This window comes from Gordionus sp. m RMFG-2023, chromosome 1 (genome assembly GCF_954871325.1).
Source record: "Gordionus sp. m RMFG-2023 chromosome 1, tfGorSpeb1-WG-v2, whole genome shotgun sequence".
Lineage (NCBI taxonomy): Eukaryota > Metazoa > Nematomorpha > Gordioida > Chordodea > Parachordodidae > Gordionus > Gordionus sp. m RMFG-2023.
The window spans coordinates 31629376-31773554 of NC_088775.1; the positions used below are offsets into that span (position 1 = coordinate 31629376).

At 27.5% G+C, this 144179-nt stretch overlaps 3 protein-coding genes across 7 annotated transcripts; all 3 read right to left on the reverse strand.

Annotated features, from left to right (window-relative positions):
• Positions 1–8355: 8355 nt before the first annotated feature.
• LOC135922976 (F-box/WD repeat-containing protein 7-like) lies at positions 8356–93568 on the reverse strand. 3 transcript variants are annotated; one of them, XM_065457543.1, is made up of 12 exons: positions 93494–93568; positions 73925–74445; positions 71993–72099; positions 71409–71586; positions 70922–71056; positions 61772–62000; positions 61215–61309; positions 60146–60613; positions 44762–44895; positions 43115–43340; positions 42344–42554; positions 8356–8832 (listed from the first exon to the last, which is right to left on the reverse strand). In XM_065457543.1, exons 2-12 carry the CDS (start codon positions 74237–74239, stop codon positions 8549–8551), a joined length of 2382 nt encoding a protein of 793 aa, XP_065313615.1. In that variant the 5' UTR covers positions 74240–74445; positions 93494–93568; the 3' UTR covers positions 8356–8548. The 3 variants fall into 3 exon arrangements, with proteins under 3 accessions (XP_065313615.1, XP_065313616.1, XP_065313614.1); XM_065457544.1 differs by lacking the exon at positions 93494–93568 and adding an exon at positions 81542–82280; XM_065457542.1 differs by lacking the exon at positions 93494–93568 and adding an exon at positions 81440–82280.
• Positions 93569–104402: 10834 nt separating this feature from the next.
• LOC135931840 (uncharacterized) lies at positions 104403–106255 on the reverse strand. 3 transcript variants are annotated; one of them, XM_065469146.1, is made up of 12 exons: positions 106072–106255; positions 105852–106028; positions 105738–105797; positions 105650–105694; positions 105549–105608; positions 105468–105497; positions 105390–105428; positions 105286–105345; positions 105197–105241; positions 105078–105137; positions 104974–105033; positions 104403–104930 (listed from the first exon to the last, which is right to left on the reverse strand). In XM_065469146.1, exons 8-12 carry the CDS (start codon positions 105341–105343, stop codon positions 104749–104751), a joined length of 405 nt encoding a protein of 134 aa, XP_065325218.1. In that variant the 5' UTR covers positions 105344–105345; positions 105390–105428; positions 105468–105497; positions 105549–105608; positions 105650–105694; positions 105738–105797; positions 105852–106028; positions 106072–106255; the 3' UTR covers positions 104403–104748. The 3 variants fall into 3 exon arrangements, with proteins under 3 accessions (XP_065325218.1, XP_065325217.1, XP_065325219.1); XM_065469145.1 differs by having other exon boundaries at positions 105182–105241; XM_065469147.1 differs by lacking the exon at positions 105078–105137 and having other exon boundaries at positions 105182–105241.
• On the reverse strand, positions 106221–106808 carry LOC135924192 (dual specificity mitogen-activated protein kinase kinase 1-like). The gene is made up of 2 exons (XM_065459242.1): positions 106458–106808; positions 106221–106277 (listed from the first exon to the last, which is right to left on the reverse strand). Exons 1-2 carry the CDS (start codon positions 106806–106808, stop codon positions 106221–106223), a joined length of 408 nt encoding a protein of 135 aa, XP_065315314.1.
• Positions 106809–144179: the final 37371 nt, after the last annotated feature.

Here is a 144179-nt window from a genome sequence, read left to right on the forward strand (position 1 = left end):
TTGAAATGGTACTTGATGCATTTAAAGTTCTACTGATCCCTAAATATTCAGGGATATGTATAATATTAGGTGTGTATTCAGTGCATTCAATGCACATTGTTGTTCTTCTGGACTGATATTTTTCATATAATTACATATGGAACTATGACATGAAAAGATTTAGGAGGAGGAATAAAAAATGTTTGATTTTCTAACTCTTAAATAATTAAAAATTATTTATTAATATTAAAAATTTACTTTGATATAAACTTCTGAAAGTGCCATCATTACTTTATTTTCACATCTTATATAAGCTAAACCAAACAATTGTATCTATAATTGTAAAATAATTTTTAATTTTATGAGCCAAGGCAGTTTGGAAATCCATATTTCTCAAAGTATTCTTGTAAAATTTAAAAATATATTAAAATCTAAATTTAATACTTTCTCAGAATGTTCTCTAGTTGAAACTGGATATCTTTTAAAGTTTTCCATATAGCATCACATACTTCTGGAATGATGATAGTTATCCATGTGAATATATACGCCATATTATGTCACATGGCATGGGAATTATTATTGGCTTAAAATTGCTATATTTTTTTTTTTTTGTAAATAATATTTTATTAATTCTTGAATTAGGATAACATATATTATATGATCGGAATGGATTTTAAAAAGTATATAATTTATATAAAGCGTAATATAAAATGTATGATATAATAACGATCAATATAATAGTAAATTTCATTAATATGTCAATTTAAAAAATAATCACATTTGTTAGTATATCTTTTAAGGATAAATAATAATATATTTAAATAATATAAATAAATATATAGTAAATAAATATAATAAATTGAGCATAGATTTAAAAGAATTATGAGTTTTCATAGTTTGTCCTTCAGTTTTTCTTCTTCCATCTGAATATTCCTCTCTTGTTCTTAATTGCTTTTTTCATCGCCGATTCTGTAATTAGGGTTTGGTTCTTTTGTTGACTTCCATCTGAATATCCTTCTCTTGTTCTTAATTGCTCTTCTCATCGCCGATTCTGTGATTAGGGGGTATCAGTCATTGAGAATATGAAGCTGAGGTAATTGGATTTTGTTATATTGAGGGCTAATCTTTGGCGTAGGTAGTAACCCTCGTTGGGATCTTCGGTCCTAGTAGAGATCCGTTTCCCCAGCTCTTTAAAGAAGGCCAGGGCATGAGAGCCGAACAACGTTAGAGTCGTGGCGATTAGTGGTAGGAATGTGTAATTGGCCGGAAGCGATGGCGAATACTTAGCGAGTTTATTCGTCTCGGCGTCTACTAGAGCATCTCTATTTATATTGGAAGGGACAAGGGGATCGATGCATGAGAAATCCCAGGTTAGGAATTCCCCCCTCTTCCAAGTGATCATGGTAGAGCCATCGGGACGCTTACCATCAGATTAATAGAGTCCAGTAGGTTCGAGGGTTGATGGGATACCGGCAGATTTTAGGGCCCTGGCAATAGTATCATTGCATTTTGAATGTCTAATGAATCTGCCTCTACAGCGCTTGCAGTGTAAAGAGTGACGGCCTTTGGAGTTGACCGGCGTTTGACAAAGGATGCAGTTATAGGGTATCACCATATCACAATTAAGTCTTAGACCGATGGCGTGACGTAGCTCATCATTGCTTAGGAGCTGGTCAAGGTTTCGTGATGGAAAAGCTTCGAGAAATTCATACCCGCTGTCTGCGGAAATGGAGAAGAGTAGAGAATGGTCCTCGGGTTGGCTCCTCGATTTAAGGTATGCAACGGAGTTGCCAACTAGAAGCTTATCCTATCTGCAGTGCCGATGAGGGAGGATCGACTAATGAAAGAGATTTCCTTAGATCAATTGCCTGGGGAAGTAAAGGGTCAGGATGTTTTGTGAGTGCGTGTATGATGGGCTCGCAGGACAGGCGAGAGGATATGTACGCACTAACAGAGAGTAGGGAAGGCGATCGTATGCCAATGCCGCCGGATTTGGTTGGCAAGGTAGCTTGTAGCCAAGATAGGTCTCCGAATTTGAGATTGAGTATATCCTCTGTTAGGTGTTTAATCTCTAGCTCGTGTGCAGCGAGGTTGACGTCGTATTGGAAGATACGTGACGATCGGAGTGTATATAGAATTTTTGGGATTAGGAGGTAGTTCCTTAATAGAAAGAACGCTTGGTGGGCTGGGAGGCGAGATAGTGTACCGCGCATAAGGGATATCTCTAGTAGAGTGTCGGCGAAGAACTTGACAAAGGACTCGTCTTTACCCACTGGAGATCCGAGATGTGTTAAGAAGTTCAATGGTGTATGATTGAACATAGGATCATAGTTAAGGTCGATGATTCCAAGAGGACAATATTCGCTCTTGTCTTGATTGATTCGCAGTCCCAAACTGCTCTCGCTGGATTTTATTATTTCGACCGCCTTCATAACTTCGCTGGGTGAGCCGCCTAGTATACCATCGTCGATATACCAGTTATGAAGGTTTAGTTTACATTGGTCATTTATGCCTTGTATTAGGCTATTAATGCCCAGACAGAATAAAAAGGAGCCTAGAGGGTCACCTTGTTGTATTCCACTACTAGAAGGAATCAATCTATCTCCAAATTGAAGATGCGATGGACTAGCATAACAATCGAAGATGAATTGCGAGTATTCTGGGTAAAGGGTAAGGATGGGATTAAGAAACGCTGTACGTTTTAGAGAGTTAAAAGCGTTTGAAAAATCTATCTTAATTAGGATATCGTCACTGGGGTCTGTTTGTAGATACATTCTAGTCATGTGTAGGGATACCTCACATCCCCCTTTTACGTTGACTCCTAATTGATTAGGGCACAGGTGATTGGATACTGTGAACAATATTCTGCTCACTACTAGCTTTGCGGTTAATCGGCGCCAAGTGGTCCCAATAGCGATAGGGCGAATATCTTTATTAGGTTTATGGAGGGCGATGAGTTTAGCCCCATAAAGGAGTGGAATAATGGCGGGTGGTAAGCCTCCAGCAAGCATACGGTTGATGAGTTGAGTAATCTTTTCCAAAACGTCGCATTGTTGTATGATGTAAGGTGCGGTTAGATCCTGTAGGAATATTGGGCGAAACCCATCAACCCCCGGTGAAGAATCGCGTTTGAAGGAGAGGATAGCTAATCTCGCTTGAGGTAAAAGTGGTTGCAATTAGAGGAGCTTCGGGGTAAGACGGTATTTCGTCCTTAAGATCGTGTGGGTGGTGTTTTAGGAGAAGAGCTTGATAAGTTGTTTGATCGTAGGGAGCTAGCTTATTGTCAGATGTTGCCAGTCGTATGGCGGATATAACATTCAGGTTATCCAGCTTTTTAGAGATAAGCTTGGCCTTGGTGAGTAGGTCATTTTTGTGATTTTTATTTTTATCAGTGTCATCACCTTTAAAAGATGTGGAAAAGTGATTGATGGGTAAGGGGTAGATAGTAGCATCCTTGATATGCTGTGTCAGAGATTTTTTGCTGGCAGGATCAGGAACTTGCAAGGTAGTAAAGGCAAATGACAGGGTGTCTAGCCAGTGTTTTATGGAAGAATAATTATTTATTAAGGAAGTCAAGTTCTTTGATAGGTGTTTGGCAACTTGAAGTCTTGCTCCCTTAGGTATTCGTGAAATCACAAATGTTTTTGGTGTGACTAAAAATATTTCTACATCTGTGGAGTCGGTTGGATTGAAAGTGAGAGCATTTTCGGGGTTAATGATGCTTACTACCAAGTGAATGTATGGAAATATTCTAAATACCAACCTAATTTGCTAAATACCGACCAAAATTTATTAAAATGTAATAAGATCCCTATTATTTAATATATTAATACGGAATCACGTGGTCGAGTCCGGCCTCCTATATATTATCCCCCCAAGGATGGAACCACCAAGTTAGAATAAGAAAAAAAACATGATCATTCCTGGGATTCGAACCCGGGAGCATGGGATAAGTAAACCAAGCTCTTGCCTACTAGGCCATAGAGGCTTTCCAAAAATCACGATTTTTCAAATATATATTATAAATATATTTGGTAGTGCCTATCCAAATGAAAAATGAACAAAATTCAAATTTGATAGATGGTACCTTAAGGTACCAAGCATCATTAACCCATTTTCGGCGGTTGAGGTGGGGACTATTGGGCTAGTAGGCACATCAGTCAACGTGGGAATGGTAACTATAGGTTGTGCGAGGGCAAGGGCAGAAAAGGCATTTAGGGTTCGAGGGATAGCTGGTGATAAGATGGGAAGCCCAGATTGAGGACATTTTATCTTCTGGTTTCGATGAGATGGCAATAGCCCCAATTTGGTTACTTTAACGAGTTTATTACATAAAAGGCAGTTAGATTTGGTAGAAGCTGTGCTGAGGTCTGGTAAGCTCAAGAATTAAAATTTTTTTATCAGTTTAAGAGTGAAAATGTTGGATATTATTTTTATCTTCAAATATGGGTTTCTTGTGGGTTGGTATATTAAGGAAGTTTAATGAGTTATTTTTTTGATTTTTGATAAGATTTATTCAATATTTGAGGTTTGATTATGGAAGATGATTTACTCATAGTATAATTATGTACAAGTGATCTTATAGAAATCCCACTTTCAATATCATTTTCTGGATAAATATTTGGTGAAATATTATTAACTGAATAAATGTTTGGCAATTTTTGATAAGATTTATTCAATATTTGAGGTTTGATTATGGAAGATGATTTATTCATAGTATAATTATGTGCAAGTGATCATATAGAAATCCCACTTTCAATATCATTTAATTTTTGTATTTATTTGAATTCATAAAAAACAATATTGGTTAAATTTGATTGACGTTTTTTGAGGATTATTATAATAGATATATTGGTATTGGTTTAAATACAATGATTAATAAAATTAAAAGAATAAAAATAATGATTTAAAAAAAAGCCTTTTCGAGAACTGTTAAATTTGAAATTTTTTAAATTATTCTACTTTAGTCATTTTTTTATATATCTCAGCATTCAAAAAGAAAATATATATAGTTTGCCACTCTCGGGGGGGGGGGGGGTATATTATTTTTTATGTTATTTTTTTTTTATTATTTGTTATATATTTATATGATTACTAAATAAACATGTATAATATTTATAAAAATAATTTATAAATGTTTTAAATGAATATAGAAAAAATCGCAAGGTCGGGTAAGCCTATAGTCGAAAGGCCTGGTAATACGAAAGGCTAAAAAATAATATTGAAAATAAAAATAACAAAGAAAATGATTAATGAGATATTTGATTGATTTATTGCTTTTTTTATAGAAAAAAAATTATAATAACATTACATTATAATATATTAAAAATATGAAAATTTTAAGATCTTTTCAATTTTTTTAATAATTCTTTGAAATAATTTATGGTTTTTAAAAATTAATTTTATTGTATTAATTTAAAAATTAATATTTTTAATTAAATTAATATTTGGTTATGATTTTATATATTAAGTAAGTATAAATATATTGTAATTACTTGATAAAAGAAGTAAATGAGAAATATAAATTTTTTAAGGTATTTTTAATTTGAGAAAGCATTTAAGAGGGGAAAGGCTAACATCTTAAACGTAATTTTAAATATAATTATATCATTGAACTCAGAATTTAATTCTCTATCCAAAAGCGCCTAGATGTATTTTTTTACGTTTTCGGTTCAAAAAATAATTTATTTATCACGAAAACATCATAGAGGGGAAATGCTAACATCTTAAACGTAATTTTGAATATTATTATATCATTGAACTCAGAATTTAGTTTCCTATCCAAAACCGCTTAGATGCATTTTATAAGTTTCCGGTTCAAAAAATAATTTTTTTGTCGAGTATGCATTTTATAGGGGAAAGGCTAACATCTTAAACGTAATTTTAAATATAATTATATCATTGAACTCAGAATTTAATTTCCTATCCAAAACCGCTTAGATGTATTTTTTTACGTTTCACTTATAGGAGCACACATTATTTAAAAATATCTATAAGTTCTTGTTCTTTTTTAAAAGTTTGTTCAAAAACACCCAAATTCTAGAAGACATAGAGATTTGCAAGAAAATCGGTTCTAAAAAACTAAACGATCTTAAAAATTTTAATCTCTAAGAAATTATAAATCCTCAAAATTTTACCATCGATAATCTATCTTTGGTTACAGAATTGTTTTGTTTGTTTCTTAATGCTTTTATCGGAAATCAGCAAATTACCTTTTTTTTACCCTACAATTAATGAACTATGACGTTTTATAACTAATAGATGAAAAAATTGGGAAACCAAATATAGATTTGCGTACTTTTATAAATAAAGAGAGAATCAAGCGAATTGCATCAAAAGCTAAAATAATTTGCAACGCCATTTTTAGGAAAAATTAAATTCCCAATATTTTGGAACCTGGAAACCGTACAATGGCCAATTAGTTTAAAGACCTGAGACGGTTTGACAATTCTTCATAAATTTTATTGTAGGCGGCTATATATTTTTATAAAAATAATTTTTGGTTTTCACCTTTTTTCTAAAAATTTTGAATACTCGTCGTTATTTTTCATTCAAATTCTTCTTTAGTGATATATTATATACATATATGGGAAATAGGGGGATGAAGAGGGAAAATTGTTATTGGCGAAATTATATTTACGAAAACAAACAAATTTTTGAAGGGGATGGGGGTTTACTTTATGTCAAAGACAACCATTAATAAGGTAATTAATAAGAATTTAATATAAAAGAGACAGCAGAAGATTTCATTTGCAAATATATAGTACACAAGATATCAGCTGATCTTGATGAATCAAATAATGGAATGGATGCTCTATCCTAACTAGCTAAAGCAGCAAAGGCTCGTAAAATAGGCAAAAAAAAGGTGGACATGCGAGATCCCGACCACTATATGTGCGCTACAATATATAATTCAAAATATATTAGTTGAGGCGAAAATCATGTGACTAACTATTTTTTTTTTTGGAAATTATTAGGATCGGTAGTTGAGAGAAAAAAGTGGCAGTGTATGAAAAAATTGACAAAAGTAGTATCATGCCAGAAAGAAAAATATAGAAGCTCACTAAACAATTATTTTATATAAAGTGTTTACTGAAGTAAAAACAAATTTAGCTAACTGGATTTTTAAAACGCTCTGCCAAAAATTGCGCTTAATTTCAGTTTATCTTCAATTTTTTCACCTTAGCCACTGGATATCAATTGAGATATGTTGGTCCCACTATATATTAATACACAGTGATTGATTTTAATTTTTTTATAAAACAATTAGGAATTTGGGGCTGGGGTTAAGGATCAATTCCTAAAAATTTTAATAAAATTATGTCAAAGCAATCAGATTTATTTTTTAAATAAAAAATAATAGAGGACTTACAAGATTATAAACGCGCCAAAATTTCAGACCTAGTCCTTTTCAAGCAAAGAAAAATGAATTCAGAAATAATTACTTGAATTTAAAAAAAAAATATCGCAGCAAGTGTTATCATCCTACCCCCCCCCCCCCCCCCACTTCCTTATATATGGCTCATATCTCACATTCGATGATTTAACAAACCAAAACACGACCTGAATCTCCAGACTGCTCTGACAATCTATGACCTTCACTCTTCCAAACATATCTCGCCCGGCCCCCAAGTGCTCACCTCTGGTTGCAGGTTCTATTGAATTTCTCTTATCGAACCCAAAATCACAGAAACTAACTAATTTCCACTTCATTAACAATAAAAACGGATATGAATGATAATATCACTCCAAGCCAAAACCTAGCATTCCTAGCCACTACAAAACTTCGTATTTCAAATAACTTTGTTTAAACTGTAACATAGTTTTCCCACATATCTGCAGCTTCCAGATAGATAATAAGATGGTCGAAAATTTGAAAAACATGAAATCTCACTCAAAATTAATATCTGTATTTTTAAGAATCGAATTCTGAATAAATGATTAGAATACATTAAGCTAGTTTTGAAATCACATTCAAATTGATTTTTTTTTTGTAAAAAATTTGTAAACAGGGTTTGGATTCGGGTTTTGAAAAAATTCCCTAAAATTCGAGCTCGCTACTCGAGTTCACAAACTCGATTAGTTCTTTCTATTTAACTCTTAAAATATATTTTAAACAAGCCTTTTTCAATTAGTTATTTGTGAATTAAGATTTTAATAAATATTTATAAAAAAATTAGAATAACAACACCAACAATAATATAATATTTATATAAATAAATATAGATCAAAACTTTTTTTAAAATTAAATTATTAATTATATTATAATAACATGTCCATTTTGGAATAACATATATTTTTATAATATATAAATTGGAAATATAATTCATTATTCACAAATTTAATTTAAAAAAACCAACAATTAGTAAATAAAAATTATCTAAGATGCATTTTTATTTAGTCTTTGTCCTGGGTTAATTCACAATTTTCCCAAATCATAAAAAATGAAGACCCGGGTAAGTGATACTATAATTGCGTAATCGTTCGTGTAAATTTTTTTAGTTAAGGAGAAAGGGAGGGGTAGGGAAATTATTTTACTAAAATTTAAGTCATCGATATAATATAATTATTAAAAATCATTCTTTCCGCCCACCAGTCCAAAATCCAGGACGAGAAGCTTAGTTTCCTCTGTTCCATTTCTGCTACCCACGGCACAGACCAGCTTGGTAGGCCCGGCCTTGATGCGCCAAACAACCCCTCCAGAACCACCAGAGTCGAGCTTTACCAAGTCTCTTATATATTCGCCAGTGCGAGCATCCCAAAGCTTGACGGTGCCATCGTCAGAGGAAGTTAGGACAGTTTTTCCCCGATCGAATTGGAGACTAGTAACGGCGCTTTGGTGTTTATGAGGCCCTAAGTCATCAAATTAAATAACATATATAAAAAGAGTGGAAAAGACGTAGAACACCTCTAGCTTTAAGGGTTCATTATGTGAGGCCCGGGTATAAGGAGACATATTATGGCGATCTGGGCTTTTAATGAGCTATTCCTATTTCTGGTACAAAATAAATATGTTAAAAATTTTCACGAGAAAGAAAAGATTAAAGATGGTGTACTAAGATTCGATTGACAGAGATGTCATAGCCTTGTTTTCATAAGATTGTTTCGATTAATTACCAAAAAAAATTATTGTAAAATGTCGGCAGCGGTTTCTTATTTTTTCATCGGCAGTTGTAGGCACGCCGAGTCAGCAACCGCCAAATAAATTGACGGCGAACCTGGCGGGGTAGCACATTTTAAAATTTAATAATAAAAATTTATAATTCAGTGTATTATTGATCTGCAAAAGTAAGCCCAACGTACCCAGGTGCTCTTTTTAAAAAAATCGGGATCGGGCTGGGTCGGCCTTATATTTTAAAAAAAATTTGGGCCCGGTCGGGTCTTGAAACCTTTGTTAAATATATCTAAATTTATCAATTTTATGTTGAATTTTTTATGTAAAATAAAAATATTTGATCTTATTTATAGAAACTAGACGCCATATAACATGCATATATCTTTTATTTTGAGAATTATAAAAATAAATTTTTATATTTAAATAAATTCAGGCCGGGCCGACAAATTTTTTTGAAAAATATTTCAAGTTCAGGCCGAGCCGGTAAAACTTTTTAAAAAAATTTAGGGTTGGAGTCGGGATAGTAAAAATTAAAAAAAAAAATTTGGAGCCGGGCCGGGCTTGAAAAATTAGGTCCGATGCAGATCACTATTATAGATTATTTTATACAATTTTTGGGCACTCCCAATTCCATCATTTGCAATATAGAGTTTTTTAATATTTCCCATGTCCCAACCTGATATAAATTTATTAATTTCTCGTTCTCTGAAAATGATTTATGATATAAAATATCAATGAAATAATTGCCTTTAGATATCAATAACATTTCCCGATACCCAAAATCGATGCTACACTTTCTAAATTTTTATGTTCTTTTTATAAATTCATACCATAATGTTGACTAAAAAATTTTTTCAAATTTAAAAGACCAATTATCATTTTGGTGTATCGGCCACTGGTATTGGTTAAAATTTAAAGGATCTATCTGTACCGATATTGACAAATACCAATGATTATATCCAGTGACGAAGCGTCAAGTTTACTAATAAGCAATCGAAAATTTTTATTTATTTTTAATAATTAGTCAAACCATAAAAAAAAATTAAAATATATGAATAAATAGAATTCGTCCTTATTTTTGATCAAAATGATCAACTGAATTAAAAAGTTATTGATAGATTTTAAATTTTTTAATAAGTTTTTTTCAATCGAAATCAAAAATAAATTTAAATTTTTTTTACATTAAACTTATAATTTATTTATCAAAAGTTAGCTGATAAAATTATTATAATTTATATTAAAGGGGAAACTAACCTGTATTTCGGCAAAAATTAAAAACATGCAAAAGTTAGTTGAATATCTATAAAATTATTTTACAAAATTCGAAATAAATTTATTTTTTTTTATATATAAATTTTAAGGTAATAGGAAAAAAAACCATGGATTTTTTTTTTCATATTTATAGAATTTGTCACAAGAAGCAATTCTCAATTCCAAACACGTCAAATTGAGCCTTGATTTCCTCCAGAAACTTGAAAAGTGAATCAGAGCACTCTATCCGATGAAGAACGCACAAATAATCAATGCGAAGGTTGGAATCATCGTTTAATGGAATGCGAGAATAAATAATATAATTACTTTTTTTTCTCTTTTTTTTGCAACTGGCACCATATAATTAAAAGGCCAAATAAGGGATTTAAAAAGAGAATTTAAAAAAAAGTAAATAGTATTTGAAACACTTGCAACTTTTATTCATGCTTTTAGCACTTTAAATGAAAAATTAATATATTTCATGTACATGAATTAATTTGAGGAGTATATGTGGTTAATATAAAAATAAATTTTTTAAAAAAACAATATTTAAGGGGATTCGGAATCTTTTTTTTAAAAAGCAATTAAATTATATTTTGCCGCCTGGCTGGCACCAGAAAATTTTATTTTTTAGAGATATTTAATATTTGTATTACTTTTATGCTTTAATGGTTTTAATAAAATATTATTTTTAAATTAATAATTTAGAAAAATTAGAGGAAGAGAAACGAAAATATTTATAACATCATCATTAGAGGTGCGGGCCTAATTTTTTATTCACGGCCTGCTCGCTCACGGTGGCAATAAAAATATTCACGCTTACCACTTAAAAATTTTTAACCCGACCCGCCCGCTCACGAAAGGCAATATTTTGATTCATGCCCGAAAATTTACAACCCCCTCTTAAATTTTAATAGCGATCATTTAAACCCCTCTCCCCCTGGGTTAGTAGGCTTATTTCTAGATCCTAATTTCAAAAGCCTTAAGTTTTTAATAGACGAAGAAAAGGAAGATATTTACAAAACAATCTTAAAAATGTGAAATGATATAAAATTAGATGATATGCATAAGTCAATGCCAACTATACCTGAAACGAATTATTTGTTATTCAATATTCGACTCGATTCGTATTTTACGAATAACACAATTATTCGATTCTATATTATTCGTCGAATAATTTTTTATCTATTATTAGATCGAATTATTCGATTAAAATAATAATATTGAAAAATAATTATATATTATTAGTAGGAATTATTTGCAATTATTGCTATTTAATAAAATTTTTTAGTGGAATAATGAAGAAACATTTTATATTTCTAAAATTGTTGTTAACAGCTGTTTTTATTCGAATAACTTCATAATATAAAATTAACTTCCGAAAGTTTATGATAGACGAAGAAAGTATTTATTTTTATATGCAATTTATAATACGTATACAATTATAATAAACTAGTAGCCATGCCGTCAAGAATGACGGGCGAACCAGATATTTCTCCTTCGTTTGATGATGGAGCATAAATTTTACTTTTTGCAAAAACTTTTTGTTTAAAAAATTTGTTGTTGGTATATTTGTCTTCTACATGATATGAATATTATATTGATTTTACTACATTATATATAAAAATACTATATATAATATATATGCTTCTATATTATCTTACTAATAAAATTTGTTTGTCTTTTATTTATAGTTAAATTTTACAAAATAAATTTAATATTCTATCTTTTTAATTTATGGTTAAATAAAATTTTCAAATTGAATCGAATAATCATGTTATTATTCGCACGAATACGAATAATGAATTATTTGATTTAAACGAATACGAATAATTCCATTATTCGATTCGGAATTTCAAATCGAAATCGAATAAGAATAATGCAATTACTCGATTTGATTCATATTTATGTAGGTATAATGCCAACTGTCATTTATAACTTTCCTAATTCATCCTACATTCATAAAAAACCATATATTCTAAATGAAACATATTTTTAGAAGATTCTGATGAATCAACACCGATGAAAGCTGTGTTAATTTAAAAGATTCATCCCATAAAACAAAGACCCGACGGCTTAACCTGCACCCCCTGGCCCAATGGGAAATCCCTTATTTGGGCTGCGTATCATTTTTTCCTTCATCACTTAATACAAACCCTCTTACTTGTGGGGAAAATAAAAATTAATAAATATTCAAAATTAAATAACTTTATATTTCAGCTAATAGTCATTTCAACTAACGGCAATTTTTCACAGTCTACATATATTTTTTTAAAAACTTTATCACGAAAATTTTTTAGCATAACAAACGAAAATCGCGAATCCTTATTTCTTGAACAAAAGCTCAATTGGAAATTTTTAAACACAATTATACTTGTTTTTAGGTACATTTTCATAATTAAACTAAGCTCTTTTTAGAGCCTTCGATTAGGGATCTGCAAAGTTAGGCCCGGCCCGTACCCGGCCCGAACAGGCTATGGGCCGGACTCGGGTCTAATTCTATTTAAAATAATCGTGTTCGGGCCGGGCCTAATATTTTTTAAAAAAATTCGGGCCGGGTCGGGTTTTTATATCATAAATTTATCAATTTTATATTGAATTTTTTATGTAAAATAAAAATATTGATTTTATTTATTGAAACTAAACGACATATAACATATGTCTTTTATTTTGAGTAATTACAAAAATTAATTTCTATATTTAAAAAAATTTCGGGCCGGGCAGGCCCGATGCAGATCACTACCTTCGATACTATTAATATATATTATTTTGTAATTTTATATAGTTGTTTTATCATTTTTTAAAAATTTTACCAATATCAATATTATCAAAATTAAATTTTAAAAAATAAAACAAATAACAATGGAGATATTTTGAAGTTTTGGAAGCAGGAAAATTTATTTCCTTTTTTGAGAAAATTAGAGAGTAAAATTTTGTCAGCCCTGGCAAATTCGGCTTCTAGTGAAAGGTTATTTTCTGTAGCCAATCGTCTATTAGAGGAAAGGCATACACAATTGAAATAAAAAAAATAGACATACTTTTTCTAAGTAAAAATTTGGATATATAATATGTATTTATTTTTTGTTATTATGAATTATGGAATTAAAGAAATAAATTCAAAAAAGTGTAAAAAATTATAGCAATAAAGTTTTGAAAAATTTAAAAACACCGTGAATTTTCGGGCATGAATCAAAATATTGCCTTTCGTAAGAGGGCGGGTCGAAAATTTTTTAGTGATAAGCGTTAGGGATGTAAATTTCCCGGGAAACTATATTTCGGGGAAATTTGGGGAAAAAACGGAAAACTATCTTTTTTTGTAATACTTTGCAGGTTAGTATTGATTTTTTTTCAAGTTTTATTGAAAATATATAAATTATAAACATTATAATTAAACAAATATGATTTAATTTCTATTAATTTGTGATTTCTTTACATGTTTCATTTGAAATACATAGATTATAAACAATATTTAAACAAATATGATTTAATTTTGATTAATTTTTTAGCTATCTTCGTTTGGAGAAGAAAATGATTCCAGATCAGAGCTTGAAATTCCAGAATCCAGCAATTTATCATTTGCAGAAATTTCTTTTCCCATAAAATGGAGATTGACTCTTATAAAAATTAATTTTCGGACCTTATCATTTTTTATTCTATTTCTAACGAATGAATATTTCCAAACGAGTACCATATTTTTAAGATTAGAAAATGAGTTAAGTTATTGTTTACTAAAATAAAAAGTATTTAAATTTTCCACCCGTCATTGGATCTGAAAATGATGCGCCTGCCAAAGACTTGCCATATTAAAAAAATCTTCCCTTGCACGATATTTGGATAGGTTTCCTATTACTCTCGCAATATCTAAATCTAGATGTCCAGAAAATCGGTTAATGATATCAAACCCCTTTACAACTTCATTGTCTTTCAAATATAATTCGCAAAAACTTGGGTCAAATATATGAGCATCATAATGTATGTCACGGTAACAAAATTTTTTTCGGCTTTTAATAAACTGCTCAATTTCTGAAATCTCACTCTGTAACAATAGATTTGATATTGTTTTATAACCGCTAAATGTCTCCTCCTGATATGAATAAATGCTTGAGGGACATCTGATAAATTGGCTTTATCTCCTTATACTATATGTATTTATGCAAATATGACTTTTATAAAATTGTATACTGGCATTAGATCATTTAAACTCCCATCGATCTAGAAGAGTAAGTATCTTACCTCGATCAGTAAATATATCAAGAAATTTCCTGTAAAATATCTTTATTTTTTAACAAGCTATTGCTCATCAAAACTATACCTGCCCAACGAGTTAGGCTAGTCAACTTTAGGAAAACAATTTTTATTATTTCTTGTTTTCTTTTAAGGTTGATAAAAGAAGTTAGATTTTACATATATGATGATATTTTTAGCTTTCGTGACTAAAATTTGAATCGATAATATCTTATTTGCTAAGTCCTTTAGAAGTAAATTTAATCCATGAGCGGCACATCCAATGTATTCAATAATTGGATGTTTAATTTTTACAAGAGTCCATGCTATTTTAATATTGCTTGCATTGTCAGTTATTATGGTGTTGATTTTTGAAATTCCCATCTTTGGTGATAAGGAAATTAATATATATATTAGAAAACAAAACACAATTATAACTTATGATATGAATCGTGAAGAAAAAATGTTTTTATAAAATATAATAAAAATCTATTTATTTTATCATAAGACCATTTATAAAATTGGGAAAACGTAAAAATCATGTTGATTTAAGCAAAAAAATAGTATTATAAAAATTGGGGAAACTATAGGGGAACTTTCGAAGTTTCCTGGGGAAGTTTCCCATATTTCCCGGGAAATTGCCTCTGTCTTACATCCCTAGTAAGCGTGAATGGGCGTGAATATTTTTATTGCCACCATGAGCGCGGGCCGTGAATAAAATTTAGGCCCGCACCTCTAATGATGATATTATAAATATTTTCTCTTTCTCTTCCTCTAATTTGTCTAAATTATTAATTTAAAAATAATATTTATTTTTTTACAATTAATTTATATTCATTTTTTCGAGTATTTAATGATTTAAAGCATAAAAGTAATACATGTTAAATATCTCTAAAAAATAAAATTTTCTGGTGCCAGCCAGGCGGCAAAATATATAATTTAATTGTTTTTAAAAAAAAAGATTCCGAATCCCCTTAAATATTTTTTTTAAAGTTAATTGATCCTTTTAAAAAGATCGAATCCCAATCACGATCTTTTGAAAAAAAGAGGATCAAAATCCAGGATCGACCTTTTTTTTAAAAAAAGATCGCGATCACGATCCTTTTCTTATTTAAATTTCTGATTAATGCAAAATTAACTAATATAAAAAATAAATAAATATGGTATAAATTTATTGTAATTGAATAATATAATATAATATAAGTATAACAATTAGAATATATTTATTCATAATTAAGTTAGCCTTTAATAGTAAAAGTTTTTCTAAATTATCATCATTTAAACAACCACGTTTTTCATTAAGTACATATTTAGCTTTACTAAACAAGCGCTCCACAGGAGCGCTTGATGATAAAGGTGTGTTATATTAAATATATGTTTTTTTTATATTAACATAATCATTAAAAATATTCACTGAATCATCATTAGAATAAAAAAATTATTAATGGAAAGAGCATTTTGTGACGAGTTTTTCCCAAATCGATCCATGCATTCATTTGAAGGATCTGCATATGATTGACCCTGTATATTTTCTAAATGGGCAATTAACCTTTCTTTAGCAACAAATTTTGTGGCAGATTAATAAAAGGCCAATTGAGCTTAAATTTTGGGTAAATTATTGATGCCAATATATTACTCTCATCATATAGTGAAGGAAATCTATAATTTTTATTATAGGCATATTGTTTGATCTTCACAAATAATAAAAATTGTATTTTTAAAAGAATTAATTTCTTCTAAATGCCTCTTTAGGTTTGAACTTCTAATCTTTGAAGAAGATATTTTGTTTGTGCATAAAGAGCATTTTGCATAGATCATTGTATGGTTACTTCCATCCGTTCCACAAAAGTAAAATACTTACGTAAATTATGAAATGGTAAAAGATTCTCATTCTCATTTATATCTGGTGTCACATCAATAGAAGTAGATGTATCATCCTCTAAATCTATAATGGAGGACATTATTAAAACCTAGAATTTATATTATAATTAATAAATAAATATAACTTGTTCTTACAAAAAATTTGGGAAATTGTTGAAATATAAAATCTGGTGGAATGATGGTTGATAAAACATGATGTAGATAGATTTTTTTTAAAAATAATATGTTAATTTAATTTAAAAATTTTTTATTTTATTTATTTATTTTTAAGTAAAAGAATAATTTTAAAAGGATCGGGATAGAATATTTAAAAAAATGATCTCGATCACGATCTACAATTTAAGGTCAGTATCTTAAATCCGAGAAAATTGACAAATTTAGGATCGAATCCAGGATCGGCGATCTTTTGATTCGATCCTTTAACCACTCTGTTAACCACATATACTACTCAAATTAATTCATGTACATGAAATATATTAATTTTTCATTTAAAGTGCTAAAAGAATGAATAAAAGTTGAAAGTGTTTCAAATACTATTTACTTTTTTTTAAATTATCTTTTTAAATCCCTTATTTTGGTTTTTTAATTATATGGTGCCAGCTGCAAAAAAGAGAAGAAAAAGTAATTATATTATTTTTTTTCATGGGGATTTGGAATATTTTTTAAATATTTTTAAAGAAGATTACGAATCCCACATGATTCCATATCCCAATACGACATATATATTTTAGTCTTAATATTTTTACAATATATATTTATTTAAATTATATGTTCATACATATGAGATAAAATTTGCACTTAAATATTTTTATTTTTTAGATAAAACAAGCGTTAAATAAAAGTATATCAAAATCTACTTAAAAGTATCAATAACCAAGATACCTTTGAAATAGTATATAGATATTTTTATCAGGGACCTGGAGCTTACCGTAACGAACCGCGAAACCGTTATAAACCCTTATAAATATCTGAACCGTAACTGAACCGATATAATTATTTTTTAAAGGAGTGAAAAGAACCTTTATAAAAAAACGTTAAACCGGTGTAAAGCAAAATAAAATTTATAATTCTAATTGTTTACATTATTTTCCTTGTGGTGAAATTATATATTTAACCATATTTCCGTCGTTATTTATAATTTTAATTATTAAATGATCAAAATATGTGTGATCTGATATCCTTAATAAAGTATGTATTAATTTTTTAACTATTATTTAAATTTATCCACAATATTTTAATTATGCAAAATATCTAAATAATTTGTAGATTTTTGATTTTGTTGTATTTATTAAATTAATTTAAGTATAATATCAGGATTTTATTATAAATAATAAATTTGTGTTACATTATTAATTCTATGTAGTTTATCAAATAATTTTAATATATTATATTTGTCTAACCTCATTTTTAGTATTTATTTCTTATAGTATTAGAACCATATTCCTATTTCTTATGTTTTAGTATGAAAAATATCAAAATAGCCAATTTGATTTAGTTGCATTTATTTAATTAATTATAATATCTCAACCGGTAAGCGGGAAATAATTCCCCGGAAAAAAAATCCCCGGAAAAATAATCCCCAGAAATTAATTCCCAGGAAAAAAAATCCCCGGAAAAAAATCCCCGAAAAAAATCCCCGGAAAATAATTCCCCGGAAAAAAAATACCCGGAAAAAAATTCCCCAGAAAATAATTCCCAGGTAAATAATTCTCCGGAAAAAAAATCCCCGGAATAAAATTCCCCTGGAAAATAATTCCCCGAAAAAAGTTTCCCCACTATACATTGAATTGCTAATGCATTGCTAAACTGCATTGCTAAAAAGCAATCAATCATAATTAATTATAAATCAATCAAAAATTTATTACGTATATTTTTTTAATGATAATTTTTTAAACTTTTTTTAAAATATATTTAAATCATTTTTTTATTATAAATGAAGAATACTGATTAAATGATATAGTATATAATTTTATTTTTATTTAATATTATTAATAAGAAATTTATTTTTCTAGCTTATTAAAACAAATATACATTTTATTCAATTTTAAAAATTAACAAATATATATCCGTAAGAGGGCATTATATGTTTTAATATGTATCATTTTAGGAAACCGGAATGATGATTGGATAGCACTTTTTTTATATTTGGGTATATATATACATATGAAAAACCTAAAAATTAAAAAAATTTTTAGGATTCTTTGATGTTTAATTTATGAGTAGGTTTAGAATAGTAAAACAATGGAAATTTTCTAAAGTAAATATTGCTGGCGTTATTTATCAAAATCTCTTCATTTTTGTTTTAAACGTGTATATTTACGTGCTAAGCATTATCCTAAAAAATATTTTGAAAATAATTTGATTTGACCGATTGCAGAGCTCAAAACCGACCACTCACTAAATATTCGATTGACCAAATTTACTAGTAATATAATTTGAAAAATGTTGATTTTCGTTATATATATCTATAAATACGTATAAAACATAATCCTAATAATTCTTCAGAATTAATTTTATCAAAATTTTTAAATATTTTATTTGAGAATTATTATTTCGTTGATTTATTTATAGGGAATTTTTTCTCCTAATTTTGTAATTTTAATTATCTTAAAAACGGAGATTTTTTTTCCGGGGAACTATTTTTCTAGATTCTTTTTTAATATAGCTTACATTTAATATATTTATTGTAGCTTTCGTTCTCTTCGCTACACTGCACAAGGTACGATTCCCAAACAATTTATTTTAAATGAAATAGTTACATTTCTCTTATTTAAATAAATATATTATGCTAAGCTAACCTATCTCATATTTTACTTTTAATAAACCTTTTATCGGTCCGTTGTCTCACCCCCTAATTCATTATTATATAGGATTTATCGCTACACTGCACAAGGTACGATTCCCAAACAATTTATTTTAAATGAAATAGTTACATTTCTCATATTTAAATAAATATATTATGCTAAGCTAACCTATCTCATATTTTACTTTTAATAAACCTTTTATCGGTCCGTTGTCTCACCCCCTCCTTCATTATTATATAGGATTTAACTTGTAATATACAATAAATTTATTGAATTTAAAACAAATTAAACAATAACATAAAATTTATCGAATTTAAAAACATTTAATGGTAAATCTAAATATATTTCCGCGAATATGAAGTTGATGATTTATTTTCAAAAAAGATACTCCAGCAGTAGTCCGCCAACATATTTATACGATTCTTGCCGGGAATTTAAATTGAAAACTTAAGACCCCCCAAAACGAAATTCTTTAACATTTTTCTCAAAAAGCAATCGATAAAAAATTATAAAAATTAATAAAGGAAATATAAATCTAACACTATCACCAATTTTCAGGGATTTTCATTTGATACTTTTTAAAATATATCCGTATTACCATTTTTGAGATTTCGAAAAGTTGCCTTTATACGATAATATTTTTAAAACTTGACGTGAAGGGAAAACTTAGAAAACGAATTCGAACTCAATGTCAAATTCTGCACCAAAACTTGTTTTTATTTATTTTTTCTCCCATTTTTCTTGTCACACAGTACAATTAATAAAAATTGATAAAGACATAAATATTAAATAAAACCTATACAATAATTTTAATCTATATTTTTTCAACTTTTAGGTAGAGATATCAACATCCAAGGATGTTTTTATCATCTAACTCAATCAAATCATAGAAAGATTCAGGAATTGGGGTTAGAATCATCATATCGGAATGATCCAATGTTATGCTTATTTGCAGCTATGATCGATGGATTAGCATTCTTACCTATACACGATGTCAAACGAGGTATGGAGTATTTAAAAACCATTGTATCGGATGAAAACAAAGAATTATTGTTTTATTTTGATAAAAATTATGTGAATGGAGAATTGAGACATGGGAAAAACTCTCAAAGGCAAGTAGAGCCATTGTTCCCACCAGAAACATGGAATGTGTTCAATGTTACGATTGCTGGGGAAAATCGAACAAACAATGTATGTGAAGGATGGAATAACCGATTTAAGCATATTGTAGGCAACAAAAAACCGAAGATATGGGAACTACTCGAAAAAATAAGGATGGAAATAGCGGTTGATATGGGAAAAATCGACCAATGGAATATTGGGACATACACTCCCAAAAAAAATCGTATTTATGCAACGAAACAAACTATTTTAAAAAATTTATGCATTGATTATTTAGAAGAGAGAAGGGACTTGCCCAATTTTCTCTCTTCAATTGGAGAACATATACGTTCTAGAATTGTTTCTTTTGAATAATATAATTTATTATTCTATATATCATTTAATAAAATATAATTTCTTTTCTGTAACTTTTGAAAAAAATTCATAAGCAAAATAATAATTGTTAGATTAGAAAAATATAAAACTCACTGCTGATAATCACCTCTGGATGTATTTTGATTAAAGTGGTCAGCATTTTTCATTACTTTTGGCAGTATTTAATTAAAATTGGGCAGTAAAAAATATAATTTTGCAAGTTTTATAGTGATTTTGTATTCAGTCAGTTAAATTCTTAAAGTAGGTCAATACTTCAGTAAAATAATTTTTATCAAATAGAGGGTATCAGATTGAATTGCTAATTTCCTATTTAGCCACAAAATTTATAAAATTATTTTATTTAATAGCTTATCCTTGTAAAAACAAAAAGGGGCGCTATTTAAGAGTCAGTAAACTGTGAAAAGCCTTTTATCATATTTCTAAAAAAATGATTAAAATTTGTGTAAAAATAATTTTTCAATAAATACCTAAAAGTTGATGAAAGTGTGTAAAGGTGAACTAGATTTATTTAACTTTCGTTTTATTATTTAAAATCTCAAATCCTCGAAGAAATTTGACTTTAAAAAACATTTCTATTTAATTAAATACTGCAGAGCAGATCCGGGTCACGGGATTTTTTTTCCGGGGAATTATTTTCCTAGATTCAAATTTACTAGTAATATAATTTGAAAATTGTTCATTTTTGTTTTATATATCTATAAATACATATAAAACATAATCCCAAAAAATATTTTAAAAATATCGTGGTTTGGCGGATAACCGACTCGTATATGTTTTACTCGTAATTATAGATATATAAAACAAAAAATGAACATTTTTCGAATCATATTACTAGTAAATTTTATCAATCGAATATTTAGTAAGTGGGGTTTTGAGCTCGGCAATCAGTCAAATCAAATTATTTTCAAAATATTTTTTAGGATAATGCTTAGCACGTATATATATACGCGTATAATACAAAAATGAAGATTTTTCCATGGATAACGCCAGCAATGCAGTATTTGGTCATTCGGTCGGTTTTCGGGTCAAATCACGATATTTTTAAAATATTTTTTGGAATTATGTTTTATACGTATTTATAGATACATAAAACAAAAATCAACATTTTTCAATTTATCTTAATAGCAAATTTGATCAATCAAATATTTAATAAGTGGTCGGTTTTGAACTCGGCAATCGGTCAAATCAAATTATTTTCAAAATATTTTTTAGAATAATGCTTAGCACGTAAATATACACGTATAAAACAAAAATGAAGAGATTTTGATAAATAACGCCAGCAATATTTACTTTAGAAAATTTCCATTGTTTTACTATTCTAAACCTACTCATAAATTAAACATCAAAGAAACCTAAAAATTTTTTTAATTTTTAGGTTTTTCATATGTATATATATACCCAAATATAAAAAAAGTGCTATCCAATCATCATTCCGGTTTCCTAAAATGATACATATTAAAACATATAACGCTCTCTTACAGATATATATTTGTTAATTTTTAAAATTGAATAAAATGTATATTTGTTTTAATAAGCTAGAAAAATAAATTTCTTATTAATAATATTAAATAAAAATAAAATTATATACTATATCATTTAATCAGTATTCTTCATTTATAATAAAAAAATGATTTAAATATATTTTAAAAAAAGTTTAAAAAATTATCATTAAAAAAATATACGTAATAAATTTTTGATTGCCTTTTAGCAATGCATTAGCAATTCAATGTATAGTGGGGAAATTTTTTCCGGGGAATTATTTTCCAGGGGAATTTTATTCCGGGGATTTTTTTTCCGGAGAATTATTTACCTGGGAATTATTTTCTGGGGAATTATTTTCCGGGTATTTTTTTTCCGGGGAATTATTTTCCTGGGGATTTTTTTCCGGGGATTTTTTTGCGGGGAATTAATTTCCGGGGATTTATTTTCCGGGATTTTTTTTCCGGAGAATTATTTTCCGGGATTCATCTCCACCTACCCTTGAATATGATAGTAGGCTATTATTTAAATTATAAAATTACCAAATTTATGAAGTTTTAATTTTATATATTATTTATAAAATTTTGGCATTTGAGTATATTTTAAAGCATTAGTTTTCTTAGAGGAATAGTAAATTTTTAAGTAATAATATCCATATAATTTGGCTTTACAACTTGGAAGTATTATCAATTTCAATTTTACAATATTTGTTTGCACAAATCTCATTTTTTTTATTGTATTTACATTAATAATTAATAAAAATTTACTTTATTTGCTTTTAGAAATATGGTACGTCCCAAAATTAACCCAGTCCGTCCAGTTTTTAGTTATAATATTCTCTTAAATGAATCAACCTGTATAATAGATAATTGCATAATGATAATTAAAGGTGACCATGCAGCTAATTTAGAAAGGCATATTCAAAGGCATCATTTTAAAGAATATGAATCCATAACTACAAAAAAATTAAAGCTTTCCAAGCCTTTTAAATCAATATCAAAGCCTAGCCATAATATTTCTAGAGCAGGCATTAAATTCACTTATCAAAATTAAAATGGATAAAAACACATTAGTAAATTCGTGCACAGAACTTATTACTGTACATGGCCGGCCATTTAGCTTTTAAAAAAAATTATCAACCCAATTATAACAGGACTTGGGGATAATTTTTCTATAAATTCAAAAATATGAGGAATAATATTAATAAAATGGCCAGCAAATGCCTTACTAATATAAAAAAAGAAATATTCAATAAAATGATTTCTGTAAAATTAGATATTGCAACAAGGTATGACAGAGGTATTCTAGGCGTCAATATTCAATTTATATCTGATGGAAAAATACAATCACGATCAATATGCATTAGAGAACTTACTGAAAAGCCTACCTCGGAAAATATCAAAAAAGTTATTTTAGAAATATATAAAACACACAACATAGATATTAACAAGATATATAGCATAACTACTGATAATGTATCCAATATGGTTAAGTTAATCAAGCTTTTAATGGAGCATGAAGATATTGACGAACAAAGATATGATGTTATCATATGAGAATAATTTATCAAATATTAGTAATATAGACGACATTGGATAAAAGATTGCATCAAATCGTCACCTAATGAATTATTGATTATTAACAAAGTCAGATCATTGTGCAAAAAATTCACACACACACTTCATTAAATATCTTAACCCGTCTAAATCTTAAAAAGCCCTTATAGATTGCTGTACCGGGTGGAATTCTATCTACCTAATGCTAGAAAGATTGTTAGAATTAAAAGTTTATTGTGATGAAATGGATCAAGGCATTGATCTTTGTGAAGATGAGTGGGATATAATTAAAGATATTTTGAAAGCTATGAAGCCTTCTTTTATATTGACAAAAATTCTTCAAACTGAACAATTAACATTGGGCGATTTTATGCTGCTTGGCTAAATTGTCTAATAGAAACACTAAAGGTACAAACACCTTTTTCTCAGCACCTTTCAACATGTATCAAGGCAAGAGAGGCGAATATTAGAAATGATGCCTTTTGTGCAGCCTTATATATGGACCCATGTTATCAGATATTGCTGACAGAAGATGAAAAATTGACTGCCAAAGATCATTTAAATAAAACATGGAAAGCAATTCAGGTCCACGTATTTTATTTAGCCTTATTTTGATTATTGTCCGGATTTATTTTAAGTTATTTTTCATTTAAAATATATAGGCCTTGGAAAATGATGATAGCCTAGAAATGGATATATTGAAATCTACCTCTAGCTCCAAAGATCATAAAACAGATGATGAATTAGAAAAGCTTCTGATAGCCCGTGAGTCGGAATTTAAAAAAGATATTTCAAATTCACACAAAGAAGATAATATTAGAAATATTGAATCGTTTGAAGGTGTTGAAAGGATCGACAAAGAATCATCAGTTTTTATAATTTGGGAATCGAAAAAATTTGAATATCCAGAATTGTATAAACTTGCTCTTATAGCACTGGCAGTTCCAGCAACCTAAGTTTCTGTAGAAAGGGTCTTTTTGGGGCTAAAATTTGTGTTATCGCCTCAACGAACAAATATGAATCCATTTATATTAGAAAATATATTACTTATACGTTCAAATAATATATTTAAAAATGAGTTATTTTGAATCATATATTTTTTTATATATAATTTATATATATTTATAATAAAAAATAAATTAATGATGGCAAAATTTTAAATAAATTTATAATTAAAATCATTATATGATAGTGTTGCTTCATTAAAAAAAATTTCTAACCGGAATGAACCTTTATAATTAGCTGAACCGAACCGAACCCTTATAAATTCATTCTTAAGAACCGTAACCAGAACGTAAGCATTATAATTTTTTACATACTGAACCGTAATCAAACTGAACCGTTACAAATAAAGGTTCGGGTCCCTGATTTTTATACAACTCTGATAATCTTAATAAATTTTCAATAATAAAATTAGAATTATTAAACATTAATTATTGCTTTTAGAAAAGAAAAAATATTTTATTTAAAAAAAGTAAGGAAAAAATATAATATTAAATCATTTTTTCTCTTTATTTATTAAAAAAATTTTTTATTTGCTTTCCAAATGCTTATTTTTTAAAGGTAAAATTACACAACTCAAAAGGTTGGTTGATTCATTTGTTCTGGTATATTATGTTGACCAATAAGAGAACTTTCTGCTTTAATTTGCTAGTGCTATTATAATCATTACTCTTAGGAGAAAAAAATCCGCAAATTATGAGATAGTTAATTTATTTATACTTATTCAAAGTTGATCATTATTTTGTAAGGCTTATTTAATAGTTCTCTGCTAGTAAAAATACAGCAATTACCTGAGTTTACATAAGAGGAAATGGTTTTTTAAATTATTTACGCAATGCGTTTGATGTTAGAAGCGTCTGTACTTAAACATTGCTCTCATTTTAGATCTCCTATTTTGATATATATTATTGTCAATAGGTTTTAACGTGTTTAATTAAAGATTGTAATGGTGTCATAGAATTCGTATCAAAATATTCTGAAATATCTTAAGATATTGAAATCTTGGATATACTAACTTAGTTGATATCTAGTAAAAATATTTAAAATAAATAATATTAAATAACGTTTAATTATATTTGTCATTTTAATTTTAAAATTTTTTATTTAGTTTTTATACAAATATATTTTTTGCTGGCAACAAATACATCATTACATGTATAATCCCATACTAATTCTTCTTCCTTGAATGATATAGAGTTATGCCAACTGGTCTTTTTCCGTCAGATGTGTTGAGTCCTATAGGTTTCAGGGTACCCTGCTTTATTGAGGATCTTACTTAATAAAGAATTTATTGTTTGATGTCGGATACTTCTCCCCTTGTTGAAATTGCAATGGAGAGAATGGTGGTCATTCGACTTGACTGCTGCTTTACATAATAAACAAGTCAATTGGGCATCCTAAGGATAAACCTACTGCTAAGTAGTGTTGTTAAAACGCCGCGAGTCGCGATACGGACCCAAAGTTCGGGTCGTCTTTTTCGACTCCGAATCAAAGTTTGGATCTTTTTTTCGACCTCGACCCGAGTTCAAGCTAAAAAAACGACCTCGACCCAAAATATGAGTCGTTTTTTCGACTCACATTCAAACATCGGGTCGTTTTTTATGACTCCAACTTATTTGAATTTTTTTAAAGCAAATGGTTGAAAATAGATAAATTTCTGTGAAGATGTACCATAGGAAAGTGACAATTGTGATAATCATTATTTTTGAACTTTTTTTAATTTTTTTTTAGCAAATGGGTAAAAATATAGTTTGCAAACATGTTTAATTAAAATCTCATTGAAGATGTACCATAGGAATGTGACAATTGTCACAATCGTTATTTATGAACATTTTTCAATTTTCTTTAGGCAAATGGGTAAAAATATATTTTGCAAACATGTTAAATTAAAATTTCATTGAAGATGTACCATAGGAAAGTGACAATTGTCATAATCGTTATTTATGAACTTTTTTTCAATTTTTTAGGCAAATGGCTAAAAATATATTTTGCAAATATGTTAAATTAACATTGTGGGTAAAAATATATATTGTAAACATGTTAAATTAAAATTTCAGTGAAGATGTACCATAGGAAAGTGACAATTGTCATAATCGTCATTTTTGAACTTTTTCAATTTTTTTAAGGCAAATGGGTAAAAATATGTTTTTCAAACATGTTAAATTAAAATTTCAGTGAAGATGTACCATAGGAAAGTGACGATTGTCATAATCGTCATTTTTGAACTTTTTTCAAATTTTTTTAAGGCTAATGGGTAAAAATATTTGTAAACATGTTAAATTAAAATTTCAGTGAAGATGTACCATAGGAAAGTGACAATTGTCATAATCGTCATTTTTAAACTTTTTTAAAGCAAATGAGTAAAGATACATTTTGCAAACATGTTAAATTAAAATTTCAGTTTGAACACCAATATATAGAGGAACATCTCATTAAAAGTGAATTTAATGAAGTATGGATTTAATTCAAGAATTAGCCATTTTACAAGGTGGTGATGACCATATTTTAAGTGATATATTTCAGAAGCAAAAACAGCATGTTTGATAGCAAATTATGTGGAATGCAGTAATGTCCATAAGAAAAAACAATTCCGACATCAAGTTAATAGATTAAACCTTGCCCACCATGTCCATTAAGAGACCAAGAATTCCTATTTCTACTTCTTTTTGGAAAGAAATATGTTGATTTGGGTTAATATTCTTATAAAAATTGAAATCGATTGAAGATCTCGACATCAGGAAAATTGATTAAAAAATATTAAAGAAAGTCATAATATTGAATACGAATCAGAACAAGACTCTGCTACGGAGAGCTAAATGTTAGTTATTGAATGACAATGAATTTAAAAAAAATTAATATTATATTCATTTTACTATATTCAAAATAAAGTTAATATTGACCATATTTGACCTGTCATATATTGGTCAATGGACCTAAACGTATTTGACCGGTCAAATGCACAACCCTGACAATACAACCCCAATCTTTTAATAAATAACTAATAATTGAATCATATCAAGCATTTTGAATATTTTAATTTTTCTAAAACTAAAATGTGTCCAAAGTGTTTTGTTATTAATTTGCGAAATTTTGGACGCAGCCTAAATAAAGATGTTAATAATAAACATTTATTTAAAATATTTTGTCTCGTTTGATCAAATTATTTTCTTTTATATATAATATAAATCAGAGACCTGCAAGCCCGTTTTTAAAATATAACCGGGCCGGACCTGAAAATTATTTTTTTTTAAAAAAACCCGGGCCGGGTCTGAAATTTATTTTTAAAAAATCCCCGGGCCGGTTCGTATTTTTTAAAAAAATTTATACATGATTTATTATATTTGTCAATTTAATATGGTTATAATGATTATATATAGTTATGATAAATATAATGTTTGGTGAAAGTTAACACTAGCTAACACTCATAGTATCTATTACATAATATAATTATAGTTTTCCTGCCATGGAATAAATACAAGGATTAAATACATTATTATATAATATATGTTATATATTTTTTTAATTATAATCAGTTTTAATTTTTTTATAAATACAATTAATATAGTATATTCTCAAAATAATATTTACACAATTTTTTATAGTATCAATTTGCAATATACTAAATATCTGTTTAGAATAAAAATAAATAGTGTTGTTAAACGGCTCGCTTTGAGCCGATTTTTAAAAATGGCTAACTCAGTTTTTTATCCAGAAAAATATTATGCAAGCCTGAAAATTTTGCTCATAGAAGGAGCAAAGGTCTAGACATATAGTATCGAAATTTCGAGGCTTAGTCAATATTTTTCTGGCGAAAATATTGAGTTAGCCGTTTTTAAAAATCAGCTCAAAACAAGCCGTTTAACAACATTAGCTAGTATACCAGGGTTGCCAGATTTCACGATTTAGCCGTGATTATCACGATTTCTTACCTAATTTTTTACTTACTCACGTTTTCTCAAACTTCACGCTTTTCTCACGTTTTTTGAGTAATAAAATAATTACGCTTAGTCTCACACTTTTTCTCACATTTTTGTAGTATTTGTTAATGGTTCAACTAACCAATCATATATTTTTAAATTTATATTCATTTTTAAATTTTTTTTAACATAGTTTATAATATTAAAATTAACATATCAAATTCATATTCATTTAATAATTACCTACCTACAAATTCAATTTTTGGATAGTTTATCAAGTATAATATGAATTTAAATAATAACTATTATGGATTTTATAAATTATATATTACTAATAAAATTTTAAATGAAATAAATTAATTATACATACACTCACAAATTATTAGTTTAATTTAATTTAGATATTGCTAAATTATTTTATGAAAATGATCCTGAATCTAATTAATCAACTCTAACAAAATGTTTTTAGATATTTCATAATTTGATTGTTAATTTAGCATCTAAGTTAAATTAAACTAATTATAATTTGTGAGAGCTTCCTGTATTTTGGATTTGCTAATCCATTCTGTAACAAGTTCAAGAAATAGAAAAATGAGGGTTTAAGAGAAAATAACAAATTATAAATTAATTTTACTTAATTATTTCATAAAAATGATCCTGAATTAATCAACTCTAGCAATTAATGTTTTTATATAATTCTTAATTTGAAGTAAAATTAATTTATAATAAAGGTAATTTATATTCAGTAGGTCAGATTATTATTTTTAAAAAATGCTAACTTATAATTTGATTTATTCTGTATCTAAACCTCATTATCTAAAAATTTAATATAATATCTATTTCTTGAACTTGTTACAGAATGGATTTGCAAATTCAAAATATTATTTAAGGAAACTCTCACATATTATTATTAGTTTAATTTAACTTAGATATTGCTAAATATATAATCAAATTAAGATATATCTAAAAACATTAATTTCTAGAGTTGATTAATTAGATTCAGGACAGGAACATTTTTATAAAATAATTAAATAAAATTTATAATAAAGGTAATTTATATTCAGTAGGTCAGATTAAAATATTTAAAAATGCTAATTTATGATTTGATGTATTCTGTATCTTCTTAAAAACCTCATTATTTACAGAATGGATTTTCAAATTCAAAATATTTCAGGAAGCTCATCCTCACTCAAGTTATAATTCTCAAGATGAAAAAATAAACAAACCAAAAAGTTGAAAATATATAAGGTAGGTTATAATAAAAGTTGGGAACAAAAATATGAATGGATAAAGCAGCATTCAGGGTCGACTCTAAAATGTAGTAAATGTGCATCATGCTTTTCAATAAGCCATAGTGGCAAACATATGAATTCTAACAAACATAAGCTAGCAAATGAACAATCTAGAACCAATACTACTATATCATCATACGTAACCAAATATTCTAAGAATGAGACCTTGTGCGTTATTGTTGAAACAACATTCATTATATCATTCCATAAAACATTCTCATAGCTATATGTCGGCTGATTGTTCAAGCAAGCTATTTTCCACACTTTTTCCTGACTTTAAAATTGCATCAATATTTTCATGTGGCAGAACAAAAGGCTCGAAAATAATAAAAAATATTTTGCCACCTGAAACAAAGGCAAATATTATAAAAGATCTAAAAAACAATCATCCATTTTCAATACTAACGGATGCATCGAATAAAGGTAATATAAAAACATTTCCCTTATTACATGTCTGACAGTGAAACCTCTAAAGACATATCTAGATGTTTGCTAGAAAATTTAAAAATCGCTGGACTTGATTTTTCTAATGTAACTGCCTATTGTGCAGATAACGCATCTGTAAACTTTGGGAAAAATCAAAGTATTTGGACAGAATTAAAAAGTCATAATAATAATATTATACCAAAAGGCTGTATATGCAGGGTTGCCAGATATTCTTCACTTGAAAACGTGAGTTTTTCTTTTATAATAATTAATGGGGGACTTCCCCCCAGGCCGGGGTAATTGATGTAGCATACTCATCAAAGTTAATATGTTATATTTAATATAACAAGTTTTTAATGATAATAAAAATTCTTTATCGATTTACTAATAAAAATTATGATATTTTATGGATGATTTTAAAAGAGGCAATAAAGATTTCCCATAGGCACTGTGGAGATAGGGTGAAAACTCTTTGCATGAATAGTTATATTTTGTTTAACCATAAGTTCAGCTTCCAATGATGACGTTCTTTTCGCCAAGTAGTAGTCATTAGACTGAATATTCTCTCTGATGAAGCATTTGAATGCGGATAGAAAATATAAAATTGCATATTTTCTCTATAAATGGTGAGTTTTTATTAAAAAGAAAATCCATCCATTTTTCTTGGGTATACATGTGATAGTTTTTTGATAATTTTTCTTCATAATAGGAATAAAATTGTGAATATTCCTCAAAAAGAATTTCTGTATCTATGTTTGGTATTTTATAATTACTAATATGTTTTTGTAATTGTTATAATTCTCATTATTTTAATGTCATAGGGCTAAGATATTTCCATATATTATCTATAATATCATAACGTTTTTCTACATATTCTACAATATTTTTTATAAATATCTTTGATTCATTTTTGAAATTTATTGCCTTTTCTACATCATTATGTTGTAAAATATTTTTAGAAATGCTCCCATAAAAATTTTGTTGAATTTTTAAATTTAATGAATTCTTTAGTTTTAGGATAAGATCATGTATATATATTGCTAATACATCTTCAGATTGCAATTGTAAATTAGTGTTATTGACTAAAGTGCCAACGTTAAGGACAACACCTAAATATGCCTCTGCAAAATCATCTCCAAAAATTATTTTCAAAATTGGTAGGGTTGCTGATAATGATAAAAAATATTCTTTAAGGAGTTGAAAATACTTAAGTATCCGCTTAATCGCTGGGATTAATGTAAGCCAGCGTGTTGGAACATGGCGAAGTGATTCTGACCATTCTAAATTGCACCATTCTACCAATTCTTTTAAAATTGTAACTTTTTTTGTCGAGTTGCTAAATTCATTATAGCATTTAATTAATATACTCTCAATATCATATTTAAGAAAAATTATAGCCTTTTTAAACGAATTGTGAAGAATGTGGCATATACAACCATTGGTATAATATTATTACTATGGCTTTTCAATTCTGTCCAAATACTTTAATTTTTCCCAATGTTTACAAATGCGTTATCTGCACAATAGGCCGTTACATTAGCAATATCAAGTTCAGCGAATTTTAAATTTTCTAGCAAGCATCTAGATATGTCTTTAGGGGTTTCACTGTCAGACGAAAAATTTTTAAGTAATTAAACATTTATTCCATTCTTTTTGTTAAAATATCTAAGTAATAAGGGAAATGTTTTTATATTACCTTTATTCTATGCATCCGTTAGTATTGAAAATGTATGATTGTTTTTTTAGATCTTTTATAATATTTGCCCTTAATTTATTTCATTTAAAATTTTACGAGTTTTTAATATAAGATTTATAAAATCCATAAAAGAAACATATTATAATTATACTTGATAAACTTTCTAAAAATAGAATTTCTGTTGTGGGTAATTGATCAATGAATATGATTGGTTAGTTGGACTATTAACAAATACTACAATTTTTTTTAATATTTTAAAATAAATTAATATAAAATTTTATATTTGTTTAAAATATATTGAAAAAATTTAAAAATGTGAGAAAAAGTGAGACTAAGTGTGTTATTTTAATTTACTTAAAAAACGTGAGAAAACGTGGGTAAGTAAAAAATTAGGTATAAAATCGTGACATCTGGCAACCCTGTGTATATGCCATATTCTTCATAATTCGTTCAAAAAGGCCGTAATTTTTCTCAAATATGATATTGAGAGTATAGTAATAAAATGCTATAATGAATTTAGCAACTCGACAAAAAGAGTTATTAAAAGAATTGGTAGAGTGGTGCGATTTAGAATGGTCAGAATTACTTCGCCATGTTCCAACACGCTGGCTTACATTAATCCCAGCGATTGAGCGGATGCTTAAGTATTTTCAACCCCCTTAAAGAATATTTTTTTATCATTATCAGTAACCCCACCAATTTTGAAAATATTTTTTGAAGATGATTTTGCAGAGGCCTATTTAGGTGTTGTCCTTAACGTTGGCACTTTAGTTAATAACATAAATTCACAATTGCAATCTGAAGATGTATTAGCAATATATATATACATGATCTTATCCTAAAATTAAAGAATTCATTAAATTTAAAAATTCAACAAAATTTTTATGGGAGCATTTCTAAAAATATTTTACAACATAATAATGATGTAGAAAAGGAAATAAATTTCAATAATGAATCTAAGATATTTATAAAAAATATTATAGATTATGTAGAAAAACGTTATAATATAATAGATAATATAGGGAAATATCTTAGCCCTATGACATTGGATAAATGTCCAGCATTTGAGCAATTACAAAAAATTATTATTAATTATAAAATACCAGATATAGATATAGATAGCCTCTTTGAGGAATATTCGCAATTTTATTCATATTATGAAGAAAAATTATCCAAAAACAATCATATGAATGCCCAAGAAAAATGGATGGATTTCCTCTCTAATAAAAATTCACCCTTGATAGAGAAAATATGCGATTTTATATTTTCTATTCCGCATTCAAATGCTTCATCCAAGAGAGTATTCAGTTTAATGAATACTGCTTGGAGAAAAGAACGCAATCGATTACATTTATCAACATTGGAAGCGGAACTTATGGTGAAACAAAATTTTAATTATTCATGTAAAGAGTTCTCAGCCTATCGAGTGCTGATGGGAAATCTTTATTACCTCTTTTAAAATCATCTATAAAATATAATAATTAATATTATGCGATATTTATAACATGGAAAATTATACATTATAATAAGATTAGTAAATCAATAAAGAATTTGAATTTTCATTGTCTTAAAATTTTTTTAAATATAACATATTAACATAGATTAGTATGTTAAATCAACATCCCGGGCAAAAGCGGGCCAAAGGCCCGCAAATTGGGGGGTATGGGGGCGAAGCCCCCATTAAAAGAAAAACTCACGTTTTCAAGTGAATAATATCTGACAACCCTGTAATATACTTGCTTATTAAATGATAATACTAGCTGAAAAATATGAAATAGATGAATTTTTTGTATATACCAGGTAGAATATAATTTTAAAAAATTCCGAGCCGGACCTAAAAAATTTTTTTTAAAAAAAATCCAGGCCGGGCCGGCCCTAAAATTTTTAAACCCGGGTCGGGCCGTTAAAAAGATTCTGAAAAAAATCCGGGCCGTGCCGAAAATTTTTTAATCCGGGCCGGGCAGATGGTACCTCTGCAGGTCATAAATAAAGTAACTCCACTACAAAGTAGAAATTACTAAATATAAAATATTAAGGGAGATCGGGGACATAATGAACCCGGGGTTATTAGCGAAACGCGGCTTTATTTTATAGAGTATTAAACTTTAAGGGATAATTTTTTTACCAAAACTATATAATTTTATAATGCATATACGGCTATAATTTTTATTTCTATCGGACAGCTTGAAGAATTTTAATAATGCATTATATGATTCGTACATGCAAAAGTAACTCTTTAAATCTTAATTATTTAAAAAAATAAAAATACATTTTTACCACCCAGAAATCATCTTATATAAAAGAAAATATATTTTATAAAATATCAATTTACCTGAACAAAATTGATATTCTAAATGCTTCTAAATATGATTTTTACCAAAGTGGTGGCATTGGGGCTATTTTTATGAGATTTAGAATGAGCATTTTTCCCTATTTTTTTTAAATTTTAACATGGAAAAAAAGGTCGTAGAGAGAGGATAAAAGAAAAAATGTTATTAATAAGAAAAACATTTGTTTAGTGTGCAAAAAAAATTATTACAAGCATCATAACAATCAAGACTGGTTTCAATGTCGTAAATATAGTTATTTGTCACATAGAAAATGTTGCAATTTTAACAGGGTTGGCAAGTCGGTCAATTGACCAGTCAAATTCAGTCAATTAACCGGAGGAGTATTTGACCTGTCAAATACGGTCAAATACTCTAAAAAATTTAAAGGAAAAATAAATTAAAAATATGATTAAAAAAGGAAAAAAAGATGTAAATACATGTGATCACAATGTTTGCTTATTTTTTGTGTCCACAATATCAAGAGGAGAACTCACAAGTATGTGATATAATTCAAGAATTAGCTATTTTACAAGGTAGTGATGACCAAAATATTTTAAGTGATATAATTAATTTCAGAAGCAAAAACAACATGTTTAATATAGCAAATTATGTGGTAAGTAGTAATTTCCAGACACAATCGATTCCGACCTCAAGTTAATAGATTAAACTTTGTCCACCCTACCCATTAAGAGACTAACAATTCCTAGTTCTCCTTCTTCTTTAGAAAGAAATAGGTCGATTAGGGTTAATATTCTTATGAAAATAGAAATCGATTGAAGATCTAAGACATCAGGAAAATTGATTAAAAAATATTAAAGAAAATGATAATATTGAATATGAATCACAACAAGACTCTGCTACAGATAGCTACACGCAATGTCTACATGAGCGAGGGGGGTAGGAACAGTTTGCATCCTAATATCTATAAAGAGGGGGTAGGTGGTAGGGGGTAGGAATGTTGGGGGGTAGGCTAAATCTAGAAAATTTTCCATTACATTTTTAAATTTTCTATGGATAACATTTTGGTATTTTTAGGGGGGTAGATATATATTTTTGAGGGGGGTTTGCATCCAGTGAATATACTGTCTCATGTAGACGCTGGCTACACGTTAGTTATTGAATGACAATGAATTTAAAAAATTAATATTATAGATTTCATTTTACTATTATATTCAAAATAAAGTTAATATTAACTTGAAAAAAAACATATATTTGAATTTGACCACATTTGACCGGTCAAATATCGGTCAATTGACCGAAACGTATTTGACCGGTCAAATGCACCTGAATTTTAATCCTTTTTATATTTGCAAAGATTGTGAATAATGTTCCCATTTTTTTGTTTATAAATGATATTGATTTTATAATTACTTTTATGCTTTATATTATTAAATATTTGGAAAATTAAGCAGAGCTTATAATAAATAGCCCCGAGCAAAGGGGGTTCCTTAATTTCCAAAAAAAAATTCCAGAAAAAATAAGATTCTGATTAAAAATATTAGATATGTATTTTTGAAATTTAAAACTACCATAAAACTAATAGATTAACAAAATGAGAGTATTTTTGTTAAAAATGATAAATTACTTTTAATTTTATTAAGGTTTGCCTTTTAGGGTTCGCCATAATCCCTGTTTTTCCTACCTATTTTGAAAAATATTACCAATTTTAAAATTGAATATATTTTAATTAGGTTTAAAATAGTAAAAATTAAAAAGGGAGTAAATAAGATAATAGGATACGCCATAAGAAGTAAAAATAAAATCGTTATATACAAATAGCGCAAAATTGAAAGCTGTACTGTCAGAAAAAATTAATTTTTTTTGATCTATCTAATTCTAGCTTAAAAAGTTTAAAATGCCGAGTGGAGTAAATATAGACCAACGATAAGGTAATATATTTTTTTTAAAATGGTCAATATGGAAATTAATATTAAAACTAAAATCCTAAAAAACCTCGAATATTTAACATATTTCTAAATATTAATAAACAATAATTATTAGTAGCATAATAAATAATTTGTGAAAATTTAGTTTAATGTAGAACTAGGTCCGTGAAGTTGGCCCCACAATTTTTGATTTTCAATGATTTATCAGTTGGTGTGATTAGTACCCGATTTGTACCGTTTTCAGTTCGATTTGTACCATCACCGTTTTTGAGATATTCAAAGAACAAAATGGGGGGCCAACTTCACGACAGCCCCCCAACTTTTGAACTTAAAAATAAAACGTAAATAGGTCGATAGAGAAAGATTTGTACCGTTTTCAGTTCGATTTGTACCATCACCGTTTTCCAGCTATTGACCGTTGAAAATATGGCGCCAAAAATAAAAAACACTCAAAATTTATTTGTTTTTTAAATTTTTTAACGTACAACGGTAGAGAATTTTTTTCTCTTCCTAGTGATGCCTCAAATTAAGCTTTATCTTCATTATTTATTTCGGAAATCAAATTTTAAACCTTATATTATAGCGTGAATAGCCCCCCCCCCCCAATATTCAAAATTTGAGATTTTTAAAATTTTTAAAACGGGATTGATTTGTACCGTTTCAAACTCGATTTGTACTATTACGGTTTTCCAGCTATTGACCGTTAAAGATATGGCGTCAAAAATAAAAAACACTCAACATTTATTTTTTTTAAAAATTTTTTAACGTACAACGGTAGAGAATTTTTTCTCTTCCTAATGATGCCTCAAATTAAGCTTTTATTATAGCGTGAAGTTAGCCCCCCCCCCCGATATTCAAAATTTGAGATTTTTCAAATTTTTAAAACGGGATTGATTTGTACCGTTTCAAACTAGATTTGTACTATTACCGTTTTCCAGCTATTGACCGTTAAAGATATGGCGCCAAAAATAAAAAATACTCAACATTTATATTTTTTTAAATTTAACGTACAACGGTAGAGAATTTTTTTCTCTTCCTAATGATGCCTTAAATTAAGCTTTATCTTCATTAATTTTTAATAAAAATAAATTTTGAGTTATTTTTATTTTTGGCGCCATATCTTTAACGGTCAATAGCTGGAAAACGGTAATAGTACAAATCGAGTTTGAAACGGTACAAATCGGGTACAAATCAATCCCGTTTTAAAAATTTGAAAAATCTCAAATTTTGAATATCCGGGGGGGGGGGCTATCACGCTATAATATAAGATTTAAAATTTGATTTCCGAAATAAATAATGAAGATAAAGCTTAATTTGAGGCATCATTAGGAAGAGAAAAAAATTCTCTACCGTTGTACGTTAAAAGATTTTTTTAAAAAATAAATGTTGAGTGTTTTTTATTTTTGGCGCCATATCTTTAACGGTCAATAGCTGGAAAACGGTAATAGAATCGAGTTTGAAACGGTACAAATCGGGTAAAAATCAATCCCGTTTTAAAAATTTGAAAAATCTCAAATTTTGAATATCGGAGGAGGGGGGGGGCTAACTTCACGTTATAATATAAGGTTTAAAATTTGATTTCCGAAATAAATAATGAAGATAAAGCTTAATTTGAGGCATCATTAGGAAGAGAAAAAAATTCTCTACCGTTGTACGTTAAAAAATTTTAAAAAAAATAAATGTTAATTGTTTTTTATTTTTGGCGCCATATCTTTAACGGTCAATAGCTGGAAAACGGTAATAGTACAAATCGAGTTTGAAACGGTACAAATCAATCATGTTTTAAAAATTTGAAAAATCTCAAATTTTGAATATGGGGGGGGGGGGCTAACTTCACGCTATAATATAAGGTTTAAAATTAGATTTCCGAAATAAATAATGAAGATAAAGCTTAATTTGAGGCATCATTAGGAAGAGAAAAAAATTCTCTACCGTTGTACGTTAAAAAATTTTAAAAAAATAAATTTTGAGTGTTTTTTATTTTTGGCGCCATATTTTCAACGGTCAATATCTGGAAAACGGTGATGGTACAAATCGAACTGAAAACGGTACAAATCATTCTCTATCGACCTATTCACTTTTTATTTTTAAGTTCAAAAGTTGGGGGGCTTTCGTGAAGTTGGCCCCCCATTTTGTTCTTTGAATATCTCAAAAACGGTGATGGTACAAATCGAACTGAAAACGGTACAAATCGGGTACTAATCACACCAACTGATAAACCATTGAAAATCAAAAATTGTGGGGCCAACTTCACGGACCTTGTAGAACTATATAAAAACAAAAATTAAAATTCTCAACAAATCTGCCGTCTGGCTGGCACCATGCCAAATAAAATAAAATTTCTTTTCTAATTTTAGAACATTAAATATCCATCACTTCCTTAAGGAATTTTAAAACTAATATAACATTATATTTTTTATAAGTATTTGCGGAAGCAATATTTTAATTATAAAATATAAATTTTTATTTAAAAGCTAATTAAATATTATAAATATTTTGATACAAGGTAGGGTCAGACCCCAAAATATACTTCTGTCCATCAGGGATTTTTTCAAAATAATGTCCTTTTATATTATATATTGATATAACGATTTTATTATGAAAATCATTTCCATATTTATATCTTGGATATCATTAAATATAAATACAACTTTTTTGATAAAAAAAATATAATTTTGTTTTGTGTACTTTCTAAAAAAATAAAAATCAAGGGAAAGGATTGAGTGGCACTCCATTACTTGGAGAAGGAGCTAGCTCCTTTTGAGAAGGTAGGAGAGGGAGTTAGCTATTTTTAAAAAGGAGTCTTAACAATTCTGGTAATTATAATTTATTTTTTTTTAAAAATAAAAAGAAACAAGGTTTGGAAAAAAATAAAATAATATAGCAAATAATTTACAAAAAAATAAATAAATGTACGGTAAAAATTGTTATTATTATACAGTATATAAAAAAAAAATATATTCTAAAGATAGGAAACGACAACGAGAAAATAATTAAATTTATAGCTGAATTGGCAATTTATTAATTAGGCTGAATCCAAAGCACAACTTAATATGCTAAAGCTAACGTTAAATAATACTATATTTAATCAGGATACCTTAGCTAGATCTAAAAGACCACTTAGTATAGAAGATTCTTTTAGAAAAAAATATACTACTGAAAATACTCTAGCCGCTATATTATAAATCTAAAAAAAAATTTAAATTAATATTTTTAATGATTTTTCTATAAAAATTTTATTATATTAAATTAAATAAGAAAGTTTATTTATTCGGTTTATACTTTCTGATCGACGCTCTAAAGTTGGGGATAACACTATATATATTAAGATACAATAAAAAAATATATATATTTAAAATTTTTAATCAAATTTATTTTATTTGTGAAAATATAGATATTTTAAAAAAAATTTCAAGTATTGTAAAAAGTGGTTAATAGGACGCTACTTTATTGAAAAAATAGCGGAAACCCTTATAAAAACACGCTTTGAAATACTAATTTTAAATAAAATCAGTTTTCCAAAAATAAATAAGTATTTATATCAGATAGTTTGCCACCATAAATCTTTTTATAGGATTCTTCTACACTAAAATATTAATATAACATGTTTTATAAATAATATTTTTACTATTTTGATTTAGACTTTAAAAATAATTATGACTTTTGTCACTTTTCTATGGTACATTTTTATTGAAAATTTAATAAACTATAATTAATATTTTAACCATTTTCTTCAAAATATTCCAAAAAAAATACCAACATGGCTATTATAATTTTTTCATGGTATTTCATCACTGAAATATTGATTTAACATGTTTACAGTATATATTTTTATCTATTTGCTTCAATTAAATTTAAAAAAGTATAATTATAATGATTATGACAATTTGTCACTTTCCTATGATACATCTTCACTGAAATTATAATTTAACATGTTTACATAATATATTTTTCCCCATTTGCCTTAAAAAAATTCAAAAAAGTTCAAAAATTACGATTATGACAATTGTCACTTTCTTATAGTATATCTTCACTGAAATTTTAATTTAACAAGTTACAATATTTATTTTGACCCATTTGCCTTAAAAGAATTCAAAAAAGTTCAAAAATGACGATTATGACAATTGTCACTTTCCTATGGTACATCTTCATTGAAATTTTAATTTAACATGTTTACAATAACTATTTTGACCCATTTGCCTTAAAAAAATTCAAAAATGTTCAAAAATAACGATTATGATAATTGTCACTTTCCTATGGTACATCTTCACTGAAATTATAATTTAACATGTTTACATAATATATTTTTCTCCATTTGCCTTAAAAAAATTCAAAAAAGTTGAAAAATTACGATTATGACAATTGTCACTTTCCTATGGTATATCCACTGAAATTTTAATTTAACAAGTTTACATAATATATTTTTACCCATTTGCCTTAAAAAAACTCAAAAAAGTTTAAAAATTACGATTATGACAATTGTCACTTTCCTATGGTGCATCTTCATTGAAATTTTAATTTAACATGTTTACAATATCTATTTTTATTTTTACCCATTTGCCTTATAAAAACTCAAAAAAGTTAAAAAATTACGATTATGACAATTGTCACTTTCCTATGGTACATCTTCTCTGAAATTTTAATTTAACATTTTACAACATCAAGTTTAAACCATTTGCTATAAAAAAATTCAAATAAGTTGAAGTCGTAAAAAACGACCTAAACTTTGAGTCGGAGTCGAAAAACGACCCATATTTTGGGTCAAAGTCGTTTTTTCGGCTTGGATTCGGGTCGGAGTAGAAAAAAACGACCCATATTTTGGGTCGAGGTCGTTTTTTCAGCTTGAACTCGAGTGGAGGTCGAAAAAACGACCCAAACTTTGAGTCGGAGTCGGAAAAACGATCCAAAATTTGGGTCAACTCTGTTCGAGCCGACTCGGCTAGGCCGATTAACAACACTACTGCTAAGCGAAGTTTCTCGGCACTTAGATGGAACCCCAAATTCGAACTAGGGATTGCTTCAAGCAACTCATAGCCATTATCCAAGCTGGCAAATTAAAAATATGCCACAGCTTCAGTTTGTAAATTCAAATTAACTACGGAACGAGCAATTAAAGGATGGTCTCAGTTTCCAACTTATCGTCATTCCATATTTTCAGCTGGAGACCAGGTAAAAAGAAATAAGGCAGCGAAAATGATTTTTGGAGATGGAATGCCGATGCCAACCGTCTACCATGGAACCTATAGGACTCAACACATTTGACGGGAAAAAACTGATGGTATAACTTTTATACCATTTAAGAAAGGAAAAAACTTAGCTTGGGATAATACACATATTTGCTGAACAGATATCATTTTTATCCCATTAGTTACGACCTCTTTAAAAAATTTTGGCCCGAAGCCATTAAATTTAAAAAAAAATTCAGGTCGTAAAATCTCCTGGAGATCCCTTTTTTTTTTTATCTAAAACAGCAAATCTCAATGGCTATATGCAAATCAGATCTAATCTCCATTCATGAATATATGCCAGCCATGATGTAAAAAATTATTTAATTTTTTTAAAATTCCTTATTTTTCTCATTTTTTGCTTTTTTGAAATTATCTTTTTAAAGTTTAATTTTTTTAAATTTTATTTTATATATTATTAATGTATGCATGTTTTAATGTAGATTTAAAAAAAAATGAGACAGATCACAGGGGACCCCAATGAAGGATTTTATATTAGTCATGCCATCCAATTTTCTAAGCTAATTTTTTTCTATATAAAATATATATTTAATTTGATATTTGTTCGTATGTGTATTTAATTTTTTAAATTGAAACAGCTTTTTTTTAAATAAAAAATTTACAACCTATAAAGATTTTATATTTTTTTCCATATAATTTTTAATATATTCTTATTTTTTTTTAAATATATTTTAAAGATGAATTCCTAATCAAGAGTAGTAATAAATTAAATATATAATAAAAATGGTTTAAAAAAGAATTTCATTTAAATGTTAAGCATACCGTGTAGGGTGTGCAAGCATTGGCCACTTTTGATATCCCATATCTTGACAGTGCTGTCGGCGTTGCCCGACACTAACAGATTGTCCTTGAGTTCCATTCGACTCGTCAGAGACTGATGTCCGACGAGAGTGTGCAAACAAGTTCCGGTCTCCACATCCCACACACGGATCGAAGTATCCAATGAGCCACTGACTATATGGGAACCGTCAAACTATAACAATTAGAGGAAGAGGAAATATAAAGGGTGCTTTTTTCATATATAGTTATTTATCATCTCAATAGTGTGAGATATTTTTCCATTTAAAATTTCGACGTGAATAATTTAGTAAAATTAGTTTAATTCCCCCAAAACACATTTATAATGATCAATTTTGGCTCCCTTTCATCTCAATAGAATATTTTTCCATTTAAAATTTCGACGTAAATAATTTAGTAAATTAGTTTAATTCCCCCAAAACACATTTACAATGATCAATTTTGGATCCCTTTCATCTCAATAGAGTGTGAGATATTTTTCCATTTAAAATTTCGACGTAAATAATTTAGTAAAATTAGTTTAATTCCACCAAAACATATTTATAATGATCAATTTTGGCTCCCTTTCATCTCAATAGAGTAAGACATTTTTCCATTTAAAATTTCGACGTGAATAATTTAGTAAAATAAGTTTAATACCCCAACATTAACTATATAATGATCATTTTTGGCTCCCTTTCCCAAGACTTACAATATGCTGCTATGATGTTATAAAATATGATCCGAGTCTTAAACCTGCAATGAGTAGACCCGATTAGTGTGACCGTGGAGAGTGTGAAGGCAGTCGCGAGTGACAGCGTCCCAGACCTTAACGGTATAATCGTAGGCTCCGGAAACAACGCGACGCCCGTCGAAGGCGACGCAACGTACCGCAGCCACATGGCCGAGCATTACGCCAGCACAAACACCGCTGCGGATATCCCAGAGGCGAAGCGTGGCATCACGCGATCCGCTAACCACTCTGTATAAAGAATATTTTAAAAAATTTAAAGACTTGATATTCTGCAAAAAAATTTATATCCTTCATCATATACCCTCCAGTGATCTGCAAAACCGGCCTGACAAATTTAATAGCACTGAGAAAAATAAGAGTATTTTAATTTTATTATATAACATTTTTTGTTACATGTGTCTTTTTTCAAACACAGTGTCTTTATCAATGCTAATTAGATGAGAGGAGGACACTATTTCTGAAAAACTCCTATGGCATCCTTTCCTGGGTGAAATCATTACAGCTAAAAAGCAAAAGAAAAATTTAAAAAAAACATAACTAAAAAGCAAAAAAACGAAAATAAAATATGAAAAATAACAATGTCACCAAATACTTAAAAAACCAAAATAAGGTGTCCTAGTACAAAAGCTATATAGTGCTAAAAAGTAATTAAGTCGAACCAGGACACACCTATGTGTATGAAAAGGGACATTATATGATAAAAAGCTATATAACATTCGTACAATTTCGATAAATAAATATTTTAAAAATCATGTTGCACTTCGTTAAATATGATGGAGTAGAGGTTTGCAATGGACCAATTTTTGAACTGAATGTTTGCCAACCCATGGTTTTTTTTAAATTCGCTCGCCCGCTTGCTTGCCTTTTTACTTATAAATCCTGTTTAGCCCATCCATCCAATGTTTAAAAACTATTTAATTGGTTGACTTGGCTCTTTATTGATTTCTAATTAAACTTATGAAATAAAAAAATATTTCAAACTCATCCCTGCATTGTTTAAAAAAATATTTTTTTAACCCGCCAATTCCCACGCCCTGCTAAAATTTTTGCCTGCCTAGACCTCTAAGGTATATATGAATCTCGGACATAAATTCCTGGACAAAAATACCCCAATTATAATAAATTTGTAAAAGTTTATAAAGGGGAATCTTTTTAAAAAAAATTTAATAATTTATTATACATGGCTCTATAAGCGTCTGCTAAATTATGCCGAATGTAGTTTACTAATAAAATTAAGTATTTCACGTAATCTACTTTTATGCTTAGATTAACTTTTGCACATATCAGGCCTTGCCATGAAAGCGTGTAATACATTTAGCCAACATCTAAACATTTCCCCATTACTACACACATGTGTATGGTTTTTAATAAAAGTGCACAGCAGACACTAGTTAAAGATTTTTTTAGTAAAGAATGAAACACATGTGTGGAAGAAATAATTAATTATATAAATTCCCCTCTTTCTAAACATTTTAAAAAATTATTAAAATTTGGGTTTTGTCAGCGACATTTGTGACCAATCACCAAGGTGTATAATGCGTAAAAATGAAGTCACTATTATTAGAAAAAATATGCTGTATTAATTATAATCCTAAACAAAAGAATATGAGGTTAGCTTATTTTATTTTTTAAAATTCATTATTAATAACCTGTCTCCTTTGAGGCTCATACATCTGACGGTCGAGGTATGACCAGTGAGTGTGTGAATACATTTACTACCTTGCCCCTTGGTAAGATGTTCCGAAGATGGGAGGGTCTCAGGTTGCGGCAGAGGGTAAGAAAGCTTATTTTATTTAATTGAGAAAATTATAGGGTATGTAGTAGCCTGTAAAATTAAATTTTTTGACCTGGTCCGCCGAATTCAGAATATTGTATAGAAAAGAAATCATATTCAAAATATTTATTTTATTCTCTAATGATGCCCATTATCTTTAAAACCCTAAGAAATAATACTACTAGGGCAAAATGTCAATGGCTATTTCGATCCAGCGTCTTACAATGAACAGTGTCATAATACCGAAAAAGGCGAAATGCATCCCAACAAAACCACGAAACTTTACTCTAGTACTACTCCCTACTATATGAGCAAAGGTTTCACCCTCGATTACAAGAAAAAACGACTATTCAATCACTGGGGACTAGTCGTATAAAAACTTCCATTATCAAAATGAAGCAGCGCTTAATTGAATTCGTGTCGAATAGTGTTGATAAAATTTTAAGGTTTCCCCATTTGATTGCTGCAGTGGAGGAAAAATTTCTAGAAGTTAGAATTCGTTTAAGGTCACCAAACCCTAAAGATTTTCCCGACGAAGTTAAATTTATTTACGATCATTTCTTAATGTTCCTTTTATTTGCCAAACTCGCCCATTTTTATCGTAAAATAAACTATTCTTACGAATGGCATTAATATAGTGTATTACAACGCATTGTTAAATTACAATGAAACGAGCGTTAAAAATCAACTAACAATAAAAGGGGATAAATATAATAAAGTTTTATTTTAATTTAATAAATTAAATATGGACAAGTAATTAATTAACAAGATTAATCGTTGTGTTGGAAATTTAATTAAAAATAAAAAAAGGTGTTAGACTTTTATTAATTTTTTAAATTTTTCTTAAATAAGTAAAAAAATATTTATTAATTTTTTAAATTTTTCTTAAATAATAAAAATGTTTAATATAGAATCTTTATTATCCAATAGTAATATTAATTTTTCCAATTTAAATGAAAACTCCCAATCTTCGTCGAGAATTCAAAGACCAAAAAGAATACACAAATATTGGAATAAAGAAAAAATAGATATAGTTACTAAAATGTTATCAATGCCAGAAAGAGAACAGATGAAAATTAAAGACATTGCAAAATACGTCGAAATGCAGCATCAGTTCATAAATTTAGACGGGACACATTCCCAGATATAAATGGAGAACCTTTAAAAGAATATAATATTCAAAAAAGAGGAAGTAAAAAAAGAAGATACTTCCATAATTGAAAGACTCATCATAAATTTATTGATGGATAATAATACTCTTACTATCCAGCAGATAATAGAAAATTTACCTACTGGTAGTCCAAGAACGAAAACAACAATTAGCAAATATATAAAAAATATAGGTTGGTCGAAAAAAAGAGCTGGCAAGGAGCCTGATAGAAGAAATACTCCTGGGGAAATCAATATTCGTCAAATCTATTGTGTAAAGATCATACCCCAAGAGAAAAATTATATTTCTTAGATAAAACTGGAATAAACTTGCACATTGTACCAATCTAAGCCTGGGCACCATACAATGTCCGTCCAGTAATAAAAATTCCATACTCTAAGGGTAAAAATGTAAGCATACTTTGTACAATTGGAATTGGAGGGGTAATCCATTATAAAATAATCGAAGGAGCTTATAATGGGTTGTTATTCCGTGATTTTATGACAGAGCTTATCATTGTCTTACCACCAGATGCAATTATTGTAATGGATAATGCATCTATCCATAAAAGCCATCTTATCGATGCATATAAAGATAGGATTGAATATCTACCACCATATTCACCTCAGCTAAATCCCATCGAAAATTTTTTTGGAGTCTTGAAAAATAAATATCGAGCAATAAACCCCCGCCCTAATTCAAGAGATGAAATTATTAGGAATATTATTCAGCTCTTACACGAATTTATTCCTTATGATTTTACTAACTTTTACAATCACATGCAAAACTATTTGGAGTTGGGTTATCGCGGGCAACTGATTAATTAGGTAATCCTTTTAATTGATTTGTATTAATAATTATAATATTAACTCTTTAAATTTCTAAATAGGTACCATCATCAAATTAGTGGAACAAAAGAAAATTTTAATAAATTATAATTATATTTTTTATATCGAAGTTATTATAAAAATAGTATTATCATATTTTTATCGAAATAAATTGGTGCAAAATTTCAAAATAGATTACATTTAAGAAATTCTAATATATTTTCAAATATCAAAAAGACTTTTTACAAAAAATGATTTAGAATTTTAGATAAAATTTAAACAAAAATCTTACTTGAACATTCTCAAAGAAGATCAAAAAAAAATTCCCATTTTTTAATACAAATTTAGATTTACAACATAATTTCTTTTTATTAATTTAAAAACGATTAATCTTATTAATTAATTGCTTGTCCATATATAATTTCAATATGTATTAAATTAAAATAAAATTTTATTATACCCCTTTTATTGTTAGTTGATTTTTAACACTCGTTTCACTGTAAATGAACCTTTGAAAAAATAATTATATTATATAATAAATATAATCAGATTTAATTTAAGTTTTAATAAATATTTACACTCTTTTTTCTTCTTGTTTTTATAATACTTTTTATACTTCATGCATTTTTTTAAATTATTTTTTTAATTTACCAACCGCCTTAAATTCTTTTGTTTTCTGGTTTTTAATAATATTTTTTAATGCATCTTTTATTTTCCCCAACATTTGTCTTATTTTACTAGTTTTTTTTAAAATGAAATGAACTTATTATATATTTGTGTTTATCTTATTCCTCTCCCCTAGCTATATCTTTTTTTGGTTCCATGTCAATTCAGCGAAACTTTTATCTTGAAATTTTTATCGCGAATGAATTTTATAGCGAATCCACATTAGCAAATATTTTTCCGCGAAACCTTTTAAGCGAATACATTAGAGCGAAATTTTTATCGAAAATTTTATAGCGAAGTCAATATCGCGAAGATAATATAGCGAAAACTATTTCGCGAAATATAACGCGGCCTATTATTATTTTTTTATTAAAATAATTTATTTTATTTATATTTAATGTTAATATTTTATTTATCAACAAACAAACATATGATATATATTTTATTTATATTATTATATTATGAAAATGAAAGATGGATTTCTTTTGATATTTTTTTAATAAAAAAAATGATATGCTACTATTGTAATATTATTTTTGTATTTTTTAAGTGATTTTCACACGCCCAAAATCAGAGACCTGCAGAGGTACCATTTGCACGGCCCGGCTTTAAATTTTTTAGGCCCGGCCCGACCCAGATATTTTTTTTAAAAAATTTTTACGGCCCGGCCCGGATTTAAAAATTTAAAGGCCCGGCCCGGATATTTTTTTAAAAAAATTTTTACGGCCCTGCCCGGATTTAAAAATTTCAGGCCCGGCTCGGAATTTTTTAAAATTATATTCGACCTGGTATATACAAAAATTCACCTATGAGGTATTTTACCATATTTTTCAGCGAGTATTATCGCTTATTATTTAAAAAATACATGTAAAAAGCTAATATTTTGAGAATATTATATTGAATTTATAAAAATTATAAAACTGTTATTTATAAAAATGGATATTTTGAGCATATACTATATTTTATATTGCATTTATAAAAATAAAACTAATATTCATAAAAATGGTAATAATATTTTGAGCATATACTATATTTTATATTGCATTTAAAAAAAAATAAAACTAATATTTAATTTATAAAAATGGAAAATATTTTGAGTATATAATATATTGTATTTAATTTACTATTTAATTTATAAAATAAAAATAAATCGCTATTTAAAAAAATGCATGAATAAATAGTATTTTGAAAATATAATCTAATTGCACAATATTAATATAATTTATTTTATAATATAAATTTTTAACAAAAGAAGATAATTGTATTATATAAATATTGTTAAAAAAATAATGAAAAATGTTGGATTAAAAACTTTCATGACTCAAGGAAAATATAATAAATGCAATAAATATTTGACAGTTTGCAAAGTAAAAAACCAGCATGATTGACGAAACCCTATACTCAAGAAAGATATTAAAAATTTACAAATTATCATGAAGAAAGAGAAGCATATCTACCTTTTCAGGTTGAAGATTACTTCTTCTTTCTTCAAGAATTCTCGTAGTGGAAAAATTCCGCTCACAGCTTGCACTTGAAGCATGGAAATTCGCTTTGATGAGCCGCCCACCACTCTAACAAATTATCCACCTTAAATGTTTCATCTATTTTTTTATTTATGTAATTATAATATTCATCATCGGGTATTGACATATTATCAGAATTACCATCGCCCCATTTGTCATAAAACGATTCAGTTTGTTTAACAACAGTCGTAATTTGACTGGTCGTGGTATTTCATTTACTTCCTGAGCCTCTTGTAATTTAATATAATCTTTTATATAGTTTTCCGTCATCTTGCGATCTGTCCCTGACTACATACGTAATTGCTTGAATTTGGGACAGAGAAAAAGAGAAATAAAATGATACTTGTGTAAAACAAATTTTTCAATTAAAAAATGCTTTATATTAAGTAAAATCAATTTTATTTCTCCTTTTTCGCTTTGAAAGGTATTACAAACTTCAAGAAGTGATATTCCTTTATTTGATTGTTTTGGTAAAATATATTCTAAAAATTTAGATATGAATTATAAAAAAATATATTAATAATACTTGAATATTGGGGCTTATTTAAGATATTCCTTTATTTGATTTTTTTGGTAAAATATGTTGTAAAAATTTAGATATGAATTATAAAAAATATATTAATACTTTGAATAAATTTGCAGGAAATTAATAATCAGATCGATATGTGGGTGTTAGGTAGTATTAACCATCACCCAATATTATATTAATCGTAACTATAATATAATATAATCTTATAACCATTAACTCATAATGTAAAAATTTTTATAAAAAATATTAAGGCCCGGCCCGGGTTTAACAATCTTAGGCCCGGCCCGGATATGTTTAAAAAAACATTTTAGGCCCGGCCTGGGTATATTTAAAAAATTTAAGATACGGCCCGCCGGGTTTAGGGCTGGGCCTGCAGGTTTCTGCAAAATATATTTTTTAGTTCAAAAAGATTTTTAGACATATTTTGATAAAAATTTTAAACCTTTTTTGAGGAATTCTTTGTGAATTTTATTATAAATAAACAAACTTTTAGGCTGCTTTCATAGTGGAGACGGTTCCGATTTGACGTCAAAACATCTGATTTGACGGCGTCCGACAAGGCTTTCATAGTGAATTTTTTATAACGATTCGACTTAAACAGATTAGACATTATTTTATTTTTTCAAAATTCCTTAGTTAAATTATGTATTATATATGATCTCTTATTCAAGAAAGAAAAAAATATAGTTAATTCGAAAAGAAGAAAGGAGGGAGCATATATTTTTCATAAAATTATCTATTTTTTAAGCATATTAATAGAGGTGGGTTTTCTAAATAATATTTAAAATATTTTTATTTAACTTATTTATGTTTATGATTTTTTTAAGAATAATAATTTAATCTGACAATTTTTATATTCGTTATTGACGATGTTCCTTGGAAAAATGACAATTATCATAATCGGTATTTTTAACATATTAAATTTTTTTTAAGGTAAAATATGTATTTTTAACATGTTAATTTATTTAATTAAGATGCACCATATAAAAGTGACAATTATCATAATCCTTATTTTTAAAGTTTTTTAAATTTTTTTGACGTAAATCGGTTAAAATAAGTAGTGATAACATGTTTTTAAATAAAACTTCAGTGAGGATGTACCCAAGATAAGTGACAATTGTCATAATAATTTTTAAAGTTTTTTGACGCAAATGGGCAAAAAAATAAATTGCTAACATGTTAAAATAAAATATCAATGAAGATGTACCATAGATAAGTGACAATTGTCATAATCGTTGTTTTTAAAGTTTTTTGAAATATTTTGATATAAAAGGGTAAAAATATAGATTGTAAAAATGTCAAATTAAAATTTGATGAAGATGTACCATATAAAAGTGACAATTGCTATATTCGTTATTTTTAAAAGTTTTTAAATTTTTTTGAAGCAAATGGGCTAAAATATAAATTGCTAACATGTTAAAATAATATTTCAGTGATGATGTACCCTAGATAAGTGACAATAATCATAATCGTATAATTTTTAAAGTTTTTGAATTGTTTGACGCTATTGGACAAAAATATAAATTGTTAACATGTTAAAATAAAATTTCAGTCCAAACAAAAAAACAAATCGATATTTTCATTCTCATAATCGTTGTTCCTTTCATCCTGCCTAAAATTTGATAAAAATATGCAAAGTGATTATTAAAGATAGCTGTAACCTATGTTAAATTCTAAACTTTTAAGATATGGATTCACAATCTTATTCCTTTAATTATTTTAAATCTACATTATAAAAATGTATAACCTTGCATTCACAGTTAGCAAATATTTTTGTATACTCGTGGCAAAATAGTGATGAGTCTGAATTCAGGGTAAGATTTTTATAGAAAGAACTTAAAAACCATATGAATATTATTTAGTAATATTATACAATTAACATCCTATAAATTTAATGTTAAGATTTTATTCTGGTTAAAATGGATTACAATCTATATTTTAACCCATTTACATCAAAGACCTTTAAAAATAACGATTATAAAATTGTCACTTTTCAATGGTATATCTTCATGAAATTTTAATTTAGAATGTTTATAATCTATATTTTAATCCATTTGCAACAAAAATATTCAAAAAAACCTTATTAACAACGATTATGACAATTGTAACTTATCCATGTCTTGACTGAAATTTTATTTTAACATGTAAGCAATTTATATTTTTGCTCATTTGCGTCTAAAAAATTCAAATAATTTTAAAAATAACGATTATGACAATTGTCACCTTTCTATGGTGCATCCTCATGAAATTTTAATTTAACATGTTTACAATCTATATTTTTACTCATTTGCGTCAAAAAAAATCAAAAAAGTTTAAAAATAACGATTATGACAATTGTCACTTATCTAGGGTACATTTTCACTGAAATTTTATTTAAACATGTTTGCAATACTTATTTTAGCCCATTTACGTCAAAAAAATTCAAAAAGTTATAAAATAACAATTGTCACTTTTCTATAGTACATCTTCATGAAATTTTAATTTAACATGTTTACAATCTATATTTTTACCCATTTGCGTCAAAAAAATTCCAAAAACTTTAAAAATAACGATTATGACAATTTTTCACTTATCTAAGGTACATTTTCACTGAAATTTTATTTTAACATGTTAGCAATACTTATTTTAGCCCATTTACGTCGAAAAAATTAAAAAAAGTTATAAAATAACGATAATGACAATTGTCACTTTTTTATGGTATATCTTCATGAAATTATAATTTAACATGTTTACAATCTATATTTTTACCCATTTGCGTCAAAAAAATTTCAAAAAGTTTAAAAATAATGATTATGATAATTGTCACTTATCTAGTGTACATCTTCACTGAAGTTTTATTTAAACATACTAGCAATACTTATTTTAAAGCATTTTGATCAAAAAAGTTTAAAAAACTTAAAAATAACGATTATGACAATTGTCACTTTTAAATGGTAGATCTTCATGCAATTTTAATTTAGCATGTTTACAAACTATACTTTTACCAATTTACAACAAAAGAACGATTATGACAATTGTGACTTATCTAGGGTATATCTTCACTGAAGTTTTATTAAAATATGCTATCAATACTTATTTTGGCCCATTTACGTCAAAAAAATTTAAAAAAGTTATAAAATAACGATTATGACAATTGTCACTTTTTTATGGTACATCTTCATGAAATTCTAATTTAACATGTTTACAATCTATATTTTTACCCATTTGCGTTAAAAAAATACAAAAAACTTTAAATAACGATTTTGACAATTGTCACTTATCTAGGGTACATCTTCATTGAAGTTTTATTTAAATATGTTATCAATACTTATTTTGGCCTATTTACGTAAAAAAAAGTTTAAAAATAATGATTATGATAATTGTCACTGTGCATCTTCACTGAAGTTTTATTTAAACATAATAGCAATATTTATTCTAACCCATTTTGGTCAAAAAAATTCAAAAAACTTTAAAAATAACGATTATGACAATTTTCACTTTTCAATGGTACATCTTCATGAAATTTTAATTTAGCATGTTTACAATGGATACTTTTACCCATTTACAACAAAAGAATTTAAAATAAACAACGATTATGACAATTGTAACGTATCTATGGTACATCTTCACTGAAATTTTATTTAAACATGTTAGCAATACTTATTTTAGCCCATTTACGTCAAAAAAATTATAAAATAACGATTATGACAATTGTCACTTTTCTATGGTACATCTTCATGAAATTTTAATTTAACATGTTTACAATCTATATTTTTACCCATTTAAGTTAAAAAAAATTAAAAAGTTTAAAAATAATGATTATGATAATTGTCAATTATCTAGGGTACATCTTCACTGAAGTTTTATTTAAACATACTAGCAATACTTATTTTAACGCATTTTGGTCAAAAAAATTTCAAAAACTTTAAAAATAACGATTATGACAATTGTCTGTCACTTTTCAATGGTAGATCTTCATGAAATTTTAATTTAGCATGTTTACAATCTAAATGATATTTTTACCCTTTTGAGTCAAAAAATTTCAAAAATCTTAAAAATAACGAATATGACAATTGTCACATTAAAATATTATCCTTAAAAAGATCATAAAATAAAATAAATAAGTTAAATATAAATATTTAAAAAAAATTATTTAGCCACCTCTTTTAATATACTTAAGAAATAGATAATTTTACAAAAATGATAAAAAAAACTATAAAAGATTTCACCTAAAAATTTATTTATTTATAATAAATTTCACAAAAGAACTCCTTAAAAAAGATATATTTACAAAGAAGATTTAAAATTTTTATCATAATATGAAAAAATTTTTCGAACTTCAAGAAATAATTTTTACTTAAAATCTTGGGCGTGAAAATCACTAATAAATTGTAACAAAAATAATATTACAATAGTAGCATTTCATTTTTTATTAAAAAACATCAAATAATAAATAATATGTTGTTTTCTTTTAAATAAATGCATTCGCAATATATTTATTGTTTCGCGGTAATGCGCTCGCGATAATGACTTCGCGCAAACATATTCGCTGTAAAGTGTTCGCGTAAAATGTTTCGCTAAAATGTATTCGCTCTAATAAATTCGCGACAATGGCTTCGCTATAAATGTTTCGCGGAGATAAATTCGCAGAATTGGTTTCGCGATTTTACCTTCGCTATAAAAACTTTTCGCGATAAAAGTTTCGCTGAATTGACCTGATACGTTTTTTTTCCCTTCCTAAAATTTTGACCCCCCCCCCCCTTATTCCTTTATCCGTGTATTTATCTTTTTATTTTTTCTCTCATCCAAAGTTATATCAAGATAAAATGCTAGTTGCCATGTGTGATTAAAAATAATTTCACCCGCTTGCCTTAATTCTGGAAAATTCCTCCTCCCTTCTCTCCCAAATCCTTTTACTAGATCTCCACACTCGTGTCCCAGTCATGATTGTTGTTCCTCAAGCTCTGTTGATTTATTTCACATACGTCGCTATTTCTATCACGGATTCCTATAGCAGCCCGAGAATCGGTTTCCCGTCACCTATAAATAATTTGAATTAGGATTTCTCTTCAACACCCTTATGGTTAGACCTAATTAGTTTTTGCTTTCGGTTCTAGTTAAACCCAAAAATAAAATAAATAATTTATCTGCCTCAATTAAGGAGAGATTGTCCAATTTTGAAAATACCATTATTGATGAATTTACTTTATCTAACTCCGCTATAAATTGATCTCTGAAAAATTAAACCTTGGAGATATTAACTGTGCTGCCCGAATTTTGACTTCTGATGATACTATTATTTCCTTATCAACGCTACTATTTTTCAACAACTTCTTCGAAACATTGGCGCCCCCTTTTAACATTCTCCCGCATGGCTTTTCTCCTATTCCCTTTACCTGTGATGAAGTTCCTATGTGCCTGATGTCCTTTAAAAAAGTGACGACAAGTGGTTTAGACGGGTTCAGACCAGGTTTTTTTTGCTGATTTTATCCAATGCTTTGATAATGGTTTTATTATCCCTTTACTAAAATCATTAACCGATCTTTGCAATAATATCCTTAAACGCGAAGTTCCTCTTTGTATATGCCCTATTCTTTTTGGTGCACGTCTTGTTTCTTTAACCAAGCTGGATGGTCGTATTAGACCCATAGTCATAGGGCCATTTTTTCGTCGATTGGTAGCCAAGGTTATAGTAAATAGGATCCGGTCTAAGGCCAATTCCCTTCTATTTCCTTCACAGTTATGTTTTGGAATTAGAGTTGAGTGCGAAGTGGCATCACATGTAGCGTGTATTCTTATAAATATACACTGAGGTGGAAAAGGTTTTCTGCAAGTTAAACTTCAGAAATGCCTTCAACAGCATTCATAGGAGCTCATTTTTACCTTCTTTCTTAAATTTCTCCAAATATTGGAATTTCCTTAATTTCTATTATGGGTTTCCCTAATCGTACTCAAATTAGGGGAATTTTCCATATCGTCTGAAGAGGGGATTCAGCAAGGTGATTCATTAGGTCTCTTGCTCTTTACTATTGATATTTAGGATTTGATCAAAAATTTAAAGCCTAAAGCCTGATTTAAAATTAGACTTAATTTATATTTCGACGTGGCTCTTTTAGCGGATCCTTATTCAATGTTATGTCGGCCACCGAGTACGTTGAAATAGAAGCTTAGAAAATTGGTCTTTCCTTAAATATGAAAAATATGTGAAATATCTTCCCTCAACAATAATGATTTTATCTCTCCCTCAGATTTTAAAATTATTCCGCACGAGGAATTCTGTCTGTTAGATTCTCCTATCGGCTTTTCAACTTCCCTTTGTCAAAATTTTTTGACAATTTGATACAATCTCTTTTTAATTCGCTATAAAATCTTCCTCATCCAAGCATCAATTTTTTTTCTTCGCCAAAAAATGTTTTTTCTTACCTAAATTCTTGCACATCTTTAAATATTGCTCGGCTTTCCAATATAATACCCTCCTTAAGTCCTTCGAATTAAAATTTAAACATTTTTAGTCTTAAGTTTTCTGATTTTAATTGGTCATTTGCCTTTTTGCCTGCTTACCAGGGAGGACTTGGATTTTTATCCCCAAATTTAATGGCAATTGCTTGTTTTCTTTCTTCGCGGATACCATTTAACTACTCTATTTCCTGGCTCATCGAGTTGAACGATCCATTTTTAACTTCAGCCAAACAATCTTAGCTTACTCTAGTTCTCCAGGATCCGAGCACCCCGTTTCCAGCCTTTTAAAGAGTTTTCTAGTTCCCATGCTTCAATGTGCATTTGAAAAACTTTGTGTCCCAATCTAACTACCCTTAAATTTCTCAGAAACGCAAAAAAAAATCCTAACGGCCATGAATGGGTAGAAGCGATCCCGAGTGGAAAAAAAGGAAATGTTACTCACAAACGATGAGTTTCAAATTGCCATTGACCATAGGCTAATTGTCTTATCCCGTCTGTTGACATCTGTGCTGCCTGCAATAAGCAAGTTGATCCATTTTCTAGACATTGTTTCTCTTGTCTTAAAGTCAGTGGCCGTTTTTTGCGACATGACAATCTAAATAGATTGATCGGCAAATCTTTGATTTCGGCCGGTTCCCCCAATAGCCTGAAGCCTTTAGGTCTCCTAAATGAGGATGGTATGGGTCCCTATAGCATGTCTTTAACATCTTAGCTCGGCGGCAAAAGACTTGTGGATGTATCTGACCTCATTTCTCGCTAATGGAAACGGTGACCTCTTGGGACTATAATAAATCAAAGGTCCCTAAATTCGTTTATTTTTATCCCTCTAATTTTTAGTATTTTGGGAAACCCCGGACCCCAATCCCTAAAGTTTTTAAATCAATTGGGTAAAAAAGTTTCAATCAAACCAAAAATTCAATTTGAAATCCTAAAAGGGAATTACAAATTTTTCTTCGAAACACTCTTTTTTCCCTCTTAATTCAACACACATTTCTTTTCTATTGATTGCTAAATTATATATTTTTTTATACAAAAATATTTCCTTGATAATAAATATACCGATTTTTATAATTTTTAATAATATTTTAAACTTATATGTTAAAATGGAATATCTTTATCATAGTTTTTATACATATCACTTATTTTATAATTATATTTTATTGAATTCTTTTAAATCTCTTTTATTGTTAGCTTTAAATTTAAATATTCAGCAATGGTTGGATAATTTAATAATGTTTCTCTAATTTATTCAAAATAAGAAAATTTATGGTAAATATCTCCCACCTCCAGATTTTTTAAATTCATATTCATTTTATAATTGTAATTTTCAATCAGGCTAAAAAGGAAGAATAGGAAGGGAATATAACATTCATATATTTCTGCTCAAAGGTTAGGCTTATATTTTATTAATGACGCTACCATCGGCCCTAGCCAGAACTCTCGGCTAACGTTAACCTTGGCGAGCTAAACCGAGTAAGGCCTTACTATATTCTATTTATAAAACAGATTAATCAACTAAATGCTTTAAAGAAAATACTAATAAATAATAGTATTAGGTTATAGGTAGTTTATTTAAATTTCACTCATATTGAATAGATGGCAATAAATTAGAAAACTAATTTTATACGTATTTACAATGTTGTTAGGTCTAAGTTTGAATGGTGTGCGATAGAGCTCTACAAATGTTTTAATTTACCTTTTAGTTCAAGAAATGAAAATAGTGAGTTGGCGCCTTTCTATATAAATAAAACTAATAACCAGGCGTGTACGCAGGAATTTGGTCTGGGGGGGGATAATTAAATTTTTTAAGAAATATTATTGTTATTTAAAAATATTAAGCATAAATTTATTAAGACTAATATCTTTTCTAATACACAATTATAAATTAATGTGAATTACAAAAATTATATATATAAACCGGTATTGAAAAACTATAAAATAAATGTGAATTATAAAATATAAAGTGAATATAACCACGATATGAATCACTTAAATGACCCAAAATTGAAATTATAAAATATAAAAAATTTAAATGTTGGAAATATAAATTAGTACACAAAAAATTAGGAATAATAGTATTTTGTATGTTTTGAGCTAATTTTTTAATTATCTATCCTTGCTAGGCGTTAAATGCCTATGAATATTCAAAAGATCCAAATCATTCAATCCACTTTCGTTGTTTAATAGGTTTTTTCAGAGACTTGCATTTTTTAAACATACCCGAGCCGTGCCCGAAATTTTTTTTAAAAAAACACCCGGGCTCGAGCTGTATATTTTAAAACCAAATATTTGAAATCGCCATTATTAGCTATAAAAATCAAAAATTTATATAATTTATTTTCAAAAAAACCGGGCCGGGCCTAAATTTTTTTTTAAAGAAAGCCGAGCCGAGTCTGAAATTTTTTTTAAAAAAACCGGGCCGAAAAAATTTTTTTAAAAAAATTCGGGCCGTGCCCTTCAAATGGTATTTCTGCAGGGTTCTGTTATTCTTCTTAAAAAAGAGAATTAGTTTACTAATGGGAAGAGTTGCTAATATATATAAACCCTTTTAAAACATTGGGAATATAATTTAAATGTGTTTGAAATGTAAAGCATCCATTGCATTTTTTGGGACTATATCAACCATAGTTAATTTTATAGTTATTCAGCTAATAAGGCATCATAAGATACTTTATCTTCATGATAAAAATCTAACAAATATTTTTTTTTCTATCAACATCTGAAAAAGGTTGGTAAGGCTTTTGTGGAAGTAATATCTGCAGATTGGTAAGTGCTGCATGATGAATTAAAAACCATTCATCATTTATGTTATAAATTTATCTAAAAGAGGAGACATTTGTTTTATAATACTCTTCTACTGATCCTATTAATATTTTGACGATGAGCTTGCTTATCGAGGGGGGGCAATATTAAACACGTATAACTCTGCTTTTGACTCAACAAAATATGAAATTCTTCATCAACATTAGCTCTAATTTCCTTGAGTTCTAATAAAATGCTCTCCGCTATTCTCATTTTCTTAATCAAGTCAATGTCATGTTTTTGAAAAGTAATACTTAAAATAGTTGTATAATTAAATAATACATTCTAATGAGAAAAAAATTTGGAATAAGTATTGAATCCAATAATTTTCTTGCTTCTGAGGAAATATTTCTTTCAAGCCATTGTGATACTTCAGTAATAGCATTAATAATCGGCTCTTCTAACTGCTTGATGGCGGAGACTCGATCTCGTTGGAAATTTCTTTCTCCCTGTTGGACAAGGAGTTTCAGAGATAATTATTATTTGACTAGAAATTTAGATAAATAATACGCCACTAAAATTTGAAAATAATAGGTAAATATTACGCCAAGGAAAACTTTCGAAATTAATTGACAAATAACTTAGTAGATGAATGTGATAAATAAATGTAATTAAATATATATATATGAGATAGGAATAAATATTAACAAATATTTAATTAATATTAACAATAATATTTTTGAAAAATATAATCCGGCATCTGCATTTTTTGGCTTTGGAGGGGAGGGGGGGGATTTCAAATAATTAATTTTTTTTATAAAATTGTGACAGAATTTTTTTCAATTTTTATTCCACTATTATTAATGTTGTTAAATGATGGGTTTAAAACGACTTCGACTCAGGGCTGCGGTGGAAAAAATACATCAAACTCAACCCAACCAAATAGGTCGATCTGGTTGACCAAATTTTTTGACACAAGAACTGATCCGGGCATCAACTAAATATTATATTATGTTGTTTTATATATTTGTATGTTTTTATGGTATTTTCTTTCATGAAATATAAGCAGTAAAATTAAAAATTTGGATTATGTGAGGTTCTGGGCTCAAAAGTTTAAAAATATTTCGGACCGAGCTCAGGCCTAAAATTTAAAAAAAATAAACAAGTTTCCTTTATAGATATAAAAAACTTAATAATTTAGAATTTAAAAAAAAATCAATTTTACAGCAACTATTTAAATTTAAACTCTTGCAATGATTCAAACAGCCTTTTTTAAAATGGTGTAAGGAAACTAAGAATAAACCAATATACAAACTCTATAAAGAGGTTTGTTGTAAGACCAAAATAATATCATGCAAAATAAAGAAGGAAAATAATTGTTTACGTTTTCCAATATCATTTCTTCATCGTCCACTAACTCTTTTCCTGCGTCATAATCGATATCGTCTTCGTGATCTATGATGCGCCAGATTTTGATGGTTCGGTCTGTCGAACCGCTAACTACCGTTATAATTCTCTGCCTATCTGGACCGACAGAAACCGCCATCTCCGAGCTCCAAACTCCACCTGTGTGGCCTGTTAAAGTAGCCAAGCAACGCCCTTCCTTGTAAAGAGGATGAGGAGCCGACGGTGTCAGGTTCAAATTGGCGGGATGGATTGATGGGGTGAAGCCTAGATGAGGGGAAGGAGCAGAAGGGTTATTGTCGGAAAGCGAGGGAAAGGAAGTAGGGGTGGGGCCGCGGGGATAAGAAACAGACCAGACGCGCAAGGTGTTGTCATCGGACCCACTAACAACATAACGGCCGTCGAATTGAAGGCAAGTTATCACGTGATCGTCATGACCTTTCAAGACCTGTGCAATGTTGTTTGAAAATAATTATATTTTGGATGGCTAGAAAATATTTTAAGATAATTGATCAATATACTTGTTAGAATTTAGGAGAGTTGCTGGTTGGCCTATTGGTGTGTTCTCAAATTTTGCAATTCGAGATTATCAAAGTTATGACTCAAACGATAAACAAACTGGAAACGTTAATTTTTTTAGATCTTAAGACAAATAGGATAGCATTTAATTTAACATATTATTATAAAATGGATTGAGTTAATTAGTATAACTCCAACAAAAATTTAAGCGGTGGTTTGAGTTCTCCAATTCCAATAACCAAAAATAATCGTTGGACTCGGTCTCAAGAATAAATTTGAATTTTTTTTTATAGAGTCCCACAAATAGAAGCCCAATAGAACACACTATAAGAAATATTTTAAAATATCGACCTCTATTTTTTTGAATATCGGGTTGGGCTTAAAAAATATTTCATAATAATTTCGCTAGGGTCTGAAATATGTTTGTAAATTGTAAATATCGTATTCCCCTACCCCAGTATTAGAGAATATTTCTTAATCATTGTAAATATAAAAATAAGTATAGAATTTAAAAATTAGGAGACCCTTACTTTGACGCGCGTAATGGGTCGCTTACGCCAATTGACTTCTATTTTTTTGTCACGAATGTATACGTTTTTCCAATGTGTGTCAACCATTTCACTAACTAATAATTAAAAAAAAAATTTTGAGAAGAAAATTATTAAATAAATATTAGAAAAATATTAGGTGTAGGTCAATGTAGACGTCTTAGAAACCTAAAAATATGGCTTATGTTGTGAATTTGACCAGTTATTTTTTCTATAAGTTAATCTATAAAACAGTTTTGTGATTGATGTCCAATATTTTGGGAGAGCTTGTTAAGTAATGTCTCTAAGAAGGAGTTTACCTTGGGTTGGTAGGTTAAAAAGGTTCAATAATTAGACATTTAACCATGGGTAGGTGGGCTGAACAAGTTTTAAAATAATAGACGGCGGGTAACTTTTTTAAAACAAGGAAGGGTTAACCTCGCTTATTGAAGACCTCTAATAAGAGGCAAGAAAAACATTACTATGATCGTCACACAAAAGATTGATCTAATAGTAGCTTAAATCATATAAATATAAATATCACGGTAAATCATTAATACCATCTGTCCCCACACATTTTTCTTTGTAGCCATTCATAGTGACAGAGCGGTAGGAAGAATTCGAAAAATTGGAAGATATTGGCAAATTGACGTTCGAAGATATGTTTAACTCACGGCATTTTTCCCGCCAAAGTAAATTATCGTGCGCCAACACTCGCCATTTACGGCATGTAGCTGCGGATCTGAGAAGGTCATCAGCCGATAGATAAGATAAAACGTAAAGCGCCAACTTGCGAGAAAGAAGATATATATCAATTTTTTAAAATTGTTATAAAGGTTCTAATTGTTCTATTTATGTTGTTAAATTTTTATCCATAAATTTTTTATTAAAATAGTCTGTTCTTTGGATTATAATGAAATTTGCACGACTATGTTCGAAATTATTCATAAAGATTGCTATTACATTATAATTTTAAAATTTATTATAGTTATTGATGTGTATTAAATTGTTGTTTTTTGTTATTTTTTGTAAAATGTTTATTTTTATTATTATTATATATTTTGAGATTTAATTTGAGATTAATTTGAATAATAATGGCTGATTTTTGATTTTTTACATTACAAAATAAAAGAATAAGAAAAACTCGTTTACTATTAAAATACATTACATAAATGGCGCAGTCTATAAAAAGTCTAACGGATTCAAACCTGTGTTACAAAGATTGGTACAACTTATTTCAAGAATTTAAAAACACACCAAGTTTAACATCATCACAAGAAAAATCTGTGTTATTAACAACAATAGGGTGTGATACGTACAAAATACTAGTAAATTTATGTGCACCTGATAGTCCGGGAAACAAAGAGGTATTAGAAATACATAATATTTTAATCAAGCATTTTCATCCTAAACCTAATATAGAAAGATATAATTTTTATCAATATAATCAACAAAATTATGAAAAACTAATAGACTATATACAAAATCTAAGAAAATTAGCAACGACGTGATTTTGGGGAATATTTAAATACTGCATTAAGTGATAAATTTATATTCGGAATAAAAAAATCCAAAAATTTTACAAAGATCCGAAGACGATATAGACATAAATAAAGCTATTCAGATAGCTACTGCAGTAGAAACAGCAATAAAAAAAAAAAAAGATGAAACTAAAATCGATCATTTAGAAGAGGAACATAATGATAATATAAATAAAATTAAAAAAGTTAATAATGATAAACAAACAAAATCATATAATACTAATGATAATGATAAACAATCAAAATCATATAATAATTATAATGCGAGCTACAAAAAACCAAATCCATGCCACTCCTGGAAATTTGTTTTTTCAAGAATGCCACTTGTTATAAATGCAACAAAATTGGACACATTGCTCGAGTCTGTAGAAAAGAAATAGTGAATTTTATTAATAATAAAACAAACGAATATAATCCAGAATTTTGGGTGGATGTCAAAATAAACAACAGCGATATAAGAATGGAATTGGATACTGGAGCTGGAATCATAACGAAATAGATTGGAAAAATAAACTTAATCATCCTGAATTAACAAATTGCATGCTAAAACTTAAAAGTTATACAGGAACCAATATACCACTATTAGGTCAAACTGTAGTAAAAGTACAATATAAAGGGCGAACATTAGAACTACCTCTCATAATTACAAAAGGATATACCAAAAATCTAATTGGAAGAAATTGGATAATTAAATTTCCCAAAATGACTGAATTACCTGAAAGGACCATACAAATAAATAATATTAATATACAAAATGAATTTCCTCAATTATTTACCAGAATTAGGCTGCTTGAGAGATTATAAGGCACAAATATATATGAAAAACGAGAAACCAATTTTCTGTAAATCACGTCCCGTACCATACGCATTAAAAGATAAAGTTGAAGAAGATTTAAATAGATTGCAAAAAATAGGAGTACTAGAGAAAATTGATATTCAGTTAATGCATCACCCATAGTAATTGTTCAAAAGAAAGATAAAACATTAAGAATTTGCGATTTTAAAAGAACTATAAATCAAAATATTAATATTATATCCAATACCAAGAATCCAAGATTTATTAGCCAATTTGCAATATGGAGAGGAATTTTCAATATTGGATCTCTCAGATGCCTATTTCCAAATTAAAGTGGAGGAAGAGTCTCAAAAATATCTTGTAATCAATACGCATAGAGGATTATTTAAATATAGACTACCTTTTAATATATCGTCTTCTCCAGCAATATTTCAACGAGCCATCGAGAATTTATTAAAGGGTTTTGAAGGAGTAGCTTGTTATTTAGATGATATTATAATAACCGGGAAAAATAGAGAGAAACACGAAACAAATTTAAAAAAGGTACTAAAATGTCTAGATGAAAATGGAATCAAGCTAAAAATAGAAAAATGTAAATTTTTCAAACAAAATGTCGAATACTTAGGACACAATATTTCAAAAAATGGAATTACAACTACCGAAAAAATACCGAGGCAGTAAAAAATGCACCAGAACCAACAAATTTGAAACAATTACAGTCATTTCTAAGATCAGCAACATACTATTCTAAATTTATTTCGAATTTTGCAGCCAAAGCCAAACCATTATACAAATTATTAGAAAAAGCAGTTGTTTGGAAATGGACTAATGAATGCAAAGATACGTATAAAAAAATAAAGCAAGAAATAAGTAGTACTCCAATATTACAACATTATGATCCAAAATTACCCATTATATTAGCAACTGATGCATCATTTATAGGAATTGGGGCAGTAATATCACATATAGAAGGGGGTAAGGAGAGACCAATTGCATTCGTCTCAAGAACACTAAATGCAGCTGAAAAAAATTATAGCGAAATTGAAAGAGAAGCACTTCATATTCAAGGTTACAAAATTCAAAGAATTTATATATGGAAAAAAATTCACATTACAAACAGATCACAAGCCATTAATGGTTTTATTTTATCCAAGAAAAGATATACCCACAACATCAACTGCCCGAATACAAAGGTGGGCTTTATTATTAGCCGGTTATCAATATGAAATAGAAGTCAAAAGTAGTAGACAAATAACAAATGCTGACATGCTATCTATATTACCCCTAAAGGGAACTTCAATATCAAAAGAAGAAGCGCTAGATCAAATACAGATGGGAGAAACACCTTTAAATGCAAGCGAAATTGAAAGAGAAACAATGCGAGATGATATACTTTCTAAAGTATACAGATATACAATAGATGGATGGCCAATAAAGTATGATGCATGTTTAAAGGAGTATAGCCAAAGGAGAGAGGAAATTACAACTGAGAGAGGTTGATTATTATGGAGAACGAAAATGATAATACCACAACAATACCGAAACAACGTGTTGGACATGATACATCAAGGACATATCGGAATGGTAAAAATGAAGATGAGAGCACGACAATACGCGTGGTGGCCTAATATAAACCAAGATATAGAAACCTGGGTCAAAAAATGTAGAGAATGCCAGGAACAACACGATATGCCTCAAATGACAGAAACTCAAAATTGGCCAAAACCACCAAAAGCATGGACCGATTACATATTTATTATGCTGGACCATTTCAAAATCATTATTGGTTGGTAGTGATAGATGCTAGCAGTCGCTGGCCAGAAATAGTTATCATGACTAGCACTACGACCGAAAGCACGATAAAAAAATTAAGAAATATTTTTGCAAGATTCGGATTTCCCAAAATAATCGTTTCTGATAACGGACCCCAATTTAGCAGCAAAGATTTCAATGATTTTTGTGAAAAAAAACGGAATACAATTATTGCACGAAAGTCCTTACCATCCTCAGACAAACGGCATGGCCGAACGTTTAGTTCGAACTTTTAGAAAAGAAACGAGAGGGATTTGGGTCATTCCACGTCAAATCGACCAAAAAAACGCGATTTTCGGACGACCATCTTTAAAATAAACGAAACTTGGCATGATAGTTATTTATTTTGTATATTTTAGTAAATTCTAAATTTTAGAGTGCTAACTTAACCAAATCCAAAGATATACGCCTTCAAAGTAGAGAATCGCATAATGCGTGATTTCTTAAATCTTGTTTTTCTTAAAAAATAGTTAAGATAAAATTACAAATAATATATCATTTTATAGCCCTTAAAATTTTACATTGGAAAATATTAAAAAAAAATTAAAAAATTTTAAGTGTTTTTGTATTTCCGGTAAAAATAAAAATTAAACATTCCTGGGAAGGGATATTTTTTTGGTGTTGATACTCTCTAAAAATGTTTATTACCTTTATATTAAACTATTTAATGAAAAATTTCGATAGCCATTTTTGTTTTTTTAAATTTATTAAAATTTTTATTATTTTTATAAATAAAAAAGGATAAAATAGATGGCGTTATATTAATTTTAATAATAATATAAGGAATGACGTAACATAGGTGGATTTTTTTCTAAAAAAATTTAAAAATTCTTGAGAAGATTTTGTTATTGTTTCCAGATTACTTCTATCAACAGACACCCACTGTTTAAAGGATATATGATCTATGTCATTTTGGGCAAATACAACATCTAATTGTTTTTTAATTGAGAATGTGTCTGGACAATAGTTACAATCTCCTAAATAACAAATAGGGAGTGCGATTGCATATTGTTTGAGCTAAAATATTTTTATAGTTATGTAATGTATATTCTGGCATAGCTAATAGTTTTGCCAAATTAGCATCTACAAACATAAGCTTAAAATTTTGATTAATTACACAAACACACACACTGTGTGTTCCGCTGGCTCCAGCCAGAATTCGATTTTTTGGCCGTAAATCTGCAAATTTAGAAAATCCAACTTTAATTATCGGGTACCTCTCTTTAAATCGTTCATATAATTCTTTTAAATTGTTTAAAATTAATCTTTTTTGAGACTGCTCTCTTTTCCCCTTGATTATTATGGATTTATAGTCTTTTTTCCAGGGCATCGCGCGACTGACTTCATCAGAAGAGTAAAATTTTTCTATAATATTCACGGTTTCCTGATCAATTGTTCGCCCAGGTTTTATATTGGGAGATGACATAAATCCTTTTAATTCTATTAGTTTTTTTCATTTTCTTACCAAGTAATTCGTGGCTTTGAACTCCATCTCAATTTTTTTAAAGGTCCAAGAAGGGGGCAATATAGTAAGAAGTTGATATTTTTTTTCCTTAGAAATAATTGGATAATGATGTTTTTTATTTTGAAGAAGTTCGTCATTTTTATTATTTTGTATATCAAACTCAGGAAGGCTGCTTCTTAATATGTTTTGACTTAATGCTTTTGTTATTTTTTTAAGTTTTTCTTGCGGATATTTCTTTTCTCTTATTCTTTTCTTTTTTTTATTGGGGATTGGCCTATTTCTTCTAGCGATATATTTATTATATCCAAAGTTGAACTGGATGTGGCTAGTTCGGGCTCTTCATTTTCAGATATATCCTCAATGGATTCCATATTTATCAAATATAAGCGACATGAGTGACATAATGATTGGCCTATTGTTAATAAACCTTTGGATTTTTTAATCATCTTTGGTGTAACCTAATTTTATATTTAATAAAAATATCACGATATCAATCCAGAATCTAAAATTAAAAAGGTTTTAATCCATAATATAAATAAACTTACCTTTTGTAGATTTTTTGAAATAGACTTATGGCCTTCTCTAATGAATGGATTACTACAAAGTGATTTCATATTATTACAATTTTTTAAATTTAAAAAAAAATTTTAAGTAAAAAAAGATAATCCTTATGTTCTTTTCAATCATGATTGATAATTAAATTTCCTATTTATCGATATAAAGATTTAATAGAAAGAAAGGAATGAAAAATAAAATAAGATGATAAAATCTTTAATTTCAAATAATAACGATAGATCCAGAAGTGTGAAATATATAAAAATTACGGCCTCAAGAATTTCTATTTAAGCGCAAAATGATTGCGATAAATAGATATATTTTTATAATAGCTTGAATATAATTTTAAAGTATCTTTATATGGGCCGCTTCCTCATTTATTGGCCCAGGACATCATACTGGTTATACTTAATCGATTTTTTTGATTTTAATATATAAAATATATTATTATTAAATATAATATATTATTAATAAATTTAGTATAACGCCATCTATATTATCCTTTTTTATTAACAAAAATAATAAAAATTTTAATAAAATTAAAAAAACAAAAATGGCTATCGAGATTTTTCATTAAATAGTTTAATATAAAGGTAATAAATATTTTTAGAGAGTATCAACACCAAAAAAAAATCCCTTCCCAGGAATGTTAATTTTTTATTTTTACTGGAAATACAAAAACGCTAATTTTTAAACTTTTTTTCAATATTTTCCAATGTAAAATTTTAAGGGCTATAAAGTGATATATTATTTGTAATTCTATCTTAAGTATTTTTTAAGAAAAACAAGATATAAGAAATCACGCATTACGCGATTCTCTACTTTGAAGGCGTATATCTTTGGATCTGATTGAGCTGGGGCTCTAAAATTTGGATTTTATTATCATTTACAACATAAATAACTAACATGCCATTTCATTCATTTTTGAGATGGTCGGCCGAATCACTGGTCGTTTTGTCATGGAATTACCCATTTAGAAACCAGCCTAGCTATTTTTCTCTACAATTACAGAAATACACCAGAAACAGAAACTGAACAAAGTCCCGCTGAAATACTACTAAAATTTAAACCTATTGTTAGATCAAATTTTCGAACGGGGAAACAAAAAGGAGAAGTTTGAATACCACAATAAAAAATTTCAGATAAATGAAAAAGTTTGGTGGCGCCTTTACAATAATAAAGAAAAAAAATGGGAAGAAGCCATTATTAAAGGCATACTCGGATCACAACGTTATGAAGTAAGTATAGCGGGTAATACGATTATACGTCATACGGACCAATTAAGGAAAAGAACCGAAAATGTATTAATTGAAGAATACGAATTGGAGAGAGTACTGAAGTAGAAGAGAAAACCGAAGAGATAGTAAACAAAGAGGATGTAATAAAAAATAAAGATGAAATGAATTCAAAGGAGAGGGAGGAAGAAACAAGTCAAGATCGATATCCCAAAAGGATACGATCGAAACCAGATCGACTGGGGATAAATGATGTGTATTAAATTGTTGTTTTTTGTTATTTTTTGTAAAATATTTATTTTTATTATTATTATATATTTTGAGATTAATTTGAATAATAAAGGCTGATTTTTGATTTTTTACATTACAAAATAAAAGAATAAGAAAAACTCGTTTACTATTAAAATACATTACAGTTATCAACCGGATGTTTTATGATGCGATACAGTTGATTTGTATAGGGAAAGTTTGAAAAACCTTTGTCCTAAGAATGACCATTTTTTTACATTTAAAGCATCTCGAAATATTGTAATTACCGATTTCTCGACAATTGATCGTTAGATGTCCTTCTCGGCCACATCTCTCGCATTTTAGATTTTTATTAATTCACGTTGTCGCGACATATAATTTGGTTGACCAAAGCTATAACAAGTAAGTTTGGCACTCGTATTCGGGTTTTTTCTTATTATTTTTTGCAATTCTTCTAAAAATAAAATTTTCTTTCAATTTTTAATAGCTAATCTTAAAGCAAAATTTAAAATAATAATTACGATGAATATTAAAAAATATTAACTCATATACTAACAATATTTAATTGGCTTATATTGATTATAACGTACTATAAAAAACCTGATAAGTGACAACTTAATTATTCTCCAAAAATTAACCATAATTGAGACTAATATTACTCCCCCAAATATAATATTTATCATAAATTATAAGGTTTCTTTTTCCTTTGTCCTAATAATTAGAATTGAAGGTCTAAAAGTTTCTGACTGTTTTTATTTTATTTTTTTACTCTCTTACGCTGAATTTATATTAAACGTGTTATGTTCAAGCGTTGTTAGTAAACCTAAACGCTATCGGAATCACAGTTGATTCTTCACAGCGTTAATATTTTTTAAAATAACTAAATATTTTATATATATTTCAGAAATATAATATATCTTTTTATCAAATTCGCAATTATTTTAATCGTATTTATTTATCATTGTATCGCAACATATGTTTTTCAAATTTTATCATAGCGTTATCATCATAACTTTGATTCATAGTTACCGCAAATTCGGGCGAAGTATACAAAATATATTATTTTTGCATTTGGCTGCGAATTCGCTCTAACTGTGAATTCAGGGTCTCCATATTTATAAATTATACTTATTTATTGGCTTGATTTTGTAAATAAAGCATCGCTTGAACGTTATTCGCCCTTAGCCACCACTCTTCAGAGTACTGGTGACTGAGTTTATTTTAAGTTACTAAAAGTTTAATTAAATTTAATTGAATTATTTCATATAGTTAACTTCAGAAAATTTAAAAATAAAAATGGTCTTTTTACTTTTGATCTAACTATAAATATATAATATTTTAAAAATTATAATATATAATAATTTTAAAAATTATAACTTGCATAGTAAATTTAATCACTAATAAGGAAATTTTCAAACTTTGCTTATACATATCAACTGTATCGTAAAACATCTAATTTAGAGTAATAATAAATATAAAAAAATTATAATTTAATAGCAATCTTTATAAATAATTTTGAACACAGCTATAAAAATTTTATTATAACCCAAAAGAAGCAGATGATTTTAATAAAAAAACATTCTAACAAAAACACAACACTTACGATTCTTACATTAAAGTCTTATAAATACTTAAATTTTTGAAATAAAACTCTGTTTTTAGGTTTTGGATGGAATCAAAAAAATAAATTTATATACGTTTATATAAGTCTAATGCAGAGCCTTGTGTATTTTTTTCCATAAAATAAATCATGCAGAAATGGGTTAAAAAAACTAAGCATAATATTATCAATCAGCCTTTTATTTCTTTAATCATCTCTCTTGTCGTTAGGAGAGCAGAGGGATCTCCAACCCTCCTAAAAACTTTAGACAGCCCATCCCCCATTCCTTGATATTTTTATTTTGTTGCGAATCTTAAATATGAATTTCCTTCTTTTTTAAAAAAATTAAGCCCCTTAATGTTTAAACTGCTACCTATCCTAATGTAAGCTTTCCTTCAAATATTAAAGTAATATTTTAAAAATTCACCACATTGACTATATATTATGTTATAAAAACTTCTTTAGGTAAGAGCGATATAAAATCTCGCTGGAATAGGGGTTCTATGATATTCATCATGTGACGGATCTGGGAGGGGTGGCATAATTTGATGACCTCTTTCAATGCCAGGGATCGTTCGGCGTTGTCCCAATTCTATTGTTTTATTATTTTTTAAATGAACTGTTATTTCCCTAAGGAAACTGCGGAGAAAAAAATTATCATTTATTGAGTTTGGCTGTTTTTTGTACTTTTAAATCTGATAAGGCTAACATGATAGTTTATGACCTTTTTTAAATCAAATAGTTATCCCTTTTAAAGGAGACTGTGACTAAAAAAAGGTAAAAATAAAACTAATGTAATAGATGATTGCATTCGGATATTGACTCTCTCTACGTGATAGCAAATCTAAAAGTGATTCATGAGCATATAAATAAACCGGAAACTAATCATGATTAAGGAAGGTATAATAAAAGTATTTTAAAGGAAGAAATATTGATATTGTTACCTGAAATATTGACAACCATTTTTTGAGGTTGGGTTGAGGGTGTTCTAGGGAGGGAATTTTTTTCCAGGTGTGGTCAGAAGCGGAAAGCTGGAAGGGTTTTGACGAATGATTGGAACCGTTCGGAACTGTATAACCCGGATAAAACGGTATAGGCAAATTTTGATCTTCCCTTTTAGATCTAAATTGAGTGCGATGTTAAAAAATATATAAATTTGAATCTGTATTTGAGTCTGGAATTAGGCGATGTGTCACTTGTCTTAAGTTCTATATGTGATAATATATGATTATGTAAAAATCCAAAAAGGTATAATATTTGCCTAAGTTGGCCAGTTAATCGGATTATAGAGGTTGCCACCGCTTTAAAAATATAAGTTAGAATTATAATATAACAATTTATAATATATTCATTTGAAATAGTTAAAATTAACAAATTAATATATATTAAAAGGATTTATCTTTAAATTAAACCAAAGGAAATTAAAGAATAATTTACCAAATCTAATATATTATATGATAATTATCTTACCTTTAAATTTATCGAGGTCGTATGATATTTTAATTTATTAAAGTTAAGTTGGTGTTACCTAATGGGATGAACGTTTCCGCTGTCAGCTTTTTTGTGGTTATTGGATTCGTTTGTCGAATTATCGAATGCAAGGAAGGGATCAACTAAGGCGTTTCGGCTCCTTGGCTAAAATGCATTATTGTCAAATTATGTGAAAAATAGCATTAAATGATAATTACAAAATTAACAGATAAAAATAACGCGACTTATAATTAGGGATGTAAATTTCCCGGGAATTTAGATTGAGAAAAATTTGGGGAAAAAACAAAAAATTTCTAGGGCTTGTGTGATATAATTTCAATTATTCAATTTGTTCATTTGAAAATGAAAACGATTCCAGATCTCTAAAATCAATCAATTTGTAATTGAAAGAGGTTTGAACCCATCCGAAATATCTCGAGTTGAATGGGTAGTCTATAAATCGGTTCCTGTTTGGTCAGTTTTAAAATGTCCAACCAAATAACTTTGAATTTTTGAACCCCGATTCGGGTTCAAAGCTTTGCCCGCAGGCCCAGAGCGGGCAATGAGTAAAATTTTAAAAAAGCGACCGAGCTTAAAAAATTATAAATTCGAGCCTAGGGACAATTTTAAAAAAAATAAATTTAAATCAATCCGAATTTTAATCCGCTAAGGCGTAATATTTTGACCTGTAGAGATATCTGATGTTTATTGTGATTTTTCGCATTATATACTATAATATATGTTTTTAAATAACCTTTCCTTCAATGTTTAACTCTACTATTCAGAAACTTTTAAATTGAATAAAAAACAACTCTATTTTCCTTATAAATGGAAAACCTATGATCTATAATTTAATATTTAATTTACGTGATGAGTAAAAACTAAAAATTAATCATAATTAAATAAATTTGGTCTCTATTAAGTTTAAAATATTTATTACATTTATTAATAGGAAGATAAAGTTTTACTATATATTATATTTTATAATTCATGATTGCGACTATGAGTCCAATTGAATATTGTGGCGATTTAAGTGAAGTGGAAAGGTGACCTAAAGTATCACCTTATTAAATTCCACTAGAAAAGACTTAATTTATTTATATTTCCCTAACAAAAATTAAATACCAACAACATAAGAAGCAATGAACACAATTTATTTTAATAAATTATAGACTTTATAAATAAAAAATAAATCAAATGTTTATTTTATAAATTTTCTCACGAAGAAAGTAGAGGGGTGAGAAGTTACAAGGGTCAAAATAATTGTCGTTTTTTCCTTAACAAAAATTAAAATACCTATATTTTTATAATAAGCATTATTATTTAGTTTATTTTTGATTTACTTTTTATTTTTTATATCAACTCAACTATTAATGTTAAATTTCTATATATTTATGATTTTAATCTAAGCTAGGCGAAAAAATGGGAGAAAGGCGTTAAGAGAACCCTGTGGGTCAGTCTGTAAAACCCGTTTCGAGCATAAAAAATCGGTCGGACCTAAAATAAAAACCTAGGCCAGACCATGTTAGAACCTAAAAAATAAATAATTCGGGCTCGCTCATAAAAAGAATTTGCTGTTGGCTCTAATAGGAGGTATTTCATTTTTCGCAATCTTCCAATAAGTTAATGAAAAGGAAGAAATGCGAGAGAGAAAAAAATAGAATATCTTGTGATACTAATAATATAATATTTATCTTTCTTTTCTATCCCTCACTGCTAGTAATCTTATCTATCTTTTGCATTTATACTAGAGATCTTCAGGCCCGGATCGGTGTATTATTTTAAAATCTGGACCGATTTAAAAAAAAATTTTGTAAATATTTTATAAAAAAAATTTAAAATAACAAAATTTAAAATTCTGGGCAGAGTTTGAAAATGTTATTTTTTTTAATCCGATCCAGGCTTAAACAAAATAAGGTTGTAATAAAACTTCAATTAGAATATCGAATATGAAAAAGAATCTCGAATTTTAAAAAAAATTATCAAAAACCTTGTTGTTAAGCCTCTGCAACCTCCGATATTTGAGACTTATTTTACGAGCTAGGTCTAGGGCGATAGGATTCTTGTTAATATTGTTGGCTACGACTAGGTTCAACGAATGATGGTGGAAAAATATCTTATCGGAGCACCCGCTGTACCTTCTACGCTTGATAGAATTCGAACTCGTTATAACAGGAACAGTTTTCGCTGCGGATATATCGAATTCTACGTAATTTGTTTTGGGGATATCCCCTAAAAGAGGAATTCGCTTCAGGAGCGAATTATGGTGCAAGTCGAGCTGGCAGCTCCCGAGCAACGAAAACATAAGGCGAGGGTGGAATTTGTGATTGACCTCTTTATTTTACCCGATTTATTTTTTCTACTATTTATTTAATACCCAATTTATTTTTTCCTTATGAATACCACTTCTTACGAAATACTATCAATGATTAAATGCGGAAACAAGTTGTATCTAATGTAAAGAAATCACGAGTGACGAATGCATACGACGGCAGAATCGGTTTTCAAAATCTTAAATTTATATATTTTTTTTTTAAAAAAAGGATGATATATTATAATGTACGAAGTCGAGAAGATAATATATAAATCATAATTTAATTTCAACAAAAAAAAGTTCCCAAATACTTTTGGATTGGATCAAAAGTATAAATTTTAATATATTATGTACACCTTTAAAATGAGATCATTTTTCTTGGCTAAGGAGGTGGGGGAGGGGGCTGTATCTAAATGTTTGAATCAAATTTCAATGGTGGGTTATCCGAATCAAATTTATATTTAGTGGTAGAAAATCAGACCCAATTTTACTACCTAACCTGGACTAAGAAATGGCTTCTAAAAAAATCTTAGTCCCACCAATCCCATCATGATTTTTTTTATTTATGTGTCCTGTAAAAAATTACCCCTAAGAAAAAATAATTAGTTAAATATATTCATTCATTTATTTACATTAAGCATTTGTTTTTCTGTGAAATTTACGAAAAAACTATTTTGGATTGACTAAAATTTTATGCCCAATTTATATTATTTAAAAAATAAATTTATAACAGTTTTATTTTAATTAATATTTTTGTTAAACTATATATCAATTAATTTTCTTAATAGTAAAGTATTGAAGTATATGAATTAATTTTCTTAATATCAAAATATTGAAGATATTTAAAATAAGGGTAAATTGAAATAATTATAGAAATTTCTTTTAATTCAAACAATAATAAATAAAAAGATTTTTACAATTTTAAATAAAATTTAGCAATTAATTACAACCAGGGACCTGAACCGTTATTTATAACGGTTCAGTTTGGTTACGGTTCAGTATGTAAAAAATTATAATGGTTACGTTTTGGTTACGGTTCTTAAAATTTATAAAGGTTCGGTTCAGCTAATTATAAAGGTTCATTGCGGTTAGAAATTTTTTTTTGTAGCAACACCATCTTCTATTTATTTTTATTAGAAGCATCTATGAATTATATATAAAAAAAAAATATAAGATTCAAAATAACTCATTTTTAAGTATATTATTTGAACGTATAAGTAATATATTTTCTAATATAAATGGATTTCCTTTTGTTCGTTGTGACGATAACACAAAATTTAGCCCCGAAAAGGCCCTTTCTATAGAAACTTGTGTTGCGGGAACCGCCAGTACTTTAAGAGCAAGTTTATATAATTCTGGATATTCAAATTATTTCCATTTCTAAAATATAAAAACTGAACCGGTTTAATTTTTTTTATAAAGGTTCTTTTTACTCCTTCAAAAAATAATTATATCGGTTCGGTTACGATTCAGATATTTATAACGGTTTATAATGGTTTAAGGGTTCGTTACGGTTCACTCTGGGTCCCTGATTGCAACTTACATGCAAAATATAGTAAAATGTTATATAAAAAAATGTTTTTGTATGTGATGTTATTATTATTTTTCTATATAAGGCTGTGTCCAAAATCTAAAAAATATATAAATAAATAAATTTTGAAGAAAAAAATAACAAGTTATTTTAATGTAAAAATAAAATAGTTTTCTAAATTATTTTTCGTCATTTACAAAAATTAATTTTTTAAAAAAATTAATAAATTTGTATAAAAAATTTTTCAAAATTTATTTTTTTGGGTCGAAAAAATTAGTAAAGAATATTTTTTTGTATTTTAGTTTTTTTGTTATGTTTTTTTCTTCTTTCTTTTCTTTTCTTGTTTTTTTTTATAACTTTTAAAAAAATAATGGAAGATTTCAAACATGTTTCATAATTTTATTATTTTGAGAAAATTTATAAATTTGGAGGTTTTTTGCAAAACATTTTGGATATAACCAAGAAAGAATTAATTCTAATTTTCTTTTTTAGGCTGCGTACAAAATGTTTTTAAAAAATCCTTAAAATTTTAAAATTTTCGCAAATTAATAACAAAACACTTTGGACACATTTAAGTTTTAAAAAAATTAAAATATTTTAAATGCTTGATATGATTCAATTATTAGTTATTTATTATATAATATTTGAACATAGAACTGAACATGATCATAATTCAGGTTATATGTTTTTCCAATTTTTTTCCAATTTTCTCTTGAATTTTCCTATTTTCTACAGAATCTCTGAATTTTAAGTCATTTTCGTACCAGAGGTTTCTGTGCACTCTTATGCTTTCCATAAAATTATACTCTGATACTAAAAAATATATTAATATAAATGGCTATAATCGTTTGGGTTAATAAATTTATAAAAATTAACAGCATTAAAAATTGTACTTACTAATTTTTTATAAAAATTCCAAAAATAAATAAATTTTTATTCGAATTTATTTTTTTAATTATTTTTTTAAAAATTTAATTTTTATAAATAAATACCGAAAAATGAAATTGGACATCATTTTATTTTTACATTAAAAATAGCTTATGTTATTTTTTTCTTCAAAATTTATTTATTTATTTATATTTTTAAGATTTTGGACGCAGCCTTAAGCATAATATATAAAAATTTACAAAAATAGCATGTAAAAAAAAATCATGCAAACAATTTAAGACAAGACAAATATAAAAACTGTATTTAAAAAGCCTGGAAAAAAGGCGATTTAAGTTGATTGTAATATTTAAAAGAGGATCTGATCACCATTTTAAAAAAAAATGATGGCCTAACAAATAACTAATGAGATAAAGGGAAAATTTGAAAAGTCGTAGCACTTTCTAATTTTTTATCTTTCGGCTGTAACAACCGGATCTATATTTGGGTTAGAGGAAAATCGGGAGACACAAGATCCCAAATTAGATAGTTTCCTTTAAACCAAGAAATTTTTGTGAGCCCATTTGGTTTTTCCCTATCAGACAGGGATAAGTGAACGGGTTCAAGGTTTGGGTATTGGCCAACCCTAATATGTTCGAGATTATAAACTTAATAGCTATATGGCGATGAACCGTCCTTGAGAATATAAACAGGTTAGACCATGTCGGCCCTTAGAAATCTTTTCTGCACCTTTATATTTCTGGGGTAGACATAGACAATATCTTAGCCTATACCCTATGGCCACCCTCAGCTCCTCATCGAATAGCAAAAGACCGATATTGGCAGCAGGGACAGATTTAAGCCATTAATGTTCAGAGTTTTGTCCCTATTTGAAGATTGGAGTATTTTCAAAAAAGGGATTAGTTCCCACTAATTTCTTAATATTAGCTAGGAGAGGATTAAGAAAGTCTCTTTGTGCTGAGGACTGTGGAAGAGATAGAAGGCATAATTTTTCCTTCATAAGTCATAGGCAGTTCAAATAAACTATCTCTACCACTCAAAGCTTATTCATATCCTCCTCGTATTGAAGACGAGAAGAAAGGAAGGTTGACAAAGAAATTAAATTAAGAGGGAGAAACCAAAACCACCTTAAATGGTCGGAAGTTGTGCAATCGCCCAATTATACTCGAAAGAATGAATGTTAAGATAACCTCAAGGAAGTTTTTAATTTTCAGGTCTAGGTATGAAGGAAAGAAAAGTTCAAAAATGAAGAAGAGGCCCTAATAAGTTATAAAATTCTAAGAAGCCATGATAAGATATAAACTTCTAAGAAGCCATAGCGATTTCCTTATTAAATATAAAGATTAATGGGCAGGAATATTATTCAATATAGCTTCCAATTTGGTAAAGCAAAAAATTGCTTTCTCTACGCTCGCTATTATGTGGATAGCACTATTTAACGAGGATCCTAAAAAGGAGACAGACTCCCAATCAACAACTCTAAAACAATTTAAAATATCTGATATAATTAACTAATTTTTGTTTTATCCATATTTAAAACAAAACCTATTGCTTTGGATTCATTAATTAAGAGATTAATAGGCTCTAACACATAAGCCTCAGGACCAGATAGATTTCCGTCATCCATGTACCAAAGGTTAAGGTCAAGATTGAATTTAGACTTTATATTAGAAACGATGTCATAAATACCTATTGAAAAAGAGGAGAGGGTCTAAAGGATCGTATTGTTGAGAATTCTAAACCTTATGCCCAAAAACTAAAAAAAAGAATTCTGACCATAACAGGAATTTATATAATGGGAATATTCAGGAAATTTTTCAAAGAATTTTGAGGAGAAGGCAGATCTATATAAAGCATCAAAAGCATTTTTTAAATTATTTAGTCTTTTCAGTACTATTTGATGCAGGATTTTTATGATTTATAATAAATATCATTATATTAACTTATATTTACTTGGTTCAATTCAAAAAATTTGCAAATAATCTTATACAACAAAAAAACTCTGAGAGTTTTCTTTAAATTATGACTGAATTATTTCTTATTATATTGGAGTGCGATAAAAATTTAAATAATATGTGAAAATATATTTTATATACTTTTGTAAGCTTTACCCTAAGATGACAATTGTTACCCTTATAAATTTTTTTATTAGGGCTGTGTCGATATTAAATATCAGATCGGGTCGGCGCCGATATTTAGCGTTTTCCAAAAATATAGGATCGGGCCGATACTTATAAAACCCGATCCGATCTTTTTACTTTTTTTTTTGTTATTTTATTTTATGTTATGTATATTTATTTTACATTAATAATATTTTTTTTAAAACAATGCAAATGCACAACAACTCTTAAATTTTATTTATTTTTTTAAATATATTTATAGTATTTTAAAGGTTTTTTTATAAAAATAGAAAGGAACACCTAAAGTTTTATTTATTTTAAATATTTTTAAATAATAACGCCAATTTTAATATTTCTACTTTAAATAAAAGAATTTTTTTAAATATGGTCTCTGAATTATGGAAATATTTTATTTAAAAAAATCTAATATATTATATTTTTTAATATTAAATATTACAATTTTATAATTCATACCTACCAACTGAATATATTATTAAATATATTTATTTTATCTATTATAATATAATTTTTTTTAAATTATTGTAGAATAAAAAAAAATTAAATTAAATGCATAATTCGATTTTTTGCATAAAACATATTGATTTCTTAATTAAATTTGGTTCAAAGGGGGTGGCGAAAAATCAATATAAATATCGGATCGGTTTTGAACCAATATTGGATCGAATCGGTGAAAAATATGTAGTAGACAGCCCTATTTTTTGTTATAAAATTTTCACAAAAACATATAAAAAATATAAATTTTTACCTATTTAAAGTTTGGAAAGTTTTTAAACTGAAGAATATGACAAATGTCACCCTTAATACTTATATTATTATTGAATTTACACTATTAAATATTTATTTATACTTATTTTCATTTAAAAACATTGAAAAAGTTTTAAAATGTCGAGCATGGCAATTGCCATTATTCTGAGTTACATTATTATTGAATTATAAATAAAAAATATTTAAAATATTCATTATTACCTATTTTCATTAATAAAAACTGGAAAAGTTTTCTAATGACGATTATTACAATTGCCACTCTTCTAAATTATTATTATACAATAAAACAGAGCGTCAACTAGTCAAAATCTTAGCTTAACCTAGCCGATCAGAATAAGCGAAAGCTTAGTCTTAACCAATCAAAATAGGCTTAAGCTTAGTCACAAAATAGAATTTAACTTACCCTTAGCCAATCAAAATAGGCTTAAGCTTAGCCAATCAAAATCAGCGTACGCTTAGCCATACGCAATTAAAATCGGCTCTTAACCAAAATAAATTGGTTCAGGTTTCGCCTTAGCCAAATAAAATGGGAAGCCTTAAACAAAATTAATCGAGGCTTAGCAAAAATAAATCGGCTCAGGCTTAGTCATTACCAAAAAAACAGCTATTACCCAGCTATAGTAGCTATTAGCCGTGTCTTAAATAAAATTGGTCTAACCTCAAGGATTTTATTTAAAAAGCTGGTAAGTTACAAGATTTAGCTATATGAGATAGTAGGTGTCATATGATGCCGTGGTATGGGAAGTGTTACCTGAAGGGATTGTATAAGAAACGGAAGGGTGTTTTAATTGAAGCAAATTTAATGTATTAACGTTTCTTGGAGTTGAGCCTTCATTAATCTTAATATTTAAGTGAACTTGTAATGTTTTTTGTAATTAATTTTGCTTATGAATTGGTTGGGTCAGTTGGTGATGCTTATATATTTCTTACAAATAGAAAGATTGATAATTTTAAAAAATAATAGATTGTTTTGTTTTGATAAGAAGATTTGTCTAAAAGATTGAAATTGGAATTTAAATACCTTAATAGGTTTGAGCATTCAGCTACTGAATCTCGGGCATATCTAGGAATTCTTGCTAATGTGGGTCCTATTTCTATTGTTAGAAAGGTATCAGACCAATTAGTTTGAAAATTGGCTGGTTTGATTGTATTTAGATTTACAATATCACCTGGTTTAGCTATTGTATTTATGATTGGTTTTGTAGAAATGAAAGAAAATTAATTTAAATATAAAAAATGGTTTGGTGGTTGAGACAATTGTGTTCCCTGAAGAGGGGCATCGAATTTTCCCATGTCAGTGAACAATAATTTTATCTAGTTTGGCCAATAATTTAGGAAGGTTATGTTGGTGTGAACTCATGGAATTAAAAATATATGAGTTTATTAAAAAGAGAAGCGCACCTGATAAGATAAATATACAAATATCCCATCAACCGACTCAACCAATTCAAAAGTAATATTATAAAAAAGTTAACAACTTCAACATTATCAATGCGCTTAAAATATTAAATTCAAATGAAGGCTTATAGCTCCAATAAACCATAATACATTGAATTTCCTACAATTAAAAATTACATATAAATTAATATTTTATTATGTATTACATTATAAATTTTAATAAAGATCATTCACGATTATAAAAAAAATATAAATAATTAGGCCAACAATATTTTATTTATTAGCCCTCACTTAAGGGAAAGAATTTTAAACATCATCTTTAAAGTAATCATGCTACATTTAAAAATTAGCTATAACTATATCGCACTATTTTGTTAAGAAAGTAACTAATCAGTAACGAACTAAGTTTTTCTTAAAAGTAGTCATAATAGAGCAATAATTTATTTTAAAGTAGCTATAACTAAATCTTACCTAAGTCTCGAGATTTTTCCAAAAGAGTGCCAAGCCTATCTCCCGTCATTTGGTGAAATATCGAGGCTTAGTTAATATGTTAATATTTGTTTAGTTAAATACTTGATTTAGGAGTTTTTAAATCGGCGAAATCGTGGTTTTTAACAACACTAGTAATAAGGATAAATGCAACTATATTGGGCTCGAGCGAAAGAGCATCGACGTTAATATTGTATTTGTATGAGGCCCTTGAATTTAGGCAGGTTAAGCTCTAAGCATAGAGCTGCTAGCTTGACCAAGGAATTGAGATCATTCAACCTAGGTGTTTCCATCGGTTCTAAAGATGTTGGTAGATTTAAGTCTATGGGGAATGCCAATCAATTAAGTGTAAAAGTAAAGTCGTTGCATTAGATGCACTATGTCAAAAACGGCAGACTAGCTATTTTTACTATCAACACTGGTTTTGCAGTGTTTACATAGGTAAGGCAAAATAATCACAAGAAGACCAATCGCGAACCTGCTCATCTGTGAGAGATTTTCGAGAATATGATTTTTAGACATTTGAAACAGCCGAATCCTTCGTTTATAAGTGGAAAAACTGTGAGATCTAGGTGTGCGAAGAAGCTTTGGCTGAAGGAAATATCTCAGTAATTCTGTAAACACGAGAAAGGCCGGTGAGTATTTGAACGACAGAATTGCCCCATATGGTTTGATCTTCAATTAATCAAAGGGAATGTAAGTGGATGTTTGGCAACAAGATGAAGACCATGAAACCGCTGATGGAAAGGTTTAGGGGTAATCTCCTAATCCCATGAGTTTAAGAGATGTTTCTAAATGTTTACATTCAATAACATTCTCAGCAAGAATTTATATCTCGAATGATTTTGAGCCGAGAAATTAGAACAAAAGGCTAGGATTTCTGAAATCGAATCCAAAGAATTCAGATTTAAATATTTTAAATTATAATTTCCTTTCTTTGACCATTTGACCAACTTGTGTTTAACTCATATTCGTGATGGACTTTAAAAAGATATGGAATTCAATGGCGGATATGATAGATATTTTTTTTAAAGTTTCGTAAATTCGTTCTTACTGACTTGAATACAAATAATTTGTTAAATAACGTTAATTTTTAATTGATGACCGATGAGGAAAATGCTCTTAAGCCATTATAAATTTTTAGTTGGCTTCCGCAGATCTTGCGATTAATTTTATGGAGAATAAGCTCGGAAAATTTGAAAGCCAAATTATTAATTTACTAAACAAAGTGTAGAAGAAGTATGAATCCAACTTTAGTAAATCTTTTGAAGTACCTTAAAAATACGAATATTGTTCAGTCTAAACAAATATTAAATTAGACAACAGCAATTATGAAAAAACTTTTAAATACACATTGTGATAATGATTCTATGGTTGCGAATAAAAATAATGTGTTTGGAGATGTAAAGTAGGGGCAATTTCCCCGAGAAATCTAATTTTACCTATAGTTACCCCAATTTTTATTTTATGTTTTTTTGATCAAATAAACAGGATTTTATCATATTTTAATAAATATTTTTTCCTCTGGGTTCATATATCATAATTGTGTTTTGTTTGTGTATGTTCATTGGAAGGAAATTTTCTTGTTGACTGAAGTATATTTTAAATATTTAATAATAACTGAAATAAGGACAAGAAGTAGGATTAAATGTTAAAGAGATATTATGTTAAATTGTTCGTTTTCCATAATGCAACGTGTATCTAGAAGAAATTATTTCAATCTTTAAAAATAAAATTTAAAATGCTCACAAGATATCAACTCAGTAAAAAGTTAGTCAATATGAAAGGGTTAAAAATATAGTAACTGAAAGATGATAAAAATTTAACCCTTATTAATGTTGGGTTAGACAAATATAAGAGTGGAATGTATTAAAAATTTTATTATAGCAATCCCAAGTCCAATTTTCTAGAAATTAATTGAAACAGGAACTATATACATACGGGAAGATATATCTAGTGAATTTATTAAAGTAATTGAAGAAATAGGAAACACAAAAAATAACATCATAATAAAGGATAATGCAAGTAATGAAGAAAGCCTGGACATTTGTGAGAAATAAATATCCAATTATCGAATGCATTGGGTCTGCATCTTCACTTCATTTGTTTTTAAAGGATCTAACAAATAAAATATTGCCAATTTAAATTTGAGTAGTAAATTAATAAAATATGTAAAATTCAACATTCTTTAACACATTTAAGGAAATTAAACTATAAGATAGAAATAGAATTGTTTCCTTAAAGTGTCTAGCCAACCCAACTCTTTGAACAATATAGTTATGATAATTAATAGAAAGATATTTTGCGCAATACTACATATTTTTATAAAGATAAGAGGCTTACTCTTCTTGATAATGAAGTTTATTAAATGATCTTGCAAATCTTACAATTATATCAAGTCATTTCTACACAAATAGAGGAAGTCGAAGCTCACAAATCAAACTTATCTGACGTTCCTCAAGCATTTATTCATACCAGGGATATCTCTTATGGAACAAAATTATAGATATCACACAATTTATTAAAAAATAGGAAATTTTTTGTTTAGGGAACATATATTACCCTGCTCATATATTTGACCCAAGATATTGCGTATGACAAATGATAAATTGCTCAATTTTAGAGATATGGAATCGTTTCAAATGAAGATAATAAATAATTGAAATTATAGCATACTTGTTTATATATCATATTAATAGTTTAAAATCAATATTGACCTGAAAAATAATTATTTAAAGGAAATTTCCCCTTTTTTCCCGTTGTTTTACTATTTTATTTCAAAATTTCTAGGAAAATTTCCCTTATAGTTTCCCAGGAAATTTACATTACAAATTATGTTCCATAAAAATGTTTTGGTCGACGAAGAACTGGAACTGAATATAGAGGAAGAATAGAACACCATAATAAAAGGTGCGAAAGATGAGCCACAATAATAAATTTAAGCAATTTACCTTGTCTAAAAATACTGGAAACCGACTTCAATAGATTCTAAAAGAGCCTTTCTCAGCGTCTACTGCTGCACTTATATTATATCAAAAATAGCAGAAATTAAGATCCGCATTCGTGGAACCTCAAAGTCCCTATTCTTTAAGATACCCTACGAGAGGAATAAATGATTTTAGGAAAATAGTAGACGTTTTATAATGCATGATGAGAAGAAAGGGATTTGGATATGTTATTAAATTGAAGTATGGAGGATAACACCTCCGAGAAAAAGATACTGATGAAATGTAAGTTACCAACTGAAGAACTGAGAATAAATTCGGTTGCATAAAAAAGTAAGTTGTTAGGAGTTAAACAGTAAATTTAGCAGACCTCAGTTTTATTGATCTAAAGATTTGGAATGTATATGTTTTGCAAATTGTGGTAAATAATGCGATTTCTGTATGGAAGCCATATTTGAAAAAAATCTACCAGGTAAAGCAAGTTTGCATTCGGTAGAAATGTTTTTGATCAATTCATTGATGTCAACAAGAAAGTATTAAACCAAGGTGGAAAGAGGTCCCCTTGTTGAATTCCCTGCTAGATGAGAGCAGATTTTCGTAGAATCAAGGATGAGATCTTATAAAATATATAGTCTTTTAGCCGAAGAACTAAGATTGGCATATTTGTAGGAAAAAATGTTAGAGCGGTGGGAATCGAAAGCGGTAGAGAAGTCTTTTGAAGAGAATTTCGCCGATGGGGTTGCTTCGGAAATAATCCGAGTACTGTGGTGACAATTTCGCAGTCCCCGTTAATTCCAATCCTGAGAGTACTAAGATGTTTCATAGCTTAATTTTATTTTCATTTATTATTTCGATGCTTTTTTATTTTGCGTGACAATCAAATTTGAATGGTTGATTCAATTCATTTACACTAATGTTGTGGTAATTTTTAAAGGGAACAGAACTATCCGGGATCACCACAGGTTTTAAAGGGATAACTAAAAAATTAATTATGGTTTTAAGTAAGAATCACGTTTTAATCGTGATAAAGAGGAATCTTATTTTAAGCGTTTTACGCGCGTTTCGTTTAATTCTTTTTAATTTTATTATATCGATATTTTGTGTTGATAAAAATATTCCTGACCCCCCAAGATCTAGACCCGTCCTCTGTGAGTGATTATATTATTACAAAAAATTTTTTAATTACCTTTTATTTGATACCCATATCAAAAAATATATTTTTTACAACCCCCCCCCTTCCATTTACCCCCAGACCTAGTCATACCCATCAAGACCAAGAATTAAGACTTTCAGTTAAAAGATATAAAAATTAGCTATTATATGATACCCATATAAATATTTTATTTTGATAAAAATATTCCTGACCCCCAGTAGACTCGCCCATTAAGGGGGAGAGTTTGACCTCCAGTTGAATAGATCTTTTGATTAGCTATCGATTGATACACAATATTAGACATATCTTATTTCATAAGGCCAAAAAAAACAACATTGAAAATAAATAAATAACAATTAATTTATAAAAAATAAAGCAAAACGCGTTTTAAATTAAGATTCTTCTTTCTATATTATGGTTCAAACGTGATAATACCGTATATTTCTTTATCCTTTAAAAAATTGAATTCTTAAAGGGATCCCTTTAAAACCCGTGATGATCCCGGATATTTCTGATCCCTTTAAAAATTACGACATATACACATTGAAAGTATTGAAACAATATTTTTACATTTTTTTTCCTCGATCATAAAAAAAATATTGAAAAACTCCAGACAAGCTAAGCCTATAAAATTATAAACTTGAAAAATAATTTTGTTTTCAGAAACGATAAAATTAGATAAAACTTTGTAAAAAAAATGATAGCAAAAAAACAAAAATTTCTACAAGGATCATATTGAATATTTATGATTAATCCTAAATTGCTTTAATCTAATTTGAGCACAAGTAAATAGAAAATTTGGCTAAAATTTTGAGCAATCATTTATCGCATCTATAGAGTACCAATTAAATCGAAAGTTTTCGTTAGGATAATCATCATTAAAAAATCAGTTTAGGTGGAACAATTATTCAATTTTCGAATATGCTTACCGTATTTTAAGAATGTTAGATTTTAACAAAAACTAAAAAGAGTAGGAAAAAAAATCTGCACAGGTTTGGGTTCTTTGCATTCTAAATCAGCTACCTAATTTGAGCAGTTCGATCTTAGTCAGTGCCATAACTGGTAAAGTGAACACTCAAAAAAAACAATGAGAATATGCAAAAGTGCCCCGGTTTCCATAAAAATCGGTCTAACAGCAGTCTTTCAAAAAGTGCCCGAAGAGGGCGTCCTTCTTAAACCGAAATTTTTTTTTTTATTAAAGGCAAATTATACATTATAAATTTGAACATCTATAATATATATAAAAGCCGTGTCACAACAAATTAATTTCCAATAGTATTTAAAAAATATTCGCCTAATAAAAATCATCATGCAAATGTTAAGCCAATTACAATTTCTATCATGTGATTATATATTTTATTTTTAATATTTTTAATGATGATGATCCATGTCATGAGAAGATGCAAACTAACTCTGGAGAACATTTTATCCATTATTAAAAACTCTTAATGAAGGATCCAATCTCACAATATCTTTAAGTAAATATTTGCATTTAAATGATTAATAGCTGATAGATCAAGTTTGACAAAAATTTGAAGATGGATGAATTAAATTAAAAATAATGCTTTACGAATTATCACTTTTATAAAATATCATAGGTCTGTAATTTTACAACCTGGTAAATAAATGGAATTTCTATCATGAAAGCAGATCTTGAGTTTGTTATTTAATAAAACTCAATTGCCGTTAACATAGGTGATATTTTTAAAATTTGCCATTTTTTTACCATATTGGTTATTGTATAAGATATTCCATGTTATGCATGCAACTTTTAAATGAATACCTCTCTTATCTATTCTGAGGATTTTTCTACATGCATTCCATAGTTTTATATATTTATTACTTCATAATTGTTGAATGTGTTATTCATATATTATTATAACTTTTTTGATTAAATGTATAACCTTTTTGTTTTACTTATATATAATTAGACTATGATTGAAGTTAACCTCCTATTATTTGTTAACTTAGCATATCTTTTTATTTTTTCTATTGTAATTTAATAACAATGTCTTAAATTTAATTTTATATTTTGTACCTAAGTAATAAACCATTTGTTATTTGGAGGGGTTGTGGTTTGTTTAAAATTAAAATTAGGATGAACATAACTTTACTGATTTTTATAAGGCATGGTACTTCAATATGTATTCATGAATTTCATATAAATACCAGTAGCTAACCAGTAGAATGATGGGTAAATCTGATATTTCCCCTTCATTTGATTATAACTTATGAAAAATTTCCACAATAATATAAAATGGCAAAAAAAATGTATATATTAGACAGATTTAATTCTTATAAACCCCTTACATCGGACCTATTTTTCTGGATTCATGGAAAAAGTATTATTATGGGTGCTGGGCTTGGGAAATATTTTTCATAATTAATATAGGCATGGACCTGGCTTAGGAAAAATTTTTCAAAAATATTATGGTCTTAGATGTTTAAAAATGGCCAGGCTGATCAAAAAATCAAGACTTATGCAACTTTCATATTCTGATTGTATTTTTAAATGCATTATGACTTTTTATACATTTTATTTCAGTTCTCAATTACCAAAATTATTATGGTCTTTGGTGGGTTTGAGAAAATTTTCCCAAGTGTGTGGGCCTGGCTTGGGAATTTTTTTAATATAAGATATTAGGTATAAGTTAACACAGAATATTTATATGGCTCTTAGGTAAAAGCTAATTTAAATATATTTTGACTCAAACCATAGTATTTACACTTAGTTTTAATGGATTGAACCTGGCCTGAAGGGGGAAGGGGGTAAAAAGAATAAAAATTGGATATTATTTTCAAATACAGGTAACAGCTATCATAAAAATAAGGATATAATTCTCCCCATCATTTTCGGGCTATCTACTAATAATTCAATATTAAAGAAAAAGAGATAATTTAAGTTGATATCAGCAAATATTAATGTTATTAGAGGTCGGGGCAGCCAGGAAAGAGCTGGCCAGACCAAAGTTCTAAAAATGTTTTAAGTAGATAATCAGACAAACTTATGTGTTTTCATATATAATATCTATTTTAATGGCCAAGATAGGAAAAATAAATATGGGCCATCTAGAGAGAACATATCCACGAGCCGGTTCTGGCCGAACTGACCTCTAATTGTTAATGTTTGAAAAAAAATAAAATATATTTCTTGCCTTGCATAGAATTTTTCTTATATTAATATAAAAAACTATTGCTATTGTAGGAAAAATAATAGTTGTTTATACTAACTTTCTTGCTTTGCACTTTCCATAATAAAATATTGACCATCTTACTCCCTACATAGTAAAAATATATCGTTTTGGGAAAAAATATATAAATTAATTTTTAATTAACATTGCAATCAGAGATCTGCAAAATCGAAATTTTTCTGCCCAAGTTAGCCTGCAGCCTTGTGGCAAAAAATATTGTATCTAGGTGGCGACAGTTGCAGCCCAAATTTAAAAAAAAGTTAATAAGGAAGAAATCTAGAACTTAGAATATTTATTTTATTTTCATTTTAATTTTATGCATTAAATTTAAAAGTTCAGCAATAACTTTGATAATTTAATGTTTATCCATTTTAATCTATTTGTTGAAAATGAATGATATTTTCAACCGATCCTATTTTTTTTAAACTTTCCATATTTTTAAAATTCATTTTATAATTAGTTCTGATATTCAATCAGACATATAAGGAAAAATTGGACAACTATATTGCATTGATAATGTTATCACCATGGAACACATTAACAGCCCAGCCCTGCAGGACTCTAATTTCAGTATTTTTATGAATATGTAAAGATTAAAATGGAATGATCAATGATCTTTTTTTAATAAAGAAGACTTCCTCTCTTTCGCTTTTGTCCATTCACTATCTAATCATCGCAATAAAAACGGATTTTTCACATTTATTTTAAATCGTTTATTAGTGTGTATTGAAGTTACCAATATATATCAACAGTGTGGTTAAAATTTTCTCATCCTAAGGAATACAATCTTGGTAAAAACGCTCTCATATATTCATAAAAATCTTTTGTACCTCCCCAAATTTTTCTCAATATTCTTCTCTTTAAGATATTGAAGGTTATCAATCATCCCAATTATTGTTTTCCATTTATTCATAAAAAGATCTGAGTATTAGTTAAAAAATGAATTTATGATTTTTTTTGTAATTTATGTATATTTTATTTTTCTATGCATAGCTATTGCAATGAACAATTATATTTTACCTAACTGTTCATATTTTTTCTATGCAAGGCAAAAAAGGTAGAAAATTATTAATTTGTATTAAATATCCTAGATAAACAAAAAAAATCCATGAAAAGATACAAGAAATAAATTTTAAAAAAACAACTATTATTTAATTAGAATAAATTAAATTAATTAACCCCTATTTTATTTTTAATTTGGAGAATATTTTAACTTCTATATTTCATAAAATAATTCATAATACTATAAGTTTAAACAGCTTAAAGGCTAAAATATTTTAATTTGCCTACTACAGAATATGATAAATGGTAGCAAATTTTATTTATCCTTTAGATCCTATAGAGTCCAAGAGATTTTGAACCATATCAAGATACAAGGACAATTTTCCACATCTACAAGGATAATCAAATTTTTCAAATGTATTTTAGATTTTTACTTTAATTAGAAAAATGTTTGTTTTATAAAAAAAATGCATTTATTATTTGGATTTATATACAAGTAGGATGTACCCATCTGAGCTTAATCTCATCCATCCTAAAAACTTAGTCCCAATAAACAGTCCATTTTTCAGGATAAACAAAAAACGATATGTGAATATGGTAAAATAAAATTTAAATTGATACCTTCTTGGCTATAAATAATGGTAAGTTTAATATCCATATTTTATGTGAATTTTTCTAAGAAAAAAAACAAAAAATAAAATAATATAATATTGTGAATGACCTTCAAACCAACCTTAAAAGTTAAAATATAATGAATAGAAAGCTTTGGTATAAAATTTTAAAATAAAATATTAAGATTAAAGTTTCTGCAACTAATATTTAAATTGTATTATCAAATTTTACTTGTGAAATTTACATTGATCTTATAAATATGAATTTAAAACTGTTAAATAAAAAAAATTTAAATTAATTTTGAATGTATATATTTGTATGTATATAGATTAGGCTTATTCAGAGACAATCAGGCGCGTACGCAGCGGGGGGGGGGGGACAGGGGGACAAATCTCCCCCCCAAGCCAAAAAATGCAGATGCCGGATTATATTTTTCAAAAATATTATTGTTAATATTAATTTATATTTGTTAATATTTATTCTTATCTCATATATACATATATATATATATATATATTTAATTACATTTATTTATCATATTCATCTACTAAGTTATTTTATCAATCAATTTCGATTTCAAGTTTTCCTTGGCGTAATTTACCTATTATTTTCAAATTTTAGTGGCGTAATATTTATCTAAATTTCTAATAAAATAATAATTATCTCTGAAACTCCTTGTCCAACAAGGAGAAAAAAATTGCAAGCTTGTCCAACGAGATCGAGTCTCCGCCACAGTAACAGCTATTTTGGAGTTAGAAGAGCTGATTATTAATGCTATTACTGAAATATCACAATGGCTTGAAAGAAATATTTCCTCAGAAGCAAGAAAATTATTGGATTCAATACTTATTCCAAATTTTTTTTCTCATTAGAATGTATTATTTAATTATACAACTATTTTATGTAATACTTTTCAAAAACATAACATTGACTTGATTAAGAAGATGAGAATAGCGGAGAGCATTTTATTAGAACTCAAGGAAATAGAGCTAGTGTTGTTGAAGAATTTCATATTTTATATGTTATTGTTGAGTCAAAAGCAGAGCTATACGTGTTAAATATTTGTCCCCCTCGACTTGCAGCAAGCAAGCTCATCATCAAAACATTAATATAGGATCAGTAGAAGAGTATTATAAAACAAATGTCCCCTCTCCCAACCTTTTCATATGGTGATAGAAAAAAAATATAAATATTTGTTATATTTTTATCATGAAGATGTTAAAATATCTTATGATGCCTTATTAGCTGAATAACTATGATTAAAAGATTAACTATGGTTGATACAGTCCCAAAAAATGCTATGGATGCTTTTTATTTCAAAAACATTTTAGATTATACTCCCAATTATTAAAATGGTTATATATATATTAGCAGCTCTTTAGTAAACTAATGAGAGAACATTCACTTTTTAAGAAGAATAACAGAGCCTTGCAGAGGTACCATTTGCAGGACCAGGCCCAGATTTTTTTAAAAATTTTTTCCGGCCCGAGTTTTTTTTTAAAAAAATTTTCAGGCCCGGCCCGGCTAGCCCAGTCCGAATTTTTTAAAATAAATTATATTTATTTTTGATATTTATAGCTAATAATGGCGATTTCAAATATTTGGTTTTAAAATATACAACTCGGCTCGGATATTATTTCTTAAAAAATTTTCAGGCCCAGCCCGGGTGTTTTTTTAAAAAAAAATTACGAGCCCGGCCCGGGTATATTTAAAAAAATTAAAATTCGGGGGCCGGGCCTGCAAGTCTGTGAAAAACATACCTATGAAATACAACATCTGAAAGTAGATTGAATGATTTGGATCTTTTGAATATTCATAGACATTTAACGCCAAGCAAGGATTGATAATTGAAAAATTAGCTCAAAACATACAAAATACAATTATTCCTAAGAAACTTTTTGTGTATTAATTTATATTTACAACATTTAAATTTTTTATACTTTATATATTTTAAAAGCTCAAAAAATTCAAATTTCAATTTTGGGTCATTTAAGTGATTCATATCATGGGTTATATTCACTTTATATTTTATGATTCACATTTAAATGCCGGTTTATATATATAATTTTTTTAATTCACATTAGTTTAAAATTGTGTATTAGAAAAGTTATTAATCCTAATAAATTTATGCTTAGTATTTTTAATTAAAAATATTATTTCTTAAAAAAATTTATTATCCCCCCCCTCCAGACCAAATTCCTGCGTACGCGCCTGGAAACAATCATATATTTGATACATTAATTTGATTCAAATTGAATAGTAAATTTATTTTTTTGACTATGAATGAATCATATTTATTCTTTCAAATACAATTATTTAAATAAAATTTAAATAATTGGTTTTAAATATCAATAAAAATGCTAAATTTAAATTATTTTTTTTATTTTTAAATATTTCACACCTTTTTTAAATTTTATTCTAATTTTAAAAAGGTCTAGGCCTTAATAAATCAAAATAAAAGGTTTAAAATGTGAATTAATAAATTTAAATATTACAATTTATTATGTGATATGTTATTGGTTAAAGAATATATAATATTATAAAATAAAACTTATACCTTTTAAACTCTTTCAATTCCAATAAAAATTGATAAAATTTATGTGCAATTAATTGAATTAAATATACTATTTGATAGATTTTAATATAATTCTATTTAAATCATATGGAATAACATTTTAAAAAATTATTTAATTTTAAATGAACAGAATAAATAATGCACTATTATATTTGAATAGTTCTTTTGCATACTATATGTATTAAAAATTAATGCAAATAGTCAGAATTATTCAAATCTATGAGAAAGAAATGTTGAATGATGGTAGAATACATAGAAATGATCATAAAATGCATAAGGATGTCACTTAAGTGTAATTGTGAGTTAATAAGCAATCAAGAGTTAATGCATATAAAAATTAAAAAATGAGACTATAAGTATAGTTAAAAAGAATTTCGTAAAAATATAAATGCAAAATATAATATCATAAAAATGATAAATGTATCATAAAGATTGTATATTTAAAGGAAATCAAATATACATTTATAAAGAAAATTGTAAAAATATATTATTTATAATGTAATATATAAAAATATATCTAATATTCTATATTATAGAATCGAAATTAAATATAATTACCTTAGTATAGTAAATTGAATTTGTACACTCCATAAAAAAAAATAACGTTACGATTTTTATGATTTTGAATCAAGAAATTATTTTTATTGACATTGCATATTTGACTGATATTTTTTTTTTGCTTTTTAGCTTTTACATTTTCGGGTGGTAAGCTTTTTCAATATCTTTTTCCATTTCATATTATTCATACAATTAATTATATTCAATTTTTGTTTAATGATATTCGCCTAAGTTTGTGGGCCAATTTGGTCATCCCATCCTTTATTTACCAATCACTTCTAGACTCTTACCTTTTTCCCTGTAAAGATTTTAATGTTGTTAAAAATCCCTATTTGTTTAGAAACTACCCGATTACGGTTTTAGCATTTTGCTCAGATGTTGAAAAAAGGTTTGGACCTCTATTTGCCAAATCTCGAGGCTTACATATTATTTTGGCTAAGATATTAATCGGGTGGTTTTTAAAAATCAACCCAAATAGGGCTTTTCAAGTTCAACAGCACTAGTCAATACTACCTAAGTCTGTTCACCAGCGTCTACATGACAAGATTTTCACTGGATGCAAACCTTCAAAAATCTTTGCCTAGCCCCCTAAAAAAAATTACCACCTTCGGCGGCGGTGTCTCCCTATTATTATTTTTACCTTTTAAATTTATTGATACTCTTTTCAGAGAATTTATAAAGGATAACTTAAATGAATCTTTCTCTACTACCAACTATCCATATTTTGTGAATGTAAAGAATTTATTTTTTAGATAATAAATTCAATTAAAACCTCCATTATTTACAATGAATTAATTATTATGGCATTATGAGCTTGCTGAAATGATAGCAGAAAGTTTTATTTGGAAAACAATGTGTATGATTGTTTGCAATATATAAATTTGGTCGATGAATTGTATTATAATAATTCTATTATAAAAGTATTAATTTTTACAGCAATAAATTTTATTCTATTTTATCTCAAAATTTAATAGATAATCCCCCAAAAAATTAATCCTATCACCATTAAAGCAGCCTACCCCTTACCCCTATTAAAGTAGCCTACCCCTTCCCCCCTCATATAAATAGGATACAAACTGTTCCTACCCCTCCCACTCATGTAGACGCTGCTGGTCACCATCATTTTTGTTTTAATGGGTACAATTTCCCAGTATTTTTGTATTTAGTTTCTTATCTTTATTGTCTGTAAACTACTCGCATCTGAATCTGATTATTTGGTTAGCTATATTTGGTAGTGTTGTTAAATTGCTGAGTCGTGTCGGCTTGGCCGAAAGCAAGGTTTGAGCAGATAAAAACGACCCCAAATCCGAGCCAACGTATTTGGCCATAGATCAGACCAGACCCGACCCATCGGGTCGGCTGGGTCAACCTGCTGACTTGCTAAGTTGGTTTGTTGGGTTGGCCTGCTGGGTTTGTCTGCTGGGTCATTCTGCTGGGTTGGCTTGCTGGGTCGGCTAGCGGTGTTGGGTTGCTGGGTCAGCCTGCTGGGTTAGCTTCTTGGGTTGGCTTGCTAAGTCGGCATGCTGAGTCTTGCTGGTCGATTTGTTGGGTCGTTCTGCTTGGTTAGCTTGCTGGGTCGATTTGCTGGGTTGGCTTGTGGGTTGGCCTGCTGGGTCTGTCTGTTGGGTTGGCTTGCTGGGTCGGCTTGCTGGGTCCAGTGTCTACATGAGCGGGATGGGTAGGAACAGTTTGCATCCTATTTTTTGAGGGGGTATGGGGTGAGCTTCTTTAATGGGGGTAAGATAAATTTTTTGGGGGGTTATCTATTAAATTTTTAGATGAAATACGACAAAATATATTGCTGTAAAAATTAGTACTTTTATTATAGTATTATTATAATACAATTCATCGACCAAATCTATATATTGCTAACAATCAAACACATTGTTTTCCAAATAAACTATCCCTTTAAATGTAATTTAAAAGATTAAGATATTTCAGCAAGCTCATAATGCTATGATAATAAATTCATTGTAAATAATGGAGGTTTTAATTGAATTTATTATCTAAAAAATTAATTCTTTATATTCATAAAATATCGATAGTTGATAGTAGAGATAGATTAATTTAAGTTATCCTTTATAAATTCTTTGAAAAGAGTATCAATAAATAAATAGGTGAAAATAATGATAAAGAGACACCGCCGCCGATGGCGGCTGGAATTTTTTAGGGGGGTAGGCAAAGGTTTTTGAAGGGGGTTTGCATCCAGTGAAAATCCTGGCATGTAGACGCTGGCTGGGTCGGCTAGCTGGGTCGGCTTGATGAGTCAACAAAATATATAGAAAAATTTAACTAGTTTGTTTTAATCTGGGTTCAATGTTTTTGATATAGAAAGTTGTTCCTTTGGTTCTAGTAATAAATTGGCACTGCAACTATATTTTACTCCACAAGGAAAAAATAAATGTTAAAATTTTATAAAAATTTATCTTAAGCCTAGTTAAAAGTTTTTGATGCTAGAAAAGATGTTCTTAAAACTTTAGACTTGTAATAAATTGGCACTGCTATTATATTTTACTCCACAAGGAAAAAAATAAAGAATTTTTTTTAAGACGTTGATTTGAACCTATTTAAATGTTTATGATATAGAAAAGTTCTAAAATCTTTGGGTCTAGAATAAATTGGCACTGCCATTATATTTTACCCCTCAAGGAAAAAATAAATGTTAAAATTTTATAAAAATTTATCTTAAGCCTAGTTAAAAGTTTCTGATGCTAGAAAGATGTTCTTAAACCTTTAGGTCTTGTAATTAATTTGCACTGATATTATATTTTACTCCACGAAGAAATTTTTTTTAAGACGTTGTATATATCACATCTCACATATTTAAATATTTATGATATTAGAAAGATGTTCGAAACCTCTGGGCAGCGTCTACATGAGCGGGAGGGGTAGGAACAGTTTGCATCCTATTTTTTGAGGTGGGGGGGATAGGTGGTAGGCTGCTTTAATGTGGGTAGGATAAATTATTTTGGAGGTTGTCTATTAAATTTTGAGATGAAATAGGACAAAATTATTGCAGTAATAGTAATACAATTTATCGACCAAATTTATATATTGCAAACAATCATACACATTGTTTTCCAAATAAAACTTTCTGCTATTCGTTTAACCGTAATTTAAAAGGTTTAGATATTTCAGCAAGCTCATAATGCCATAATAATTAATTCATTGTAAATAATGGTGGTTTTAAAAGAATTTATTATCTAAAAAATAAATTCTTTATATTCACAAAATATCGATAGTTGGTAATAGAGATTGATTAATTTAAGTTATCCTTTATAAATTCTCTGAAAAGAGTATCAATAAATTAAAAAGGTAAAAATAATAATAAGGAAACACAGCCGCCGAAGGTGGTGTTAATTTTTTAGGGGGGTAGGCAAGGGTTTTTGAAGGGGGTTTGCATCCAGTAAAAATTCTGTCATGTAGACGCTGTCTCTGGGTCTAGTAATAAATTGGCACTACCATAATATTTTACTCCATGAGGAAAAAAAAATGTGAAAATTTTTTTAAATTTTATTTTAAGCGAAAAAGTTTTTGATACTAGCAAGATGTTTCTAAAACTTTGGATCTAGTAATGAAGCACTTTCACTATATTCTACTCCACTAGGAACTAAAAAATAATTTAAAATTTTGTCTTAAGCTTAGTTTAAGGTATATGATACTAAAAAAAATTAATAAGTACTCTTATTATATTTTAGTCCACAAAGAAAAATATTATGAAATTTTTTTTCTTTTTGTCCCAGTTTAGAGTTTTTAGTTTTAGAAAGATGTTCTCAACTTTTGTGTTTATAAGAGAAATTTATAATGACATTTTTTTTAACCGTGAAATGTAGAAATATAAATTTTTTTTATTTATTTACGTTTAAAACCCAATAAAAAGTTTCTGATATTATTAAGATTTTCTAAAACTAATAGATCTATTAATATGGTATCACTGGCATTATAATTTATTCCACAAGGAAAATTTTTATTGATTTTTATTTTGAGCTTATCAATAACTTTGATATAGGATAGAAGTTTTAAAACCCTTGGATTCAGTAAGTAGTTTCTAATTCCATTACTTTTAAACTTCATGCGTAAAAATCTGGAAATATAAGATTATTTACTTGTTTAAAGCCCAGTAAAAAGTTTTAATAGTAGAAAAATATTCTAAACCTTAGGGTCTATAAAATTTGACACTACTTTGAGACTTTTTAGGAGATTAACAGTTAATAAGAAAAGACGGGCAAGTTGAGCAAGGATCCCATTTTAAAATTAAGTTTAAAATATGCTAAAAATATTTGGTAATATGTAATTACTATAAATTTTTTGGAAAATTTTAACCACAAGATTATAACTATTATTTGATTTAAGATCATGGAAATAATTTTTAGCAAATTTTGAACTATTTTTATAATTTGTGAGTTTTACAGCATTTATTATGATTACATATTATTTAAATCACAATTTAATAAAGTTGATTCTGCCATAATACGACAATTTATATATACCATTCATTCATAATAATAGTTATTTAAATACATGCAATTATAGGATGTCCATTATTCATTCATATGAAATTACATAAAAATTAACTATGATTGGTTCCCCCTATATCCGTTAGGTAGTGAATTTTAAAAATTATTATATTCATAAATATCTATATATATATAATCAATATAAAACATATCATCAAAATCTATATAATCATAATAAATTCCTAATTACTACAGGCCTTCACTTACCCCTAAATAATTTCTACCACTAATGTATCATTATAAATGATAATTTTAAATTGATTTTTTTCTCTTTGGTAATTGGATGACTTATTCAAAAGCGTAATGTTGTGATATTTAAATGAGTTAAAGAAAAATGAATAAAAAAGATTTATTCAGATTAGATAAAGTTCAAGATTATTTAAGTTTGTTGTTTAAACACTATGTAAATTTTTTTGAATAATGATTTAAAGTTGATTATAATCGGACAAGATTTATTATGTTATAATCTGATGATGTTAATTTTATATAAATGACACAATTTTTATAATTTAAAGCACTTTTAATTTTTTTTACTTTCACTTAATTTTTCGCATATAATTTTTAGTATTTTATACATTATACTTTATACATTATACTTTATCTTTTTTATTTTTTATTTTTTTGGTTATGTTTTCCCTTTATATTAATTTATATAATTTATAATTATTTTTTGGTATTAGTATTTAATAAAGAATTTAAAACTATAATTTTAGTAAATATTTTTATTTTTATTTCTATTTTATATTTAGATTCTAATCCCCCAATCAAAATTTCCATATGTAACAATGGTGCCGGAGGTGCCAGGGCAATTGCAACTACTTCAGTCTGATACGGTGAGACAAGGAGAAATGTCAAACTATATTCTAATACAAAAAAAAATTCAAGAACGTAAGAAAAATATGTAAATAAAGTATTTTATAACTTAGTGATTTTTTGAAAAATCACTTTTTTTTCAAAAACACTACGCGTCCCCGGTCAAAAATATTGAAGTTGATTGTTAGGCCGACTTTGTTTCTGTGGAAGCAGAGATTTGTTAGTAAGTCTATTGTCTCATTTCTTGACTTGGTAATTGAAGCCAGGTCATCTGCGTACAAGGTGATTCTTAGATGATTGATATTGTTATTGTTTGATGAAAGATCGACTAGGTTCATAGTGCTCGTGGTTTCTTTTATGATTTTGTGTATGATTATGTTGAAAAGAATGGGTGATAGAACGCACATCTGTTTCAAGCCTCTTCTGATCCTGAAGTAAGGAGAGAAAGTACGGCCTAGCTGTAACCTAGCCGAAGAATTGTTGTAATGATATTTCAAGATTTTGATTATGTTTTGATCAACATTACATTCTATTAGAGCCTCCCAAATTGCATCGTGTTTAATGGTGTCAAAGGCTTTGCTATAGTCAATGAAAGTAAATATGAAGGGAAGTTTGTATCTGAAGCATTTTTGGAGGTGGATTTTGAGAGCTAGGATGGGTTCATTAATGTTCTTGTTTGGCCTGTAGGCGCAAATATTACTTGACAGGAGGTTTTTGGTAGAAGCGAGGATTCTGTTCTTCAGGAGCACCATGAACACCTTTAAGACTGGACCGGGGACGCGTAGTGTTTTTGAAAAAAAAAAGTGTTTTTTGAAAAAATCACTAAGTTATAAAATAGTTTAAAATATAATATTTACATATTCTGTATTCTTTTAATGAGCTAAATATGAATCCGTTTTGATTTTTAAAAAAAAACTGTATTTTGACCGGGGACGCATAGGGACGCGTAGTTTATTTTTTAAAAAAATAAATTTTTGTAAATTTTATATAGTTACCGTATTTTTTTTAAATTAAAAAAAACATTTTCTAACTTATCTTATAAAGCTTAATAAGATTTCCTATTAATAATAATAGAAATAAGTCGTTTTGACCGGGGACGCGTAGGGACGCGTAGTTTTCGGGGACGCGTATTTTAGTCATTCCCCAATATATGGAATGATATTATCAGGATCCATACCAGTGGCATAGCTAGGAATTTTTCGTAGAGGGGGTCCATACATATAAAATGCAAAATCATAACCATATCTTCGATAATATATAATAAATATATTTTTTAAATGCATCAATAATATGTTATTATAATTTAGTCGATTATTCTCAATGACTTTATAATAATACTATCCAGAATAATTTCAATAGTAATATAATATCCTTCCACAAACATCAAAACCAGAAAAATATAAATATCAATGGTATTAGTCACTTTTAAGTCTTTAGAACATAAAATCTAAAAAAAAAATTTTGCTCTGGGAGGGGTCCAAACCTGAAAACCACCCCCGTAGCTACGCAACTGATCCATACTAACACCAAGCAGTTTGCTCATTTTTTTATTAACAGCACAACCATCACATACTATGGCCTTACAGATAACTCCTGTTTCATTTAGATTGAACAATGCAACTCTCACTAAATAGCTAGGATATCTGAATTCATTTGTGAAACTATAAAATAGGCTATTGGCATTTACCAGCTGCTATTAAGACAGGTAGCCATAAGAAACAGTGCCTTTGTTGCTTCTGGACAAGATTTATCTTCTTTTGTTGATTTTGTCCCATCACCTAAATCAACATAACCATGATATTCTGCTTTGTGGGGGTCATAATCTATTTGAGTTTTAATATGCATTTCATCAAGGCTAAGTACACAATACAACTGCTTTTCTGAATTTTTTTGGTAGCTTTTAATTTAAGTAAATGAAATAGAAAGGAAACCTTTATTTAATTTAATTTATTTTTTTAAAATTATTATAATAAACTTTGGCATGATTTCAATCTTGCGACTCCATGCCCTTAATGTGGATTCCGGAGGCATACAAAAGTGTGATTTGAGATATCTGTAAGCCTTAGGTGAATAAAAATGCATAGTCAATGCAAATTGACGGAATTCATTTGTATATATTTTTTTGTGGGTTTGAGATGCCTCCACTGTGTATATGTGTTTTAAGGAATATTAACAAATTTTCATCTTTTAGTGAAGTGATTAATGTTTGTAAATTGATTATTTTATTTTTTCCTCTTTTTGAGCTTAATAAGCATGTGCCCTTTTTTTAAGCGTTTAATAATAGCCTCTTGGTAAATAATTTTTCTTTTTAATGTTTCATATTTTTATATGTATAATTGGATCATTTTCATATAATATATCACTTTTTAATGGTGTTTGTATGTTATTTGAATAAACATTCGTTTTCTAAAAAGTATACATTTTAAAATATTGTTTTAACTATGTAATGATATTGTTAACATACATCATGAAGTGGCCTAGATATACTAAATATCGATGGAATTGAATCTTCCTTCAATAAAATCTTTCCGGATAAAGTATGAATGAAACAAGTATTTTTAAAATGCCTTCCACAAATAATACTATATTTATTAGGCATAAAATTTTTCCTATTTATAGCCTGTAACCATTTTTCCAATAATTATTTGGATTTTAATGGAAATCTATATTTAAAAATAGGTGAATAATAATGAGTAAAATATAAGATATATTTATGACATTGATACAAAGATAGATAGTATATAAAAATCAATATAAATATCAGATCAGTTATTAGTAATATAGTATTGAATCAGTGAAAATTTGTTGATTGGCAGAGCCTCTATTAATATATATATGGTTTACATATTTCTTACAAATATTTAAAATGAAACTGTATCATAGTAAATATGTATTTTAAAAATGGCTAACTTAATATTTTATCCAGAAAAATATTTAGGCAAAGTTCAAAATAGAAATCTTATCAACTCAAGAGGAAGAAGCATTATTTGTCCTAGCAATAAAAACGAGAAAACTTTATATTTTTACTAAATAAGGATTTTTTTTCAATGTTTGTAGCTTATTAATGCTTTATGTAATAAATATGTTGCATATAAAAAATAATATATATACTTATGATAAGAAATATGTGTATTAGATTCTATTTTATTTGTTTTATTACAATTATGAACACAGCACACCCATTATCTAAATAAAATAATAAAAGTGATATTAAAAGATCTGTTTTGCATGTATCCTAAGATGCATTAACATAAGATTTATAAGTCCATGCAGGATTAGGTTAAACTATAAAATAGATTATATACAATTAATATTATAATAATTGTATATAAAATATATGATCATATTTTATATTAATAATAGAAAAGAATATATTAGAAAATTTAATTAATTATGATAATATATTATAAATTGCAGATAATTTACAAAATTTTAGAAAACTCTTCTAGATCTATTAATATATAACAGACAGCACGATTATACTATAAATATATCTTTAAATCAGTGATGAAGCAAAATAAAAAAATGCTTATTTTTTTTTTATATTTTTTTCCTTACTTAATTAATGTTTAATAATTGTAATTATGTTATTGAAAATTTATTATGATTATCAGAGTTGTATAAAAAGTATATGCATCTATATACCATTTCAGAGGTATCTGTTTATAGATACTATTTAAGATACATTTTGATATACTTTTATTTAACGCCTTTTTAGCTAAAAAATAAAAATATTTAGATACAAATTTTATGTTATATGTATGAGCATATAATTTAAATAAATATATATTATAAAAATATTAAGACTAATATAATAAAAAAAGAATATATATAATATTAAAACTCATATATAGAAAAAGATATAAATATCATTTTTTTCCCATTATCTATAGATATCAGTTCAAGATTGTGAAGGATATTCTTATCATGCAAAGGAATTTATAAATCCTTGCTTAGACATGACGCCTATTAATTATAAACAATACCCAGAGTTGGGCAGGTCATCCGGAAAAAGAATCAAGATACAGATACAGATTCTTTGTGAAAAAATAAATCTTAGATATAGATACTAATATCTTTTTCAAAATAATCAAAAAGATACAAGATAAAAGATACTTGTATCTTTTGCCTAATTAGAGTATCTTAAATACAAGATACTTCTAAATTATCATTACCAATTAAATTAGAATAGTTTGTAAAATACAGTTTTTATTATTTATTTGTGAAGAACATAACATACATATAATAAGAATGAATATTTACAATAATTAATAAAATATTTAATGATGAGTTGATTATAATAATCAGGTATTTTAATATTAGTATTAGCCCATTCTTAGCATAGATGAAGGGAGACTAGTATTTTTAATGGGAGTTGAAATATTAATTTGCAAAAAAGTATTTAAAATAAATTCATTATTTTATAAGATAATCAAATTTTTCAAATATTTATAATTGGACCTTTGCCGTTTCGGCGTACTTAACATTGTGCCAAAACTAAATAACCTTTCAATTGGAGCTGATGAAGGTATTGCAGTATTAAATTTATAAAAAATTTCCTTAATGGAAGAATAATTATTAAGCATTTATAATGTATTTCGACTTTCTTTAATATAATTTAAAACCCCCAGTTCAATGTTATTTATATTATTGAACTCCGCAACCTTTGTTTTACCAAAAGAAAAATAATATGGATGTGATATTGATATCAAAAAAGCCTCATTATATTCAAATCATAACTAGTATCTTATTAAAAATTTCAAAAAGATACTGAGTACAAGATAAAAATATTTTTGACTTTGATTGAAAAAAAGTTATTAAAAAATTTAAAATCTAGCAATAATTATAATAATTCTGTGTTTGATCATTTTACTCAAAAACAAAGACGAATTATATTTATTTATATATTTTAATCTTTTTATGGTTTGACTAAAAATAAAAATTCTATTGCTTCCATAGTAGTGAATTTGACGCTTCGTCACTGCTTTGAAACTATATAAATATTGAAGTTTATCATAAGTACTTTTGTGGGTTAATACATAAATTCTTTATCATAAAATTAAATTTTTTTATGCTAATATTTAAAGTTTTATCTTGAGGTAATATTAGTTCAAAAATATGTTTTTCTGTAAATGTTTAATTAATCTATATACCTACCCTATTATCCAATATTGTTACATTAATATATAACCCATAATAAGATAGTTGATTTTCTTAACTATATCATATCTTTGTCCTCTTTCCTAACTATTCAAAAGTCTGACTTTTAAAACTTTTTCTAAAATTTAAGTGGCACGCTTTTACCTGGTCAGAAAATTGAACTTAATCAAGAATAAGTAGTAATAATATTTTTAGGGATTTATTTATTATTTATGTCATAGAAAATTTTAAATATATAATATACCAACAATATTAAAAATAATATATTTCCATTGCAATTATTATAATAAGATTACATATTAGTATTGCGCTATATAAATATGATTAAAAGATTGTATGGTAAATTATTAAAAATGGTTTAGTGCGTGTTAACTATATAAATAAAATATCAATGACGAAACAATATGATAAGGTATATGTAAAAAAAAAATTAAAAACTATAAATTTTGAAAATGACGTATACCACCTATGTCAAACCCGACTATAAATACTCGGATTAATAGTAATGTTATCCTTTATTGACAATATAAAACAATATAGTTAGACAATGGCAGAAAAATTAGAGTGATTTGATTTTTTTGAATATAAAAATTTTGATATTTTCTCCAAATATTCTATAGGGGTAAAAAAACCTCCACAGTATAGTATTATATTTTCATTAATTTTATCGTCTAATATACAATATTTTTTTTTTCCGTAACCTTTCTGCCATCATCTAATTGGATTAATTTTAAGTCCATATCTTGTTCTATAATTTTTATGGTGTCAATAAAGAGATTGGGTCACAGTAAAATGTGACCCAAATTTACCCCTACCCTTACAAATATTCTTTCGGCATTTGTAATATATGTCGCCGAAATCATGGATGTATAAATATTTGTTATAATATATCATTTTTTTGTTGTTTTTTGATGTTATAAAACTATATTGATTGTTTTGAATGATAGCTATGTTCAAAAATGATATAAATATCTATAAGATACTATTTACTTGGACTAGTGGTACCTCCATTATAGGCATCTATTTCCTCCAAGACCTCTGGGTTCATAACTTTGTTAAAAAATGGATAGCACAAATATATAATTAAAATTTACTTGGACTAGTGGTACCTCCATTATAGACATCTATTTCCTCCAAGACCTCTGGGTTCATAACTTTGTTAAAAAATGGATAACACAAATATATAATTAAAATTTACTTGGACTAGTGTTACCTCCATTATAGGCATCTATTTCCTCCAAGACCTCTGGGTTCATAACTTTGTTAAAAAATGGATAGCACAAATATATAATTAAAATTTACTTGGACTATTGATAATTCTGTTATCGGCATCTATTTCTTCCAAGACCTCTGGGTTCATAACTTTGTTAAAAAATAGATAGCACAAATATATAATTGAAATTTACTTAGACTGTTTGTGATGTCCAAAACTTGTAGATTAAAAGCTTTAAAAAATTATTGTAAATATATATTTGATATTTTACTTTGGCATTCTGCAGTGCATATATTTGATGCTATAATATAAATACACATGATTCAGTAATTAAGTTTTTAATTTTTTATACTTGGTGAAAATAATGATATATTTGTCTGTGTAGAGGCATCCAATAATAGAGCATTATCAGCTAAAATATATTTATATGAAATATTTAGCTATAAAAATCACTTTGTGTGAATATCAATATATATCTTTTCTTAGGGCAATCAGAGTCTGTGTAAAGAAATAAAATAATTTATAAATCACAATTATTTACCTTGAACAGGGAGGTTCACAGATGGACCTTGAGAACAAGAAGCTAGACTTAGAGAATCATCTAAATTGGAATATTAATTGGATAATATATGGTAAAATATTTATAACTATTTACTTTGAATTGGCTTGCATGTTTCTAAATGTTTTACAGTGATGCTAAATTCAGTACCACAAATTTTAGCTCTTCCTCCACATTTTCTTCTACATGTATAATATATAGCATTTTTTCCATGCTTATGCAAGACATAATCATACTTTCATAATAAATGCACTCTCTGTTTTGCCTAGTTTTCTAAAAAAAATTAATTATTATATGCAAATTAAATAATATATACTTTAATTTCTAATTTTCTTAGTGTTGATAATTGTTGCGATATATCTTTAACCTCTTTAATTTTCATAATTACTTCAAATACAATTTTGGGAATCTTCGAGATATTTTTGGGAATCTTGGCAATACGACAAAACGCCTAATTCATAATCTTCATACGATTTGGTGGGACGATACCCCAATTTTAATTAGTTCGTCTATTTGATCAATCTAAATTATATTTTGCAGAGAAAAAAAAAATTTAAAAGATTTTAAAATTATAAATTCCGCTGCCACCATGTTAAGGTTGGCAGGGAGAAGAACAAAATTAAGAAAGTGATAATAAAACTTTTTTTAATATAAACAACTTTTTCATATCATAAATTATTTTTATATCATATTCTTAAAAACTTTTTTATCATCAAGATGTTTAACTTTCACCTTGTCTCTCTTATGGCAGGTGTTGTCAAATCTGTTGTGGTTTTTGAAATCATTAAAAGGCTTGTAATTATTATTATATCCATTGTTGTTATTATTAAATCTATTAATATTGTTATCTCTTGTGTCGTGATTATCGAAAGGAATATAAGAAGTTTCCCATCTATTTTGATCATAAAATCTATCATAGTTTGGTCTTGGAAAATGATAGTTATTTTGGTTGTTAAATCTTTGGTTGCCATAATATGGTCGAGTCTGCCATGGTTGTCCAAACTGATGTCTGTAAATATTATCATAATGTCTGTTGCTCTCAGTTAATGACATTATCTGGGTATTGTCATATCTAGTATTAGTCAGTTTTTGTTCGTAAACTTTCCTATCTTATCTTACTCCCTTTAAATGTTTTAAATCAGAGTGTGTATTTTCTTTGATAACAATCTTATATATAGATATTTCGTATATATTTAGGAAATTCGCATTTATATGATATAGTATCATTAGAAACATTAATTTTTTTTATCTTCCATTATATTTAATTAATTGAAAAAAAAATTTTATTCTTGTTTCTTTTTTTATATAATTTAATTATTTTATTTTTAGAAATATTAAATTTTAATAAAATTTTAATTTACAAAGAAATTTACAAAGATAGCCACTGGTAAAAATTTTTTCAATTAATTAAATATGATGGAAGATAAAAAAAATTAATGTTTCTAATGATACTATATCATATAAATGCGAATTTCCTAAATATATAGGAAACATCGATACATATTTAACCAAAATTGAACTTATTTTTTAAAAAAATAGCACAGATGACGATAACGCCACGACCTTACTTCATAATTTACCAGATGACATATTTTCAAAATTAAATCTATATGCACTGAATCCGATCTCAAGAAATCGTCCATACTCATCAACAAACTTAGATTATTACAGCCTGCCAAGATTCGAAACAATAAAATTAGCGAATTCAATGCAGCGGTTCAAAAAGAGAGAGAAAGTTTTTTAGATTGGGCTACGCGTATTTGTCAACTCAATATGGACTGCAACTTTATCGGCTACGACAGGGTTTTAGAAAAAATAAAGGTATCAAGCTCATCTAAGGAAATTAAATTCAGAATTAAAGATTTACTCATTTTAGATGACATTATAAAGGTAGGCAAAGAATTAGACGAAACTGACATCGAAACATCTATACATAAGATTGTTATCAAAGAAAATACACACTCTGATCTAAAACTTAAAAATATTTCACTGAAAAAATATAATAAATTTATTCTTTATATAAAAAAAATCTATTAAATAATTTAAATGAAACTATTAAGTGAAGTTAATATAAATGTGTTAATTAAATGAATGTAACATATAAAAATTTGCGCTATATAACAACCAATATAATAAAATAATTATCCATGATGTTAAGGTTGGCAGGGAGAAGAACAAAATTAAGAAAGTGATAATAAAACTTTTGTTTAATAAATTTATTTTAAAAATATTTAACTCTAAAGTACAATAAATTTCTACGCTTATATAGTTTACAAAATCTATCAAGTAATTTATATCGACTTATTGATAATTGAAAAATGTTTAAAATATCGTTTACATATCTTAATAATCTTGTTATTTTCCCATTTTTAAAATCTAACGAAGAGCTTCTGTTGGCATTATATTATGTGTCACTTAACGTATTCCTTGTTTTCATTACATTTAAAAGGAAATTTCCATGATTTTTTTATTTTCAAATTTTATATGTGTTTTATTGTGGTCTGATCTTGTGTTGCATAATCGGCAAAAAACTTCCTCTATTATATAGAATTAGTTACAAAATACTAGGTAAAATTCCACTTTTACAGACATATTTGACAGTTAGAGAATATATTAGTTAATATTTTAACAAATTTTACTAATCAATGCTCTTGATAATAAATATGCAACAATTTGCATTCAATTATTTAGCGCCATCTAATTATTTTAAATAAAAATGATATTAAAAATTAATCTTCATATTATTCATCCCACAATGTATATAAAAGATATTTTCTGATGTCTAGTTTTCTGTAAAATATATAATTTGCTAAAATGGTAAAAATTTCTTGATTGTCATATGATAATTGATAAAATTAGATATACTGTAAAGCTACAACATATAATATTCCACTGTTTGTATTGTGCTTTAATTTTTTTATTTAATTTATGATTTAATTTTACCAATAGTTTTATAATTATATTTTACTTTTATTAAGATAAATAAATTAAAATTACTCACTTTATAAAAAATTATATTTGATATATTATATTATTAAGTAATTTTATGGATCTATTATTAATCATTACAATACATTTCACTTTTGTCTTAAGACTTATCTTTGGCTTATATTCCATTTCTTAAAAAACATCTTTAGTTCACTTTTTTTATATATAAATGCTTTTTTCCAAAAATGTATAAACTATCAAGAATAGTTTTATAAAAAAATAACAAATTTTACATTCTTTCTTTCAAATTATTGTTTAAGATATATGCATACATTTTTGGGGGTCAGGGAGTGGGGGGGGGGGGTATTTTTTATTAGCTTAAAATGATATTCACAAAAATTGATAAATTTTTGAAGGGGGGGATTTCCACTTGCCCCCCCCCTGGCTACGCCTATGAAACATAAATATATATTATTTTAATATTTCTACATCTTAACGCACGGAATTATAAAAAATAATGTCAATGGGAATCTCTCTATGAAATAAAAGGTCTTTAAAAAATTTCCTAGTGTCAAGTACTTTTAACTAGTCCCAAAACAAAGTTAAAAATTTTTATATTTTAACCTTCCTCGTGGAATAAAATGGAATAGCAGTGTGAATTTAATACTAGCCCCAATGGTTTTAGAACTTTTTTCCAATAGTATGAACATTTTATTGGGCTCAAAATATAAATATATAATTTTATTTTTACATTTTACGCGGAGGTTAAAAAATATAAGCTATAGAAATTTCTTTGTGAACTCAAATATTTTAGAACATCTTTATAGTATGAAAAACATTTAACTAGGCTTAAAATAAATTTTAAAATTTTTTCTCGTGGGTAAAACATAACGGCAGTGTCAATTTTTTACTAGAGCCAAAAGTTTTAGAACATCTTTCTAGTATCAAAATCTTTTAACTAGGCTTAAGATAAATTTTTAAAAAATTTTAACATTTATTTTTTTCTTGTGGGGTAAAATATAATGGCAGTTCAAATTTATTCTAGACCCAAAGGTTTTAGAACTTTACTAATATCATAAACATTTAAATAGGTTTAAAACAACGTCTGATTTTTCCTTGTGGAGTAAAATATAATAGCAGTGCCTATTTATTACAAGACCTAAAGGTTTGAGAACATCTTTCTAGTGTTTTAGAACATCTTTCTAATATCATAAACATTTAATTAGTAAAACAACCTCTTAATAATCATATTTTTTTCCTCGTGGAGCAATAATATGGCCCCTCTGCCAGACCCAATAATTCTAACTACACTAGGACATGAATGGTTAGAAACTGTACCTAGTTCTAATCTAGGCTTGTTATTAACCAACGAAGAACTCAGAATAGCCATAGGCCTTCGCTTAGGATGTAAAATCGTAACACCTACATCATGTGTCCTATGTGAAACCCACATCGATAGTCTTGGACACCACCCCCTTCACTGTCGTTTCTCAAAAGGCAGATTACCCAGACACCATGCTATCAATTCAATCATTAACAGGACTTTGAAATCCTCAAATATTCCCTCCACCCTGGAATCATCCGGCCTCAGCCCCGACAATCAAACCAGACCAGATGGTATGACGCTAGTCCCTTGGAACCAAGGTCTACCTCTCGCCTGAGATTATACTTGCGTGGATCGTTTTGCCAGATCTTTTTCTTCCAACTCTATCACGAAAGCCGAAAACACAAAAACAAACAAATATAGCAACCTTAATAATGTTTTGTTTGTTCCGGTAGTCTCAGATACCTGTGGATCATTTGAACCCCAAGCCCTAAAATTATTCAATACAATAGGGCAAAGGTTACGCTTAATCACAGATGACCCAAAAGAAGGCTTCTACCTTCGACAGAGAATATCAACTGAAATCTGCCGGTCTAATTGCATATCCATACATGGGTCTAAGCCCCGTTAATCATACCTAATTAAATGTTTAATTATTATTTTATTTAATATAGTTTTATATAAATTTTATTTTACAAATAGTTTACATGTTATTTTATAAAAAAATAAAAGAAATGAGCGATAAAAAAAAAATTATAATAGTGACAATTAATTACAACTCCTAAAAGGTTTAAGAATATCTTTCTAGTATCAAAAACTTTTAACTAGGCTTAAAATAAATTTTAAAAAAATTTCACATTTATTTTTTACTTGTGGGGTAAAATATAATGGCAGTGCCAATTTATTACTTGAACCAAAGATTTTAGAACGTCTTTCTATATCAAAAACATTGAACCCAGATTAAAGCAAACTAGTTTAATTTTTTTATGTATTTTGTTGACCCAGCAGGTCAACCCAGCAGGTCAACCCAGCAGGCCAACTATACCTACAAAAATACGAATCGAATCGAATAATTGCATTATTCGTATCGAATTTTCGAATTGAATAATAGAACTATTCGTATTCGTTTAAATCGAATAATTCATTATTTGTATTTGTTTAAATCGAATAATTTATTATTCGTATTCGTACGAATAATAAAATGATTATTTGATTTGATTCGTCGAATATACGATTCGATTAAAATTTTATTTAACAATAAATTAAAAAAGTCGATTATAAAATTTATTTTGTAAAATTTAGCTATGGATAAAAGACAACCAAATTTTATTAGTAAGATAAAATAGAAGCATACATATATAGTATATTTATATATAATGTAGAAAAATAAATATAATATTTATATCATGTATAGGACATATCTGACAACAACCAATTCTTCAAACACAAAATTTTTAACTATACTTTGGAGTTTATACTATCACCAAATGTAGATGAGATGATAGCTTTTAAAAAATTTATCACAAAATGATAATACATATTTTAGTGAATTTTGATATAAGTTTAAAAAATACTATTACATATACTTATATTAAATTTTATACAGATTTACTTGTAAAATATTTTTTACAAAATATTGGATTTATAGGTTTTAATATAAAAACTGTTCATAAAATTTATAAATTACCCCCAACATTATTTTAAAAAAGTTAATAGATCATTAGTACCTTGTTATATGAGTACAAATAATTGTAGGGAATAATAGATTGTCAAAAAGCTATGCAATCTAAAAATACAAAACTCACATCTAGCAATATTTTACAAATAAAGTGGTAAAAATTTAGGCAAAAAGTAAAATTTATGATTTCTCCATCTGCATCGCCCGTCATTCTTGACGGGATAGCTACTAGTTTATTATAATTGTGTATGTGTTATTAATTCCATAAAATAAATACCTTCGTCCATAAAAGAATTTTCTGAAGTTGTTTTGGATTATGAAGTTATTTAAAATTTTTAAAATATAAAATGCTTCTTCAATATTCCACTAAGAAATTTTATTAAATAAGAATAATTTCAAGTAATTCCTAATTATCTAATACATATATATATATAAATATAATTATTTTTCAACATTTATTAATATAATACTAGTCGAATAATCTCGAATAATTCTATCTAATAATAGAAAATAAAATTATTCGACGAATAATATATTTTCCTTATTCGAATTCGATTCGTATTTTTGAATCGAATAATTGTGTTATTTGTATTCGTAAAGTACGAATCGAATCGAATATCGAATAACAAATAATTCTTTTTAGGTATAAAGCTAACTCAGCAGGTCGACCCAGCAAACCAACCAAGCAAGTCGCCCCAGCAATCCAACCCAGCAGGACGACCAGCAAGTCAACCCAACAGACTGACCCAGCAAATCGACCCAGCAGGACGACCCAGCAAGCTAACCCAGCAAGCCAACCGGGTCTACTCAACAGGCCCAATGGGTCGGGTTGGATCGTGGTCGATTTTTCGACCCTGGCTCATGGTTGGGCCGATTTTTACGACTTCGGCTCGGGTTCTTGGTCGAAAAAAACCAACCATTTAACAACACTAGGTTATACACTGTATTTTTCTCTTTTAATTTGTGAGAAAATCTTATTTAAAAAAACATTCCCGATAAATTTCTCCACCTCAGCCAACCTTGGTTCATTTTATTTTTTATTTCTCTTCCGATTATGCCATTACCTTGTAAAATGGAGCCCAACAGCTTTCAATTTAATTGCCAACACCTGCCATCCATTTAATGATGTCCTCCACTCATTACCATATATATGTCTTTTCCTTGCTAACTTTTAATCTATACTTTTCTAGTATATATGTCCAACTCGCCAATCTTTATTTTATTTCATCCTTTGTTTCAACAAGTATTACAATATCATCTACAAATAGAATATTCCATAGGGTTTTTTCCAAGATAGTCTATGATAAGCAATCCATTACAATTATGAAAAGCAGTGGGTTGATAACTGACCCTTGTCCCTCGGTTCTTTGGAAGCCGGTTGATGTGTTCGTGGTACTTTAGAGCTTGGGCCATTTTCGTGTGATTCATGTGAATGTTTTATATTATTCTTATACAATTCCGGTTACTTTTTGTTGCATAGTGACCACCAATAAGGTTTTCTTGGAATTATATCAATTTCTGAAAAGGACTATATGGAGCTCCTTGTTTTTGTCGTTGTATTTTTTTTTACAGATTTATCAAATTGTGTGGATTGTGTCATTCATTGATCTTCCAGGTATGAAATCAAAGTGTCTCCTCTCTTTCGATTATGTCTTTTTTTCCTATTATTTTTTTTGTAGAGTTTTAGATAGTGTGATATTAGTTTTATGCTCCTGTTTTTGAAAATTGTAAGTCCCGTTTATTTTTAAAGATAGGAATTGAATAGCTCTGCCTCTGAGAAATCTCTTCAGTTTTTGTTGCATAGTTTTGTAAGGAAATGTATTTCTTCATCCCCCAATTCTAGGTTTTAAAAATTTTTGTTATACAAGTAATCCATTCCGGCCCCAAAATCATCGTGCTCGGTGCTCACGAGACGAGCTTTTGTTTTTCGGGGTGCCAATCTCATTAATATAAATTATTAAAATTTTAAAAAGACCCGAAATAAATTATATAAAGTTGATAATACACAATCATTTGCTGAAAGCATTGATAAAATTTAAAATCTGATTTGGATGAAAATGTATTGGTGGGCGGAACAACTTATTAAGACTATTTGATTAAAAACTTTTGAGTAATTTTTAATTTATATACTGACTTTATTCGCGAATTGAATGAATATGTGAATTGATTGTAACGTATATTATACTATATTTTTAAGAAAATCTGAATTAAAATGAAAGATCTGTTTATTGAATAATATTATTAAAATGGTTTACAAAAAGAGACTTCGTTATTAAGTCAGGAATAAGTTTTTCTTCAGGTAGTGTTTATTAAGTTTTTTATCAAAGGCTATGAATCTGTTTTAGTTGGAATTTATGTGTCAGCAATAGCATTATAATAAAAAGTGCTGAAAGTCTCGAGAAAGTAGATGATCCTTTTACCTTGAGACAAAAGTTACATATCAATTGCTTATAAAATAAAGGACAACAATTGGCATCCTGAAAATTGAATAGAAAATAAAATATTCGTATTTGATTCTTAAATTGAATACAATAATTTTGTATCTGTTTTCTTTTGATTTCCTAACGAATAATTCTATAAAAGTAAATATATTCACCTTAATTTTATTTTAGTACACAAATCATTTTTTAGATTTTATTGCAAAATTCAATAGCATCACTTGAAAAATTTGAATAGCCCCCTAAAGCAAAATTTTTTTTTTAATGGTTACCCTATATCCCCCTTGAACTAAAAAAGAAATTTTTTTGGTAACTCCCTGAACAATTTATAATTATTAAGTATTATATATAGATTTGATTTTATTATTTAAAAATTAATAAGACTGTCTAAATTTTTATTATAAATGAGTGCCATTTTATTTTTTAGATTAGATTAATACAAATAAATTAGATTTCACTTAATCAGCTAGCAATTAAATTCTCTGTAAAAAATGGAATATCAGTCTCATACTGTCTAAATATCAATTTAGCATTAACAGCTGAAAATTGATTTTTATTATTTAAATTATTTTATAACCCTAGTTAAATAAATATAATCATTTATTAATTGAAAATTAATAAATTTAATATTATAATTAGCCGAGTTTAAAATCACATCAACTATATTATTCATATAACTTTAATTACCATGCCTCTTCCAAATATTTCCAACGTCTATACAAGTATAAGAAATTTCTTTATAAAAAGTAAGTAGACATATAGTTGATAATCCTATTATATAGAATTGGCAAAATATTAGGTAAGATGCCACTTTCACAGACATATTTGACTGTTATAGAATATACACATAGATTATGGGGGTCCGTTTTTCACAAGAAATTGGTTGATAATAGTCAATGCCTACAGTAAATTTCCAATTATTGTTCCTGTTAAAAATATTACGACCGATATTACTTTTAAAAAAATTTTCAAAACCATTTCGTTTTATGGAATACCTGAAACTATAGTTACTGAAACGGCATTAACTTCACAAGTAATGATTTTGAAAAATTTTGCAATGATTATGGTATTAAACATGTACTTACGTCCGCATACCACCAGCAATCCAATGGCCAGGTATTGTGAGAACGTTCAAAACACATATTATAAAAATTGACTTAGATACTGCACTTGATAAATTTTTATTCAATTATAGAAACACACGAAATGATACAACAGGAGTTACACCTTCCAAGAGAAAGTTTAATCGCGACGTTAGGATTAAATGGGACTTAATAAACCGTTGGAGGAAAAAGAGGATAAAATCAACATAACATTACCATGCAAAAGAACATATTTTATTTGGTACAGTATAAGGTATTGATAATGTTATATTTGAATGTTTATATATATTTTAAAAGGTTACGCTATTTGAATTATATATTACTTACATTTTATATTATCTTATGGAGGTCAATGTAATTGCATATTAGTAGTAGTTAAATGACATAATTATAAAAGACTATATATAGGAAACAATTTTATAATAAAGAATCAATTGTTTTGACTATAAAAAATGGCGACGAAATAAAAAAAAATCTAAGTCGCGTGGTTTTCGGTCTTCCGTCAAGTATAATTATATATAGAATTATAAAAAAATTTCTGTTTATAAAAAAAATATATATATATTTAGAAATTATCGATAAAATTATTCTCCAGGACTTTAAAAAGGAAGATTGTTCTATCGAGGACTACGTTGATTATATCAAATATATACTAAATGTGAAAAATATTCCTCAAACTGACGCCACTTTAAAAAAATTATTTATAGCTTATGGAGGAATAAACATTATAACTGATATCAAAAAATTACTCTATCCTGGGAATATAGAGGAGGTAGGATGGATTGACATATATAAAATAGCAAAACAACTATATAAAGATGAAAGAACTATTTTGGCATCAAGAATTGATTTCATTAGATAAAGTCGCGGGGCTACTGAATCCGTAATGAGCGCTTTAAAAAATATAAAGGAGGTAGCCCGAAAATGCGAATTTGAAGACAATGTAGAACTGAGAATTCGAGATCAATTAATCGCCGGACTAAAGATGTCACAACTGGATAAAGAACTACGATTAAGATATCCAGATACTAAAGACCAAGGCCAACCGTTAAGCTTAAACAAAGTGGTAGAATTGGCTTTAGCAATGGAACGAGCCGACTTAGAAATAAATAATACTGCTAAAATTGTATAAAAAATCAAAGAGCCGAATAAACATGACAATAATAATGGGATAAATCAACATGATAAAAATAATCGGCAGTATAATGATAAACGGCACTATCAAAAGGATAATAATATGTAAAAAGAGAACTAGTGCCCGGGTATAATAACTACCATACAAATAATAATAGTAATTGGAGATCATGCTATTTCTGTAATCGGTTTCATGCTATTAGAAATTGTCCCGCCTACGGAAAATTGTGCAGCAAATGTAGGAAACCAAACCACTTCGCCGTATGTTGTAAAGCTAAAGAAAAGATTTACGGAACAAATTACAATAATAAAGAAGACGATTCGGATGTCTCAATAAGAAAAATATACAAATATGGGCAACATCCAACAATTGAGGTATTAATAAACAACCAAAAAATTAAAATGGAATATGATACTGGTTCGGCAGTAACCATTATTAATGAAATAATATGGAATAAAATCGGAAGGCTAAAACTTAGAAGGGCTAAAGCACCAACTACATATGGAAATAATAGAATAAAAATTATAGGAGCTGATGTAAAAGTACAATTAAATAATAACATAAAATGGCTTCCATTATTAGTCACACAAACAAATGATGCAGCTCTATTTGGATTTCCATGGATTATTGAATTTGACTTATCGTTACCAAAAAATGTAAAAATCAATATGATCAACAATAGATATAAATACAATGATAATGGTAACGTAAATATTGACAAACTATATAAAGAATTTGCTACGGTGTTTGATAATAAATTAGGATTAATAAAAAATGTCGAACCAGTAAAACTACAATTGGAAGAAGATACAAAAATGTATAAGAATGGCGCAAGTAATATAATTGCAGATGCTTTATCGCGAAACCCAATAGAGAAAAATGATAATAAAATAACAAGTGAAAATAAAACAGTGAAATACATACGAAATCTTACTTATGACACATTAACTCTATCAAGAAAAGAACTTAGAGATGAAACTGCGAAAGATCCAATTTTAAGAAGAGTAAAAATATTATTAAATGGTACAAATATACAAAATCAAGCACCAGAATTACAAGCTTTTAGAACAAGAATAGATGAAATAGAAAATGATGACGGTATCCTATTTTGGAATGGTCGCTTAATAATTCCTACCCATGGAATCCGCCAGCACAACCCTGGGAAAGGGTACATTTAGATTTTGCCGGACCACTAGACGGATTTTATTGGCTGGTAGGAATCGATGCATATTCAAAATGGATAGAGATCGATAGAATCAAAGATACCACAAGTAAAAATTTAATAAATAGATTAGAAAAATGGCTTACACGATATGGTGTTCCACGTCAAATTGTCACAGAAAATGGTACACAATACATTTCAAATGAATTTTACAAATGGTGCAAAAATAAGAATATACAACACATAAAAACTACACCATACCATCCGTGAAGTAACGGATTAGTTGAAAGATGCATACAAACTATAAAAAATCGGTATTTTGCTAATAGAGAACAAACAAATGATGGGGAAAAATGCCTTAATGAAGTATTAGTTACCTATAGAAATTCCGAACATTCCTCAAAGGGCCGAATACCTGCCAAACTATTTATGGGGAGAAGACTAAATACTTTATTAGACTGGGTGAAACCATCAATTACTGAAAAATTAGAAACCTATGTAGTAAAACACGAACAGTTAAACAAACACATACATAGAGATTTTGGAGAAAACGAATTAGTTTGGATAAAAAATCTACTTGAAAAAGGATGGCATCAAGGAAAAATAATAAATCAACAAGCAAAATTCTCGTATAACGTAGAAGAAAAAGATAAAATATTACGAAAACACGCAGATCAACTACGAATAAAGGAAGAACCAGACGAAACCAAATCAATAATACCAATTGAACCAAGTCAAAAAGGAGGGCAACCGCGTTATCCAACAAGGGAACGAAAGCCAACAAAAAGATTAATAGATGAACTTGAACTTGGTAATAAAAAGATTAAACGATAACTTGGTGGGAAAGAAGATATGTTATATTTGAATGTATATTTATATTTTAAAAGGTTACGGTATTTGAATTATATATTTCTTACATTTTATATTATCTTATGGAGGTCAATGTAATTGCATATTAGTAGTAGTTAAATGACATAATTATAAATGACTATATATAGGAAACAATTTTATAATAAAGAATCTATTGTTTTAAAAGATAAATGTGGAAAGGCATCGTCAAACACAAAGAAAGTGACATGATGTTCTAAATTAAGACAGATAAAGATGTATTAAAGAGACACTTAGATCAATTAAGAATTAGAAATTGTTTTAACACATTTATAAATTATGATAACTCTAAATATTCTTTTAAGGAGGGAAGTGTTGACAAAAGTAAAAAAATTACTGATAAAGATAATGAAACACCGATTTCTATACCAATACGAATTAAACAAAAACCTGCTTATTTAAAAGACTATATAACTTAAGATATAAAAATATATAAAATAAATATTAAACACTAAAAAGCAAAAAAGCAAAAAATAAATTAAACGCTAAAAATCTAATATATATAATCTCCATAATCAAAACATGATCGTTTTCGTATCTTGCTAATGTATTTAAAATTTAAGGAGACTATATAGTGTAATGTTATTTTTTTGTTCTCTACGAGATTCGAACCACAAACCTTCCGTTTTAAAGGCATATGTTTTAAGCTTGCACCAACTTGAATATAATTAAATTTAAAATATTAATTATATATATATTAATTAATAGCTGATATTTTTAAAATTTTGCCGTTTATTACCATACTAGCTGACGGGGTTGAAGCGTAAATATTTAGTTTGTGTGTATGGTATTAAATATACTTTTATTAATAAATTTTATATAAATATTAAAATTTAGGAGAAAAAGAGGTAAAATTGTTGCAATATATACCGTGAGCTAGAAATCAAAATTTAAATTTGTGATGGAAATTATATTGTGTAAAATATAAAATAAAATGCTTGAAAATTTTTTTATTTTAAATATGGGCTAGACATTGGCCTGAAATTTTTTTTTTTCAGGAATCGCCAAGCCTGATTAAAAAACCAAGCCCATGCAACTTTCATAAAATTTTGCTATAAATGTTTATTGTAATTTAATAAAAATGTAAATTTAATTTTATATTTAGAATAATTTTTAGATTTGTGTAGAAATCATATTGGTATAAAATAGAAATGCTTGAAAATTTTTTAATTTTAAATATGGGCTAGACATTGGCCTGAAATTTTTTTTGCAGAAATCGCCAGGCCTGATTAAAAAATTAAGCCCATGCAAACTTTCATATTCTGATTTTATTTTAAAATGAATTATGACTTTTGTATATTTTATTTCAGTTCTCAACTAACAAAATTATTATGGTATGGTCTTTAGCGGGCTTGAGAAAATTTTCCCAACAATATGGTTTTCAGAGATTTACCTATCTCCAGCCTTGGGAAAAAATTACAAAATAATTATGGGTTGGCCAGGTTTGAGAAAATAAATTTCTGGCCAATGTCTGGTCCATATTTAAAATTAAAAAAATTTCAATTGCAAAATGCGTTATCTGCGGAATTCTAATTTCACGGGGAGGAATACGGAAAAATTCATTTAATACAACGAATATTAGGAAACATTTAAAGCGATTCCATCAAACGGAATTCGAAGAGCTAATACAAAAAGAACGAGAAAATTAGAAAAAACAAATCATATTTTAAAAAAGAGCCCTGAAAGTGCCAACAATATCAGCCATTCTTAATAAAACGAATATTTGGAAATATTCTGATCCTAAATCAATAATAATTTCTCGATTTATAGGGGAAATGATAACGTGTGACCACTAGCCGATTTCTATCTTGGAGGATATCGGCTTTAAAAGGCTTTTACATCATTTATGTACAAATTACAAAATTCCCATTAGAGAGTATTTTTCGCAAGGAGTTATTCCGGATATAAAGAAATTTTGGTTGACGATTCTTTTTTTTTCTTTACGCTAAATATATGGACTAGAAATTCAGGTGGCGATTCTCACACATCTCATTAACATGCCACTATATAAACCAATATTTTAAACAAATTAATAGAGTTCTAAATGTTAAAACATTTAATGAGTCGCATACAGCAATAAATATTGCTAAAATTTTAGATGAAATTATTAATTATTGGGGTATAAAGAAAAATAAAATACATTTAATCATTAGAGATAATGCACCCAATATAACTTTGGCCATGAAAAACGGGAAATTTCAAAGCGTTTCTTGTTTTGCACATAGTTTGTAATTGGTTGCACAGATAGCAATTTTAGAGATCTATTATTGACATGTTTGCCCGGGTTAGAAAAATAGTAGGCCACTTTAACCATTCTTCTATTGCACCAAATAATCTAAAAGAAATCAAAATTCGTTTAAGTCTAGCCCGGCACAAATTAATCCAGGATGTGCCCACCCGTTGGGATTCACCTATTATATGCTCGAAAGATTGTTAGAACAAAAAAGGGCGGTATAGCTGTTCATTATCGATAATCCTAATTTGGGAAATCTCTCATTATAAAAGTGGGAATTAGCAGAAAAGGTAATTGATGTTCTGAAACTAATTCAGAGAGTAACAAAAGAAATAAGTACGGAATCATGTTCAATTAGCAATGTTATACCCTTTGTTGAAATTCTGAAAAAAGAATTAACGATTAATGGGGACACAGATAGAGGTGTGCAGACCATGAAGGACACCATTAATAATCAATTAACAACTCGGTTTTTTGATATTTATGATGATGACAATATCTTATCGCAACATTACTTGATCCTCGATATAAGGATTTCTTTTTGACAAAAAACATTTCATATATTGAAAAGCTCAGGACTGCATGTGAGTCTTTTTTTAAAGGTGATGAGAATGTTTAATTTCCAACTACTAATAAAGATTTCCCAGGTTTTATATTTTTTTAAATAAATTTAGATTTTATTGTTAACTTAGGTAATGACTATGAGAAAAATGTTCCACAAAACATTAAAAAATGCAAATTTAATTTAAGGGATGCTTATAAATTGAAAATCAAAGAAAAACTAGTAACAAATAAAATAAATGAAATTGAAAGTAATGTAAATGATGACATGCCTTACTTGATAGAAATCAAAGAATATTTATATATAGAAAATATAATAACATATTTTTCATAATTTAAATATTGCTTGGTTGGGTTATGATTGACCCATTTGTTTGGGTGATATCTGATTATTTTTCAAAATCAAAAAAAGAATGGGTTTGTATGAAACCCACTATTTTATAAATGCTAATTTTATATTAGTGTTATTTATTTAGAAAAGAATAACATTGATGATATTGATATTATATCTTCAGTGAATCCACTTGAATATTTGAAAGTTAATGCTGTAAAATATCCAACTTTATCAAAACTTGCACGTAAATTTTTGGCTCCTCCAGTTACAAGTGTCCCATCTGAGTCTGCCTTCAGTACGGCAGGGGATATTGATAGTCCTTATCGTAGAAGCCTATTGCCTGAAAATTTAGAGGCTCTTATATTTATTTTAAAAAATCTAATATATTATAATTTTATATATTAAATATTACAATTTTACAATTTTATAAACCAACATAAAATGGATATATTATTATATTTATTTTATCTATTATAATATAATTTTTTTTAAATTATTGTTGAAATAAAAAAATTAAATTAAATGCATAATTCTTTGGCATAAAAAATATTGATTTCTTAATTACATTTGGTTCAAAGAGGGGTGATGAAAAATCAATAAAAATATCGGTATCGGATCGGTTTTGAACCAATATCGGAAAATATCGGATCGAATCGGTGAAAAATATATGGATCGGCACAGCCCTAATCTATTTTAAATTTTACCCAATATGATTTCTATCACAAATTTAAATTTTATTCTAAATATAAAATTAAATTTAAGATATTATTATTAAATTACAATAGAAATAAATGGAATATAAAATTTAAGACATTGTTATTAAATTATAATAGAAATAAATAGCAAAATTTTATGAGCATGGGACTTGTTTGCAAAAAAAAATTTCAGGCCAATGTCTTACCCCAAAAAAATTTCCAAGCATCTCTATTTTAAATTTTATTCAATATGATTTCTATCACAAATTTAAATTTTATTCTAAATATAAAATTAAATTTAAGACATTATTATTAAATTACAATAGAAATAAATGGCAAAATTTTGGGAAAGTTGCGCATGGGACGTGGTTTTTTGATAAGGCCTAGCTGTGTCTGCAAAACAAAATTTTGAGGCCAATGTCTAGCCCATATTTAAAATTCAAAAATTTTGAAACATCTCTATTTTTAATTTTAATATTTCTAATACCCTTAATGCTCACGGGTTACATTGCAACAATTTTACCTCTTTTTCCCCTAAATTTTAATATAAAGCATATTTAGTACCATATACACAAACTAACTAATTACCCCTCAACCCCGTCATTCTTGACGGGTTATTAGCTAGTAATATATAATAATCTTATTGATTTATCATTCCAATATTTAATTATTTTATTTATTCAATTTGATTCATATTCTATATATTGTTCCGATAATTCATTTATTCTAATATCCAATTTGATCAATTATCACTTTTAATTATTTACGACTGACTGATGATGTTACCAATTTTGAAAATTGATAATAATAACAACCTAGTACCACAAGCAAGCAAGCAAGCTTACATGACAAAATCACGATTGATGAAGACAACTTACGATAAGTATATCAGGCTCACGATTTGGACAAACCAACGTTAGAAATCAAATGCGATGCATACAAGCAATGATAACAAATTTGACTTATGCAACAAACTGAAGAACCAAGATGTCAACAAGCACTCGACGACAGCTTACATGAAATTAGAAGAGAGAGAATGTTGCATATTTGAATATTTACTTTTTTTGTTTTGTTAAACCTATTCTAATCATATTTGAATTCTTATAATTTTATTTTTTTGGTTAAACTTATTGTTGGATTTAACCTTTTCTTACAAATTTATTATTTATATTCTAATTTTTGGTCTTGTAAAAAGATATAAATACGAGAAGAAAATGATAATAAAATAGATGTTAACATTAAAATAGTTTTACCATAAATATTTCTTTCTTTTTTTTCTTACATTATTTACAGCATTCTTTAGAAACCTCTATTGATTAGTGATTCTAGATGTGTTAAATCTGGAATATATCAACGGAAAAATATTTAATTGGGGTTAATGAAAGTTCGAATGAACATGAAAAGTTTTCAATAATTTCCAGTTTGTTTGATGTTCAAATTATTAATTTCCGCTTAAAAAAATTAAAATAACCCATGCCAAAAATACACCTTTCCCTTAATGCTAGGGTTTAATTAGTAGTGATGCAAAATCGCCTTATTTGAGTCTATTTTAAAAAAAGGTTAATTCAGTATTTTATCTGGAAAATATTATGCAGGCCTGATGACTTTGCTCATAGAGAGCTCATTGGACATCTATTAGCAAAATCTTGAAGCTTAGGCAATATTTTTCTGGGTAAAATATTGAGTTAGCCGTTTTTATAAATCGGCTCAAATGGAGCGATTTTACATCACTACTAATTAGGGATAAAGAAAATAGTCTTTTAGAAAAAAATAAACATTGTTTTTATGTTTTAAATTTTTTCTTTATTAACACCATAATTTTTATGCATTATCGTAATTACTTTAGTTAATCCCATTGGGCTACCTAAAAGAGGTACCTTAAATGACCATAATGTTACTGAGTCATAAAAATTCTCTCCACCGACTTTATTGTGCCATACAATTTTCCGTGATAGAGAGCACTACTAACCTGAGTGTATACTAGAGAGAGAAAAATTTGAAGCGCGCATGATAAATAGCGCAAAATATTTTTACGGGCTAAGCCAAAGTGCCCTCCTTCAAGGCACCCTCCCGCTTTGAGTGATTATTATTATTACAATCAAAAGATATTTTAGTTACCTATTATTTGATGCCCATATCAAAAAAAATTATTTTTTACATCCCCCCCCCCTCCATTCACCCTCCAGATCAATTCATACCCATGAAGACCAAAAATGAAGACTTTCAGTCAAAAGATATTAAAATTAGCTACTATTTGATACCCATATCGATATTTTTTTTTGATAAAAATATTCCTGACCCCCCACACCTAGACTCGCCCATTAAGGGGGAGAGATTGACCTCCAGTTGAATAGATCTTTTGATTAGATATCGATTGATACCTTATATTATTTATATTTTATTTCATAAGGCCAAAAATACAACATTGAAAATTTATAAATAACAATAAAATTAAAAAAAAAATAAAACGAAATGCGCGAGAAACGCTTTTTAAAATAAAGTTCCTCTTTATCACTATTAAAACGTGATAATATAATACCGTATTATCATTCCTTAACTTCCTAATTTTTTAGTTATTCCTTTAAAACCCGTGATGATCCCGGATAGTACTGATCCCTTTAAAAAATACGACATATATATAGAATAGAATTTTATCAAATTGTAACATATATATAATATTTTTAATACTAAAAAAATAAACATTTTACTTTTTCATATAAAAAAATCTAAAGAAAATAAAATATAAATTTAACTCTGCCTTCCTTAAGTTTTTAATAATATATCAACATTAATTAAAAATAAAGTATACAGATTAGCCAAACAGCGAGAAAAGAACTCTAGGGATATAAACGGAGCTCCGAAAGTAATCAAAAATAAAAATGGGAAATTGATAATAAAGGAAAAAGAAATAATGAATAGATGGAAAGAATATTTTCAGGAGCTTCTCAACTTTAATCCCCACATACTACATCTAGACAAACACTCCCCATGTCAAAACCTTGTACAACCTATAACAGAACAAGAAATGATCACATGCCTCAAGCATATGAAAAACAACAAAGCTAGGGGTCCAGACGATATTCCAATAGAAAGCCTTAAAGCACTAGGAGATGATGGAATACATCTCCTCAAATCTGTACAATAAAATACTTGGAAATGAAGAGGTTCCCCAAAAATGGAGGCGAGCTATCTAGTTCCTTTCTTCAAAAATAAAGGGGATCCACACAATTGTCAAAATTACAGGGGCATAAAACTAATGTCACACTGTCTAAAACTATACTAAAAAATAATAGAAAAAAGATTAAGAGATATAATCGAAATAGGAGAGACTCAGTTTGGCTTTATGCCTGGAAGATCAACAACCTATGCTATCCACGCAATTAGGCAAAGGAGTGAAAAATACAGGGTAAAGAACAAAAAGCTATACATGGTCTTTCTCGATCTAGAAAAGGCCTTCGATAGAATCCCAAGAGAACTTATCTGGTGGGCGCTACGCCATAAAAAGGTTCCCGAAAAATATATAATAATAATACAGGATATGTATATGGGCCATACAACAATAGTACGTAGCACAACGGTAAACAGACTTAGGTGGTATGGGCACACAATGAGAAGGCCTATGAACTACATAGGAAATAAAGTTGAGAGTTTGGAAGTGATGGGAAAACGTAAAAGAGGAAGGCCAAAACTTCAATGGGGCCATAAAGTTAGAGCCAATCAGCGTCTACATGACAGAATTTTCACTGGATGCAAACCACCTTCAAAAACCTTTGCCTACCCCCCTAAAAAATTCCCACCTCCTTCGGCGGCGGTGTCTCTTTATTATTATTTTCACCTTTATAATTATATTAATACTCTTTTCAGAGAATTTATAAGGATAACTTAAATTAATCTATCTCTACTACCAACTATCGATATTTTCGGAATATAAAGAATTTATTTTTTAGATAATAAATTCAAAACCTCCATTATTTACAATGAAGTAATTATTATGGCATTAAGAGCTTGCTGATATATCTAAACCTTTTAAATTAAAAAGGATAGCAGAAAGTTTTATTTGGAAAACAATGTGTATGATTGTTTGCAATATATAGATTTGGTCGATAATTGTATTATAATATTTCTATAATAAAACTATTAATTTTTACAGCAATAAATTTTGTCCTATTTCATCTCAAAATTTAATAGATAACCCCCCAAAAAATTTATCCTACCCTCTCAAAAAAATAGGATGCAAACTGTTCCTACCCCTCCCGCTCATGTAGATGCTGGAGCCAATATAAAGAAGTATAAATCAGATAAAAGAGATTGTATGAATAACATAAAGTGGAGAGAGATGTTGAAGGAGTTTACCACCAGAAAAGGTGAAAGCTAAAGAGGAAAAAAAAATTAAAAATGGATTAAATCACAATAGATCAACATTAATCAAAAATGGACTAAACATGGACCAACACACATGTCCACCTTTTTAAAGGCTTCAATTGTATATATATATATATATATATATAATAAAAATTTTACCACCAGATTTATATCTTTACCATAATTATAATCACTAATTTTACATTTCTATAAAATTTCATATAAATAAACGCATAGAAATTTTCTATCATTTTTTTTATTTTATATATATTTTTATAACAAATTTTCCACTTTCATCATATTAAATACTCTATATAAATTCTCTATTTCCATATCCTCATAATTACAATAAACACCCCTGTAGACGTCAGGATGCATACTATTAGTGGTGTCCCTAATAAAATTAGGAGTATTCGGTTTAAATTTTATATATCATTTTAATAAATATCAAAATTTAAACCCTTTAAAAAAATTTTAATTTATTTAAATTATCCCAATACGCGGCCTTATTAGAAAATATTAGCGCCCCTCTATATATATTAAATCCTGACCTAAATTTAAACAAATTTTATTTCTATTTATTAAATTAAAAATATCCAGCCCTTCAACTCTTTTTATTCGAGTTAAAATTCTGTTTACAAAGATCAGACATATGACACTTGTCTTTTTTATTACAAATTTTTCACATACATATTTACAAACTCATTTTAAATTTAATATTTAGGCAATACATAATGGTCTCTCTATTTCTTGTTTTTTAATCTATTTATATTTTATCCCATGTAAAAATTCCTATTTAATATAATAACTAATTTTACCCTTTTTAGTTTCCCGTATATATATAATATATCTATTTTTATCAACTTACGAAATTTTATTTTATAAGCCAAAGAATCGCTCGATCCACCTCGCTGTCCTTCAATTAATTGGCATCAAGTGTTGTTAAGGTAACTAATTACAAGTAACTGGTAACATTTTTGCTAAAAAATAACTGTAACTAATTATATTTTAAAAATTGTAACTAGTAACTGTAACTAGTAACAGTAACTAGTTATATTTTTATCAATGTAACTGCCAAAAGTAACTTGTTACTTTTAAAAATATGTATGTATAAATCTAAATAAAGAAAGATAATGATTCATATATTATGCAACCAGTAGCGAAAGCTATTGATATACTAGAAGGTGAAAAATATATGTATGGTTATTATACCCCAACAATAACACAGATACTTATCTGTCTGGAAGGTGTTCAAGAATTAAAATATTGTCAACCTTTAAAAGATGTATATTAGCTAGTATTAAAAAAAGGTAACTTAAATTAAATAATTATTCATAAATTAATAATACAATGACATAGGTCTCATGATCTTTATGATAATGATAACATAATTGTTGCTATTCTACATCCACTATTTAAAACTGATTGGCCTTGGATAAGGCAAGAAACGAATAGTTCAAAAAAGATGGAAATTTTAAATTTAATAAATACTTTAATACCTAGCGGTGAATAAAACACAAATGACTCATGTTCGCAACAAACATCATTAGATGTAGTTGGATTTTTTGATTTAAAGCGTCAAAATATTATTGATAATGATGAATTTATTGAAAATTTTATTAAATCCAATAACAGCACATTATCTTTATATGACGATTTTCCACATTTAAAAATATCCTTTATTAAATATAATGTTTTTATTACATCAAGTGCTCCTGTAGAGCGTTTATTCAGCCTAGGGATGCTCATCTTTGGAGAGAAACGAGCGCGTCTCCTAGATAAAAATTTTGAAAACCAATTGTTGTTAAAAGCAATTAAACATTTATTAAACACAAATTTTTATGAAATATTTTTTTATATAAATAAATTATATATTTTTTTTAAACAAATGTAGTAACTGTAACTAGTTATATTTTTGCTAATGTAACTAGTAACTGTAACCAGTTATGTTTCAAAAGTTACTTTAGCAACACTATTGGCATCATATTCATGTTTGACATGTATAACATATAATTTTGTCATAAGATATAATATAAAACTAAATATATAATCTACAAATTTGCTTATTTTATGACATTGGATATTATATAAAGTTATATATAATGAAACTTACACAATTACAATATAAATAAATGAAAAAAATTATAATCATAAAAGTGTTAATGAAAAGAAAGAAAGAAACTCTGAATTATAGAATTTTGAGAATAGATTTTGTTTCACACTTTTAAATATTTTATTTCTTTTTACTTCCACATCATACAACATAAAATAAAATCGAAGATTTTTTAACAAAATATAATATATATTTTTTTAATATATTTTTTTTTTTATCAATTATTTTTTATATAATAAATAAATATTTATTATAATACAACATGTACCCCCTTTTCAAGGTGGTACATCCCACAATGTTCCCGTAACTATTAACAAAAATTAATTAGCGTACAAAAATTAATGCGAATCACTTATAATTTAATAATTTTTTAAAAAAATTCATTTTTCTTGCATGTTCATCAATAATATCCATGACAGCATTACCGTTGAGCCAAAACTTCACATCATTGATGTTCACTTGATATCGACGTTGACGAGAACTTCACATCGTTGATATTTTCTTGATATCTATACGTTATTGTCGTTAGTTGTCATCTTACTATTGTACTATTGTACCGTTCATTTCTGACGTATACGACTATTTGATATTTGATTAAACGATTGTTTTGGTTGTTATCAAAAAATTATCCTGGTTAATGAGTCATAGCTTGATTGATCTTCAGCATCATTGGTCAGTCGTCAGTCCTGATCATTCTATCTTAAGCTTGGTATTATTACTCTAGTAACATTATAGTTAATTGTGCCGAATCATTGTTGTTGATTGGAGGAAATATTACAATGAGTTAATCTGATTTTTTTTAAAATTGCATCCAAAATATAATCAATATTCATTCCTTTTAACATTATTCCAGATACAATTATTATTCTTTTTTTTATAACAAAAATTTAATCGCTTTAACAACATATTCACAATACCCCTTCTTTCTTTTTTTATATAATGAACCATTACACAAAACAACAACATTATTATTTTCATTTTATTCTTTATTCTCTTACCCTTATATTTCCAATTATTTCTCTATTTCGTTGCCTTTTCGCAATTTACGTTTCTTCTCTTCTCAATACCGCTTGCAATTTTTTTTATGATCTTCTACTATTTTTACTTCTTAATTCTTTAATAATTAATTACTTTTTATAACCAACAACTTTATATTAACAAACTTATTACAATCCCAACTTATATAAATACTTTATCTTCCCATCTTCTTTTACCAACGATAAATAAAAAAAATTAAACAAGTTAAACTTTAATACAATGACCTTTCTAATACCATAACCAATTGACCCACATATTTTACTTCATGATTTTATTAGGTCCGTGAAGTTGGCCCCACACTTTTTGATTTTCAATGGTTTATCAGTTGGACTGATTTGTACCCGATTTGTACCGTTTTCAGTTCGATTTGTATCATCACCGTTTTTGAGATATTCAAAGAACAAAATGGGGGGCCAACTTCACGACAGCCCCCCAACTTTTGAACTTAAAAATAAAACGTAAATAGGTCGATAGAGAATGATTTGTACCGATTTGGACCGTTTTCAGTTCGATTTGTACCATCACCGTTTTCCAGCTATTGAACGTTGAAAATATGGCGCCAAAAATAAAAAACACTCAAAATTTATTTGTTTTTTAAATTTTTTAACGTACAACGGTAGAGAATTTTTTTATCTTCCTAATGATGCCTCAAATTAAGCTTTATCTTCATTATTTATTTCGGAAATCAAATTTTAAACCTTATATTATAGCGTGAAGTTAGCCCCCCCCCCCCAATATTCAAAATTTGAGATTTTTAAAATTATTAAAACGGGATTGATTTGTACCGTTTTAAACTCGATTTGTACTATAACCGTTTTCCAGCTATTGACCGTTAAAGATATGGCGTCAAAAAAAACACTCAACATTTATTTTTTTTAAAAATTTTTTAACGTACAACGGTAGAGAATTTTTTTCTCTTCCTAATGATACCTCAAATTAAGCTTTTATTATAGCGTGAAGTTAGCCCCCCCCCATTTTGTTCTTTAAATATCTCAAAAACGGTGATGGTACAAATCGAACTGAAAACGGTACAAATCGGGTACAAATCAGTCCAACTGATAAACCATTGAAAATCAAAAGGTGTGAGGCCAACTTCACGGACCTGATTTTTTATTACTATAACATTTTTAAACAAAAATAAAACAAATGCACGTGTGCATCTAATTTTTACAATTTTCTCATTAACAACATTATCATTAACATTAATCAAATTTTACAATATTAATATTTAATACATTATTTTTTTCATTCCACACGAACTATCAAACTTTTAATTCATCTAAAATAATTGAACTAAGCGATACAACCATTTTACCCCTCAAAAAAAATATATTATATAATTCTACAATTCCCTCAGATAATTAGTATTTACAATTCTCATATATATTCCCAAATTTTTCCATTACAATTCTTTCCCTCAAATAATTAGTATTTACATTTCTCATATATATTCCCAAAATTTTCCTTTAATTCCTTCTTTTTTTTACTACATTTTCATACCCTTTCTTGTTCTCAATTACTTTCAATGCTTTTTGACCCCTTTATTATCCTCCACTTTCTTTTAAACAAATATCTACCTTATAATCTATGAAACAACCCAATTTTTCATCAAATAAATTTTTATATTTATTCTTTAAATCAATCATATCATTCCTTAGTAGAACTAAATTCTATTCTCCTTCTTCTTTTAATTTTTTTTCTCATCAATTCCACCGGAAAATTTTTCGATACAGGTAATTTTTCCCTCTCCAAATTTGAGTCTTTATAAATTTCATCACATTTTATATAATTATTTACCATCCTCGATTTCCCTGAAATTATTTCATTGTCTATTTCCAAATTAAAATTTTCATCATCAATTCCCAAAATATTATCAACTTTCAGATCACCCGAAATATTATCAATTTCGAAATCAATATTTTTTTCAATTTCCCGATTTTCCAAAATATTATCAACTTCCAAATCAACTGAAATATTATTAATTTTCACATTAATATCTTTTTAACTTCGGTATCAGGTATTATACATATGTCAATTTTATTATCCAAAATATCAAATTTCTCCTGACTCATTTTATCACTCATAATTTTTTCATTTTTCTGAAATTCTTCAGAATTATTTAATACATTTTTAATTTCAACACTTTTTAGCATTTTATTTTCCAGAAATTAATTTAATACTCTCAATTTTAATATTCTCTAAAATTTCATTTTTCATCAATTTATTTCCCAAATTTTTAATATCTACCTTTTTTACAAATTTTTTTAATACTTCAATATTTTTATTATCATTTTTCCCTTGAAATATATTCAACAAAATATTTTCTAATCCAATTTTTATTATCCAATTCCATCCCAGAAATGTATCAATTTTTTCTTCCAAAACCCAAAGATCCAAATTTATTATTTCTTTATTTATTAGTACCGGTAAATTTACTTTTCCTAATACCATAATTTCTGAACCGTTAAATTGTTTTACCCTCATTTTATCTTTAATTATGTGTTCATTCGGCTACAACTTGTAAAATTCATTATACCCCATTACAGACATTGTTGCCCCTGTAATCGAAATTTCTTTATTTCCTACATTCACTTTTACTCTTGGACATTGATCCAAATTTTTATTATCTTCCAACTTTAAAATCGGTAAATTACATATTTGTATATTCTTTTGTGTTACATCTCCCAACATATTTTTATAGATCCCATAAGTGCTATTTCCATTTCCTTCATTTTTTCTTTCTATTAAATTCTGATCATTTACCTTATTTTTATATATATTTTCCTTCAATTGATCCAACTGATTTTTTGATGTAACTCCTCCAAATGTTTTTATTTTACTATCATACAGTCATCCTGCTGTACAATCTTTCGCATAATGACCAATATTACGACATTTAAAACACGTTATATCTTCCACATTTCTTTTTTCATAAATATTATTCCCTTCTTCCACCGCTGGAAATGCTTTAGAATTTCCCTGTTGATTTTTATACTTATCCTGATTATGCCCAAACTTTCCACAATTTTCACACGCCGCTGCACTTTTTTGTTTTTCATTTAATAACTTGTATACCGGAACGTAACATTCCTCAGCATTATGTCTCTTTTTTCCACGTTTTTTACAAACTACTAATAACATTCTTTGATTCACCCCTCCATTACATTCTCTGCTTATATGACCTTTTCCACAATTATGACACGTTCTATTTTGACATGTTCCACTATTATACCTTTGTGCCTCATTCAATTTTTTAATTTCCCATTTCATCTATTCAACTCTTTTAAGTAATTCTTTTTTTTTCTTTACTTTCCCTTTCCAAATTTTCTTTATCAATTTTCTTTTTTTTAATATTTTCAATCTCTATTTCTTTTATTACTATAAATCATATTTATTATCTCAATTTCATTATTTTCACTACCTATATTTTTATATTATCAATTTCATTTCTTTTTTTTAGAATCTCTAATAATCTCTGTTTTATCAACATTAATTCCAAATTTTTTTTTTTTTTTTCGAATCTCCAAAGATATCTGTTTTTGATATTCCATATTTTTCATCATACATATTTCATTATATAACTTTTCCATTTTATCATATTTTTCATTTTTTCTCAACATAAAATAAAATCGAAGATTTTTTAACAAAATATAATATATATTTTTTTAATATTATTTTTTTTTATCAATTATTTTTTATATAATAAATAAATATATATTATAATGCAATAAAAAGTATATAATTTAACATTACACCATATTCAAAATTGTATATTTTCTTTATTGCCCAAACAAACGGAATAATAAGAATTAGTGATCTGCATCGGGCCTAATTTTTCAAGCCCGGCCCGAAATTTTTTTATAAAATTTTGCCCGGCCAAGTCTGAACCCAAAATTTTTTATAAAAAATTTTGCCGGCCAGGCCTGAATTTATTTAAATATAGAAATTAATTTTTATAATTACTCAAAATAAACGATATATGTTATATGGCGTCTACTTTCTATAAATAAAATCACATATTTTTATTTTACATAAAAAATTCAACATAAAATTGATAAATTTAGATATATTTTAAGAAATTTCTAAGGCCCGATCCGCTAATAAGAATTTCCAACAAAAATATATTTCATAAATATAAATAAGAACAAAGGAAAATTATTGTCATATCTCTCTTATTCGAAATTCATTGAAGAACGTCTATAAATGTCAATTATATATCAACAGATACAACACTATCTATATTATAATTGTTTATACATTATGTCAAATAAATTGCTTAATTATCTAGTATTTGATTTAATAGTCCTATCCTAACTTAATAGCATCCAATATAAAACATGACTTTTTAAATTTTAAAAAAATCAATGACACATATGTCATTGAAAAAGAAAATATTTATAGAATATATCATAAATATAAAAAAAAATATCTCAAAAATTACGCGAATTCAAACAAAAAAAATATATACGCCATTTTTAATGTAAAATTAAAGAATTATGAAAATTTTCAAAAAAGTTAGTGTTGATAAATAGTCGAGTTTTTACGACTCTGAACTCAAGTTGGAGTTGAGTTGGGTCAATGAGTCGGCTTCAGAGTCGGCTAACGTTTATTTTGAATCGGCCTGCTATTATTATTTACTCAACGATTAAAATATTAAAAAAATTAACCAATTTGGTTCGGGAATTTAAATATTTTTAAATTCGAAATGACTTATGTGTATTATTTTAAAATATGACCATGCTATTATTAATATTACCTAAACCTCGACATATGGCTGATAGATGTCCAAACTTTTGTGTCATTTATGATCACAATCTTAAGGCGGGCGTGATAGCTTTCTGAATAAAATGTTGAGTTTAGGAGTTTTTAAAAATTGACTCAAATCGAGCCGTTTAACAATGCTATCTATTAATATATATTTATTTAATATAATATATATTAAAAAACGGATTTTTAAAAAAAAAAAATTTCAGGCCTGGGTGGGATTTTTTTTAAATATAATATATTTATTTTTAATATTTCTACCTAATAATGACTATTTAAAATATTATGTTCCAAAATTATGGCCTGGCACGGGTATTTAAAAAAATTCAGGTCCGACCCGGATATTCAAAATCGATAGGAAAAATTTCTAACTCAGCCCGTAAACTTTTGCACGGCGGGATATAATTAATTGGGCGGCGCAGCACGTTAAAACTTTACGAAAGGTCTGCCCAGGTCCGTTATATTTTTTGTTCAGTTTTCGGCCATTACAATTTTTATTAATATCAAATTTTTTCCCATCCTTTTTTTATGTAAAATTATTTTTCCAGATTAAAAACTATATTTATTTCCATTCCCTCTTCCCTCTTTTTCCCAAAAATTAGATTATTATTTTATTACTATGGAAATTTAATAATTAAATAATAAACGGCATCTTTTATTGTTATTAAATAAATTTTCATTCAGCTTCCCATATTGTAAGAATATTAAAAAGTGTTATTTTTTCTCTAAATGATTTAAAGATAAATATTAATAAAATTTATTTATTTAATATCTATTGTGTTACACAAACATAATATATATATTCAGACTAGTCATAATCTAATCCCAATATCTTATAGCGCTCCAAAGTTCAAACCTAAACTATTATTTATACCCGAACATATTTTCGTTTCGGTTCAGATGTATAAATATTATTAACCTATTATTAGTGTTGTTAAACGACTCGATTTGAGCTTATTTTAAAAAACGGCCAACTCAATATTTTAGCCATAAAAATATTACCTAAACCTCGAGATTTCGATAATAAAATGTCCAAACTTGTATGCCATCTATGACCACAATCCAGAGTTGTTAAAAGATCGAATCAAAAAATCGACGATCCTGGATTCGATCGCAAATTTGTCAATTTTACGAGATTTATGATTCTGACTTAAATTGAGGATCGAGATCGAGATCATTTTGTTTAAAATTCGATCCCGATCTTTTTAAAAATATTTTTTACTTAAAAAGCAATAAATAAAATAAAAATTTTGAAAATTAAATTAAAATATTATTTTTAAAAAAAATATCTATCTTCATATTTTATCAACTTCCATTCCACCATTTATTTTATAGATATATTTATTCATTTCCTAAATTTTACGAGATTTAGAGCTCTTACAAGCTATTTAATATAAATTTATAAATTTATAATAATATATTAATATTTATTTTAATAGGTAAATGTAATGTCCATTATAGATTTAGAAGATTCTATTGCTTCTACTATTGATGTAACAGCAGATATAAGTGAGAATGAGAATCTTTTAACATTTTTGAAATTACGTAAGTATTTTACTTTATGTGAAATGGATGAAAGCAACTCTTATAATATGATCAGCACCAAATGCTGTCTCTGTAAGAAAATAATATCATCTTCCAAAATATCATCCTCGAACTTAAAGAGACATTTACAAGTAATTCTTTTAAATTTTTTTTATTTGATAATCTTAATGTCAACATGTTTAAATTTAATTTATTACATTCCTGAGTTGAGCAGGTCCTACAGAAATAGAATCTAGATACAGATTCTTTATAAAAAAAATCAATTATTAGATACAGTATAATTAATAAAATATTTGATGAAGAGTTAATCTTGGTTTTGTTATTTATATATAATAATTAGGCATTTATTTTTTAATATTACTATTATATTAGTTTAATTTTCAAAAGAAGAGTATTTATAATAAATGGAAGTATAATAACTAATAATTAAGCCTTTATAATGTATTTTGACTTTCTTTAATATAATTAAAACATCCAGTTCAATGTTATTTGTATTGAACTTAGCAATGTTTCACCAAAAGAAAAATAAATATCTATTCTATTATTTCTTTATTATAATATGTTAAATCTAATCAATTAGTATTATAGTTTCAGTTTGAGCTTGATTATATAATCCTCGACAACATTTTTAGGGCTTTTTTTAATAATATTTTTTGAATTGAAAGTATTTTTTGTATCATTTGACTCAATCCATAAGTTCTTAAATGCCAAAAAGCCTCATTATATTCATAATAGGAAAATACTTTATCAAAATCTTTGGCCCATATCATCTTAATAATGATAGACAATATTGTAAACTTAAATTTTTAAGATAACCTACCCCCTTTTAACCACTAATAAAACATACTTTAATATGTTTAACAAAATTTGTTGAACCCTTAATCCATAGTTCATAAATGCCAAAAGGCTAATTATATTCATATATAGGAAAATATTTTATCAAAATCTTTAGCCCATATCATCTTTGGCAACTTTTAATAATAATAGGCAAAGACAATATTGTAAACTTAAAATTTAAAATAACCTATATGAACCTTTTTTAACCATATATAAATTAAATAATATAATTTAATATGTTTAACAAAATTTGTGTTGAACCCTTTATCATTTTTTTGTTTATATAGGTTTTACATTCAGCCTGTACATTGTTTTTTTTAACTTTAAATTTCCATATAAAATTTTAAAAATGAAATTTGATTCAGGAGAAGTTATTTTCATCCAACTTTGATACATACTATTTTTTTCTTTTATAAAGAAAAAGCACAGTGAATTTAACCAAACACCTCAACGAATTCTCTACACAAAAAAATATATCACTGCAAAACCAAAGGGGTTCTGGTTGCAAATCCAGACAATCTAAATTGAATTTTAACAATCTAAACATTCCAGCTGTATCGCAAAAAACAGCAGACAAGGTTATCATGGATTTTATTATTGACACCTTCCAACCACTGTCTCTATGATCCTTCATTTGAAAAAATGATTAAAACTATTTCTCCTGCGACAAAAATTATTTGTCGCCAAACACTGGGCAACAGGATATCTACTTCCTTCTCCTATATGACGACAAATCTTATAAGAGATTTGTCTGAAGTTTCTTATGTGCACCACTGCTGATTGTTGGAGTGGCCATCGAAGGTATATTATATTTATATGAATTTTATAATGTTTATTTTATTAGGGCTTTTATTGGACTTACTGCACATTGGCTGGATCCGTTAAGCCTCAAGAGAAGGTCAGCCGCTTAGGCACTGAGGGGGATAATTGGGAGCAATCATGTGATGTTTTGGCCAACGAAATCATGGGTATCCACAAGTTCTATAAAATTCATAATAAATTGGTGAAGATGGTGACTGACAAAGGAACCTTCTTTGTCAAGGCATTTAAGTAATATTTATATTTAGCAAAAATTATTTAAATAAATTTATTTTTTCTAGAGTTTTTGGAGAAAATGAAGAAGATAGTAGTGAGGATATGGAATTGATAAATTTGGATGACATATTATCCGTTGATGACCCAATTATTCCTACTATCAGCCTACCAAAACATCAACGTTGTTGTTGCCATAATCTTAACCTTATTGCAACAACAGATGCGGAGATGGCAGATAGTTATCTCAATTATAATCGAATATCTAGATCCACTTTTGCAAAATGTTTTGCTTTAGTTAATAAACAAAATATGTCGTCAAAAATGGCGGATATTTTATTGGAGAAATTGGGAAGATATTTAATAGCTCCCAACAAGACAAGATGGAATTCTTATTACCAATCCATGAAATTAATAGATATGCTTTCTGAAAAGTTTTCAGATATGTGATCAAATTGGATTTGCAATGTTTAGGCAAGAGGAATGTTTTTTTATTAAAGAGTATGCAACAGTAATACAATGATATTCTCTAAATAAATTTAAATTTTATAGGTTATGGAACCTTTGGCGATCTCGTTAAAAATCTTGGAACGGGAGGATAATATGGAGCAGGGATATCTAACTCCCGTTCTATCGATATTGATACATAAATTAACGAAATTTAGCTGCCTGCGGTATTGTAAGCCCTTTGTAAATAGTTTTCTTAGAGGTATTGATAAAAGGTAATATTTTTTTATGCAATTATTTTATATTATCAGATATCTGCAAAATATATTAAAAAATTGCAAAGATCTGGCAAATTTAGTAAAATATTTTTAACAGGCCAGTTCTACTAAACCTCTGATATCTAGTAAAATATTAATGGGCCTTTGAAGACATTAAAAATTTATTAGATTATTTGAATTTTAAGCTAATATTTTGATTAATATTCTTTGTAAATTATAAATAAATTAAAATGTTAATTTCTTTGTATATTAAGTATTAAGTTTGCATTTAATCAATATTTATGATATGACACAAATATAAATAAATACCATACAGATGATGTGCTAGACTTGACTGTAAAATTTAAAAGGGTTATGTTTTGCAGATACTTGATTTGATTTATATGAATAAGATGAACACTTATTTAATAATAAATTAATTATCATTTCATAATATAGATTTCCTTCACTGTATGAAGACACTAACATTTTGGCAGCCATGATTCACCCTAAATTTAAACTTAATTGGCCTTATATTAATCTGCCACAAAATATGATGGTAAAAGAAAGATTAGTTGCCCATTTGGGACAGGAACAACCATATGCGGATACCTCAAATGAATGTATGGATGACATTGATGCTTTTTTTGGGAAAAATACTGTACAAAATGCTTGTTCCGTTAAAAAAATTTTTTATTCAAATAATGATTCCATGAATATTTTTAATACTTATATTATTTTAAAAAAAATATTTATTGAATATAATACACCTTTGCCAGCAAGCGCTCCAATGAAAGACGCGGATGTTTAAATGATGATAATTTAGAAAAAAATTTATTATTAAAAGCTAATTTTAATTATAAATAAATATATTATAATTGTTATATTTATTATTCAATTACAATAAATTTCTACCATATTTAATTTATTTTTATATTAGTTAATTTTGCATCGGTTAGATTATATTATTATTCAATTACAATAAATTTATAACATATATTAGTTAATTTTGCATCGGTCAGAAATTTAAATAGAAAAAAAGATCGTGATCAGATCTTTTTTTTTAAAAAAAGGTCGATCCTGGATTTCGATCCTCTTTTTTTGAAAAGATCGTGATCGGGATTTGATTGTTTTAAAAAGATCGGTTAACAAGCCTGCCACAATCTTAAGGCTTGCATAATAATTATGTGATTAAAATATTGAGTTAGCCATTTTTAATCAGCACAAATCAAGCAGTTTAACAATACTGACTAAATCATATGTTTGCCAAGATTGGTTTTATTTGGAGAATACAATAATAATACCTCTTAAATCTTAGAAAATCTCTAGTTAATTTCTATTAGAAAACATAAAGGGGAAAAGTCACAAACAGTACTATAAAAAAAAAGTATTTTAAAAGAAATTGGGCAAAATGCTCCATTAATTATATTTCATTTTAAATTAAAATTCACAACACAAAACTACTATTTATAGGTATATTTTTTAAAGTTAACATAAAGTAAAGAGAATTAGCTTTATAATATTAAATTTTTAAACTAATTTAGGAGTTATTTTATATTATATTAGAAATTATTTACTTTTTAATGGGGTCTAGGTATGTAATATATATATATTGTAACATTAAAATTTAAAAACAAGAGCATACATTTTATTTTTATTTAAATATTATAAGCCTAATATAAAATTGTTTGATATAATAATGATAATTATATTCTATAATTACGAATAAAATTATATCCAAAAATTATCCGTTAATGTTAAAATATTGATGTCCCAAGAATTAAGGAAAAGACATTCCCTTAATGTCTTTGAAGATGTGCGATTTCTTTTTTTTGTCATGGTATCGACAGTACGTGGAAAAGCCACTGATCTTGTCTGTTGGGACAAGAAATCCTTTGCCATGGTTACAAAAATCGGAAAACGATTTGCATTGCAACTACACCAAACTAAGGCGTTTGCTATGGATATAACAACCGGTTCCCCTATATACTCTTCTATTTCCTCTTCCGCGGGTTTAGGAGTATCGAATACGTCCTTAAAAATAGATTAAGATTGTTATATTAAAAATATATTAATAGTTACTGTCTTAATTCATTTAAAATAGAGACTGATATAGGTTGAGATTGATTTTCCTCCAAACTAAATATTCCTGTCTTATCAATAGTATTATTTTATTCATTACATAATGAGTTTAATTGGTAATAATATGTTGATAGATTAACAAAAGAAGGTATTATATTGAAAAGTGAGTCTAAGAAACTACATACATAGTTTCAGAATGTATTCATGTGATCTGTGTAATATAATATATAAATATAAAAATGTATTCAAATTAGTTTTTAAAATTAATATGAAAAGCAGAATAAAAATTTAAAACCTGAATATATTTTACATTTGCCCAGCTAGCTTAATGGTAGCACTTACAGAGAATATCATAGTACCTAAAGTTTTGGAAATACTTTCAATGTACAATTTACACAGAGTTGTTAAAAGATCGAATCAAAAGATCGACGATCCTGGATTCGATCACAAATTTGTCAATTTTACGAGATTTATGATTCTGACTTAAATTGAGGATCGAGATCATTTTGTTTAAAATTCGATCCCGTTTTAAAAATTAATTTTTTACTTAAAAAGCAATAAATAAAATAAAAATTTTGAAAATTAAATTAAAATATTATTTTTAAAAAAAATATCTATCTTCATATTTTATCAACTTCCATTCCACCATTTATTTTATAGATATATTTATTCATTTCCTAAATTTTACGAGATTTAGAGCTCTTACAAGCTATTTAATATAAATTTATAAATTTATAATAATATATTAATATTTATTTTAATAGGTAAATGTAATGTCCATTATAGATTTAGAAGATTCTATTGCTTCTACTATTGATGTAACAGCAGATATAAGTGAGAATGAGAATCTTTTAACATTTTTGAAATTACGTAAGTATTTTACTTTATGTGAAATGGATGAAAGCAACTCTTATAATATGATCAGCACCAAATGCTGTCTCTGTAAGAAAATAATATCATCTTCCAAAATATCATCCTCGAACTTAAAGAGACATTTACAAGTAATTCTTTTAAATTTTTTTTATTTGATAATCTTAATGTCAACATGTCTAAATTTAATTTATTACATTCCTGAGTTGAGCAGGTCCTACAGAAATAGAATCTAGATACAGATTCTTTATAAAAAAAATCAATTATTAGATACAGTATAATTAATAAAATATTTGATGAAGAGTTAATCTTGGTTTTGTTATTTATATATAATAATTAGGCATTTATTTTTTAATATTACTATTATATTAGTTTAATTTTCAAAAGAAGAGTATTTATAATAAATGGAAGTGTAATAACTAATAATTAAGCCTTTATAATGTATTTTGACTTTCTTTAATATAATTAAAACATCCAGTTCAATGTTATTTGTATTGAACTTAGCAATGTTTCACCAAAAGAAAAATAAATATCTATTCTATTATTTCTTTATTATAATATGTTAAATCTAATCAATTAGTATTATAGTTTCAGTTTGAGCTTGATTATATAATCCTCGACAACATTTTTAGGGCTTTTTTTAATAATATTTTTTGAATTGAAAGTATTTTTTGTATCATTTGACTCAATCCATAAGTTCTTAAATGCCAAAAAGCCTCATTATATTCATAATAGGAAAATACTTTATCAAAATCTTTGGCCCATATCATCTTAGGCAACTTTTAATAATGATAGACAATATTGTAAACTTAAATTTTTAAGATAACCTACCCCCTTTTAACCACTAATAAAACATACTTTAATATGTTTAACAATTTTTGTTGAACCCTTAATCCATATTTCTTAAATGCCAAAAAGGCAATTTATATTCATATATAGGAAAATATTTTATCAAAATCTTTAGCCCATATCATCTTGTGCAGCTTTTAATAATGATAGACAAAGACTATATTGTAAACTTAAAATTTAAAATAACCTATATGAACCATTTTTAACCATATATAAATTAAATAATATACTTTAATATGTTTAACAAAATTTGTATTGAACTCTTTATCATTTTTTTGTTTATATAGGTTTTACATTCAGCCTGTACATTTTTTTTTTAACTTAAAATTTCCATATAAAATTTTAAAAATGAAATTTGATTCAGGAGAAGTTATTTTCATCCAACTTTGATACATACTATTTTTTTCTTTTATAAAGAAAAAGCAGTGAATTTAAAAATGAGATTACCAAACACCTCAACGAATTCTCTACATAAAAAAATATATCACTGCAAAACCAAAGTGGTTCTGGTTGCAAATCCAGTCAATTTAAATTAAATTTTAACAATCTAAACATTCCAGCTGTATCGCAAAAAACGGCAGACAAAGTTATCATGGATTTTATTATTGACACCTTTCAACAACTGTCTCTGGTTGATGATGCTTCATTTGAAAAAATGATTAAAACTTTTTCTCCTGCGACAAAAATTATTTGTCGCCAAACACTGGGCAACAAGATATCTACTTCCTTCTCTTATATAACGACAAATCTTATAAGAGATTTGTCTGAAGTTTCTTATGTATGCACCACTGCTGATTGTTGGAGTCGTCATCGAAGGTATATCCCACGTTCTATAAAATTCATAATAAGGTGGTAAAGATGGTGACTGACAATGGAACCAACTTTGTCAAGGCATTTAAGTAATATTTATATTTAGCAAAAAATATTTAAATAAATTTATTTTTTCTAGAGTTTTTGGAGAAAATGAAGAAGATAGTAGTGAGGATATGGATTGGATGGCATATTATCCGTTGATGACCCAATTATTCCTACTATCAGCCTACCAAAACATCAACGTTGTTGTTGCCATAATATTAACCTTATTGCAACAACAGATGCGGAGATGGCAGATAGTGATCTCAATTATAAACGAATATCTAGATCCACTTTTGCAAAATGTTTTGCTTTAGTTAATAAACAAAATATGTCGTCAAAAATGGCGGATATTTTATTGGAGAAATTGGGAAGATATTTAATAGCTCCCAACAAGACAAGTTGGAATTCTTATTACCAATCCATGAAATTAATAGATATGCTTTCTGAAAAGTTTTCAGATATGTGATCAAATTGGATTTGCAATGTTTAGGCAAGAGGAATGTTTTTTTATTAAAGAGTATGCAACAGTAATACAATGATATTCTCTAAATAAATTTAAATTTTATAGGTTATGGAACCTTTGGCGATCTCGTTAAAAATCTTGGAACGGGAGGATATTATGGAGCAGGGATATCTAACTCCCGTTCTATCGATATTGATAGATAAATTAACAAAATTTAGCTGCCTGCGGTATTGTCAGTCCCTCGTAGATAGTGTTCTTAGAGGTATTGATAAAAGGTAATATTTTTTTATGCAATTATTTTATATTATCAGATATCTGCAAAATATATTAAAAAATTGCAAAGATCTGGCAAATTTAGTAAAATATTTTTAACAGGCCAGTTCTACTAAACCTCTGATATCTAGTAAAATATTAATGGGCCTTTGAAGACA

Excerpts from the sequence above, each read along its gene's own strand:
- LOC135922976 (XM_065457543.1), bottom strand. The coding sequence starts at position 74,239 with ATGTTTTCGTTGCTCGGGAGCTGCCAGCTCGACTTGCACCATAATTCG. Across the intron at positions 71,057-71,408 it reads AATGGTTGTCAATATTTCAG|AATTGGGACAACGCCGAACG; the intron begins GTAACAATATCA and ends ATAAAACAATAG. Across the intron at positions 44,896-60,145 it reads AAGAAATGATATTGGAAAAC|CTTTCTTACCCTCTGCCGCA; the intron begins GTAAACAATTAT and ends AAATAAAATAAG.
- LOC135931840 (XM_065469145.1), bottom strand. The coding sequence starts at position 105,343 with ATGAACCCAGAGGTCTTGGAAGAAATAGATGCCGATAACAGAATTATC. Across the intron at positions 105,034-105,077 it reads TGGAGGTACCACTAGTCCAA|TTATGAACCCAGAGGTCTTG; the intron begins GTAAATTTTAAT and ends TTTTTAACAAAG. Across the intron at positions 104,931-104,973 it reads TGGAGGTACCACTAGTCCAA|CTATCATTCAAAACAATCAA; the intron begins GTAAATAGTATC and ends TTTTGAACATAG.
- LOC135924192 (XM_065459242.1), bottom strand. The coding sequence starts at position 106,808 with ATGTCATTAACTGAGAGCAACAGACATTATGATAATATTTACAGACAT. Across the intron at positions 106,278-106,457 it reads AACATCTTGATGATAAAAAA|ATTGATCAAATAGACGAACT; the intron begins GTTTTTAAGAAT and ends AATATAATTTAG.